At 43.2% G+C, this 144179-nt stretch overlaps 1 protein-coding gene across 1 annotated transcript; it reads right to left on the bottom strand.

Moving 5' to 3' along the window:
• Positions 1–72592: 72592 nt before the first annotated feature.
• SPTLC1 (serine palmitoyltransferase long chain base subunit 1) lies at positions 72593–133680 on the bottom strand. Its single transcript, XM_044287435.1, has 15 exons — positions 133464–133680; positions 124122–124229; positions 122194–122288; positions 118937–119030; positions 116949–117021; positions 110207–110339; positions 103954–104083; positions 98906–98995; positions 97314–97421; positions 89274–89369; positions 85500–85596; positions 82112–82166; positions 79848–79965; positions 77080–77153; positions 72593–72981 (listed from the first exon to the last, which is right to left on the bottom strand). The coding sequence occupies exons 1-15, from the start codon at positions 133515–133517 to the stop codon at positions 72888–72890; spliced, it is 1419 nt and encodes a 472-aa protein (XP_044143370.1). The 5' UTR covers positions 133518–133680; the 3' UTR covers positions 72593–72887.
• Between the last annotated feature and the right edge of the window lie 10499 nt (positions 133681–144179).

Genomic DNA, 144179 nt, shown 5'->3' with positions numbered 1-144179 from the left:
TTTTAGAACATATAACTGCACCGCTAAACGGCAAATAGGCCCTTATTTTTTTCCACTTATACACGACACAGAAGGTTTTAGAACATATACCTGCACCGCTGAATGGCAAATATATTTTTCTTTTTTCCACTTATACTCTCCACAAAAGGCTTTAGAACATATAACTGCACCGCTGAACAGCAAATATATTTTTCTTTTTTCCACTTATACACTCCACAAAAGGCTTTAGAACATATAACTGCACCACTGAACGGCAAATAGGCCCTTATTTTTTTCCACTTATACATGACACAAAAGGCTTTAGAACATATAAATGCACCGCTGAACAGCAATTATATATTTTTCTTTTTTCCTCTTCTACACTCCACAAAAGGCTTTAGAACAGGGCTCGACAAATCCCAGGTCACCATGGCGATCAGGAATTTTGTCCTGGCGCCTGGGTATTTGCCCTCACATGGCTGCCCCCCAGTAATCCGGGACGCTCCCGGCACTCCGCCGCCTCTACGTGGACTTCTCGGACAGTCTGTCAGGGAAGGAGTTACCCGGATCCGCCCCGCCCGCTTACATGGGAACAATGGGGAGGAGACATCAGCTTCTCTAGTGGGCATTCCTTCTCCCTGGGGTTAATTGCCTGAGGGGTTAATTGCCGCTGATCTGCTGCCAGTACCCGCCTCCTGTATTAAGGGTTAATTGTCATTGGTGGCAAAGTGCTCCCTCCCCCCACCCCATTAAAATCATTGGTGGCACAGTGCGCCCGCCCCTCTCAACCCCCCAGTATTAAAATCATTGGTGGCACAGTGCGCCCGCCCCTCTCAACCCCCCAGTATTAAAATCATTGGTGGCAGTGGCCACAGGGTCCCCTCCCCTTCTCATTGGTGGCAGTGGCCACAGGGTCCCCTCCGCTCCTCTTCATTGGTGGCAGCTTCTGATCGGAGCCCCAGCTATGTAATCCTGGGGCTCAGATCAGTTACCATGGCAGCCAGGACGCGACTAAAGTCCAAACTATAAAAATCAAAAAAAAATCTATGCGGTGAAGGCCGGAACAGAAAAAAAATAACAAAACTGCGTGATTCGCAATTTTTTTAAAATGCGGAATGCGCGTGGCTTTTTTATTTATTTTTTTGTGTGGTATCGAACGGTACTTTTTTATGGTATCGAAATCGAACATATATCTGCACCTCTGAACGGCAAATAGGCCCCTATTTTTTTCCACTTATACACGACACAAAAGGCTTTAGAACATATAACTGCACCGCGGAATGGCAAATATATTTTTCTTTTGCACTAATACACGACACAATAGGCTTTAGAACATATAACTGGTGCAAATATATTTTTCTTTTTTCCACTTATACACTCCACAAATGGCTTTAGAACATATAGCAGCACCACTGAACGGCAAATACGGCCTTATTTTTTTCCACCTATACACGACACAAAAGGCTTTAGAATATATAACTGCACTGAACAGCAAATTTATTTTTATTTTTGCCACTTATATGTTCTAAAGCCTTTTGTAGAGTATATAAGTGCACCGCTGAATGGCAAATATATTTTTCTTTTGCCACTAATACACAACAAAAAGGGCTTTAGAACATTTAACTGCACTGCTGTACAGCAAATATATTTTTCTTTTGCCACTAATACACGACAAAAAGGGCTGTAATTTTCACACTTCTCCACACAACGGCTAATAAGCCCTTTTTTTCCTACTAATACAAGCCCAAAAATGCTTTAGAACATATAATTGCACCGCACAAGGGCAAATAAGACGTAGAAATATTTTCTTGTAATAAACCCTGTTAATGGCTGTATCAAAGAACACTTGCACCCCAATAACAGGAACGGTTTGCTGGAATTACAGAGCTGTATAATAGCAATTTGTATCCCCAGTCAGTGCAGCAAGGTGTAAATAGGATTGTTCCTATTACCCAGGCTGTCACATCCCCTACTGAACACTGTTCTACATAAACGCTGTGGAATGATTCCTCCTTATCCTTTCCCTACACCTTGAATAATCTTGTAAATCGTTTTTTTAGCACAATGAAGTCTTTCCTAGCACTGTCTCTAGCGCCTGCTGACGTCCCTCCCTGCACTAAGTACACTGGAAAATGGCAGAATCCAAGATGGCTGTGGATATTTATAGGGCTGTGACATCACAAGGCTGGCTGGCTGCCGATTGGCTGCATGCATGGCATTATGGGTGATCACGCCTTCCCAGAGTTCCTTTATCCATGTCCTCGAAGCGAGAGGGAATTCGGATTCAGTAATTTTTCCTGAAATTCGGATCCAATTCCACTTCGTCAACTTCGATTTGCTCATCTCTACTTTTAACCATAGGTAGGTAATTTCATTCTTGTCTGATATGGAGATTGCTGTATTATACTGAAGTCAGATGATTGAGTCAGGGAAGGGTATTAAAGAGATTTTTTTGCTTTTAGACAGGAGATAGCGCTTTTTATGGTACTGAAGGATAAAGTTTTTTACTGCTCTGACCCAGCTTTTCTATTTCATTTAGCTTTTCTAACCGATGTCACAGAACACCTCTACTCACTCAACTTGAAACTCCAGGGCCCAAAGCAGGTGATTAAGATGATATATGACTGTGTTAATTCATTTAGATGTAAGCTGTCTTTGCAGCTGTAGTCTGGCAATTTGTCTCATTTCTCAGCTATGCAATCATTGGTACACATTGAGCCAGAACGCTTGAGATTTTAGTTATCATTTTTCAATTACTGGGAGACTTGGATCGATGTTTCCATGAATTCTAGACCCTTGATTCTCAACGTGCACTCTTTGCCATTGCGTTTGTGGTGGACATTGCTTGCATTTCAGAAGATTTGCAGATGGAGATTGTGGACTTGCACTGTGACACTGTACTTAAAGAGAAGTATATGGACATTGGTGTTCCGAATTTCTTCAAGTTTGTCTCATGAATAAGATTTTGAAACTTGTTAAAGCTGCTTCCAGAATCATGGCAAATCCATGTTTGGTAGTACATACGTATGTAAACAGTTCTTCTCTTCAATAAAGATTAACACATCAGCATTACATCAAGACTAATAGATGAACATTTCCATGCATGGGCGGACTGGGAACTTAAAGAGGACCTTTCACTCGTATACAAACTAAAAACTAACTCTATCTGTGGGCAGAGCGGCGCCCAGGGGTCCCCCTGCACTTACTAGTATGCCTGGGCGCCGCTCCGTTCGCCCGGTATAGGCTCCGGTGTCTCAGCTCCGTCTGTTGTATTGGACTGATTTTTTTGTAGGGGGCGTGTCCCTTGCTGCAGCACTGGCCAATCGCAGCGCACAGCTCATAGCCAGTCTATGAGCTGTGTGCTGCGATTGGCCAGCACTGCAGCAAGGGACACGCCTCCTACAAAAAATCAGTACAGTACAACAGACGGAGCTGAGACAACGGAGCCTATACCGGGCGAACGGAGCGGCGCCCAGGCATACTAGTAAGTGCAGGGGGGCCCCTGGGCGCCGCTCTGCCCACAGATAGAGTTAGTTTTTAGTTTGTATACGAGTGAAAGGTCCTCTTTAAAGTGGCCCTGGAAAAACCTAAAAGTGGCCTCATGTTGTAGGTAGGTTAAAATTGATAGAAGGCAGGGCAGTATGTAGGCTAGGGCAACAGAAGTAGGCAGGGTCAGCAATACCTTAGTGCAGCATAAACTGTAGCCCCAGCAGAACCAAATACCATAGTGCTTCACCATATACTGCCTCAGCAGAACCCAATACCGCACTGCAGCACAATATACTGCCATCCATGTTGCAGTATTAACTGTATCACTGTACTGAGGAAAGCAATATAGTTTAATTCAGGAGGGTGTCTATGGCCACTGGCCAAATGCCCAAGTACCTGATGCTTCTATCATGAATTAATGCTGAGAGGATCAGATAGTTATGTACCCGGCTGGTGGCCATGATGAGGGCTCTGGTCGGCCCCTTAGGCATTGGCCCATCGGGAAATTTCCCTGTTGGGTCTATGGCCTCTCTGCCCCTGTCTCCATGCAACATTGTGATTGGCTACGGTGCATGATATCAAACCCAGTTTTGACGTTCTTGTTGGCAACTGAGCAGCCGGACTGCATGTAGCGACATTTGAACTGGAAAACTGTATTGTTAAAATATGTTGGGTAAACTTGTAAAATTTCCGGTAAACCTAGAGGTATAATGGTAGTAACGTATTGTTGCAGTAGTTTAAATAAATAACTGATTAGCAATAATTTTGTACTGTATTGTATTTGAAATGTTTTCTATGTGCAGCCCATAGTTTGAGACCCCTGCCCAGGGGCGTAACTATAGGGGAAGCGGGGGAAGCAACTACTTTGGGGCCCTGACCCAGAAGGGGCCCATCCAGGAGGAGGAGGACTAAAAGAGTTTGTCAGGGCCCCCTAAACAGTATTACACAATTATTTTTTTTACAGTGGCAGTATAGACTATGTATAAAACGGATGGAACAGCTTCCGGGCCTGGTCTGAGAGAGCGATCTTTACTAGCCACAAGAATGGGGGCAGCATAAAAAGGAAGGGGTTGCGAAAAAATTACTGGGGATGGGGGACCCCATTCAAAAAATTTCTGTGGGGCCCAGTCATTTCTAGCTACGCCACTGCCCCTGCCCTACACACTGTAATACAGATGGAATACAGAACTATTACATTAGTATAGTGCAGCAATTATGAAGTCCCTTAACATGAATAAAAAAATGAAAAAATTGTTCCTAAAAGATCACATATGTAAAAAAGGATAAACATAATTAATATTGCCATATCCATAACAACCTAATTCCAATCTATAAAATTATCACATTATTTAACCCAAACTGTGAATGCCATAACAAAAAACAATGGCAGTTTGCCTGGGGGGGATGAATAAAAGAATTTACCAAAAAGTCACATGTATACAAAATTATATTAATAAAGGTTACAAATCATCAGTAAAAAAAAAAAGAAGAGCCCTCACACCTAGTGGTGGGGAGTAGATAAGTATGCTTCCCTCTATGGGTCTCGAGACTTGGGGAGGTCTGTTTGAAAGCCTGCCGAAGGTGGACAACCCCTTTAATCCAGCCTTATGGGATGCCTTAGCCTTATGGGATGTGGGCACTCTGTCATGAAGGCAGGTAGCTGATAATTATTTCATTATTATTTTATATTTAGTTTCCATGGTTGAACAACCCTACTTCTGAGATCAGTAACAGATGTAAGCAGATCATGTCCTTTACTTACTGCCAAAACAAATGAAAGCTAGAAAAAGTGACTTCATTGTGTTCTGGGGAGAATTTCCAATTTACTTCTATTGACTTTTTTGTTAAATGCTTTTTGTTTTCTTTTCCAAACCTCAAAAATAGCTTACATGTTACCTATGATTGTAAGGAAATTGTAATCATTTCAAACAGATAGTACTTTCTCCATCCAGATTGTCCAGATTGGTAAAAGAAAGGGCAGCAGGAGGCATTCTAGACTTCAGGCAATGTGCATATTTCTCTGTACTTTGGGGCTGGTTTGGGTGGCGATATTGTATTACCAAACAGATGGAAGGAACCTTTATACATATGGTGAGGTGCTATTTAAAATTGAATGTGAATTGTAAAACGAAAATGGATTGCAATGTATGAATAAAGGAGGTTGAGGAATGGATGCATAATATAGAATATCACCAAGGACTAAACCTGCTTTGTCAGTTCTAGAGGTAACAGATGGTGAAGTTGATAAGAACCTTACTAATCAGTAAAGCATAGTGAAGGACTTGGGAAGAAAAGTACAGCGTATACACTAGTTGCATGACATATAATACAGGTGCATCTCAATAAATTAGAATATCGAAAAGTGAATTTATTCAAAAAGTGAGCCTCATATATTATATAGATTCTTTACACACAGAGTGATGTATTTCAAGCATTTATTTGTTTTAATGTTGATGATTATGGCTTACAGCTAATGAAAACCCAAATGTCAGTATATCAGAAAATTACAATATTATAGAACACCAATTGACAATACAAAAATGTTGGCCTACTGAAAATTATGTACAGTATATGCACTTAATACTTGGTCGGGGCTCCTTTTGCATGAATTACTGCATCAATGTGGTGTGGCATGGAGGCGATCAGCCATGGCACTGCTGAGGTGTTATGGAAGCCCAGGATGCTTTCTGTTTGTCTGCATTGTTGGGTCTTGTGTCTCTCATCTTCCTATTTGATTCTCGAAGGTGTTTATGTCAGGCGAGTTTGCTTGCCAATAAAACACAATGGTAGCACTTAAACAAGGGATTGGTACTTTTGGCAGTGTGGGCAGGTGCCAAGTCCTGCTGGAAAATGAAATCAGCATCTCCATTAAAGGGGTTTTCTCACTTCAGTAAGTGGCATTTATCATGTAGAGGAAGAGTTAATACAAGGCACTTTCTAATGTATTGTTATTATCCATATTGCTTCCTTTGCTGGCTGGATTCATTAGCTGATGTGTGACACACCACTGAAATCAGCATTTCTGTCACTACTTTATACTACCCTCAGTATAGTCAGCATAGAGTTGACGACAGGTTCCCTTTAAACTTGTCAGCAGAGGGAAGAATGAAGTGCTACAAAATTTCCTAGTAGGAGGTTACGCTGACTTTGGACTTGATATAACACAGTGGCAGGGGCGTAACTACCATAGCGGCAGACGATGCGACTACTATGGGGCCCAGTCTTAGTTGGGATTATCTCCTCTTCTACTGGAGGTGAAAACTTGGTCAGGACTCTACCATCTAAAGGAACAACTTTTAGCAAATGAAGCAGTAGGAAAATGGCAGAAACCCTTCTGTACTGTGTTTGATCTTTGCTATGGGGCCCTTACTTCTCTATGTATGCCACTGCACAGTGGACCACCAGCAGATGGCATGGCTCCTGAACCATCACTGACTGTGGAAACTTCACACTGGACCTCATGCAACTCGGATTGTGTGCCTCTTCACTCTTCCTTCAGACTCTAGGACCTTGATTTCCAAATGATATGCAAAATTTACTTTTCTTTTTACTTCTGAAAACAGGACTTTGGACCACTGAGCAACAGTCCAGTCCTTTTTCTCCTTAGCCCAGGTAAGACGCTTCTGAAGTTGTCTCTGGGTCATGAGTGGCTTGACTAAAGGAATGTGACATTTTTAGCCCATGTTCTGGATACATCTTTGTGTGGTGGCTCCTGAAGCACTGACTCCAGCCGCAGTCCACTCCTTGTAAATCCCCTCCAAATTCTTGGGTGGTCTTTTCTTGACAATTCTTTCAAGGCTCCAGTTATCCCTGTTGCTTGTACACCTTTTTCTACTACACTTCTTCCTAACACTCAACTTTCTATTAATATGTTTGGATACAGCACTCTGTGAACAGCCAACTTCTTTAGCAGTGATGTTTTGTGGCTTACCGTCCATGTGGAGGGTGTCAGTGACTGCCTTCTGGACAACTATCAAGGCAGCAGTCTTCCCCATGATTATGTAGCCTACTGAACCAGACTGAGGCTTGGGGAAACCTTCTCAGGTGTTTTGTGTTTAGCTGATTAGAGTGTGACACCATGAACTGGATTTTGCGTATATATAGGAAATTATGTTTAACTGCCTGAATACACGCTTAAAAGAAATGTTATTAATGATATATAAAAAATCGTGGCGAATCTGCCACATAAAGAATTTGTCAGGCTAAGCCTGGATAGGTGGCTCACTCCACAATTGTATGGGTATAGCCACTCCAATCCACGCTAACAAAACGTGCAAGACTGGAATTATCAGTGTTGTACACTTATTGTAGTGCTCCTGATAAGTTCCCAGATGCACTTATAACTTCTCACTAAATGTGCTGGATCTGCTTATAAATTATCAAGGACACCAGCTATAGCATAAGCCGCAATAATGTATGACACGTAGTGAGTGTAGAATAGTAGTAGATGGGATAGATAGATTGCGGGTGAGAGCTTTATGTTCGAGCTCTACTTACAACCCTTTTAATCTTTATCTCTATTATCCCATCACTAGCAAGCAAAATGTTTGCTGCAAACATAGTGCCGGAGGCTGTATCTCCTTGAGCTGCACGCGCGCAAACAGAAGCGTGCAGCGTTCTCTCTTTCAGTGCGCACAATGCAAGTTGTCAGAGATTAAATATGCTGCATTGATGCCACCATTACTCTGCTCCTGAGGACATGTTACTAAATATACAGTGACATAGAAACGCGTTGAGCAGACGCATGAATAGGCAGAGACGGTCCTTTTGCTTGCTAGTGATGGGATAATAGAGATAAAGATTAAAAGGGTTGTAAAGTAGAGCTCGAACATAAAGCTCTCACCCGCAATCTATCTATCCCATCTACTACTATTCTACACTCACTACGTGTCATACATTGTTGCGGCTTATGGAGTAAGCTGCTACTAATGCTATAGCTGGTGTCCTTGATAATTTATAAGCAGATCCAGCACATTTAGTGAGAAGTTCTAAGTGCATCTGGGAACTTATCAGGAGCACTACAATAAGTGTACAACACTGATAATTCCAGTCTTGCACGTTTTGTTAGCGTGGATTGGAGTGGCTATACCCATACAATTGTGGAGTGAGCCACCTATCCAGGCTTAGCCTGACGAATTCTTTATGTGGCAGATTCGCCACGATTTTTAATATATCATTAATAAAATTTCTTTTAAGCGTGTATTCAGGCAGTTAAACATGTGACACCATGAGTCTACAATATTGAATCTATTCACAATATTCAAATTTTCTGAGATACTGACTTTTTTCATTAGCTGTACGCCATAATCAACATTAAAAGAAATACACGATAGATCACTCTCTGTGTAATGGATCTATATAATATGAGTTTCATTTTCTCAATTGAATTACTGAAATAAATACATTTTTCGATGATATTCTAATTTATTGAGATGCACCTGTATGTACACCATCACCATCAGCCAGGACATTAAAGGGGTTGTGCAGTGTCTGGATATTCATGACCTATCCTCAGGGTAGGGCATCAAAATTTAATTGGTGAGAGTCCGACACTCAAGAGGATGCAGCACTGGCATGAGAGCAAACTGATCGGCAGGGATTGTTGGGAGTCCCACGCATGTCAATCCAATATTGATGACCGATCCTGAAGATACGGCAAAGCCCCCATTGCTCCTACAGGCTCATTTGCATATACTAAAGTAGCATTTTTCTCAGCAATGCCGTTCGAAAATGAGACCAACACAGATGCCTTCAGCTGCCAAGTGCACATGCAACAGATCTTGAAACATCTTGATATGTTGCTCTGCTTATGACACCATCTCTTTCGTGGAATAGGATTTGGACAATTTTTATGACTTTTTTTTAAAAGTCGCAATGATGTAGTTAACTATACCCACATCCTATCCACTTTTTAAAACTGGCGAGTGTGGTGTAAAAATGCAAAACATCACATTTTTTGCTCAAATGAGCCCAGAAGTCGCAGAGCCTACTTTTATGACTTTTTGAACCCAGAATTCTTGAGTGCAGAGGGCATGGGCGTAGGGATCACCATAGCAGCCATAGCAATGGCTATGGGGCCCTACGCTACTGGGGGCCCAGGCTGCCTGCTGAGGATTATTATTATTTTTTAAATTCATGTGGTATAGCTACAGGGGTCGCAGGCCCCTCCAGGACAGACAGAGAAAGCGCTATCTGCAGGGCCTGTAGGGTGTGGGCAGTGCGATAGGGGGCGGCTGGAGGCAGAGAGGCGTACCTGCAGTGAGGAGAGGGAGTGGTCCTGCTCCTAGTCTGGGCGGCAGTCCTACTGGCTGAAAGTGGAAGAGGCGGAGCGTACAGCGAAGCTGCGTGCTGCTGGGCCTGGCAGTGCTGCTGGAGTGTGGGCGCGCAGACGTTCAAGTGGCTGTGAGGTGAGGGCTGGCTGACTCTGGGACTGGTAAAATTTACTCTGGAGTCCTGGACCATTATATCTAGGGAGGAGGGGGGAGCAGGACCCTGGAGGTCTGGACCAGTACATTTAAGGAGAAGGGGGGAGCAGGACCATGGAGGTCTGGACCAGTACATTTAAGGAGAAGGGGGGAGCAGGACCTGGAGGTATGGTCTGGACCATTATATAGGGGGGAACACGACACTGGATCATTATATCTGGGGAGGAGGGGGAGCAGGACCCTGGAGGTCTGGGCCATTATATTTAAGGGGGAGCAGGACGGGGGAGCAGGACCCTGGAGGTCTGGACCAATTTATTGAGGGGGGAGTTGCAGGATCTCCAAGGTCTAAACCATTAAATTGTGGGGGGAGCAGGACACTTGATGTCTGGACCATTATATCTGGGGACTGGCGGTGGGAGATTTAGGATGGGTGTGGGTGTGGGAGGTCTTGGAGGGGTGTGGGGATGTTGGGGTGGGAGGTACTGGAAGGGGTGGGAGGTCTGAGAGGTATGTGGGGGTGGGAGATCCGGGAGGGGGGCCCATAATTTTTTTTGCTATGGGGCCCAGTCATTTCTAGCTACGCCCCTGGCAGAGGATGACCAATTATCTTATAAAGCCACATATACTGTACAATTCTGGAAGCCCAACTCAAAATTCAGTGTTTGTTCAGTGGGTAATCAAAGCTTGCTATTAGTTGCATTCTAAGGGGATGTTTACACGATGGATTTTGAAAATCCCCGGGTTCTTTTTTCAGCACATTTTTTCGGGTGGTTTTTTTTCCGTGCAGTTTTTGATGCAGCTTTTTTTTTTTTTTAACCAATGGGTATTCACTTCAATACAAAGCTGCATTTTCAGCTCAAAGTCTTTGTTGAAGATCTGGGCAAGATAGGGCATACTGAATAGGAGGCGGTTTTGACATTTTTTCGGGGCTGATTTTGAGGCAGAAACATTCCAAAATCAGCGCCAGATATGAATTAGCCCGTTAAAGTGTAACATTTACACCTAGTACTGTATAATATCAAATTAACTCATGTAAAAGATCACTTTAAAGAGAAGAAAAGTAGTTACAAAATTACTCAACTCTTTATGTATACCTTTACATTAACTATAAAGTGATTTTAATGGGGATCTTAATTCTTTGTCAGTTAAAACTAGATCACATATCTTTTTTTTCTAATCTGTTTTTATTTTCTGATTGCAGATTTTTTATTTTATTTCCTGAACATGATTATGGAGACAGCCATCTTACCTGAACTGCTGTTAATAGTTAATAGAGATATGCTTTACAGCAGCCACATGGGCCATAGACACAATAGATTAGAGGGTACTTACTGCCTTTTATGGGAGAGTTTTCTAGGCATGCTCTACAGAGGTCATTTAGCAGGGATGGAGAGTAAATAAGCTGTGGTATCCTAGTAGTTTGATATTGTGACCGTCACATGCTGTGAATGGTGGATCCTGCATTATCTATAATATCTATTTCACTGTAATCCTGCCTCTGATGATAATGAGATGACTTCTGAAAAGTGATATCTACAGAAACAACGTCTCAACATATTATTAGGCTTAGTTATATTTGCTGGATTTATTGCTGGGGCTTCATGGCAGTCCTGGCTGTGACACCTGTCACACAACCAAAGATCATTGTGTAGCAGTTACTGATCTTGCAATCTGCCTCTGCTGAAACCCCAGAATCACAAAATTTCTGCAACTCTGGGTTCCCAGTCATAGCAATTTGTACGTTGCACTGTGACCATATTCAGTTTAATGGCTACACTGCTACACAACAATCTTTGGTCATTTGCACAGGTGTCACAGCCAAGATCACTGTGTAGCTCCAGCTGTAGGATTTTTTTTTAAATATAGTGACATGGAAAATAAGAAAAAAAATCAACAAAAATTCTAAAACATATATATTTGGTATCGTAATCTCCAGTACAGTGCCATGGAACTGTTGGGTCTAACTATACCAAAGACTGTCTTGATTGTGTGTGCTATGGTAGTTCTAATTCTGCGGAAAATGTAATGTAAAAAATAAAATAAAAAAAACGATAACCATAATGTTGTTCAAACATATTTTGTGACCTTGTGGAAAAATAATAAAAAGGGTTAAGGCACAAGCCACACTGGTAAAAAAAAAAAAAAAAGCAGAAAGAGAACATTAATATCCTGAAAATAAAAATGCTATGGCAATTGAAACCAGTATGTTCAGTAAAAGACTAAGTAGTGTCTGATCATTATTCATAGTTTATAAGATGCACTCAAAGTTGATGAGGTTGAAAAATAAAAAAAGACACCGGTCCTAAGTCCAACCTAGGATCCTACTCTGTTGATCCAGAAGAAGGCAAAACCCCCATGAGGCAGATGACAATTACCCAATCAGAGGGGTTGTTTCATAACATAGAGCAGCTTTCACTCTGGTGGACCTCTCCGGGATATCATACAACACAAAATAAGCTTAATATTAAGCACCGGTGAAGAGAATACCCAAACCACTGAGTTTTCATCTAAACTACAAATGATACAATTATTAAACAGATGAGAGGATAAAGGACAGATCTGCTGGAAACATCTTCTTCCAATTCATAATACCTCATAACCCATGTGCTAACTCCCCGGCCTTCATCATGTACTGCTCTGCAGATCTGGAGCCTTGTATGTTGCCAGGCCTCAGCAGAGTATTTCATGGTTTTGATAGTTATAGGGAATGCCTCTTCAGTAATTTAATGGTCCTCTAATAATTGCTATTTATAAATTTCCTTTTCCAATTCCTCAGAAAAACTCCCATTTCAAGTTAATATTCTGTATTCTTGTTTTCCTCTTTTTTTTTTTGCTGACAACTGTTTTCTATTTTCAATTTATTTTGTGCCGACTAAGAATGTAAATTGAACTTTAATGCTATTGTCCTTTGTTCTTTTGCTGTGGAAATATGTTCTGCATTAAAGAGAACATATAAAGCAAAACAGTCCTGCGTATCACCCTTCAGCTTCTTGTGTAGCAAAAGAGCCAAAGAAAGATAATGTACAGGGTTTTATGACCAACAGATGGTATAATTGGTATCATAGATGGGTTTTATGTAAAAAGGTCATGGGTTCAGTCTCCATCTGGAGGCCTCTTGGAATACACAGCATTGTCCTCTTCAGTACTGTAGTCTAACTGTAGTGTTAAATGTAATGATATTTTACTTATCTTTAGTCCCAGGATATCTTGGTCCCTCAGGGTAGTAAACTACCAAAGTGACAGCAACAAATCAGTACATAAAATGTTATATACAACAATTTATGTTTTAGGTGACATTTTTAGTAGCAAACCACTTTTAAAGAGAATATATCTGCTGGTTTGGGGCTACTAAACCACCAGAGTGCCATTACACATATGGAGTTCAGGGTCTCCAACCTGCTCTTAGTAAACCCATTCATTCTTGCAAAGGAAAGTAACTAAAATTCAATCGTACAGGGAGAAAAGTCTGGGATTTTTTTCAACAGCATCAGGCAAGTTCACATCGTGCCAATGACGCCCCGGATAATAGACATCTCTTCATGGCAGATATGTGCACATATGCAGTGAAGCAAGGTGTATCGTTCTTGGCCTCATTGGCACAGGGCGCATGTGCCCAATGCCACTGGAGAAGTCATTTAATTTACTATCCTTTGCAGAGATGGAGTTTGCTATAGGCAGGCTTGGGACCCTAAAAACCATGTGCATAGCAGGATCCTGGTGGTTTTAGTAGACCCAAACTAGGTCACAGGTTCTCTTTAAGTATGTAGTTCCATTTAGTAGCTTCCCATTCTTGCTTTCCCTATTCTGAGTGTCTTCAGTTATCCACCTAAGATAAGCAATAAATGCCATATTTCTTTTTGTTTGGGCCCAGTTTCCAAATGGACCATAGTGTTTGTAGAACATTTTAAAAATGCATGTAAAGTCTTACAACCATTTTAACATGTAACATGCAAAGCCCTGAACTCCACATGTAGTTTACCATAGTACCATATGGTGATCTTAATTCACTTCACTTGAACAACATTGTGCTGCAGCTGTAATATAGACCCTAAAATGCAGTGCGTTATGGTCATGTGAAATCGGCCTAGCACATGCTTCAAGCGTATCACATGCAGCAAAATGTCACAAAGATTTTGTGTGTGGATCTGACTTTTGAGTATTGATCATCTCTTTGAATGGTATTGATCATCTCTTTGAATACAAGTCGTGTCCCAAAGAGGCTGACACTAGGAATGAAAAAATGTTGGTGCTGCCTATGCAGGCCATACCCTACCGACAGACACTAGGCTAGTCAGTTTTAGCTTTGTGTTTGTAGATGGTAGACATGACATGTTTAGCAGGTCTGCTGCTTTTCTTTGTTTTATTTCTTTTATTTCATGACAGGTGGGAATTGAGGCTCCCGACTGATACCCAACATATTTTCTGAATAGTACCTGGATCTCTGTCGGACACCATTATAGTCAATGGGGGTCTGATGGGCAGTAGCCTTAGGTGAATTCTTGTTCCATTGCACTACAGAAATGTAATACAATAATTTTGTTCAGGGGAGGACTGGGAACTAAAAGTAGCCCCATGTTGTAGGTGGGTCCAAACTGACAGTAGATGGGACAACATAATTAGGCAGGGCCAACATATGTAGGCAGGGACAACAGAAGGAGGTAGTGCCATCAATACCATGTTGCAGAGCAATATACCACCCCAGGTGAACCAAATACCACAATGCAGCACAATATACTGCCATCTACTCCACAGTATTCAACTGTATCACTATCATGAGGACGTTGATACAGTTGAATTCAGACGGGCACCTGTGGCTGCTGGCCAGGTGCATAAGAGAGAATCAATTCATTATAGACCTGGCTTGGGTGGCCCTCCTAGGCATCGGCCCATTGGGAAATTTCCCTGTAGGTTCTATGGCCAATCCAATCTGATTTTATTGTTAACTTGATCCTTTATAAAGAATAATTTTTAATACAAACTTTTATTGACTGGTTACAGAAAAATGTATCCAGTGGTAAAATGAGTTTAAATCCATTTTCTGCCCTTGGCTGAGTCTTGGCCTTCAATAGCCTCAGCAGTATGGGATGATTGTTTGCAAGTGCCTCCATGTGACAGGTAATAGTAACCAATGTAAGCAGCTAACATCAAAAATCTCCAGAACCTTGGTTTTAACACACAATCTGTTTGTTATGTCAGAAGCATACCACAAAGAATAAGAATTCTGGAAAATATAATTTTATAAATTTCACCATTCCAATGCACCGTGTTTGTTAAAGTTAGCCAACAATGGCAATGCATTCCTCATAGCTCTCAGGCCTTATTCAGACTTGTGGGCACAAACATTCTTTTTTATTTCACCAATAGTGTCCTTGCTTTAAGCAGCATTTATAATACTTTTCTACAGATTTCTAAAGTTATGTTAGTAAATTAGGAGACTCGACACTTCATAGATCACTAGATGCCAATTCCTTGCGAGCAGAGTAATCATGTCCAGATGCAGTGACATAAGGAGAGACAATACACTCTTTTGTGATTGGACCAAGATCAGATTTCAAAAGTGTAAAATCAAAGCTCCAACAACTGTTCCTTTTTAATAAATACCTCATGTATTTGATACAAATAATGATGTCTCCCACTGAAAACTGCTTCAAACTACATGCAGAGACTTGGGGAAATGCATCATATTAACTGAACTGAAACAATTGATCATAATTTGGGGTCTTTAACGTCTTGTTATGCTGGGTTAGTGTTTCTGGTGATGAAGCAATACCTATAAGCCTAGGATGCTCAACCTGCGGCCCTACAGTTGTTGTAAGACTACAACTCCCACCATGCCCTGCTGCAGGCTGATAGCTGTAGGCTGTCCAGGCATGCTGGGAGTTGTAGTTTTGCAACAGCTGGAGGGCCGCAGGTTGGGTATTCCTGCTATAAGCCATCAAAGTTATTGACCACTTAAAGAGGTTTTCCGGGATTTTACTACTGATGACCTATCTTTAGGATAGGTACTCAGTGTCTCATACATGGGACCCCCCGCTTTCAGTCCCATTCAACTCAAAGGGGCTCAGCTGCGGTACCAAGCATGGCCACTATACAATGTACGGCGCTGTGCTTGGTGAGCACTAACACGAGCCTTCTCAAACATCGCCAAGAGTTCCGGGTGTCAGACCCCCACCGATCAGATACTGATTACCTGTCCTGGCGATAGCAATTAAAACACGGTCACGGCAGCATCTCCGGTTCCATCTATATTTCTTGTACTTAAAGAGGAATGTGTACACAACAGCAGCAACGTTTCGGCTACATGGTAGCCTTTGTCAAGCTTGAAAAAGGCTACCATGTAGCCAAAACGTTGCTGCTATTGTGTACACATTACTTTTTAAGTACAAGAAATAAAGATGGAACCGGAGATGCTGCCGTGACCGAGTTTTGATTTCTGATCTGTGGACCGCTGAGGATCTGCGGTCGTGATTGGACTGGTGCATTACGGTGTGGTCGGCGAGGTCCGTGGGTGCTGCTCTTCAACTTTTACCTTATACTGTCCTGACGATAGGTCATCAGTAGTACAATCCAGGAAAACCCCATTAACCACTTTTAGGGTTCATGCACACAAACTTATTTTTCTTCCGTTTCAGTTCCCTTTTTTTACAGGTACATATAAGGATCATTATTTTCAATAGGGCTTGAAACAAACCTGAAATGACTCTGTGTGCATTTCATTTCTGTATGTCCGCATGTCTGTTCTGCAAAAAAAATAGAAGATGTCCTATTCTTGTCCATTTTGCAGACAAGGACAGGCATTGCTACAATGGATCCGCAAAAAAACAGATGCAACACTTAAAGATATGGAAGAGCACTTTTTAATATTGCATTCCTAGAATGAGATTTTAAGGAGGTTTGAGCCACTAAAGGAGGGAAGTATAGACAAGGTAAAGTTAATCTCATATTCCAAGTGCCATAATTAGGTTTTATTAACAACTCTTACAGCTTAGAACTAGAGTTGAGCGGACACCTGGATGTTCGGGTTCGACGGGTTCGGTCGAACTTCACAAAAAAGTTTGAGTTCGGGACTCGAACTTGACTCGAACTTGACCCCGAACCCGAACTCTATTGAAGTCAATGGGGACCCAAACTTTTGAGCACTAAAATGGCTGTAAAAATGTAATGGAAAGGGCTAGAGGGCTGCAAATGCCAGCAAACTGTGGTTAAGTTTTGCTCTGCAAACAAAAGTGGATAGGGAAATGACTTTAAATAACATAAAATACGTTAAAAAAAATTAGGATCTTGATCTAGGAGGACAAGGTTTTTTAAATTAGGGTACACCCCAAAACATTGGGAAATATAACCTGTGATAACCCCCTCCAGTGGTGCTAAACATACGCTCAGACAATACACTGGCTGCAGGGCAGGCCAGCATCTCCAAGGCGTAAAGGGCAAGCTCAGGCCATGTGCCCAGTTTGGAGACCCAGAAGTTGAAGGGGGTAGACCCATCATTCAGTACGTGTAGACGTGTGCATACATACTGCTCCACCATGTCGCATGTCCCCATCATGTCCACGATCCAATTGGATATCTTCTCTATCAACTTTCGATGTTCTTTTATGCGCCTACCATGGTGATCATGGGTGGGGGGGATTCAGGGTTCCAGGCCGGAGAGGAAGCCTGAGAAATGAATACCACATCCAAGGGAGGTCAATGGATGAAATTAAATGTAATTGAGCGGAAATGTGGGACAAAGTATTGAAGCATAAGCTTCCAAGTTAAGGAGGTGGCGCGCGGCAATTACCCACTCCCAACTCGGGAAGGTAGTGACGATAAATAACAATACAGGACTCTTAAGATGCCCTGTTATTGGAATGATTAATAAAAAATTATAGGGAATGTCACTGTGGTATTTTAGATTTGGAAACGTTAGCCAGGAGAGGCCCTGCTGCCGCTTTGTTGACTCTAGATAACTTCTGCCTGATCGCACGTCCCTGTGACGTCCACCATCCATTTGGATATCTTCTCTATCAACTTTCGATGTTCTTTTCTGAGCCTACCATGTTGATCACGGTCATCGGCGAATTAGGGTTCCACAGCGGAGAGGGAGCGTGAGAAAGAGAGACCACATCCAAGGGAGTTTAATTGTTTCAAATTAAATATGATAGAGTGGAAATATGGGACAAAGTATTGAAGCACAAATGTGGGACAACTTTTAAAGAAGAATTTCTGAAATTTTATTCCCTGTCACCTATGCAGAGCAGGGGTTTCTATCCGGCAAAATTGGTAAACTGTCACCTGACAATGCAACAGATGATTTTTTGAAATTTATGTTCCTGTCACCTATGCAGAGGTGCCCCCGTGACGTCCACCATCCATTTGGATATCTTCTCTATCAACTTTCGATGTTCTTTTCTGAGCCTACCATGTTCATCACGGTTATCGGCGAATTAGGGTTCCACGCCGGAGAGGGAGCGTGAGAAAGAGAGACCACATCCAAGGGAGATAAATGGATGAAATTTTATTTTGACCAAGCGGAAATATGGGCAAAATTATTGAGGCGCAAATGTGGGACAAATTATTGAAGCGCAAATATGGGACAAATTATTGAAGCGCAAATATAGGACAAATTATTGAAGCGCAAATGTGGGACAACTTGTTAAAGTTTAAGCATTGAATGAAAGGAGGTGGCGCGCATCAAGTAAAGAAGAATTTCTGAAATTTTATTCCCTGTCACCTATGCAGAGCAGGGGTTTATTCACGTCCAAAATTGTAAAATGTTAACCGAAGAATGTAACAAAAAAATGTTTGACATTTATTAACCTGTCTACTTGGTAGAGCAGAGGTCTATGACAGAAAAAAATTGTTTAATGTCACCCGAAAATGTAAAAGAAAAATTTGTGAAATTTATTAAGCTGTCAACTAGGTAGAGGAGGGGTATATTACACCCAAAAATTGGTGACTTTCACCCGAAAATGTAACAGACAAATTTGTGAATTTCTTTTTAACCTGTCTACTAGGTATTGCAGTGGTATATCACACCCAAAAATGTGTGAATCTCACCCGAAAATGTAACAGAGAAAGTAGTGAAATTACATAAAATAAAATACGTACAAATAAAAAAAAAAAAATTATTTATGAGGTGGAGGTCCATATGGAGTAGGAGTTTGAGGAGGCGTGGACGTAGGTGGAAGCAGCGTTGGAGGAGGACGAGGTAGCCAACACTGGTTTTTGGTTTTAATATAATATATTTTTTTTAATAAGAGTACACTCAAAAAGAGTGTGAAATATCTAAAATACAAGAATGAGCAATTGCGCTGCAGTATAACAATGACTGGTTAAGGCCGGTATACATGTCTATTCTGCACAAGGTACAGACAAGTCCTGTGGGATCCATGCCTGGTTCATTTTAATGAACATGAGCTTGTCCACATTGGCTGTGGACAGGCGGCTGCGATTGTCTGTGATAACGCCCCCTGCCATGCTAAACACACGTTCAGATAATACACTGGCTGCAGGGCAGGCCAGCACTTCCAAGGCGTAAATGGCAAGTTCAGGCCATGTGCCCAATTTGGAGACCCAGAAGTTGAAGGGGGCAGACCCGTCATTCAGTACGTGTAGGCGTGTGCACACATACTGCTCCACCATGTTTGTGAAATGCTGCCTCCTGCTAAGACGTTCCATATCAGCTGGTTGTGCTGGTTGTTGTGGCGTGCTGACAAAGCTTTTCCACATTTCGGACATGCTAACCCTGCCTTCTGAGGTGCTGGCGGTGCCCCAGCTGCGTTGGCAACCTCTTCCTCCTCCTCTGCCTTCACCTTGTGCTTCCACTGTGCCCCCGCTGTCAGGTGGGAATGCCACCTTCTCGCGCATCTTACGATCACACTCCAGTGAGGATTAAGGACGGTATGTTGTCTTTGTAATGGGGATCCAGCAGCGTGGCCACCCAGTAATCAGCACAAGTTAGAATGTGGGCAACTCGGCAGTCCTGGCGGAGACACTGCAGCATGTAATCGCTCATGTGTGCCAGGCTGCCCAGAGGCAACGAAAAGCTGTCATCTGTAGGAGATGTATCGTCTGTGTCCTCTGTATCCCCCCAGCCACGCACCAGTGATGGCCATGAGCTGGTCTGGGTGCCACCCTGCTGTGAACATGGTTCCTCCTCCTCCATCTCCTTCTCCTCGTCCTCCACCTCGTCATCCTCCAGAACTGTGCCCTGGCTGTGCAATAGTGTACCTGGTGTTTGTGGGTGCAGAAACCCACCCTAGGAACCACTTTTGAATAACTGGCCGGAAACCCTACGAAATGATCCCTCTTCCTCCTTCTCCTCCTGTGCCACATCCTCTTTCATTATCGCCAGCAGCGTTTTTGGATGCCAATTGGTATATCGACCCCTGGATTCATTGTGTGGCTGCATTGAGAAGCTTGATAATCCGACACATCTCTGGCTGGACGGACTCCTGTGCATTGGGCAGCGCGACCACCATTACTTATTCGCTTGAACTTTATGTGAACTTGACACACGTCACGTTGTGGATTTACATGCCCGATAAGTACCCTATAACATATTAAGAGACTTTTTTCGATTTTAATTAAAGTTTTTTGCTCAAAATGGTTGTTATTCAAATAACTGAATAGAACCACAGTATCCAAAGTGTGTATCTCACATGTACTGATCCAGACTAGGCCGCAATTAAAGTTTTTTGCCCAAAATGGTTGTTTTTCGAATAACTGATTAGAACCACAGTATATAAAGTGTGTGCTGCATATGTCCTTGTGAGATACACACTTTATATACTGTGGCTATATTCTTCTATTAATAAAACACCTTTTTTGGCAAAATACACAATCTCCTTCCTGCTCATCTCCTTCCTGGCATGCGATACGCCCCCTCCCCGCCCCATGCATTAATTTTCTAGCCGCCCCTCCTGCCCCATTGTAGTCTGTACCCCCCGACCCCCCCCCCTTCCAGCGCTGCCCCCGATTCCCCATTCTGTGTGTGATGGCGGCGGCTCCATTTCTGAGCCGCCGCCATCAGCAGAGAGTGTCAGCTCTATGCTGACACCCTCCTGTAACCCCACAGATGCTGCGGTTGCGGCATCCATGGGGTTAACAGAGGGAGGGAGCTCCCTCTCTCCACCATCTGGGCTGCAGCGCTGTGATTGCAGCACCCGATGGTTGCCATGGCAAAGGCGTCCAGTGCTGCCACCTACAGGCAATCTAGAAGTATTATACTTTGCAATGCAAGAGCATTGCAAAGTATAGTACAACTATCAGCCCCACTGGATCTTCAAGATCCAAGAGGGAACTGATAAAAAAAAAAGTGAAAATAATAAAAGTAAAAATAAATCAATCAATAAAGAAAAATGTAAATAAAAAAAGACATTGCCTTTTCCTATAAAAAAAATTAAAAAATAAAATACACATATTAGGCGTCACCGCGTCCGTAACGACCATCTCTATAAATATATCATATGATGGACCCCGTCCGATAAACACCATAAAAATAAAATAAAAAAAACTGTGTCAAAAAAGCTATTTTTGTCACCTTACATCACAAAAAGTGCAACAGCAAGCGATCAAAAAGGCTTATGACCCCCAAAATAAGACCAATCAAACCGTCACCTCGCCCCGCAAAAAATGATACTCTATTTAAGACAATCGGCCAAAAAATAAAAAAGCTATGGCTCTCAGACTATAGAGACACTAAAACATCATTTTTTTGGTTTCAGAAATGCTATTATTATGTAAAACTTAAATAAATAAGAAAAAGTATACATATTAGGTATTGCCACGTCCGTAACGATCTTCTCTATAAAACTATCACATGATCTAACTCCTCAGATGAACGCTGTAAAAATAAATAAAAAAAATGTTCCAAAACAGCCAATTTTTGGGTCACCTTGCCCCATAAAGTGTAATAATGAATGATCAAAAAATCCTATATACCCAAAAATGGTACCAATAAAAACCTCAACACTTTCTACAAAAAACGAGCCCCTGCACAAGACGATCGGCAGAAAAATAAAAAACATATGGCGTTCAGAAAACCAATCCAGCACAATCTGCCTTCCAAAAACCGTATGGCATTCCTTTCCTTCTGCGCCCTGCCGTGTGCCCGTACAGCAGTTTACGACCACATGTGGGGTGTTTCTGTAAACCGCGGAATCAGGGTAATAAATATTGAGTTTTGTTTGGCTGTTAACCCTCAATGTGTTAAAGAAAAAAATATATATAAAATGGAAAATCTGCCAAAAAAGTGAAATTTTTAAATTTTCCTTTAATTCTTGTGGAACGCCTAAAGGGTTAACAAAGTTAGTAAAATCAGTTTTGAGTAACTTGAGGGTGTAGTTTCTATAATGGGGTCATTTATAGGGGTTTCCACTATGTAAGCCCCACAAAGGGACTTCAGACCTGAACTGGTCCTTAAAAAGTGGGTTTTGGAAATTTTCTTAAAAATTGTAAGAATTGCTTCTAAACTTCTAAGCCTTTTAACGTCCTAAAAAAATAAAATGACATTTCCAAAATGATGCCAACATAAAGTAGACATATGGGGAATGTTAAGTAATAAATATTTTATTAGGTATCACTTTCTGTTTTAGAAGCAGAGAAATAGAAATTTGGAAAATTGTGAATTTTTCAAAATTTTTGGTAAATTTGGGATTTTTTCATAAATAAAGGTGAAATATATTGACTCAAATATATGACTATCATGAATTACAATGTGTCACGAGAAAACAATCTCAGAATGGCGTGGATAAGTAAAAGTGTTCCAAAGCTATTACCACATAAAGTGACACATGTCAGATTTGTTAATTTTGACCTGGACACTGGGGCATCAATGACCCTTGGTCATGAAAGGGTTAATAACTGAATATGACAGTTGAATATGACAACTGAATAAGCAGTATATAACCCTTGAATTTCACACGTGCTGATGCAGCAAGGGCTGTAAAATTGTGTATTTTTCCCAAAAAGCGTGTTTTATTAAGAGAAGAATATAATCACAGTATCTAAAGTATGTATCTCACAAGGACTGATTCAGACTAGGCCGCAATTAAAGTTTTTTGCCCAAAATGTGTTTTTTTTTCAAATAACTGAATAGAACCACAGTATCTAAAGTGTGTATCTCACAATGACATACAGCACGGGCTGTAAAATTGTGTATTTTTCCCAAAAATTGTGTTTTATTAACCCCTTAGTGACCACCCATACGCCTTTTTACGGCGGTCACTAAGGGGCCTTAGGCTGGGCCGCCGTTTTTATGGCGGCCCAGTCTAAGTGCTGCACGGCTAACCCTTTACATGCCGGGCACAATGGTACCCGCTGCATGTAAAGTGGTGACAGAGGGAGCAGACTCCCTCTGTCTCCCATCAGCACCCCGAAAATGCGATCGCGGGGTGCTGATGTGTTGGGAAGCTTACCTTGCTTCTAATCAGGGCCCGAGCCTGTCTTCAGTTATCTCCAGTAGGCTGTGTCTCTCTGGCGCAGCATGCTGGTCAATGTTTGAATAGCATTGCTATTAAAATGTAATGCATTATAGGGATAATGCATTACATTTTAAAAGCAATCAAAATACTGTATATTATAGTCCCCTTGTGGGACTATTAAGTAGTAAAAAAAATAGAAAAAAAATACACATTTATTAAATTAAAAAATTCCATAAAATAAAAAAATATGCTTTTTTTCCATTGAAAATACGCTTTTCAATGAAAAAAAATTGCAAAAAGAAAATATCCCCCATATGTTTGGTATTGGCGCGTCCGTAACGACTGTAACGGACTACATAAATATTACATAAATTATCCCCTATGGTGAAAGCCATAAAAATAAAAAAAAGACAGAATTTCTAATTTATTCTTAGCTCCCATCGAAAAAAACTTAATAACAAGCGATCAAAAAGCAGCATTTACTCCAAAATGATACCAATGAAAAATACAAGTCGTCCCTCAAAAATCAAGCCCTCACACAACTTCATATAAAAAAAAAAGTTATGGGTCTTGTGAAATGGCAATGCAAAATCATTTTTTGGGTTAATAAAAGGGGTTTTATTGCAAAAAAAAGTAGTAAAACGTAAAAAAAATGTATAAGTATTTAGTATGACTGTAATCGTACTGACCCAGAAAATAAAGATATTATGCTATTTGTACCGAAAAATGAACGCCGTAAAATTTATAATGTAAAAACGCATTGGCAGTATTGCTATTTTTCCCCATCTCCCTCACAGAAAGAGTTAATAAAAGTTAATCAGAAAGTACCCCAAAATGGCGCCATTAAAAACTACAACTTGTCCCGTAAAAAACAAGCCCTCATAAAGCTATATAGACAAAAAAATAAAAAAGTTATAGCTCTTGGGACAAGACCATGAAAAAAGGAAGAAAAACGCTTGGTCATAAAGGCCCAAACAGGCTTGGTCACCAAGGGGTTAACAGAAGAATATAACCACAGTATCTAAAGTGTGTATCTCACACGGACTGATCCAGACTAGGCCGCAATCAAAGTTTTTTGCCCAAAATGGTTGTTTTTCAAATAACTGAATAGAACCACAGTATCTAAAGTGTGTATCTCACAATCACATATGCAGCAAAGGCTGCAAAATTCAGTGTTTTTTTGCACAAAATGGGTGTTTGTTTAATAACTGAATATGACAGCAGTATATAACCCTTGAATTTCCCATGTACTGATGCAGCAAAGGCTGTAAAATTTTGTATTTTGCCCAAAAAGGGTGTTTTATTAATAGAAGAATATAACCACAGTATCTAAAGTGTGTATCTGACATGTACTGATCCAGACTAGGCTGCAATTAAAGTTTTTTGCCCAGAATGGTTGTTTTTAAAATAACTGAATAGAACCACAGTATCTAAAGTGTGTATCTCACACTTTAGATATGTGCAGCAAAGGCTGCCAATAAACCTTGAATTTGACACGTACTGATGCAGCAAGGGCGGTAAAATTGTGTATTTTTCCCAAAAAAGGGTGTTTTTAAAAACCCAGAAAATGATGGCTGTATTTCTAGCTTGAATTGCACACTGACTAACCCTGCAAAGGCACCAGATGTTGGATATTGCCAAAAATGTGTGTTTTTTCAAAGCCAGAAAATTATTTAATTTTTTAAAACATGTTTTTAACAATCACAGATGCAGCAAGGGCTGCAATATTAAGTAGAAAATATGGCAGCATTTCTAGCTTAAATTGCACACTGACTAATCCTGCAAAGGCACCAGATGTTGTATGGTGCCAGATGTTGCCAAAAAAAGTGTGTTTTTTGACTAACATAATATGAAAGCTGTATATAAAGTTTGGATTTCACATGTGCTCATGCAGCAAGGGCTGTAAAATTGTATATTTTGCCAAAAACTGTGTTTTTAAAAACCCAGAATATTAAGGCTGTATTTCTAGCTTAAATTGCACAGTGACTAATCCTGCAAAAGCACCAGATGTTGGATATTGCCAAAAATTGGTGTTTTTTCAAAGCCAGAAAATTATTTAATTTTTTAAAACTTGTTTTTAACAATCACAGATGCAGCAAGGGCTGTAATATTAAAGGGAACCTGTCACTGGGATTTTGTGTATAGAGCTGAGGACATGGGTTGCTAGATGGCCACTAGCACATCCGCAATACCCAGTCCCCATAGCTCTCTGTGCTTTTATTGTGGAAAAAAAAACGATTTGATGCATATGCAAATTATCCTGAGATGAGTCCTGTCCCTGACTCATCTCATGTACAGGACTCATCTCAGGTTACATTTGCATATGTATCAAATAGTTTTTTTCCCCACAATAAAAGCACACAGAGCTATGGGGACTGGGTACTGCAGATGTGCTAGCGGCCATCTAGCAACCCATGTCCTCAGCTCTATACCCAAAATCCTGGTGACAGGTTCCCTTTATGTATTTAGCAAAAAAGGGTGTTTTTGTACTAACAGAATATGAAAGCTGTATATAACGATTGAATTTCACACGTGCAGATGCAGCAAGGGCTGTAAAATTGTGTATTTTACCAAAAAAGGGTATTTGTAAAAACCCAGAAAATTATGGCTGTATTTCTTGCTTAAATTGCACACTGACTAATCCTGCAAAGGCACCAGATGTTGTATATTGCCAAAAAAGGGTGTTTTTTTAAAACCAGATTATTAGTGCAGTATTTCAAGCTTGGATTTGAATGCACTGAGCTTGCATAAAATGGCCGCTGCCGCCCACCTAACTAACAGAAGGATAAAAGTTATTTTTTTCTTTCACTGGGCTCAGGGCAGGATAAAAAGATTGTGCACTGCACCCACACAAATAAATCTATGTAGATCACTGAGTTCAATTGGAGTATTGATCACAGATTCTGTCCTATTCTCTCCCTCACAGCAGCATCCTCTCCCTACACTAGTAACAGCAGAGTGATGTGCAGCGCTACGTGACTCCAGCTTATATAGAGGCTGGGTCACATGCTGCACTGGCCAATCACAGCCATGCCATTAGTAGGAATGGCTGTGATGGCTTCTAAGGTCACACAGTTAAACGCTTGTTGATTGGCTGCTCTGCAGCCTTTCAAAAAGCGCCAAGAAATCGCCAAACAACGAACCCAAACTTTTACTGAAATGTTCGGGTCCGGGGTCCAAAAATCCTAAAGTTTGGTACGAACTTGAACTTTAGGCCCCTTTCACACGGGCGAGTATTTCGTGCGGATGCGATGCGTGAGTTGAAGGCATTGCACCCGCACTGAATCCGGACCCATTCATTTCTATGGGGCTGTGCAAATGAGCGGTGATTTTCACGCATCACTTGTGCGTTGAGTGAAAATCGCAGCATGCTCTATATTGTCTGATTTTCACGCGACGCAGGCCCCTATAGAAGTGAATGGGAAGCGTGAAAATCGCATAGCATCCACAAGCAAGTGCGGATGCGGTGCGATTTTCACGCACGGTTGCTAGGAGACGATCGGGATGGAGACCCGATCATTATTATTTTCCCTTATAACATGGTTATAAGGGAAAATAATACAATCCACAGAACACCGATCCCAAGCCCGAACTTCTGTGAAGAAGTTCGGGTACCAAACATGCGCGATTTTTCTCACGCGAGTGCAAAACGCATGACAATGTTTTGCACTCGCGCTGAAAAATTGCGCATTTTCCTGTAACGCACCCGCCTCTTATCCGGGCCAAAAATAAGACGCCCGTGTGAAAGAGGCCTTACAGTTCGGGTTCGCTTAACCCTACTTAGAACATTTCACTATGCATTACTTTGTTCTAAAAGGTCATTTATAACAAAGACACCCAGTTCCATCTATGCCTTCCTCTTCACACGTCCTTTGCGGATCCACAAAACACGGACACCGGCAACGTGCATTCTGCATTTTGCGGACCGCACATTGCCGGTACTCTCATAGAAAATGCCTTTTGTTGTTCGCAATTGCAGACAAGAATAGGACATGTTCTATTTTTTTTGCGGAACGGGAGTGCGGATCTGGAAGTGCGGATGCGGACAGCACATTCTGGCCCCATTGAAAATGAATGGGTCCGGACCTGTTCCGCAAAATTGCGGAACGGATGCAGACTCATTTTGCGGACGTGTGAATGGACCCTAAGACATACATTTAATTAATAAAAAAAATGATACAACCAATCCTTGCATTACATTAGGGGCATGTATAGCCAATCAATGGGTACTGTACCTAAGCATTTCTAAGCGTACCGTAAAAATTACTTTTTAAAATAAGCTGTCATGTGTATATATGACTTCTGTCTTTGGCATTTTAGCAGTTTCCTCCTCTGCTTGCTATACCTCTTATTCTCATTGGTGGGTGTGTAGCAGTGGCGTCGCCAGGGGGGGGGGGGCCAGAGGGGGCCACGGCCCCCCCTACATCATGCTGTGCCCCCCCATCTAAAATGCGCCCCCCCCCCCCCAAAGTGAGCCGCCGGGCACAGGGAGATGAGCGCTTCCATTGCGCTCATCTCCTTAGTAATCTGCCTGTGCCAGCGGCGGTGGTGCAGGGGAGGGAGAGGCGTGTCCCTTCCCCTTCCTCTGATAGGCTGCCGGCCTAGTGCCATCAGAAGCTGGCGCGATGACGTCATCGCGCTGCCTGAGCCATACAGCGTGGGACACAGGCCAGAAGAGGCCTGCATCGCATCGCTGACATGGAGGTAAGTATAAGTGTTTTTTTTTTGTTTTTTACAATAGTGATACTGGCACATTGGGGGGGACTTAATACTGGGCTGGCACATGATGGGTAGGGGGGGACTTAATACTGGGCTGGTACATGATGGGTGGGGGGACTTAATACTGGGCTGGCACATGATGGGGGGAATGACTTAATACTGGGCTGGCACATGATGGGGGGGACTTAATACTGGGCTGGCACATGATGGGGGGGACTTAATACTGGGCTGGCACATGATGGGGGGGACTTAATACTGGGCTGGCACATGATGGGGGGCTAATACTGGCACATGATGGGAGGACCTAATACTGGCACATGATGGGGGGGACCTAATACTGGCACGTAATGGGGGGGGGGCTTATTACTGGCACGTAATGGGGGGGCTTATTACTGGCTCGTAATGGGGGGCTTATTACTGGTACGTAATGGGGGGCTTATTACTGGCACGTAATGGGGGGCTTATTACTGGCACGTAATGGGGGGCTTATTACTGGCACGTAATGGGGGGCTTATTACTGGCACGTAATGGGGGGCTTATTACTGGCACGCAATGGGGGGGCTTATTACTGGCACGTAATGAGGGGGCTTATTACTGGCACGTAATGGGGGGCTTATTACTGGCACGTAATGGGGGGGCTTATTACTGGCACGTAATGGGGGGGCTTATTACTGGCACATAATGGGGGGGCTTATTACTGGCACATTATTGGTGGGCACTATAGGGGCATCTACTGAGGCCACAAAGAAGGGGTGTTTTATATGGGGGCTCTGTACAGTAGCATTTTATACTGGGACACATTATGGTGGGTACTATGGGGAAGGGGGGAGAGGAGTACTATGGAGTCATCTACGGGGGCACTAAGAAGGGGTAATTTATACTTGCAAATTATGGGGGACACTGAGGGCATCTACTGGGGCATTTTATACTGGTACATTATGGGGGGCACTTGGAGGAAGGGGGAGAGGAACACTATGGGGGCATTTACTGGGGGCACTATATAGGGGTATTTTATACTGGCACATTATGGGGGACATTAGCTCAACTGGGGGGCATAAGGGGGTATTTTTTGCATTGTCACATTATAAGGAGAATTATTTCTACTGGGGGGCATTATGGTGGGCTTTATTACTCCCCCATGGTATGACCCCCTAGTAGCAGCACCAGCCTCTCCCTGCTCTGCTATCCCTCTGCCCCTTCTCCAAATCCTTATTATGAAATCTTTCTCATTAGGATAAAGCACAACATCAGCTCCGCCGAGCCCCTGGCCAAAGTGTTGAAGTGGCGTCCGAGATCCCCAAGGGCCAAGCCAAGTAACTGTAAGTTTTCATGTGAAATATGTTTGTTATACACATATACCTCTACACTGTGCCCCACAATATACAGTATACCGCTACACTGTGCCACACAATATACAGTATACCGCTACACTGTGCCCCACAATATACAGTATACCTCTACACTGTGCCCCACAATATACAGTATACCGCTACACTGTGCCCCACAATATACAGTATACAGCTACACTGTGCCCCACAATATACAGTATACAGCTACACTGTGCCCCACAATATACAGTATACAGCTACACTGTGCCCCACAATATACAGTACACCGCTACACTGTGCCCCACAATATACAGTATACCTCTACACTGTGCCCCACAATATACAGTATACCTCTACACTGTGCCACACAGTATACCTCTACACTGTGCCACACAGTATACCTCTACACTGTGCCACACAGTATACCTCTACACTGTGCCACACAGTATACCTCTACACTGTGCCACACAGTATACCTCTACACTGTGCCACACAGTATACCTCTACACTGTGCCACACAGTATACCTCTACACTGTGCCACACAGTATACCGTATACATCTACACTGTGTAGTCTGTTCTATAAGCACCCTTGTTCTGTGGCGGCGGACAGAAAATAATCTGGAGGTGCCCCTCCCGAGACCAGGCTCTGGATCCGCCACTGGTCTGGACCGCTCTCAGGAGTGTACATTTCTTCTAAACTGTAATCCGTATGCTCTGACCTGCAGAAATCAGCACTCGCTCGGTAACAACTAACAGGCAGTGCCTGTAGGCTGTAGCCTGGCCCTGTTACCGAAGCTAGCCGAGTGGTGTAAGGTTAAGGCACTAGTAGAGATGAGCGGCCGCTTAATCCTGATTTAAAGTTAAAGTTACTGCAGGATATGGATTACAGTTTAGAAATTTTAAATGTACACTCCTGTGAGAGGCGGGGAGGGGGATCTGTGGATGACACTGTTATGGAGGGGGAAATGGGGATGACACATATAGCATAAGATGCTATATACGGTATGTGGCATCCACAGATCCCTCCCATAGCAGTGTCATCCACAGATCCCCCTCCCTATAAAAGTGTCATCCACAGGCAGCTGGACTTTTGCGGTTTTAGGTATTGGGTAAAGTATCGCTACTTGTGTAAATGTATCGTTGTTATAGCTGCACCCCTACTTTTGTCCTGGCCCCCAGTGTGCCCCCCCAAAATTTGAAAGCTAGAGACGCCACTGGTGGGTAGAGACAATCTCTAATAATGTCTGCCCATAGAGTACACATGAAGACAATAGATTCTGTTTCCTCACTCAGAAGCAGCATGTAGGACATTGCAGAGACGCACTAAACAGCACAGATGTGAATAAAGAACTTGGGGTGAGATATAACACTTACTATTGGCTGCTGTGTCATGCCTGCTTATCTCATTCTGCTGCTGACTGCTCCTCTCCATAGAGTTCCATGGGATAATGTAATCTAATCCTTCAGTGAGCTGGCAGACCATCACAAATTTAGGCAAGAAAGTTAGTTTGGGGAATTAACAACTCGCAACTAGAAAAACACATTTTAACAATACAAAAGTTTCTTTATCCAGTGGACCCCCTGATTGACAAGCTTCCCTGTATGACTGTGCAAACAGAGATAGCTGCTAATCACTAGACTATCCACTGGACTTCCAAGCCCAGAACGAGCAGAGATTTTTATGAACAAAATACAAGTTATACTAAAACGTTACATACAAAACTATAGATCAAACTGCTCAGCTCATAGACATTTATGAGCTGTAGCGGTAACTTAATCTCTCAGCTAACTGCTAACTCATTTTCACTCACAAAAGATTTTAACAATGAAATGAGAGTGAGTAACCAGTGCAGGAGGCAGCAGGGGCAGGAAGCAGGAGAGGATTTTGATAAGTGGAGAAAGTGGCTACTGTGATAAAAATAAAAACTTTTTTGCTTGTACTATCGATTTATAAAAAATATTGAAACAGTTCTTTGAGTGCAGATGTTGAATGTCTGTCTAATATTGCCTCACCACAGCACAGTGCCATATGTTCTAAACTGCTTTCTACTATTGCAAAAATGAGCCGCTCCTTTGGACACCTTCTGTACACTGTACTGTGTAGGACCCTTAAATGGGTTTACTGGGATTTTAATAATGATGGCCTATCCTCAGGACAGGCCATCGATATCTGAATGGCAGGGGTCAGACACTGTTCTGCCAATCAGTTTTTTTGCAGTAGCAATGGCACCCGAAGCTACATAGCTCTGTCTGTTGTGTAGTGGACAGAGCTGGTTACTGCTTAATTTTGTGAATTCATTTGCATATGAGGTCAACTGAATAAAATGCAGATATATAAAAATGATACCCAAAATCATAGATATTGGTGCAGACGACAGCAACATTTATATGGTTACACATTAGTGCCCCTACAACAATACTGTAGTATGCCAATGGCTTGTTATAACAGCCAGTAGACGCCCAAGGTGCCAGTCATGTTCATGAGCATACTACCCTAAAGGATTGTCAGAAGCATTGCAGTATATTATGTAACAGACCAAATGATTGGATTTCCAAGTACTATAGTGCTAAGAAACCAAAAATGTAAAATTGTGCTTTCACACATGCCTTTTTGATGTAGTTTCAAAGCAAGGAGTAGCACTTGTAAAAGCACAAAAAAGTCTAAAATTAAAAACGAGGAGGAAAAATAAATTTTCCTTAATAAAATATTTTATTACAGAACAACATAAGTATCAGAGTAGTACAAAATAAACATGTTATTTATCCCACATTGAACACTGGCAACAATGCTGGGTTTTGCTCATCCCAACTCCAAAGAAAAAGAATAAAATTTTATAAATAAACCCTATATACCCTAAAATGGTACTAATGGATGCCATGGTCAAAGCTGACCACGGCATGCACAGGGTTTGGGGAGGGTACGGAAAACCCTCTCCCACCCCAGCGGGTCCCCAAAGTGCCATAACGGGGATCCAATAACTGGAACGGTAGCCCGATGCCTACACAGGCACCTGGACTTGCCTCCTACGGAAGCCTATGAGACCCAGCCCGAGTCTCAAAGGCACTTTGTCAGGGTAATACTGACAGTCAATGCATTACAATACAATGCAAATTACGAAATGGGGGTTAATCAGCACATCTTAGTGCGCAGGTGCGCGTCACTATGGCTGAATGCACAAAAGCAAAAAACAATCAACGCAACAGCAATCTGCAAACACAAATGATAAATGAAATACAATAGAGCTGTCACGAGGGTGTCAAGAGCCACGTCTGACTCTGTTATACCAGGGGTCAGGCAGTCGTGGCGGGTGGCTGCGCGCTCTATGTTTAAAGATCGCGCTATTTTTTTATGGTAGCTTTCTGTGTTTGCCTTGCAATCCTTTTTGCTTCACTCAGGGATCCGTAGCTTCTTCTCCTCAGCTGTTTCTTGTCCGTCACTCCCAACCTCCTTATATTCTCCCTCCCACTTCTCTGGTTGCCAGATATAGAGCTTCCTTCCTGGACTTCTTTACTGACCCACTGGAGCTGTGTAGATGTAATTCCTGGTTGTCGTTCCAGAGCGTTACCCTCCAGATCCCTGTTGGGCTTTTGTTGTCCTCTGTTGTCGCCCACCTGGGATTATATGTTTTGTCTGTATTGTCTGTCCTCCCCTTGGTGTTTTCCTTTAGTGTTAGTGGTGAGGACTAGTGTCGACTTAGGGCTCTTTTTTTTTAATTTTTTTTATTCTGTTTATTTGAAAGCAGATTCACAAAAAATATAAAACAAAAGTCATATACCCAGACATCATACATTTTACATACTTTCCCCCCCGTGACCTTCAGGGAAAGCCAGGGGAGCCAAATACAGTACCACAGGGAACATGAGTGCAGTACTTACAAATCTGACTGCAATTTTTATTCTAACTAAAAGTAGGTGAAAACAAAAGTAATAGAGAAAAGAAGAAAAAGGGAAAGAAGAGGGGGGGGGGGGAGAGGCAGAACTATACTGCCAGGGGTCCCAAGGTATTACCCAGAGATGCTTTAAGATACCACGAGGTATACTGAAATGGTTTGACCAATTCCCCAATCTCTGTCGGGCTAAGGTGCGCCGCAATAAAAGCACGCCATTTATTGAAGAATTTGGAAGCCGAACCTTCCTTGTGTCTAGATGCTGCAATCCTCTCAAATCCCAGTAGAACCTTCAGTTCAGAAACCACCGCTGGAATGTCTGGCATGGCATCTGTGAGCCATCTTTGGAGCAGTACTCTTTTAGCTACCAATAAAACAGAGTGCAATATGATAGGTATCTTAGTCGGGTTTTCCGGGCGTATATAATGGAAAATCAGGGTCTGGGTCTGGGATTCCGCAGGTAATTCCACCGACCAGGTAGTCTTGACATACGCAATCACTGCAACCCAAAATTTTACAACCTCAGGACAGGTCCATATGCCATGCCAGAAATCCGTGGCTGCCAATTTGCAATTTGGACAATGCGTGATGCGGTCCGGAAACTGAGGCGAGACTGGGAAGTTAAAACCATAGATCGCTCGATGCATCATTCTAAAAAAAGTTTCACGCCAAGTCTCACCTATTACGCACTGGCGTACCTTACTCCAACCTTCCAGGATTTTCACCCCAATCTCATCATCCAAGGTGACATGCTCCCACTTCCTAAAAAGTGTAGACACTTTGGCTTTCGTGAAATTGCCTGAAAGGGCACTATACAACCTAGAAAGAGAAACTGTTTGGGGGGAGAAACTAAGAATCTCGTCAAAGGAATTTGAGGTCGCCTCCCTTGACAGATCACGCAGTCTACATGAGCAGAAACCCAAAATCTGCATAATTTGCAGGAAATGGGAATCCGGTAGGGTGAATCTCTCCTTCAATTCTTTTGGAGTCAGCCAGCGTTTTTCCCCCGGGTGCATCAGATGTTCCGCCCTGGTCAAGCCTCTAGATACCCACAGCTCCGGGGGTCTCAAACTAGTACCTGACGGAGATTCTGGATGGCCCCATAGCGGCAACCATTTTGAGATCGCATGAGGCAAACCCATTGCCTTCCTAATCGCCTTCCAGGCTGCCATCGTATCTCTCAATAAAAGCGAGGATTTAATATCCCCAGGCAACGCGGCCGGGTTAGAGTGAAGACACGAAACCAAGTTCCAAGGAGCTACCAGGTTTTGTTCTAATTCCCTATTAGAGAAAAGATCGGTATCGTGTACCCAGTCAGATATGTGGCGCATAAGACATGCCAAATTGTAACCCCGCACATTTGGGAATTTCACCCCTCCTTCTGGTTTCCACAACATAAGCTTCGATAGAGAGATACGAGGGCGCCTGCCCAACCACAGAAACGTGGTAAACGCTTTGTTTAGAGCAGTGACGTCAGAATGTTTCAGTAGGATCGGAAGCGTTTGGAGGGGGTAGAGCAACTTGGAGAAACTCATAATTTTAATAAGCTGACACCTTCCTAGCAGAGATAAGGGAAGGGAATGCCACTTCTGTAGTTCGGATATTATTTTTGCAATGGGGGGGGGGGGGTAATTTAGCGAGTACAGTGACCCTGGGAGCTTCCCTATTTTGATCCCTAAGTAAGTGACATACTTCTTAACCACAGACAGAGAGAAACCCACGTCAGGCCAAACCTGCGGTGGGTTAGTGGCATGTAACTCCAGAATCTCGCTTTTGGACGAGTTTATTTTATAACCCGAGAGAGACCCCAAAAAACTCAGGAACTCCATTAAGGGGCCTAGGTGTCGCTGAGGGGCATCCATGAAAATCAGAAGATCATCAGCATACAGGGCTAATTTGACCTCTTTCTTACCAATAGTGATACCCGAATATAAGTCAGAGTCCTCTAAAAATCTAGCCAGTGGCTCGATAGCTAGGTCAAAGAGGAGGGGGGAAAGCGGACAACCCTGTCTAGTCCCTCTCTGAAGAGGAAAGACCTGAGACAGGAAACCACCCGTATGGATGCGCGCCGCTGGGCTGGAATATACACCCTTCAGAAAAGTGCAAATATCTCCAAAAATCCTGAATTTATCGAGCACCACCCCCAGCCAGTCCCACCGCAATGAATCAAAGGCTTTTTCCGCATCCAAAGCCAGCAAAATAGGGGCCGAGGCAGGCTGAGGGCGGCGCCGCACCCAATCCAAAGTCGCCAATACCTTCCTGATATTGGCCACCCCCGACCTCCCTTTAATGAAACCGACCTGGGAGGGACCTACCAGGGCAGGCATTAGTAAGCTCAGTCTGTCGGCCAAAATTTTAGTCAAGATCTTTAGATCCTGGTTAATAAGTGAGATCGGGCGGTACGAGCCTGGATCTAGTGGGTCCTTATTAGGTTTAAGTATCAATTTGATGTGGGCAACTTTTACATGGGCAGGAAAGCTACCTGTGTGTAGTAGGTGATTGAAATATTCCGTTAATGTGGGGGCAAGATTGTCTTGTAGCACTTTATAGAATTCCCCTGAGAACCCATCAGGGCCCGGTGCCTTTCCATTATGCAAGGAACGTATTATATGGAGTACTTCCTCATCAGTTATTTCCGCATTTAGAGATCCCAGTTGTTCCTCAGTCAGGGACGGCAGTTTGACACCAGATAAAAAACGCACACCCTTCTCCGGGTCCTCTGGAGTGTCCCTGTAGAGACTCTCATAGTATGTCCCCAGCAAATCATTTATCAACTTAGGATTAGTTTGGACCACTCCCCCCTCCCCTTTCAGAGCTGTTATGACTGTAGGAGCTCTCCTACCCCGAGCTAGGTTAGCCAGCATTTTGCCTGACTTATTGCCAAATCTGAACAGATCCGTCTGGAATTCCGACCTATACATCTCCTCCCTTTTGTCCACCCATACCTCAAAGGTGTTCCTAGCTGCAATCCAAGCCTCCTTGTGCTGAGCGGTAGCCACCCTGAGGAATTGAGTATATGCCTGCCTGAGGGCCGAGCTGGCCTCTTGATATTGTTTTGCCACCACCTTGCGCAAATTACTGACATAACTGAGAATTCGACCCCTCAGGACCGCTTTAGCAGTCTCCCAATGGTTCGAAACATCCGATGCACCCCGGGGATTATCACCCTGAAACTCCCACCACCAACCTTGTAGCGTATCCTTAAAGTTGTCATCTTTGGCCAGAAAAGAAGGAAAGCGCCACAGAAAATCAGTTCCTCTAGGGTAAGTGTCCTGCATGGAAATGGAGATAGGTGAGTGATCAGAAATAAGCAGGTCATGAATTTCAGCGGAGACCACCCTAGATGACATATGCAAGGGAAGGAAAAGGTAATCAATACGAGACCATGCATTGTGTGCATGCGAAAAATGTGTGTATTCCCTGTCATCAGGATGCAGAGAGCGCCAGGTATCATATAATCCTGTAGAGGTTAGAAGGGGAGGTATAACCTTGTCAGAGAGCCTTTGCGCTCCACCCGTCCTCCCATCCCTTTTCCGGTCTTCCAAAACAGATGCGACTGAATTAAAATCACCACCCACAATTTTATTGTGAGTTCCATCTACAAGCAGTCTGTTTTCCAGAAGAGCGTAAAAGGGGGCGTTATTGTCATTTGGGGCATACACATTATGAATGCTATAAGATATCCCTCCAATCTCAACTAAAAGCCTATGCCACCTGCCCTTACTGTCATTGGATTCTGAAAGCATTTTTCCTGAGAAATTTCTATGTAGTAATGTGAGTACTCCAGCTTTGCGTTCTCTGGCCGAGGATCCGTATACAGAACCTACCCAGAATTTTTTCATACAAAAGAAATCCTTATCCTCCAGGTGCGTCTCTTGCAGGAGGACCACGTCAGGCTGAAGACGCTTCAGGTGGCGCAAAATTTTGGACCGCTTCTGTGGGGAGCGTAAACCCTTGACATTCCAGGAGATGATTTTCATTTCAGCTCTGGTGTGCCCGGATCCCCGGACAGAGAAAACCGAGGGAGAAGGAAAGAGGGAAGGAAAGAGGAGGGAGGGAGAGAGGAAAAGCAAAAGATAAAACCAATATAAATACAACCAAATAACACTGCCTAGGTGTGTGGCAGCAAATGATAACCTGCTAAGCAGGATACGACTAGATGGTATCAGTCGTCACTTAATCTAGTTATGGACTTTCCTTTTTTCCACCATGGCAGAGCCCCTGCATACCTAGCCTAAACAATGGCAAACTGTACGACTGACCAATAGAAGGCCCTAACATGACGCATTGAGCAGAAAACACATATCCATGAGCTGGGAAGAATGAGCAGCACTAACAGGTACCACCCCTCAGGAATAAGTCCCGAACAAAAATGCAACTTGAGGAGTATCAGCGCCCCCTTCTGGAGGGCCTATCCAGGCCAGTTAGCGAGCGGTCATTCCCTCGGCGAACAGCTGGTTCCAATGAGTCCTTCAGATTGGGCCGCTGAGGGGATAAGGGGACATCTCGCGGCTCGGAATCCACAATTTCATCCAAGGCCTCCTCTGCCTCAGAAGGGGATCTAAAGGTAATAGTTCCGCCGCGCGCTCTGTGGATCTTTAGAAACGCTGGGAAAAGAAGTTGAAACCTGATGTCCCTTTGGTAAAGTGCAGTGCAGACTGGGCTGAAGGCCTTGCGCTTCTTTGCCACCTCAGCCGAAAAGTCCTCAAACAATAAGATTTTGTGACCTCTGATGGTTATCTGGTGCCTTCTCCTGCGAAAACTGCGAAGTAGGGCCACCTTATCATTGAAGTCCAGCAATTTAAAAATTACTTGGCGAGGCCGTCCATCCCCACCTCGGGGAGATTCCATATCAGAAAGCTTAGTAGCGCCCCTATCCGGGCCAATCCTGTGGGCCCGCTCCACCCAACAGAAAAACTTTAAGCCCAGGGCCTCCGGCAAGTCCTTTTCACATATATCCAAAAGGTCTGGTTGTGTTACGGACTCAGGCAGCCCCACCAACCTCAGATTGTTGCGGCGGGACCTGTTTTCCAGGTCATCCACTTTAAATCTCAAATAATCCAGGGACTGCTGTTGGGATTTTAACACAGAGTCAGTGTCCCCTGCTTGCTGCTGCAAAGAACGCAGCTCTTTCTCCAGGGCCCCCACTTGCATGCTGGTCTGATTGACCTCCTCCCTTAAGGAGTTAAAAGAGGCAAGTATTGTCGTTTCCAGCGTTTTCTGGATATCCGGCATTATCCACATTGCCACTTCAATGGCTAACTGCTTATAGTCCAAAGGGACCAAGCCACCCAGGGGGGACCCCCTCACCCTGAGAACTCTGGGAGCCCTCCTCCCGAAATATCAGTGGCTGAGAGTCCGCCATTTTTGCCGCGCTCTGTGAGGCTGCCATCTGCGCACCTGTAACCTTCTGCCCGCTCCGGAGGAGATATCTGTCCATCAGTTCCTCGATCCAGGAAAGCGGTGCCAGTCGGACGTCTCCTAGGGCTGAAGATCAGTTCCCTGCGCTGCAAAATGAAAGCGGTGGAAGAGATTACATAGTGGTTGGCTTATACATTTCCCCCCCCCCTTCAGAGAAGGGTACTAGATGACATTATGGGGAAGGTATTGACTTTGCCGACTGACCCTCTAATCATGATGGGTGACTATAATGCGGTTTTGGATTCAATTGCAGATAGACTCGCATAATAGATCACTTGTGAATTGGGCTGAAGCGCATGCTCTGACTGAAGGATGGAGATTTCTCCACCCAAGTGACCACCAATATTCCTGTCACTCGGCATCTTTTGATACTTTATCCCGTATAGATTTGGTGTTTGTTAACAGGAAGTTATTGCCGTGGCTGTCTAAGGTGGAATACCTCCCGCGACCACACCCCGTTGCTTGTGATCTTGGCTATGCCGCTGGTACCCCCAGATAGGCAGTGCCGTCTTAATGCTAGATGGCTGGAGGTTTTGCCAGTGGCCTATGCAGGTCTAGAGGGTACAGCGGATTATTGGGCGTCTAATCCTACCGTTGAATGGGGGGCCTTCAAGGCGGTGTTGCGTGGCACATTTATACACGCCATTGCCTCACATAGGAAAGAATTAGTAAGTACTAGGACCAAACTGGAAGAAGAGGTAGCTAACAAAGAATATGAATATACTCAAAAACCCAGTGCAGAGACCCCAGAGGTGTGGGCGGAAGCCCAGCGGAGATTTCATCTTCATTTGGTAGAGTATACTCAGAAGAAGCTATTGTATCAGAAACAAGTGGTGTTTTCGGAGGGAAACAAAAACGGGAGGGCTTTGGCTTAATTTGCGAAAGTGGAAAACCCTCAGACAGTGGTCTCCCACATTACTAATGTGGAGGGTGTTCAGTTCTCTCAACCAGGAGACATATGTGCTCAATTTGCCCGCTATTATTCTGACCTCTATGCCTCTAAAACGGCCTATGCAGCCGGAGATATGCAGTTTTTTTTAAGAACATCCCGCTTAAGCCACTTTCTTGGTCAGATAGATCTTTTCTGGACTCTCCCATTGAGGTGGGGGAAGTCTGGGCAGCGATAGAAAGCATGATGGTGGGGAAGTCTCCTGGTCCGGATGGTTTCCCGTTAGAATGGTACAAGGAGGATGTGGACAAAGTGCGCAGTTGTTGAAACTCTTTAACTATGCCTTTGAGTGCAACAGATTGCCCCCGTCATTTATGGAGGCGACTATTGTGGTAATCCATAAACCTGAGAAACCTCCGGACCAGTGCAGCTCCTATTGACCGATCTCCCTTTTGAATGTTGATGCAAAAATTTTAGCTATACTTCTGGCTAGGAGTCTTAGGGAAGTGATATTATCAGTGATTGATCCTGCAAGTTGATATCTCCTCCGACCAATGGTCCAAACAGTTTCAATTGGCTCATAAATCCTCCATTGCCAGTAAGTACCAAGAAGCCAGCTATAAAATACTATCAAGATGGTACTATGTTCCGACCCGTCTCCAGAAAATGTTTCTGACATTGATCCCACTATGCTGGCGTTGCCAAACATCTCAAAGCTCGTTGCTTCATATTTTCTGGCAATGTGACAAAATCAACCATTTCTGGGAATCAATCCATTAGCCATTGGCAACTATTTTTTATTTTTCCGTACCAAACACCCCAGGTTTTTTCTTATTATTTCTTTTACACATACCCCTGAGATTACTCCGTCGGTCCCGCTTGCGCCATTTGGTCATTGCAGCTAGGTCCTGCATCCCAGCAAAGTGAAAATCTCCTGTTCCACCATCCATTGAGCTTTGGGTACAGAAAGTGGAAGAGATCCGGAGAATGGAGGAACTAATGGCGTTCTTGAAGAATAATCATAAAGCTTTTGTTAATACTTGGACCCCTTGGTTTGTCCTTACTGGCTTGAAGAGGTTATTTTTACCACTGTTACCTGCTTCGTCCTATTATTGTTCTCTTTTACCTTATGTGACCTACCTTTCCTCATGTGTTAGTCTTGTTATCCCCTTGATCTGTTCAGTCATTATTATGATTCCCTCCCTTTTTTTTTTTTTTTCTTCAGTTGGATTATATCTAATGTTTTGTACCGCTCATAGAGTGGTTGTATTTCTTTCTCATGCTAGTCCTTTAATATGACGGCTGTCATACCTTGCAAACATTTAGACCTTGATGACAGGATGTAAATGTGTTATGATTTGTTGTAGGCCAGCTAGTTAATTGCACTTAAAATACAATGAAACACAATGGTTAAAACACTAAATAAAAAGAAATATAATAAAACTGTAATAAGGTCGACCTTAATATAACACTGATATTCACATTTGTTGTATGGGACCTTAGTTGAGCATATAAAACTTGCTTAATGCATACACATCTTCCAATGGTGTCCAAATAAATAGTGAAATGAAGATAAAGTGATAAATTGTTAAAGTGGTGAGTTTTAAATAGAGTCCGTAATAATAAATGGTGATAATAGGTGCGTGAGTGAAGAGGGCACCTGTTGGAGTTGTGTGTCAATGCACGCTTTATGTTGCTTCCTGTAGCAACCAAAAAATGTCCCGATCACTCAATATAATGGACCGCAACAGGCAGTATAATCCGTTGGAAATGTTCAACTGTTCCAAGATAGTCTGATTAGACTCATCGACTGGAGTCTTACCTCTGTCTCGAGGGTATGAACAATCTTACCTCCGTATAAAGAGGTTGCTGGTTTCGAATGCTGGAAAGGACCGCTAGGCTCACCGCTGCGTCTTCACGGCTTTGCAGGAGCTGACAGTCCAACCCGGTATCGCGATAGTACGAGTGAGACTTGCGTCCGGTCTCAGTACTTACTCAGATGATTAGAGCTGTTTCGCTGATTGTCCGGTGTCAGGTTCTTAAATAAATCTTTCCCTTTGTTGCATGGCCATGCAAAGTCCTTTGCAAGGAGGTGTGAACGGAGTGTCTGATAGCCCTGACGCGTTTCGGGATATTACTAATCCCTTCCTCAGTGGTATATCTTGTACTCCTTACCTCCTCCTTTTTTATACGTTCCTAGGGTCCTCCGTGAGACCCGGTTTCCATATTCCAGGATTGGAGTCATTTTGACTATTTCTGCCATGTTGCGGTTCTGGTGCGTTTTTGTTGCGTTTTTTCTCTTATAGGTGCGTTTTCATTTGTTTAATCTTCTTATGATCATAATCAGTTAATAAACCTCAATAACAAATGTGTATCTATAACTCATGTATTTAAACCATGATATAGCATAAAAAAAATAATTCCATAGCATTAAAATTAATAATAATAAGATTATAAAAATAGCAATAATAAAATTGATCTGATAAAAGCAGCATTATTCATACAAATATAAAAATGACAATAATATGAGGATTCAGATGAATGTTGGCAGTTCTATTTTCTTGGCATGGAGATGGTCGGTTGTGGTCAGGGTCCCAAACCAGAGGGGGGGTTCCAGCACCGGTAAACGGCCAAGCTTGGGACCCCCCATCGGGGATGGGGCCCCAACCCTTAGAGGAAACCAAACAGCTCCATGTCAGAATTCAGTCCTGACGGTAACAGGGAACCGAACTCGTAAATCTGCCTTGATTCTGCCCTGGACATTTTCTGGATAAAATCCCCTCCTCTCCAATGATGTTCAATCTTCTCTAGTCCAACAAACTTTAGGTTGCCTGGGTTACTGTTATGTGTGTCTTTATAATGCTTCGACAATGAATGCTTCTCGTACCCTTTCTTAATGTTCGAGATGTGTTCCCTGATCCTTGTTTTTAGAGGGCGTTTAGTCCGTCCTATATATTGTCGATTACAGGGGCATTGTATTAAATAAATGACCCCTGATGTATTACAAGAGATACAGTCTTCTATTTTCCATTTGTATTTGTTTTGTGTTGAACTTATCTCTAGGGTTTTTCGTGGTAAATCGTTAGATTTACATCCTATGCACCTGCCGCATTTATAAAAACCCTTCATTTTCATAAAGGAACCTAAAGTGTTGCCTTTCTGAATTTTATTCGGGACTGATGGAGCTACTTTTAATCCCAAGTTGGGGGCTTTGGTAAAAGTAATTTTGGGTATATGTGGTAGGAGGTGGCCTATGGTTTTATCATTCAATAAATATGGCCAATGGGACCTGATCGTTTTTTGAATCCTTCTGTAATTGTCATTAAAGGGGAGCACCAATCTGATATCCAAGAAAGAGGAGGAATCGCTTATCTGCAATAGTTTTTTCTCCATAAAAAATTCCTGTCTGTCTAGTTGTCTAACAGTGGTCAGGGCTTCATTGATTAATCCTTTGGGATATTGTTTTTCTTCAAAATATGATTGCATTTTTATTGCCTCTTCTTCAAATTTTGTATCTTCCGTACAATTGCGTCTAATGCGTCTAAACTGTCCGGTGGGAACATTGATCAACCACCTTGGGAGGTGACAGCTAGAGAAGGGAATAAAATTATTAGTCGCTGTGGGTTTTTGGAAGGTGCTGCATTTATATCTCCCCTCTGAGACTTCAATCAATAAATCCAGATATTCTGTCTTACTTTTAATGCTTGAGGTGAAAATCAAGCCCTTATTATTTGTATTCAAGTTTTTTAGAAAGACTTCCAATGTAGTCAAATCCTCTTTCCAAATGAATATCACATCATCGATGTAGCGCCGCCATAGGACCAGGTCCCCCCCCAGTATGGGGTCTATGGTGGTCATCTCCCAATCTGCCAAAAACAAATTGGCATAGCTGGGGGCGAACCTGGTCCCCATGGCGGTGCCACGACGCTGCAGATAGTAATCACCCTCAAAATAAAAATAATTATGCTGTAAAATATATTTTATTGCTTTTAAAATAAAATCAATCTGAGTTGGTTGTAGAGCAGCATCTGTAGTCAATTGTCTTTGTATAGCATCTAATCCTTGTTGGTGATCAATCACCGTATATAATGACTGTATGTCTAATGTACCCATTATCCAGTTAGGCTCCACCCTCAATTGTTCCAAAATCTCTATAATGTGAGTGGTGTCCTTCACATAAGATAGAGATTTTTTCACCAATGGTTGAAGATGAGTGTCAATGTATTTGGACAAATTAGAGGTAATGGAGCCTATACCGGATACTATAGGGCGTCCGGGGGGGTTTTCTAGGGTTTTGTGGATTTTGGGCAGACAGTAAAAGGCCGGTAGCCTATCCTGCGTGCCCAATATAAAATCCAATTCTCGTTGGAGAAGAACCTGTTCTTGTAGTCCTCTTTTACACATTTCTCCTAATTCCTGTTTGAATTCTTTTAATGGGTCTTTTGACAACTTCAGGTAGGTATTCGCATCCATCAGTTGTCTCAAGCACTCATTATTATATTTCTCAGTGTCTAATAACACTGTAGCTCCCCCTTTGTCTGCTGGACGTATTGTAATAGCTTTATTTTTTTGTAATTCTCTAATCGCAGAAATCTCCCTTGTTGTCAAATTATTTTTACTGGCCATATCTTTCATTTTTCTCAAATCCCCCTCCACACATTTTTGGAAGGTTGCCATTTCTTTACTGATTTCGTTACGTGGGTACATTTTTGACTTGTTCTTCAAAGTAGTATATTGAAACAGATTAGTCGGCTGACTCATAGCTGTTTCTAATGGATTTTTGATAAAATATTTCTTCAGGCAGATATTCCTGATGAATTTCTGTATTCCTATGTATGTGGAAAATTTATCTATTTTTACAGTAGGAGCATATTTTAAACCTTTACTTAATAATGAAATTTGTGATTCTGTAAGAATGGTTGAACTAAGATTTACAATAACGTTTTTACCCGATGTTAATGATGTTTCCTGTGTCTCGTTTCTCTTTCTTTTGCTCCTCCTGGTTTTCCCTCTTCTGACGTTTTGTGGTATTTGGATCTTTTGTTGTCCATTTGTTCCCCCTCTTGTCTCCCATAATATTTCCGAGGGGGGGGGGGTGTGTGATAAAAATTCTCCTCCCTCGGTATTTGATGTGGGGGATTTTTGTTTCTTAGGTTGTAGTGGTGAGTGGGTGATTGTCGACGGTAATATTCCGGTGATCCCTCTCTTTGTCTCATCCGGATCTTGTGGTGTGCAGGAGTATGGTCTAAAAAATGATGGTGTTCTGATAATAGGTCATATCTATTATTAGTTGGTATTGTATGATGAATTTCCCTATTATCCTCCTGCCTATTACTCGTTCTATCTTCATTTTCATATGTTTGTATTTTTGGTATATCAGGTTTATGCCCACTCCCTCTATGTTTGACTCCCTGAATCTCTGTATGTTTCTTAGTTTTTTTTATTTATTATATCTGCTTCTGTTTTGTCTAACCCTTTACAGATCCTCTCCTGCCACATCGTATATTCATCGTTTTTGGGAATTTTTTCTAGTTGTTCTTTAAGTTTATCTATTTTCTTATTTAAATCTTCCAATACTTCTATTCTTCTTTTAACAATTAAGTTCATAAGGGCAATAGACTGGGAAAACAGAAGGTTATTCCATTCACTTTCAAAAGCATCATTGATGAGATCTTGTGCTGGAATTTTAATGATCTGCAGTCCTTTGGGTATTATTCCCTGTTCTATGTAATGCTGTAGCGATCTGATTTCCCAGCATTGCCTCAGCTGTTTCTGAAGCAGACCTTCTAATTCCCTGAAACTTGTGGTTACAGATCTATCACCTTCCATAGATATTTGTTCATCAGATATAAATCTATAGGATTCTGCCTTCAGTCTTTTACTCTGAATATGATGCCATAGGTCCATCCTACAAGCAAAAGGAGCTCACACCAAATAGGCGTTTGAAAATGAGATTGGTTTAGCTGAATGGAGTGGCTCACTTATTGCTGGTGGGTGGCACGGTGCTTCAAACTGAGAATTAAGGACGCCCTACCTTAATGTAATAAGAATTGTATAAAAAGTGAAGCGAGCACTCGCTCTATGGCAATACTCAGATTTATTGGTATAAAATGCTAGTTAATTGCACTTAAAATACAATGAAACACAATGGTTAAAACACTAAATAAAAAGAAATATAATAAAACTGTAATAAGGTCGACCTTAATATAACACTGATATTCACATTTGTTGTATGGGACCTTAGTTGAGCATATAAAACTTGCTTAATACATACACATCTTCCAATGGTGTCCAAATAAATAGTGAAATGAAGATAAAGTGATAAATTGTTAAAGTGGTGAGTTTTAAATAGAGTCCGTAATAATAAATGGTGATAATAGGTGCGTGAGTGAAGAGGGCACCTGTTGGAGTTGTGTGTCAATGCACGCTTTATGTTGCTTCCTGTAGCAACCAAAAAATGTCCCGATCACTCAATATAATGGACCGCAACAGGCAGTATAATCCGTTGGAAATGTTCAACTGTTCCAAGATAGTCTGATTAGACTCATCGACTGGAGTCTTACCTCTGTCTCGAGGGTATGAACAATCTTACCTCCGTATAAAGAGGTTGCTGGTTTCGAACGCTGGAAAGGACCGCTAGGCTCACCGCTGCGTCTTCACGGCTTTGCCATCTCCATGCCAAGAATATAGAACTGCCAACATTCATCTGAATCCTCATATTATTGTCATTTTTATATTTGTATGAATAATGCTGCTTTTATCAGATCAATTTTATTATTGCTATTTTTATAATCTTATTATTATTAATTTTAATGCTATGGAAAAAAAAAATTATGCTATATCATGGTTCAAATACATGAGTTATAGATACACATTTGTTATTGGGGTTTATTAACTGATTATGATCATAAGAAGATTAAACAAATGAAAACGCACCTATAAGAGAAAAAACGCAACAAAAACGCACCAGAACCGCAACATGGCAGAAATAGTCAAAATGACTCCAATCCTGGAATATGGAAACCGGGTCTCACGGAGGACCCTAGGAACGTATAAAAAAGGAGGAGGTAAGGAGTACAAGATATACCACTGAGGAAGGGATTAGTAATATCCCGAAACGCGTCAGGGCTATCAGACACTCCGTTCACACCTCCTTGCAAAGGACTTTGCATGGCCATGCAACAAAGGGAAAGATTTATTTAAGAACCTGACACCGGACAATCAGCGAAACAGCTCTAATCATCTGAGTAAGTACTGAGACCGGACGCAAGTCTCACTCGTACTATCGCGATACCGGTTTGGACTGTCAGCTCCTGCAAAGCCGTGAAGACGCAGCGGTGAGCCTAGCAGTCCTTTCCAGCGTTCGAAACCAGCAACCTCTTTATACGGAGGTAAGATTGTTCATACCCTCGAGACAGAGGTAAGACTCCAGTCGATGAGTCTAATCAGACTATCTTGGAACAGTTGAACATTTCCAACGGATTAAACTGCCTGTTGCGGTCCATTATATTGAGTGATCGGGACATTTTTTGGTTGCTACAGGAAGCAACATAAAGCGTGCATTGACACACAACTCCAACAGGTGCCCTCTTCACTCACGCACCTATTATCACCATTTATTATTACGGACTCTATTTAAAACTCACCACTTTAACAATTTATCACTTTATCTTCATTTCACTATTTATTTGGACACCATTGGAAGATGTGTATGTATTAAGCAAGTTTTATATGCTCAACTAAGGTCCCATACAACAAATGTGAATATCAGTGTTATATTAAGGTCGACCTTATTACAGTTTTATTATATTTCTTTTTATTTAGTGTTTTAACCATTGTGTTTCATTGTATTTTAAGTGCAATTAACTAGCATTTTATACCAATAAATCTGAGTATTGCCATAGAGCGAGTGCTCGCTTCACTTTTTATACAATCTTAGAAGACTGTTTACCAACCTACAGGTCTCACATGATAATGCAGGATCCCGAGCGATTGCATCTCTCGACAACGAGAAAGCTTTTGATTCTGTTGAATTGTAGATAAGACAGCACTATTCACTGTATTATTCCAGTTCTTCAGTTTCGTGGCGGAGCTCGCAGCGTTGAATTCTGGCCTCCCGAACTCCTTAATAACTTGTAATATAATGGAAAACTGCGGCACTCCGATATCTTAGAAATGTTCTCCTTTATTTCACCGAGACAGTGAAGTTTCGACCTGTTAGGTCTTTATCAAGCTGAAACATACACAACACTTGTGAACATATATAGTCTCCAAATTCCAACAATTGGTCAATCTTAACTCCACCTATATTAAATAATACCGCCCCCTTCATGTTAAAAAAACTTATCTTTTGTTATCCACATCACTTAGATATTTCCTGTATCCAAACATAATGTCTCATTCTATTTCTTACCACTTATCTCAGGCTGTGGGATCCATCCATAAAGGATATAATGCGCATTTTGCCCCTACACCTCGCTTGGTATGTCTGGTGTCTTCTTCTTCCAACTGCGCATGCGCCGCTACGTCATCATTGACGTCTGCCTTCTCACGTCATCCTACACGATCGTCCTCAAGTTCCGCCCACTCCGGTCATGTGAATCACATGACTTGATCACATGACCGGAGGAAACGTCACTGCGAAGCGACTCCTTAGTTACTATACTTTATATCTCGGCAACCGACACTCTTTAATCTTATTTTCACATATCTTAATCACATAGTTGGAAGAACCTTCTCTGTACAGCGACTCCTTAAATTCCAAACATCCTATCCTGACATTGGACATTCTTCAATAAAATTTTTGCATTATTGATATCCTCCTTAAGGGGTATATCTATGCAAATATTTTCTTTTACTAATTGCAGAATTTTTTGTGCTGATGCTGTATATTCCCCTCGGTAGGCTGTCGGTTTGCAGATCACATACCTCCCAGCAGGGCTGAGACACTAGCATCTTTCTCACTCAAAGACCGTATCCTTATTTATTATTGCATCCTATGCACAAGTGCATAAACCCTGGGCCATAGATGGTTTGGGGAAATACTCAGGCCTAGGGTTAATTGGAGCAAATCCAGTCTCTGCTTAGTAGATGAGATGGCTTCCACAGATATAACGCCCCTGTCCCGTTTGAAGGTAGTTGACCATTTTGTCTATTTGGGGATTAAGGTACACAGAGATCCCAGGCACTTTTATCGGCTCAATGTAGTCCCCACTATGGAATATATTACCTGTAAACTGGAAGCCTGGGAAAATTTGCCACTGACTTTAATAGGTAGAACAAATATGATAAAAATGTTGTTACTGAAGCTTCTAAATCTTTACAGAGCAGCTCCTACAAAGATCACCCAACTCCACTTCGACTCCTTGGATAGGATTTTTTTCCCCATTTCTGTGAAAACACCAGCCCCTTCGCATTGCTAGGAAATCTTTGAAAGCCTTATATAATCAAGGGGGGCTGAGATTACCAGATATGTATTTGTACTATATCGCTGCCCAATTAGTGTATGCCTCTTGGTGTAATAGAGCAGACGCTAATAATCCTGCAGTGGTATTAGAGGCGGCTTTAGTTGGCTCCTATGAGGCATTGGCTAACTTGGTGTATCGGGGAGGGGTGACCTCAGTGTTGCATTATACTGAAGCGATGGCTATAGTGGTGATGGCCTGGATGAAGTTTGTGGAGACACACACTGAGGGTTGGGGGGGGGGGGGTTCATACTTGGTCCCCGTACATATCCCTGTGGCGCAACAAGCAGTTGCAAGAACTGTTTCATTTACCCGATTATTCATTCTGGCCTCAAAGGGGTGTGAAGTACCTCACCCAGCTGTATGTGGATGGCGTCTTCTGTTCATTTGAGAGCCTTCGAAGAGAGTACAAATTGCCTCAAACATGTTTCTATCGGTACCTCCAGCTGAGACACGCCTGTAAGACAGAAAAATATATCTCAGACAGACAATTGGCTGGGCTTTGGAGAATCTCAGTCTTTCATCCAAAATTGGAGGGCCTGACAGAGGGGGGTTTACAATACCATAAATGGTTTGCACACCAGCAGAACTCTCTTCTCTGGCTTCCCAAGGCAACTACCCTCATGTTTGACCCCTTTCCTACTTTATCCCAACATCGCTAACCATCCTTGTTACTGGCGCCTTTTCAAAGATATGACTATTTCTGAATTAGTAGAGCGTACAAAAACATTGCAGGATACAGACAGTCTGAGCGACCAATATATAAAAGAGAACAATTTCATTAATCAGTCAGATTTCAAAAGATCCTTTTGCGCTCTACGTTCTAGATTTGCAGCGGAGTCAGAAGTGACCTGGTTTGAGAAACGAATATGCACCACTAAAATACCTGGGCATGCCATCTTCCTCTTTTATAAGACTTTAATATCTGAGAGCGATGGGGGTCACTCCTGCCTATATTAAACACTGGGGAAAAAACTTGGGGAAATCCTTTATTATAGCAGAAATTGACCAGATACATCGGAGGTCCCATGGCTTTTCAAGGTGCATTAAAGTACAAGACCATGACCAGATGGTATAATGACCCCAGTAAGCTTTTTAACATCGGACTTAGGGAGACAACTACATGTTGGAGATGCCTAGACGAGGAGGATTTATTGTATGATATATTTTGGTCCTGCCCTCTGATTAAGGGCTTTTGGGAACAGATAGAGTGTGCAATAAATACTATATGCCACGCCTATATCCATCTGTCTCCTTCTTCAGTACTGTTATGCCTTCTTTCAGAGAGCTGGACCCCAAGGGCTAATGACCTCCCAACGTGGTTGGTTCAGACAGCTGGACTGCTTATACCTTTCCACTGACTCAGTACTGTACCTCCTTCTCTTAACCCATGGCAGGAGAAGGTAGATCAGATTTGCCTCATGGAGGAACTAGCTAGTTGGGCAAACAGATCTCATTCCAAATTCCAGCGTGTTTGGTCTCCTCGGAAGACTTTTAGATACACTGTTCTGAACACATGAGAGTGGTTGTCTGCATTGCTATCCTTACAGATCATGACCATCTGTTTGTTGTAGTCCTCTGTCAATCGCTCCCACTTAAGAAGATTAACAAAATAACACTCAACAATACTTCTTGCTTTAGAAAGATCCCAGGACAGACCTACCGACTCTAAAGAAGTCAAATAATTGTACTATAAATATACATAGGCATATGAGACATATAAGTGGTCGATTCTGGTTGTTCAACAGGGTATTTTCGTACTTTTATTGAAGAAATGTTAAATAATGAACATCTGCATATGCTTATTTGTTCTTCGTTTCTCCTTTTTATATGATTTTAAATTGCATATAAGTAACTCAATAAAAATAAATTTGTTAAAAAAGACTACTTTTAACACTATATATATATATATATATATATTTTTTTTTTTATTATTATTATATATACCGTATTTTTCGCCCCCCCCAAAAGTGGTGCTGCAATTTACAATGATACACCCGCTGACCGTGGCGGCCGTGTATCAACTAAGAGGGAGGAGGGGCTGGATTAGGAATGACAGCGGGGACCAGTGCAGTCCCTGTATGCTAATGCACCGGCCCCGCTCACTGTAGTATAATCTTATCTAACCTGCATTGTTAAGATATAATAATCATGTGTAATCTATCTCTATTACTTACAACATTAAGTTCCGTAACAGAGAGGAGGGAGGAGGCAGGCCGGGAGGGCGGCGCATCACTCACTACGTCATGCGCCTGCGCCGCCCACTTTATGAATGAAGTAGGCGGCATGGGCGCGTGACGTAGTGAGTGACGCGCTGCCCGCCTGCCCTCACGGCCTGCCTCCTCCCTTCTCTCTGCTACGGAACTTAATGTAAGTAATACAGATGGATTACACATGATTATTATATCTTAACAATGCAGGTTAAATAAGATTATACTTCAGTGAGCGGGGCCGATGCATTAGAATACAGGGACTGCACTGGTCCCCGCTACATTCCTAATCCAGATGCCGGCCCCCAACTCCTGTATTGGGGGTCATTCACACTGCAGGGACACTGTTATGGGGGATCTGTGGATGGCACATAGCATAAGATGCTATATATGTGTCATCCACAGATCCCCCCATAGCAGTGTCATCTACAGATCCCCAAAAACACAGAAATATAGTGGCAAATCTGGGGGAGCTGCTCAACCCCTAACACTGTAGCGTGTTTTTCATTGGGGGAGCAGCCCCACCGCATGTGGACCGCAGCAAACGACTATCCCCAGCAAAAAATATTTTGCATACGGTGGAGGATGTCGGCGCGGTCCACATGCACCACAAAGGCATCCTACACAAAACGGAGCATTGTGCGGATGAAAATATAATCATAAATCACAGAAAAAATGCACACGGATATGCCACTGACTATACTGGCTAGTCATAAATGCAGATATTAAAAGCTGAGACTTTTGCCAATATATTCCTGTCAGGAAGATATCGGAGCCCCAAGCACCACGTCACGGTTCTCAGCATGGCAAGGGGTCCTACCACTACGCTACCTATGGTGTGAACAAGGTCTGAGGGTGATGTAATCCAGCTCACAGCCAGGCTTCCACACAACCGCCTAGCAGGACAACTAGTGCAATGTGAACAAAGCCAGACTGTAAGCCACACCCATATCAGACTATGTAATGGAGGCTACCAGGTGCAAAGAGTGTTTGAATGCCAGGTGAAGGCACATACACTACATATAAAACAAGACAAAAACACAGAAATATAGTGGCAAATCTGGGGGAGCTGCTCAACCCCTAACACTGTAGCGTGTTTTTCATTGGGGGAGCAGCCCCACCGCATGTGGACCGCAGCAAACGACTATCCCCAGCAAAAAATATTTTGCATACGGTGGAGGATGTCGGCGCGGTCCACATGCACCACAAAGGCATCCTACACAAAACAGATCCCCCCCATCACAGTGCCATCCAGAGATTCCCCATAACAGTGCCATCCACAGATCCCCTCCATAACAGTGTCATCCACAGATCCCCTCCATAACAGTGTCATCCACAGATCCCCCAAAATAGTGTCATCCACAGACCACCATTAGTCCAAAACCCACCAAAAAGCACACCTTTTGGTTCAATTTTTTTTTTCTTATTTTCCTCCTCAAAAACCTAGGTGCGTCTTATGGGCAGGTGCGTGTTATAGGGCGAAAAATACGGTATATATCTATATATGCAGGGTGGGAATAAAGTAGTTGATGTCATGGGCTCATGGAAAACAGATTACCGGTAAGAGTAATAAATGTTCCATTATGCCCCATGACAGCACCTGTGAGAGAATAGACTAGATAACTTTAGAGTGGGATTGCTGCCTGCAAGACTTTTCTCCCAAAGGCCAAGTCCTGAGCAGAAGATAGATCTAATCTATAATGTCTATAAAATGTGCTTGCAGAGCTCCACGTAGCTGCTCTTCAAATTTGGTCAATTGCGACACAGCCTTTTTCTGCCCAGGAAGCCGCTATAGCCCTTGTAGAAGGGGCCGAGAATCCTGAAGTTACCTGAAGATCTGCAGAAGAGTAGGCTAGACCAGTGTTTCCCAACCAGTGTGCCTCCAGCTGTTGCAAAACTACAACTCCCAGCATGCTCGGACAGCATTTGGCTGTGTGGGCATGCTGGGAGTTGTAGTTTTGTAACAGCTGGAGGCACACTGGTTGGGAAACACTGGGCTAGACTTATAGTTCTCATTATCCATCTGGAAATCGTATGGCTAGTAACTTTTAGACCTTTGTTTGGGCCCTGGAATTGAACAAATAATTGAGGGGCTTTTCTCCACCCTTTTGTTGCGTCTAAGTATTTACACACGCATCTCCTTACATCTAGCGCATGGAATTTTTCCTCCCCTTCATTTTTGGGATTCTGGCAGAAGGAGGACAAATTGATTTCTTGGGACCTGTGGAAATCGGAAAACAACTTTAGGGAGTGTTGTGCATTTTCATACGTATACAATATTATCTAATGACATTATAATCAAAATGTATGCTCATCTCATTGCCTTTAAGAATAAAATCAGCCTGAACCAAAAGTTCTATTATGTGGCTGAGGAAGCCAAGATGAGTTCATGGCAAGTTCAGTTTATATAAAAATAATTGTGGACTTCCGGTTCCGGCGCTGAGATGGAGGACGTGGAGTAAGTGAGCTCCGTCCATCCCTCGCCTATATAGTGCTCCGGACGCGACATATCAGCAGAACGAAGATCGAGGCAGGGATCCTGACCGCCCCAGAACACCCTGACAGGGGGCTCATGGATAGATACCTGCTCCGGAGCGGCAGAAAAGAAGTACGGAGCGGCGCTGCACTCTCTAATTCCGGCGTGCCAGACAAGATGGAGGACCCAGAGCCGGCGTCCCCATCGAGCGCAGTAGAGAGCGTCATAGATGCCCTGTCTAACTCGCAGCCAGATGAGTTATCGGACGTGTCCAAAATTAATTATAAGGCACTGGCCATAGAAGTTGCCAGACATCTGGCTCCCGATATAAAGGAGACACTCTCCAAAACGCTGGCCTTGTCCCTGCAGCAGCTACATGAAACAGTGGCGCAACATGACACGTGCTTAGTGGACCTGGAGCATCGTTGCACATCTATAGAGGAAGAGTCATCCAAATCTAGTGTTGCCATTCAAGAATTACAGAAACACAACATCATCCTGAGGGATCGCCTCGAAGATTTAGAAAACCGTTCCAGACGGAACAATTTGAGGCTTCTCGGCCTACCGGAAGGGGTTAAAGTACAAGCCTTGAAGGAGCTATGTGAAATTGACCTCCCGAGGGCTTTGGGGCTGGATGGAAAGCATAAAGTGGAGCGGGCACACAGGGTTGGTCCACCCCCAGATCCGCGCAGTTCCCCTAACCGGGACAGTAATAGCCTCTCACAGAGACCCCGTCCAGTCATCATGAAGTTTTTGGACTATTGCGACAAGGAGGCGATTCTCAAGGCCTATAGAGCCAGGAGGGGCCCATTGAAGATTAGAGGACAGACCATATTATTATTCGCGGATTACTCGGCACAAGTTGCTAAACAAAGGAGGGAGTTCAGTAGTCTATGCTCGGCCTTGTTCCGCCGACAAGTTAAATTTCAGCTGCTGTATCCAGCCACTCTGAGAGTGGCCATGTTAGATGGTTCTACAGCTACTTTCAACGACCCCTCTGCTGCGACAGAATCGCTTCAGGACTTACTGACTGCCGAGGAAGTGAGGGATTTAGCGGGCCGAGATGACTTTAATTCCCAGGGGAGGGAGAGCACAAATGGCCTGGATGGGAAACACCTCCCTCAAAGAGACCGTGACCGCAGAAGCAGAGAGCAGCCCCCGGGAAGAGGTCGGATGCCCCGTGTCAGTTAAGGACTAACCAGCACTGGTTATGGTGGAATACAGTAAACTGCTCTCCCAGAGACATGGGTAGATATGGGCATAGTCTTTATTCTGGGCGATAACATGGGCGCTAACATGTTTTAATATGTTTCAGTTATTTAGCTTTTTTTTTTTGATAACGTGCAGGCCGCCAGTTTCACTGTATAAGTGACGTACTATGACGTAATAGTATGGCTGGGTAAATTAGGTGAGGGATTGGGAGTTTCTTGCAGCTCAGAAAAAAGGAAGTCCTAATAACAGAAATAACAAGGTTGAGGAGTAGGGATTACTTGATAGTTGCCGTTGACGCTTATCGTCCTAAAAATAAAGGAGAGGAGGGAATTCCCTAGAGTTGCTAGGGATTTGTGGATCGATATTCCAGGGAGACATAGTTTCATAATAGTAGGGCAGGGACTCAAAGCTTTTGGGTATTGTATTACGCATCACCTAAGGTAACAGGAGCATGAAAGTCATTTCTTGGAATGTGAGAGGCCTAAGATCACCCCAAAAGAGGTGGATGATATTGCGTCACTTGAAGAGGGCCAAACCAGATGTGGCGCTACTTCAAGAGACACACCTATCAATGGGTGATTTCACAAGAATGAATAAATTGTGGGTAGGCAAAGTGTATGGGTCAGCCTCAGTAGCCAAAAAGGCCGGGGTGATGATCCTTATAAATAAAGATCTGAACTGTCAGGTTCAGGAAACATCATCTGATGAAGGGGGTCGTTTGAGCCATATCCATATTGTAGTCCAAGATGTTCATTATAGTATTTACAATGTTTATGGCCCCAACAAAAATAATGAGAGTTTTTTTAAAGATCTAGAATCCAGACTGCTATCTGACACGTGTGAGAACAAAATCGTAGGGGGGAGACTTCAATACTGTGATGAAAAGGGAAGAAGATAGGCAGCGTAATATCTCTTTACCGGTGAGGACCAACAAGCATGACAAAGCATTAGGGAGGTTGATGGAGGGAGTGTCTTTGGTGGATCCATGGCGCCAGTTGCATCCTGATGATAGTTCCTATTCCTTCTATTCTCACCCACAGGACTCCTGGTCCCGTATTGACTATATACTGACCAGTTCTAACCTGATGAGGAGGGTGGAATTGGCTGAAATTGGTGACTTGGTGATATCAGACCACTCCCCAATCTGGATTCAGTTTAGGGACACATATCCTAAGGGCCAGGACTATTTATGGAAATTTCCCTCGCATTTAATAAAAAATAAGGACTTTGTTAACAAATTGATTGCCTGGTGGGAAGAATATATGGGAGATAACCAGGAACACGTTGACTCACCAGATCTGCTATGGAACGCTTCTAAAGTGGTCATTCGGGGTAGGATCATGAGTTATGTTTTCGGTAAGCGCAAACAAGCTCAAGCGCGTTTCGAGCAAACTAGTAGGCTAGTGCGGATTGCATGCCAGGAGTATAGGAGGATTCCTACCGCAGCGAATAGGCAGAAATGGATAGATGCTAGGAGCGCTTTTGAGGCCAATGAGAAGGATAGGGAGCTGCTAAATAACGCAAATCTTTCAGCAACGCTACACAAATACGGAAATAAGTCAGGACGCCTGCTTGCAAACCTTGCAAAAGGCAGACGAGCCCCTCAGTTCATAGCCGGGCTTAAGGAAGGAAAAGGACGGGTCATTACTGACCCGTGCCAAATTAACTCAACGCTAGGAGATTATTATGAGGCATTGTATCAGGACGACACTAAGCCCGACCTTACCGACTCTTTACTGGATAAGGTCAAATTACCGTGCCTAACTACGGAACAATTACATTATCTTAATGGGGAGGTCAGTTTGGAAGAACTACAGTCTGTTGTCAAAAAGCTAGGGAATGCCCAGACGGATATACAGGGGAGTATTACAAGACATTGTTAAACCAGGTGTCCCCGGTCCTAGTGAAATGGTATAATGAAGTATTAAATGGCACAGCGTCCCCAGACAAGGAAAATGTCTCTTATATTAAACTACTTCCCAAACCCGGTAAGGACCCCTTATTACCAGGGTCTTACAGACCAATCTCACTTATCAATGTTGATACTAAAATACTTTCAAAGATCATTGCAGATCGTTTGGCCACCATTTTACCATCAATCATCGGCAAAGAGCAGGTGGGATTTGTGCAAGGCCGGTCAGCGGTTACCAATATACGCACGGTGTTAACGGTGTTAGATAGAGTCTGTCACCAGCCAAGGCCAGGCGAGGCTCCAGCCATGCTCACCTTGGATGCGGAGAAAGCATTTGATAATGTAAGGTGGGCATGGCTGGAGGCAGTTTTAGATAAGATAGGTATTACTGGGACTTTTAGGGTTTTCCTCTCAAAATTATACAGACTCCCCAGAGCTCGGATATATACCCCAGGTTTCCTATCCAAGCCATTTTACCTCCAAAAGGGGACTCGCCAGGGTTGCCCTTTATCACCCCTCTTGTTTAACTTGTCAATAGAGCCGTTGGCCAGGTTCTTATGTCACTCAGATCTATATGAGGGGATAGGGATAGGCACTAGGCAAATAAAAGCTGCGTTGTTCGCAGACGATATAATATTATTTTTAGCCAATCCAAAAATGCACGCGGAACGGATTTTCCTGGCACTTAATCACTTCGGGTCTTATTCAGGGTATAGATTAAATGCCTCAAAATGTGAATTGCTAGCTTTGTCCCAGAGAGATTTGGGAGGCTGTCTGATACCTAAGCACTTAAAGGTAACAAAAGCGAAAGGGAGTGTCAATTATTTGGGCATAAAAATAGGCAGGGACCCGCACTCATTATAGTCACTAAATTACCCTCCTCTCATTGCCAAGATCGTGCAAGAACTAGATAGATGGCAAGGATTGCCTCTGAATCTGGTAGGAAGGTGCCATCTCATCAAAATGATGAGTATGTCCAAGCTCCTTTATCCACTCCAGACCATTCCACTGTTACTGCGACATGCGGATATTCAGTTACTGGAAAGTAGGTTTATTCGCTTTATATGGCAGGGTAAAAGGCCCAGAATATCGCTGGATAAACTAAAACTTAGGAAGGAGGCCTAAACTTCCCAGATCTTAGGGGTTACAATCTAACGTGCATAAGCAGGCACATTTTAGATTGGGTTAATGGGACGACTCACTACTCGAACCTGGCTCTGGAAAGAGAATTGGTACTACCTTGGGATATGGTGGCCCTGCTACATGCCAAACGACCCACTTTGCCGGTACACATCAAGTCCTCCCTGGTAGTTAGAGACACGACAGTTGTATGGAAAAAACTTAGAACCCATTTCCACCTTCCATACCAGATTTCCAAGCACCAAGGAAACCCTACCTTTAAATCAGGCATGGATAGTGTGTTCTTCAAGGACTGGGCCCTTAAGGGGGTAAGCAAGATAGGAGACCTATTCCACGAATCTGAAGGGAGGTGGGTGACTTTGAGCGAACTGGAGGGCAAGTTTTCACTAGGAAGATCAGCATTTTTGCAGTACTCTCAAATAAGAAATTATTGTAGGAACCTATCTAGTGATATATCAAAGGAATGGAAACAGAATGACTTTGACTCATTCCTTAAGACCCCGATGAAGAGATCACTTTCAATGTTACACCAGGTATTGAGAGACAGGTGGAGAGCTTTAGATCATAAGGGAATATTCAAGAAATGGGCCCGGGAATTAGGGGCGGCAGAGATTTATGAGACAGTGTGGTCAGGTATCGCAGCACTGCGTAAGGCCATAATTAATGAAACCTGGAGGGAAACGCATATAAAAATCTTGCATCATGCTGTATACGGATTTAACATACCCAATTCTCCAAATTATCCAGAGAGAATAACAGCGTGCCCCAAATGTGACATTCCCAGAACGGATTTATATCATGGCTTATGGACTTGTCTTAAACTGAAGGTGTATTGGGATGAGATCAGCCAGATGCTTAACAAGATTAGCAAGGTGCGGGCCGCAATAACACCATCGCTGGCAATACTGCACTGTGATGCGACAAACCAAACGGCTAAGCAAGGTTCAGGAGAAAAGGGAGAGGATTTATCTAATGTGCCATTGATAGGTCACAAATTGATCATGGTCGCCAAAAGATGCATTCTTAAGATGTGGTTATCAACCGAGACCCCTACTAGAGATATGGTAGTAGCACAAATGCGTAATCTATTTCATCTAGAATGGCTAGAAGCGTTAAACTGCAAGGAAGTGCTAGGACAACGTTTCTTTCAAACTTGGAAAATGTTTGCATTGTCGTATGTCCCATGTCCAGAATATGTAAAAATTATGAACCCATTCAAGTTGACAACTTGGTACCTAAAAGAAGACCTGAAGGGTGATTTAGGGCCTTTCAAAATATCCGGGTGATGCCTAGCAGAAGTCCTTAAGTTGTGGAACTATGATCCTCTGGAAATTTTGTTTGTTTGATAGCTAATAGCATCAGCTGGGGATGGGGGGAGGGGGGAGATATACCAGTTTATGGGTAAAGGGGGGGCGAAAAATGAAAATTGAGATTCCAATTGTTATATGTGGTATGCTTTCTTTGCTTTATCTGATTTAATGCAATGCTGAATGGAAGAAAATGTAACACTTCCTAATTGCTTTATGACATGCTATTACTTTGACATTGTATGAGTCTCATGAAACTTAATAAAAATATATTACAAAAAAAAATAAAAAATTGTGAACATAAACGGACAATGTATTTAAAAGTTTTTACTAAAGATATGGGACTATCTAGAGGAGTGAACCAACTTCCTAAGACACATCTGTCTGGAGGGAAGAAGGTTATTTCATATATAGGCAATGACTTGATAAGGATTCATATCCTTGAGGCACACCTGCTGTATGAGGTTCAATTTATATATTCATAATTATATAATATATATCTCTGCATGGTATATTTAGTTTACAACATATGTTAATCAATAATTCATATGTGTTATCTATGTGTAACAATGTATCGGTTTATATATATGTTATACCATGTATTTATCATTTAGAAGGTATTGCAGAAGGTACAGAAACATTGAAGTAAGTTTATGTTAATTGGTTTTATGAGAAGAGTAAATGTTATTTCAAAACAATAGTTATTCATGGATGTAGATAAGTGAAATGCACAAGTTCCGATGCCAAGCATCAAAGATATAAAATTTTCATCATGTCAACCTATATTTCAAAAAGATAGGAGAAGACAGCCAACTCCAACAAGTCCAGGATATAGGTAATTAAAAGTGTCAGGAAAAGACCTTCCTCAATTATGTATGTTAAAAGGTCAAGGAGGTCATGTTGAACGTATTATTAGATATTTAATTTTAATGCTTAAAAGTTGTGATGTTCATCTGCAATACCGCAGTGCCATCTGGAGGCAGATGGACAATATTATATTATTTCATTATTTGTTCTATACCATATTAGGAGTTGATATGACATCATGGTGTTATTAGCATGCGAATACACCCACCTTACCTGATTGGGAATCCCTAATCTAAAGGCGATGATTCTTAGATAACCATAGATCCATCCATCCATTCATTCAAACAAAAAGAAAAACTTTACCAGAAGAAACTTGGATTTTTTTTTTGATTACTAGGAAAGTTCTTCAGAACTGGTCCAATCTGAACTCTGTCTACCTTTGACCAGGTAACGTATATTTACTACTCGGGATATTAATAAGATATTAATCTCGGCATATAGCCAAGAGTTTCCATACTGTGGGAATATATAGTGTTAGGCGCCTCCATAATGCTGATTATTCTCTTAGCAAAGATGCATATTGTTAATGGAAGATCTGACATTATGTGAAAAGAGGACTAAACCCTTGGAAAGTTATTTTCCTTAGTCTGATTGGCGAGCTGAATATTTTATCATATTAATATCATATTTTTGATTGGTCATAGGAAAACAGAGTCAAGGGATAACAGTTATTTTCCTGTATATCCGTGTTTTATTGTTATAGCCTGTTTGATAAACAGAAGATCCTAAATTTCTCTTGGTATATGAGTCTGTTTGTTAAAAGTATGACACTGGTTGTCATAAATCACCAAATCATACTGTGCTGATCAGAAAGGGGTGTCTTAGCACCACCGTGTGGTACATTTTGGGTGTTATTTTGAAACTTCATAATTTGTTTTGCAATTGTATTGTTTTATATTCTTTGTTTTTATAATAAACAATTTTATATTCTTGCATATACAAAGGTCCCTTTTTTTGACTGCTTGCACAAATCAAATTAAGATACTTGATAAAAAAAGAACTTAGAGGCATGTTTATGTCTGCCTGAAGGATAATATAATTTTATTTTATTTTTTTATCCTCTCTTTTATATGAAAATTCTTTTTATATAGAAGATATATGACAGGAGAAAGGCCGGGTCCGTTCTCAACACAATTCTATCCTCCAAAATCAAGGTATAAGGAGGGGAGGCAGATAAGGCCGAAATCTCCCCTACTCGCCTGGCTGATGTAATAGCTACAAGAAAGGCCGTCTTGTAAGATAGCATCTTCAGGGAGATTGAGTCCAATGGTTCAAAAGGACTTTGTGTGACCATGGAAAGGACAATATTTAAATCCTAGGGAGATGATCCGGGTTTAGGGAATAGATTTAATCTAATTGACGCCTTTATGAATCTTTTGATTCAAGGATGAGTCGCCAAAGTATAGTCGAACAAATAAGGGCAGAGACCTGAACTTTAAGTGTACTAGACCTTAATTTCTTATTTAGACCTTCCTGCAAGAAATTTAAAATCAGAGGGATCTCTGGTGGGGCTGACAGATCTAAACCCTTGCCCATAAACCTAATAAAGGTTTTCCAAATTCTAAAATAAATGTCAGTGGTAACTTTTTTCCTACTGGCTAGTAGTGTCTCTACTACCTGATCTGATAATTATCTGGCTCTAAGGAATTTCCTTTCAATATCCATGCTAAGTGCAGATTACCAATCTCGGGATGATGGATAACCAAGTAAACCATACTCTCTTCGCCAATAGGGGGCTGTAACGGATCTCCTGGCACCCTGACTGGGTACCTCCGTCCATAGATGCTCCTAGCGCTTCCCGAGGACTCCAAGCACTCCACTTGACACCGTACGCACTGCAGACCCCACGAACCACCGAAGCTTGGTTGAGGTCTCACCGTCTCCTACCCACCCTGGACCTACGACAAGGCTCCAGGCTCCAGTGGGTGAACCTCTCATAAAACCAGAGAGCAGGAACAGCTCTTACAAGAGCTAGTAGCTAGTAGTTATGCCAAGGGAGTATAGCAAATCTTCAGCGTATAGCAATCCCCCAGTGTCGATCAGTTTCCCAAACACCAGCCTCAACTTGGTAAAGGGTAAAACAAGAACTCTTTATTCGAACACACAAGCATTGATTTATACACATCTTCCAACAAGGTTACCACCCACAGGGTTTTATAAAAACGGCCAATAACCACGTACAGTACAGACCAAAGTTTGGACTTACCCTCTCATTCAAAGAGTTTTCTTTATTTTCATGACTATGAAAATTGTAGATTCACACTGAAGGCATCAAAACTATGAATTAACACATGTGGAATTATATACATAACAAAAAAGTGTGAAACAACTGAAAATATCTCATATTCTAGGTTCTTCAAAGTAGCCACCTTTTGCTTTGATTACTGCTTTGCACACTCTTGGCATTCTCTTGATGAGCTTCAAGAGGTAGTCACCTGAAATGGTCTTCCAACAGTCTTGACAGAGTTCCCAGAGGTGCTTAGCACTTGTTGGCCCTTTTGCCTTCACTCTGCGGTCCAGCTCACCCCAAACCATCTTGATTGGGTTCAGGTCCGGTGACTGTGGAGGCCAGGTCATCTTGCGCAGCACCCCATCACTCTCCTTCATGGTCAAATAGCCCTTACACAGCCTGGAGGTGTGTTTGGGGTCATTGTCCTGTTGAAAAATAAATTATGGTCCAACTAAACGCAAACCGGATGGAATAGCATGCCGCTGCAAAATGCTGTGGTAGCCATGCTGGTTCAGTATGCCTTCAATTTTTAATAAATCCCCAACATTGTCACCAGCAAAGCACCCCCACACCATCACACCACCTCCTCCTCCATGCTTCACGGTGGGAACCAGGCATGTAGAGTCCATCCGTTCACCTTTTCTGCGTCATACAAAGACACAGTGGTTGGAACCAAAGATCTCAAATTTGGACTCATCAGACCAAAGCACAGATCTCCACTGGTCTAATGTCCATTCCTTGTGTTCTTTAGCCCAAACAAGTCTCTTCTGCTTGTTGCCTGTCCTTAGCACTGGTTTCCTAGCAGATATTCTACCATGAAGGCCTGATTCACACAGTCTCCTCTTAACAGTTGTTCTAGAGATGTGTCTGTTGCTAGAACTGTGTGGCATTGACCTGGTCTCTAATCTGAGCCGCTGTTAACCTGCGATTTCTGAGGCTGGTGACTCGGATGAACTTATCCTCCGCAGCAGAGGTGACTCTTGGTCTTCCTTTCCTGGGGCGGTCCGCATTTGAGCCAGTTTCTTTGTAGCGCTTGATGGTTTTTGTGACTGCACTTGGGGACACTTTCAAAGTTTTCCCAATTTTTCGGACTGACTGACCTTCATTTCTTAAAGTAATGATGGCCACTTGTTTTTTCTTTACTTAGCTGCTTTTTTCTTTCCATATTACAAATTCTAACAGTCTATTCAGTAGGACTTTCAGCTGTGTATCCACCTGACCTCTCCACAATGCAACTGATGGTCTCAACCCCATTTATAAAGGCAAGAAATCCCACTTATTAAACCTGACAGGGCACACCTGTGAAGTGAAAACCATTTCAGGTGACTACCTCTTGAAGCTCAACAAGAGAATGCCAAGAGTGTGCAAAGCAGTAATCAAAGCAAAAGGTGTCTACTTTGAAGAACCTAGAATATGACATATTTTCAGTTGTTTCACACTTTGTTATGTATATAATTCCACATGTGTTAATTCATAGTTTTGATGCCTTCAGTGTGAATCTACAATTTTCATAGTCATGAAAATAAAGAAAACTCTTTGAATGAGAAGGTGTGTCTAAACTTTTGGTCTGTACTGTACAATACTCTCAGACACTCCCACACAAAATCCTCCCCTCTGCCCGTGAAACAATTACCTCACACTGGGTTGATCTAATCATCACAGGCAGGCGAATACACAATATCCTCTGTCTTGGAGACAACCGAGAAGTAATTCAATTATCTCTCAGGACAAAGGACATCGCCAATACACACAGAGACAATGAAACAGACCTCACTACTCAACGTATACAATGTCCCACCCTTTTCAATACACATAGACATTTAACATCCAAAATGGCACGAATTAGACCAGGGGTTCAAGTTAGTCTAAGTCCTTTGTGAACAAAGGAGGCCTGGCTGATGAGAGGGCCCATAATCCTGGGGCAAGAGGATGGTAGCCAGGCCCCTCCAAAACCCAGTGGCGAGGTTGGTTTCGCCACAGGGGCTATTAAGATTACAGTTGCCTCCTCCCTCCCTATTTTCTGGATCACTCTGGGTAAAAGTGGGAGAGGTGGGAATGCGTACACTAGATCCTTGCCCCAAGGTTGTGACATCGCATCCATCCCTTGGGCCTGATCCCTTGGGTTGAGGGGAAAAAAAACCTTTTTGCATTTCTTGTTTGTCTGGGAAACAAATAGGTCTATTGATGGGGACCCCCAGATTGAACACCTCCTGGCACAGGCACCACTCACCCTGACTGACCTTGTGCCTGCTCAGGAAGTCTGCCTGGGAGTTTTCTGACCCTTTTAGATGAACTGCTAAAAAGAGACTTCCCCTTCTAGCAACTGGAAGATCTTGGATGACAATTTTAGAAGTTGAGGAGATCTCGTCCCCCCCGCCCCCGCCTGTTGATGTAAGCTACCGCTGTCGCAGACATGTCTGTTTTTTAGGGAGGGCAACTATTCCATCAGGGCACAGTATATCGCCCTTAGCTCTCTGTAGTTTTGGATTGTTGGATTTGGAACACTGACCACTGCCCCTGGGAAAACCCCCAAACTGTGTGAGCCCCCACCCTTGGGGGCTGGCGTCAGTTGTGATGATAAGAGGATTGTCCATTATCCATTCCACCTCTTGGCTTAGGTTCTCTGAGGAAAAAGAGAAAGAATCCGGCACTGTAGATGCTTTGCAGTAGAAATCTTCCATTTATTGAAGCAACATAAATCCACATACAGACCATGCAGACACAAGCGGTATTTCGTTGACGTGATTCGGACAAAGTCCTTAGTCGTAACACAGGTTGATGCTAAAGTGAGACAATAAATACCTCCCTTAAAAAATACCACTCCCCACTCACTGACCTTGTCCATCATATCAGGGAGTCTCTTACAGACAAGCGTAGCGGAACTTCTGGATCTGAACTGTGCCCATTTTACCGCCGGTATACAGGATGTCATTGATCCTAGGATTGACATGGCCTCCCTTAGAGTGGTCATTCTGGACCTGCTGAATTCCTCTATCCTTTGTTGAATTGACAGAAGCTTCTCCCTCGGGAGGTATTACTTTTGGGATAAGGAATCTTGTTGAATTCCCAGGAAGGTACATTGGAAACTCTGCGTCAGACAAGATTTTTCCCAATTTATAATCCAGCCCAAGTTCATTAAATGTCTTCAATACTTCCTGAACTTGAGCTGAAAGGGATTCTGGAGATTGCCCCACAACAAGCAGGTCATCTAGATAAGGAATAATTATAAATGTCCAACCTCCTTATTTGTGCCATCACTTCCCCCATCAATTTTGAAAAAATTCTGGGTGCCTGCGGTATTCCAAAGGGGAGGGCACTGAATTGAAGGTGGACAACTGATTTTTTCACCTGTAATGCCACCCTGAGATATTTCTGAGACGAGGGGTCAATGGATACATGGTAATAGGCGTCCTTGATATCTATTGACGCCATGATACAGTTGGGAAACAAATGTAGAATTGTTGAGGATACTGATGCCATGCAAAATTTTTGGTATGCCAGATATAACTTCAGTTCCTTTAGGTTTATTATAGTCCGATAGGGCCCATTCTGTTTCGGGACTAAAAAGAGCGTTGAATTAAACCCTTCTCCTATTTCTTCTGTTGGAACTGGGACTAGAACAGATTTGTCCATGAGGATTCTTATTTCGCCTAATAATGCCGTTTGTTTTGGAGAGTGCTGATTTAAGGCGGTCATTTTTAACCTTTTGGTTGGGAGTCTTTTGAATTCCAGACGGTAGTCTTCTTTTATAATATCCCTTACCAATGTACTTGATGTTATACTTTACTAGGCTTGAATATAAGAAGACAGACGACCCCCCCACCTGAGCCCTGGCGTCATTGTTGAGGAACATTGGAGGACTGGGGCTTGGACTTAAATTATAGGCCTTTTGATTTGTCCCTCCTCCAATCATTGCCTTTCTTTTGAAGCCTAATCTTCCTTCTTTTGGTCTCTGAAACAAAATGGTCTTCTCTGTTTCGGAAGACTAGCTACCGGTAATACCTTTTTCCCATCAGATGCTTTGTCTAATATTTCGTCCAGTACTTGGCCAAATAAAAAATTTCCCTGGCAAGGAATGGCACATAATTTTGACTTGGAAGCAACATCTCCTTTCCAACCCTTGAGCCAAAGAGATCTTCTGGCAGAGTTTGACAATGCGGCTGCTTTGGCAGATAACCTTAGAACATCTGCCAATGCATTCGAAATAAAATCTACTGCTTTTATCATTGTCGGAATTGCTTCTAGTAGTTGCTCCCTCTGGGTTCTGTTAGCAATGTGTGACTAACTCCTCTAAGTGACCTAGCGACTGAAGTTGTAGCAATATTTGGCTTAAAGGAAGATGTAGATGCTTCACAATTCTTTTTTTAAGATAAGTGTCCACCCTTTTAGCCATTGAAACCTTAAGGGAGCCCAGATCTTCAAATGGGAGTGCTGATTTCTTATTAACTTTTGCCATCGGAGCATCTACTCTTGGAACCTCCTGCTAGTCTGCGACATCCTCATCATTAAAGGGGTACTACCTTTTAACTGATCTGGGAACAAAAAAAACTTTTTTCAGGCTTGTTCCTTTCCCTCTTTATCAACTCTTTAATACAATCTTCGACAAGGAATACTCTGACCATTCTTGGCTTGAGACTGTCAAGCATTAACTCCTGTCTGGATTTTGACTCGTTTTCATCCTCTCTCTCCATGGTGGCCCTTACTGCTTTTAAAAGAAGGTCCGTGTCTTCCACTTCAAACAGGGGCCTTTCTGTAAGGTTCTCAGAAGAGGAATCTGAGCTTTCTACCACTCCCTCTTCCTCTGAGTCTGACTCTGAGAAGTCTAATTCAATTTCTTGAGCCTTCCTCTGCCTAGAAGAACCAGGAAGCAATTTTTAAATTGTTCCACAGAGGAACGGACTTCCATCCTGACAAGATTCTGTATATTCTGGAACAAAGATGGGGATTCTTCCGCTACCTATTTGTCCAGGCAGGGTTGACAACAGGCTTTTGGATAAGACAGGCTCAACTTCTTTTTACATATCTCACATTATCTCCCTTTTGACTTGTGGGTAGCCTTCCTGGGGGCCTCTTTAACCTGTATCAACACATAGCCCATACAAGTTACTGGAGAATATTATAAAGAAATAAGACTCCCCAACCCCTCCCAGGAGTACCATGCCGGTTTCTGTGTGCTGCTCCTGTTTTCTCCATGTGCTGCTGAGCTTCCCCTTCCTCCTGCATGTTGCTGATACACTGGAGGGGAACTGGAAGGAAAGTCTGGCTGTCCGCTGAACTCCCCCAGGCTGTATCCACCTTGCCTTCCAACTTGGCTAGCCGGCTTCCTTTTTTATGTGCCGTGCACCGCCTGCCATGTTTTCAGCCCCTCCCCTTCCCGTGTGGAACGCACACGTCACTTCCGATGCGCCTGTGCATGTGCGCCGGGAACAGGACATGTGGGAGAATGCCGTACTGGCGAGGCAGGGAGAGGACTCCTTCCTCCTTCCTCCTCCCTCCGGAACTTCGCCCGGCCGCAGGCATGACGGTAACGAGGTGGCCGCCAGGCATCCCCCCATGGCAACAAAAATAGAACCACGATATACCGGACTTTAACAGCGGCTCCTAGTGGAGACTTACAGCGCCAGAGACCTCTAATAGGATGTAAACCCTAGAAGCCCTGCAACCCCCTGAACAATGTGGGAAAGATCCATCCCCCTGTCCTAAGGACAGGAAACAGGAAGAAACTGAGGATGGACTGTGGAGAACCCCATTTAAAAGATCTGTGAAGTTCCTTTTTCCTGTCCGGAAGGTGGAGGATCTCTCACAGGTGCTGTCATGGGGCGTAACGAAAAAAAGCTGTTTATCACATGTGGGATGTTGCTATCTTCAGGAGAAAATGGGTAACAAAATGTGGGGTTGCTTATTCTCCTGTGACCCCTTGTGAAAATGAAAGAAATTGGACCTAAAGCAACATTTTCTTGTAAAATATGTAAAAAAAAATATATATTTTTATGGCCAAGTGCTGCTAAATTTGATGAAACACCTGTGGGGCCACATCCCATAAAAAATTCCATAGAGGATGTAGTTTCCAAAATGGGGTAACTTTTTTTTTTGGGGTGGGCGAGAGGGAGTAAAAGGGAGCAGCCGAAGGAGACTTGCACCGAGATGACCATCATGGGGGGGGGAATGGGTGATATCGTTTGGATAGACTGTGGGGGACCTGAGTTCATCGCAATGTGAGACAGAATAGAAAGTTTGGCAGTTTCTTTATAGATGGATTATGTATAGTATTTGTATTCTATTTTTCATTTAATGTGATATACAATGCATTATACTCTGTATGTTGGCAGAACTTGCTTTGATGTACTCAGACCCGGCATTGTCAAAATTTCCGGTTGTTTCTAACTGTGTTGTAAAGGAAAAAAATAATTTTGTACTTCGATTGATAGGGCTAGTGCATGCACACTGCAGGAAAGAGGTTCGTAGTACAGAACTGCCAGCTAGCCGCTTTCCTGTACTGTGCTTGCACCAGATACTGAAGAACAGACTTTAGAAGGTTAGTGCCAGGCGGGATCACATTTACAATGCCTGGCCCTGTCAAAGTGCAGAGGGAGCGGGCGTTTCAGAGAAAGCTGAGCCTTTAGGTGTAACAGCAATACCCTCATTGCAAATAGAGGCTCATTTGCATATATTAAAACATTTTTCTCAGCCACATGGCATCAACACAGATGTCTTCATCTGCCAAGCACACATGCAATAGGTCAGCCACTTTCATAAGTACAAATTTCCCTTTTATGCCTATGGATTTAGAATAGGATGTCATAAAAGCTCCTATAGGAGTCCTAATACTTTTATCTATATAGTGTATTTACCACAGAGAACATTGTAAACAAAACCTCTAAAAATGCTGAACTTGCATTTTTTTCCCACCCAAAAAAATAAAAAAAATTAAATATATTATATGAACCCAAATGGTGCCAATCAAAATCTGCCACACATGTATGGTGGATGTGCGCAGGGAAAATACGCTGCAGGTTCAGAAGCTGTGCCTGCCTCATATGCAGCAGATGCCAACTGAGACACTACTGCGGTAGCCAGAGATAAAAATAAAAAATAAAAAGATAACTGCATCAGCCATTTAACTGCTCAGGTACTGCAGTTATTAATAACAGCAGCATCTGAGCAGTTAGAGAGAAAAGGTTGTCATGACATGATGGCCAGGGCCTACACATGTATGGTGAATGGTTTAAAAGAAAAGTCACCTCACCTCAACTGCCAAAAATATGTAATAAAAAGTGTTAAAAATAAATAAATAAAAAACTCTGGAAAAAAATTCTCACAGCTGTCAACAGAATAAAAAAATATATTTTTTACAATACTGTATAAAAAAAATTAAAAAAAAAATTGCAGCTGCAAATAAAAGACAGACAAAACATTTTTGTATTGTTTTATTTAAACAAAATTCTATCCCAACTCTAGCAGTTCATTTTTATTCTTAGCAGCAAAGGCACATTTAAAAAGAAAATTTAGTACAAAATATCAGTAATTACATGATTGTTTAAAAGCTTATTTGCCATAGATTTAGGATGGTACCAAAATACTCATTATTGTCAGTTACTATAGCTACCAAATAAATGTCCATTTTAACATTCTGATTATGAGACTTTTGGACAGACCACTGCACCTGTGAAAACCATGTGGAAAATACTTTCCTACATCTTTAAAGTGCAAAGAAACAGAACAAAACGTTTAAAAAGGGGAATCCGTTAATCACCTATCCTCTAGATAGGTCATCAATATCAGATCGGTGGGGGTCCAACATCCCTGCCGATTAGCTGTTAAGAGGCCAGCACTCTTCCTAGGCCCATCATACATCGGTCACATGGCCTAGTTGCAGCTCAGCCCCATTGAAGTGAATTGGTACAGTGTAGAATGCTGTGCTCAGAGCATCGGTGAGCGCTGTGGCACCGGGACTCAATCCTCCACTGATGCAATAATAATGACCTATCCTGAGGATAGGTCATCATTATATTTAAACAGGATAACACCCTGTAAACCTAAATACAAAAGTTGAACAACTTTGCCGTTACCTGCCCACACAAAAGCTGGCTTAATTTGTGCCAACAGTTGGAGCATTTTATACATTTATGAATTCAAAAATCTAAGTTTCCACTCCCTATCAGACACATACCCACTGAGGCCACTGGCTGGCTGTAGTGGTTACGTGAATGATGAATGGCACCGGATGGGTCCAGAGCAGTAGTGCTGGAACAGTGGAACATTTGAAAGGTAAGGTTTTTTGCTCATTTTATACAGCCCCCTGCTCCGTGCTTTATTCCTTAATCTTGGAAACTTCTTTAAAAGGTCACTATCATTTTATCTGCCCTGTTCTCATACCCCAAGTGACAGTGGGAGATGGTGGTCATTATGTTGGATGGTACAGCTGCCAATTTTAACGGTCATCTCCGCTTCCTTTGTGCACTGCTTTCTGTTAAACGGAATACTGCAAAATGTTTGAATTTAGCTTTCCAAAGCATAAAAAAGCATAAGTAACACCCAAAAAATAAAATAAAAAATTACTCAAATTTAAAAAGTCCACTTCTGAACGACAATTTATTTTACAACAGGGCTTGATAATAAAAATATATCACTGTATTAATGACAAATACAGGCAGCACTTTTTTTAATTACATAACAAGAAAGAACTAAAAATGACAAGGCAGGTTTAAGTAGCAAATATAAAGCTCTGGTTACACAAGTCATCGTGTATGAATGTGTTTAATATAAAAATAGACATTGCAGGTAGACAACAGCTTATATGGAACATGATGGCATGAAGCAACCATGCAAATAGTAATGTGCAGCTTGCCATTATAATATTTAACTGGGTAGAGATCAGACCATTGTCAAATGGTTAATTTATGGCAAAGGCAGTCATTTGATGGCAAGATGTCCACATGGCACTTCTGCAGGCGATAGGGTTTTCACCATACCTTTGTGAATGCCTGTCAGACAGAAATGTGGCTGCTACTTCCATCATGCACTTTCAAGTCATTAAGTAACTTAAAGGGGTTATCTCATTACTAATGAAAATCAGACATAAAAAACATGACAACCTCTTTCTAACAAAGCTAGAACCAGCCCTGTACCTCACATGGATCCAGAGATATCCACAGTCATTGCTCTGCTAGATTCATATCAAGCTGTCAGCTCAAGGGGAGTTTCTGTTCTGCTACAGCTCAGGGGGCGTGTCTCAGCTCTTCCTATCACAGCTCAGGAGGCAGATGAAGGATGAAAATGAGCATGTGCGGCCATCTCAGTGAACAGGTCAAAGAAATAAGAAAACAAAACAAAAAACAAGCAGGTGGAGCTGTACAGAAACATTTGACTGAGTAACTCAGTGGCTATGCTAAATTTGTAATTACATGCATATACAAAAGTATTCAGATCCAGGTGCTTGTTTGAAAACTGTAGAATATTTTTTGTGGGACAACCCCTTTAAAAATGGTCAGAAAGTAGCAAAACTTGATTTCTTGCCATTAAGGTAACATGTTTCAATAATATTTGTAAAACGGATAGATGCCTTTAGGTAGCTAATGTGATTGCAGGAATCATGAGAAATACAGCCCTCGCTTATGGCACTGCCAAGTTCTACGATGGCAAACTTGCATCCATTCACATCTCGCATATACAAAGAGCATAGTACTTCTATGTTTCATGTAGGGAAAACAAATACCTCGGATAGAAGCATATATGTTACAGATACGCACATCCCCATCACAACAGTAAAACAAGATCTTATGGCTCTATGTACATGAATGCTGAAAATTAAGTGTTTGGTTAAATTCATATACAGGAGTGTCATCAGTGTAGCCTTAGAGGTATGAATGTTACAAAAAAAATGAAATGACGCCATTATGACAGGTCAGAGTTGTAAGAAATAGGCATTTTAGTCTATAAAAAATTCAGTTTTTCTATATACTTTTATCCAGTTAGGAATATAAAATAGTGACAGTCACGTCTCTTAAAAAAAACAGGTACTCATGTACTCCTCTGCCTATAAGTGTACATTTATATAGATGCATGCACCCATCAAAATAATAAGCACATGAGCTGTAACTAGAAATATACAGGTCTTCTAGAAAGCTGCAGGAGGCTTCTTTAATGCAATAAATATGATGGAAGATGTAATGCTTTTGTTCCCGCTTAGCATAAAAAAAAGACTAATAAAATGGGTTTCCATTCACTTCTTTGTAGGGAATAACTTCTTTGCATTTATTTGCAAGTAAACAGAATTCTTTTTAAAAAAATCACAGCGAAACAGTACAAAAAAAGGTCCATGGCATAATCTGCGCATAAACGTTATTTGGTTTTCTGCTAGTTCCTACCCCCTCACCAGTTCATTTTCACTCTCTCAGACCCGGTATGTACGCTGCTATAAAGCTACATGTAGTATCTTCTCTCTGCATTCCTCACATTAAACAAGAGCTTCCCAGCACGATCATGTCCGTAATTTATCACAAGTGCATCAACTCAAAAACATTAATGGAGTATGAAAGAGGCTGCTTGCTTGATCACTGAGGCAGCCATGTCTAGTTCTTCATCTGTTTGCTCGACAGTCACTATCACTCTTATGCTGTAAAATACAGGACAGACAGCAGGTTAGTAACAGCAACTGCATTTCTTATGTCCCCTTTTAGTGGTCCTTACTTCATCAAATGCCAATGGTAACCATGCGTGAAGAGAAAATGAAGATGTCAAAGAGAAGGAGGGATTTCACAGATCAGCAAAAACTTTTGTGATCTGAACAGTGGTGTACATGGAGTCTAAGACCAGTGTCAGAGACATCAGCTTATAGATAACCTTAAAGGGGTTATCCAAACTCTGTAATGCTCCCCAAAATGCCTAGGCACCGCATTAGGGTGTTTCATTTTTCCAAAGATGTGATTTTTATATGACTTTGCGTACGCCCCAAGTCTCAGTCATGTAAAAGATATATATGCCAAATTTCAAGAAGATTGGATAATATTTTAGGGGTTGCACACATTGATCACTTTGATCACTACTTTAAGTTTCAGGATCCCAGGTGCTCTGCATCAAGCAAGGTGGATGGGCAAAGGCAATAGATGCACTTAAAATTGTCCTCTTCACTAAACAGTTCAACATTCCTCAATGAGAATTGAAAGGAATGAAACGGGTTGCACATTTTGTCAGCCTCATATGTTCTCTTTTTACAAGAGGCAATTGTAAGTCGATGGGCTCCAAAGAATGACTTGGATATGCTACAGCTTCTGAGCACTTACCCAGATACAGACGTAAAAAAAAAAAGTGCTCTCACAGTTGCTAAGACACCTTTGGTATCTGTCAGAAACAAACGTAGGATTGGTTTTTGGACGAACGTATTACTCAGGCTATTAAGGAAAATATGACTAAAGATTAAGAAACCAAACCTGCAGAGAAAAAGGAAAAGTTTTTGAAGGAAAAGACCTGAGCCATTTAGTTACTAATAAAATAAAGACGTTCTTTGAATTGTTTGGGATCCACGACGTGACAGAATACTGCAGTGATTCTCTAAGAGGCCATGTGAACGCTCTTAAGGTGGTCAATGATACAGCAGAAAGAGCAATTGCTCTGATAAAAAAAGTTTAAAGGATCGGTCATGGGCGAACAACAAAAACAATTCTTGTTGAGGGTAGTCGAGCATCACAGAAAAGGTGTCACCAAGCTAACAAAAGAAGGGATTGCATTGTTCAAAGTTGATTAATATAACATGTTTTGCCTATAATACTACCTATTAATCTTAGTGTTTAGTTTTAATATTATTTTAAGTTATTGATTTCTAGTTTTCCCAATAAAATTAATTAACATTGAAAAAATCTTATTTTTTGCCTACTTTTACAAAACTGATCAAAGTGTGCAACCTCTAAATATTATCCAATCTTCTTTGGCTTGAAAATTGAAATTTGGCATATACAGTCATGTGAAAAAATTAGGACACCCTTTGAAAGCATGTGGTTTTTTGTAACATTTTTAATAAAGGTTATTTCATCTCCGTTTCAACAATACAGAGAGATTAAAGTAATCCAACTAAACAAAGAAAACTGAAGAAAAGTCTTTTCAAGATCTTCTGTAAATGTCATTCTACAAAAATGCCTATTCTAACTGAGGAAAAAGATAGGACACCCTTGCCCCTAATAGCGAGTGTTACCTCCTTTGGCTGAAATAACTGCAGTGAGACGGTTCTTGTAGCCATCTACCAGTCTTCGACATCGGTCTGAGGAAATTTTACCCCACTCCTCAATGCAGAACTTTCAGCTGTGAGATGTTTGAGGGGTTTCTTGCACGTACAGCCCTTTTCAAGTCACCCCACAGCATCTCAATGGGATTCAAATCTGGACTTTGACTTGGCCATTCCAGGACTCTCCATTTCTTCTTTTTCAGCCAATCTTTGGTTGATTTACTAGTATGTTTTGGGTCATTGTCATGTTGCATGGTCCAGTTCCGCTTCAGCTTTAATTTTCTAACTGATGGTCTCACATGTTCTTCATGCACCTTCTGATACACAGTAGAATTCATCGTGGATTCTATGATGGTGAGCTGACCAGGTCCTGCTGCAGCAAAGCAGCCCCAAACCATGACACTTCCACCTCCATGCTTCACAGTTGGTATGAGGTTCTTTTCTTGGAATGCTGTGTTTGGTTTACGCCAAACATGTCCTCTGCTGTTGTGTCCAAATAATTCAATTTTGGACTCATCTGTCCAAAGAACATTATTCCAGAAGTCCTGGTCTTTGTCAACTTTATCTCTGGCAAATGTCAGTCTGGCCTCGATGTTTCTCTTGGAAAGCAAAGGTTTCCTCCTTGCACACCTCCCATGCAAGTTAAACTTGTACAGTCTCTTTCTGATTGTAGAGGCATGTACTTCTACATCAACAGTAGCCAGAGCCTGCTGTAGTTCTCGAGATGACACTTTAGGGTTTTTGGAGACCTCTTTTAGCATCTTGCGGTCTGCTCTTGGGGTGAACTTGCTGGGGCGACCAGTCCTGGGCATGTTGGCAGTTGTTTTGAAAGCCCTCCACTTGTAGACTATCTTCCGGACAGTAGAATGGCTGATTTCAAAATCTTTTGAGATCTTTTTAAATCCCTTCCCAGACTCATAGGCTGCTACAATCTTTTTTCTGAAGTCCTCTGACAGCTCTTTTGCTCTCACCATGGTGCTCACTCTCACTTCAACAGTCAGGAGCACACCAAACTAAATGTCTGAGGTTTAAATAGGGCAAGCCTCATTCAACATGCAGAGTAACGATCTACTAATTATGTGCACCTGGTGTGATATACCTGTGTGAGATCTGAGCCAATTTAAGAGGGAATACATGTGAGGGTGTCCTATCTTTTTCCTCAGTTAGAATAGGCATTTTTGTAGAATGACATTTACAGAAGATCTTGAAAAGACTTTTCTTCAGTTTTCTTTGTTTAGTTGGATTACTTTAATCTCTCTGTATTGTTGAAACGGAGATGAAATAACCTTTTATTAAAAATGTTACAAAAAAACACATGCTTTCAAAGGGTGTCCTAATTTTTTCACATGACTGTATATCTTTTACATCACTTAAACTCGGGGCGAAAGCAAAGTCTGCACAAATGTAACATTTTTTTCTATTACAAAATGAAACACCCTACAAGCCTACGCCGCATACAGGTTATACTTCCAATAGGGAGTTACGTTCCTGACACGGCCTGCTGTTGGCTGAACCCCTCTCGCCGGATGTTTTGACCTGTGCGACGGAGAGATGCAGCGGCGGCCCTGCAGGCATCAGAAACTACGCGGGTGCTGGGGAGCGGGTAAGTATAACCTGTATATGGTGCCTGGGCATTTTGGGGGGCATTATTTGGGGTTTTATAACCCCTTTAAATGGAATCAGTCACCAGTTTTATGCTGCCAGGTTCTAACAGCTCCAGTGCATGCAAATGAGTCCTGATATTCACCCTTCTGCCACTGACTGACAGTTTTCGTTTTTTCCAACTTAATTAGCAGCAAGGGGGCAGAGAAAATCAGGAGCTCATGTATATTTAGGACTCATCGGCATGTGCTGGAGCAGTTCAATACAAGATTTTAGCAAAAAGTGTCAGTCAATTATAGAAAGTGACCCAGCAATTTGCTAAGGGGATCTGTCACTAGTTTATGTTGCCCATAAAACTGGAGACAAATTCCCTTTATCCTTATCCCCTTATCCTATGAAGGATAGTATTGAGCATGTGCGTCCGCCTCAGTGACATGGACAGAGAAATACAAATATATTTTATTGCATAACTCAGTGGCTATAGTACATTTTTAATTACACACAAGTACAAAGGTGTTCAGATCCAGGTGCTGCTTGGAAAAATGTTGAATATTTTTGAGGGACAACCCCATTAATAAAATATATTACAAAGTTCACTAGTATCACTTATACTATTTAATTATACAAAATAAAATAAGCAGTTTTGAGACTTGTCTTGCATCATGTGGCGCCAATTCTTTTTACCATACCAAATGTTCATCAAGAATCTTGTGAAAACATCAGATAAAATGACAACCCTGCAACACCATTATGGACTACTATAAAGTGCATTTTGTGAACTGGACCATGAATATATGAAGCGGGTAATAAAATCAGTACTAAGAAAAGCTAATATACAGTAAAACAAGATACTCCTATTACACATTTCCAAAAGAAAAATACTGGGTTACTGACCTTGGTGGTGGGAGATTTTTCTCCTCTTTCTCCAAATAACGAGCTTGAGTTAATGCAATTTTCCTATTCATGCACTGAAACATGAATAAATTGGGTTTAATATAAGCCCCAGATGTTCTGCGTTTAAACAGTCAAGTCAAAGCTAGAATTGATGTTATGGAATGCTCTGCTGTACTATCAAAAACTGAACTACATAAAACCAATACTTAGGTGCTATTACCTGGGCGCTTTTGAGATTTTCTAATGGTTTAGGGCCAACTGGAGGTGATTTGGACTCTAGATGGGAGTCACAATATCCAGAACCTAAAACCTGGAAGTATTTCTGGATCAGTCTGGAAGTATGAAGTTTAGCTTTTCATTTATTGGAATCTTTGTGATACTGCACTGCTCTTTAGCTATTCTTAAGAGGATTACAATGAAAAGATTTGTTTTCCTCTGCACATAGGGAACTGCAGTCCACCAAGGTGGTCTTTAATCCTGGGCCCAGAAAATTCAGAAAAGAACACAGATGAACAAGGATATCATCAAGCCCAGAAAGGGGTCCTCATAGAGAATATAACAGTCAGGATTTTGGTCTTGGATCCTGATCACAAATCTAAATCCAATAGCTACGTGGGCAACGTTTGAGACACAGGCACTTTGCCTGCTCATGCATCTGAAATAAAGTCATTTTCCTGAGAACTGTCAAATGTCCTTTTGATCACAATCATCCAGTTTATCTGGCTGAATATTTAGAAAAATCTGGACAAGTGGCAGTGGAGCTACATTTAAATAAGGCCTACTGTATGCTGGGTGTTAGGGCTTGCTTGCCTTATGCCACTTTCACATGGGCAAGAATTCCATGCGGGTGCAATGCGCGAGGTGAGCGCATTGCACCCGCACTGAATCCGGACCCATTCACTTCAATGGGGCTGTGCAGATAAGCTGTGATTTTCACTCACTTGTGCGTCGTGAAAATCGCAGCATGTTCTATATTCAGCGTTTTCATGCAATGCAGGCCCCATAGAAATAAATGGGTCTGCGTGAAAACCGCATGCATCCGCAAGCAAGTGCAGATGCGGTGTGATTTTCACGCATGGTTGCTAGGAGATGATAGGGATGAAAGCAACCCTGGAACCCTTTAAATTGTATTAATTTTATTAATTTTCCCTTATAACATGGTTATAAAGGAAAATAATAGCATTCTTAATACAGAATGCTTAGTAAAATGTGGTTTGAGGGGTTAAACAAATAAAAAAAATTAACTCACCTCATCCAATTGATCACGCAGCTGGCATCGTCTTCTTGCTTCTTCTTTCAGGACTTGCAAAATTACCTTTGATGACGTAATCGCGCTCACCACATACGTCAGCGCAGGTCCCGCTGAATGAAGATAGAAGATTTCTATCTTCATTCAGCAGGACCTGTGCTGATGTCACCGCTCTCACCACGTGGTGAGCGCAATTACGTAATCAAAGGTCTTTTTGCAGGTCCTCAAAAGAAGAAGAGAGAGGACTATGCCGACTGCGCGATCAAGTGGATGAGGCGAGTTAATTTTATTAATTTTTTTAACCCCTCAAACCACATTTTAGTAAGCATTCTGTATTAAGAATGATATTATTTTCCCTTATAACCATGTTATAAGGGAAAATAATAAAATAAATAGAACACCGAACCCAAACCCGAACTTCAGTGAAAAAGTCTGGATTCGGGTCTGGGTACCACATTCAGTTTTTTTCTCAAGTGCATGCAAAATGCATTGCACTTGCGCGGAAAAAACTGACTGCAATTGCATGCCTACTCGCACGGTTTTCCCGCAATGCACACGCGACGCATCCAGGGCAAATCCAGAACGCCCGATTCAGGCCTGAACACTGACGATTCACTCCAACTGTAGAAGCTTACCGAGATACAAAAAGGGAATCCTCTAGTGGCCAAATGTCCAGAGATCTCCTGTCTAGCATGTTCCATGAGGGAGTGAAGAATTGAAAAAGGTGAGTAGGAGAAGAAGAATTTAAAGTTCTCCTTGGCTTTCCTTTGCCTGAAAAGGAAAGGAAGCCCGCTGGTGGAGCTGTAAAGGAGGTGCGGGGAAAAGGAAAGTTTTACTTTAAAGGGGTTGTCTCATCACAGACAATGGGGGCATATCGCTAGGATATGCCCCCATTGTCTTATAGGTGCGGGTCCCACCGAAGGGACCCACACCTATATCGAGAACGGAGCCCTGCATATGAAGGAGGGCGCACTGTGCATGCGCAGCAGCCCTCCATTCATTTTTTATGGGGCTAGCGAAAATAGCCGAACACTGGCTCGGCTATTTCCATCGGCCCCATAGAAATTAATGGGAGCAGGAGCCACGCATGCGTGGTACACTCCCATTGACTTCTATGGGGAGCCGGCTTGGTGGTGGCCGGACCGGAGTCCTCCAGCCACCACCTTGCGAGGCTCTTTTCTGTGGGACCCGCACCTATAAGACAATGGGGGCATATTCTAGCGATAACCCCTTTAAGTCCTTGTTGTTATAATTTGAGGATTTAACCAAAACCACACCATGACTTAAAAATGAGGTCTTGTGTCATGAGAAACGGTTCATATTTCACCAATGTATGCAGTGCCTATTTATGTGTAAAATCATAACTTTAGTCTCCAAGGAAATGGTTGAAAGGGTCAATGAGAACACTGCTGAATCTGGCAATGATTATTGTCATTTATTTTAATACTCTAGGTTTTCAGGTATGCAGGAGTTTAAAAGTCAGTCCAAGAATAAATCAGTGGTCATTTGCAGCACTTACAAAATCTACGATATCTTGTAGCAGTTTTGTGTCTTTTTCTCGGCATCCGATGCTTTTTTCTAACTGCAGATGAAAGGCAGGGGAGAAGTTCTCACCAACAACCTTTAAACCTTCAACACTACATAAAACAAATACATGATGAGTAGGAGTAAAACATTTCAGACAACCCTAAAGTTAGGACGAGAAAAAGAAGAAAAAGTAATCCCCCTTTTTAAATGCAACATACTCACTGGCTAAGGATTTCTTACTAAGAAAATGATGACTGATGTTTACCAGTATATATAACCTAAGGCACATGTGGCATAAACTTCTACTAAATGGGAACAATGCATCATTGCTACATAAATAGTAATATACTGAGTGACATATTTCCTGATGAGAACCTGTTGCATTGAAGTAATCACCCAATGTGTACTTCCATGACTTTGGAGTAACTGACAACATAGGAAAGTTTCACACATGCGTTTTTGACTGTGATCTATACCCACTTCACAATTGGGAACCACTGCGACAATCTTGTCATACGTATTGGGACTCTTTTATATTTTCAAGTTTCACACATGGCACAGCAGTATGGCAAGCATTTCGCTGCATGCAACTTTTTTTTGTCTGGCCGAATACTGGCATTTATGATGGGAAGTGCCCAGATCCGGGCTGATTCCCTAGTCAATGGGGTCCGGCAGGCACAAGGCACTATCAGGCTATGCCAGATCCAGAGAAATCAGGCAGGCTCTGCCATAACAGCCAGACAGATTGCTGTGCTGCATACGTGGAAAGCTGTACAGAGATTGTGTCCCTGTCTCCACCGAGGCTCACAATTTAAATTCTTAATGTATCTATGTTTTTGCAGTGTTGGAGGGGACTGGAGTACCTGGAGGAAACCCATGCAAACACAGGAAAAGCATATAAACTCCATACAGATGTTCCCTTTGGTTAGATTTGAGCCCAGGACCCCAGTGATACAAATGCTAACCACTGGGTCACTGTGCTGCCAGTTAATGATGGCAGCTTTGGAACAATAGTCCTAGATTATAGATCATTAGTGCATAAGCATTACGTTAATTTCATATTTAATTGAGTTTTGTGTGCTATAGACACAGTCAAACAATAGATTCTTCAAAAAGGATTTTCATTAAATGGATAAAAAAATAAATCTAAAAGAATTTGTACAGACCGCACAAAAACACTGCTGTGCGTCTCTGGTGCTGTAGAAAGGGATTGAAGACATCTGCCACATTTCTTGTGAAGTTTAGGATTGCCCAAGGGCTTGACACAGAATACAAAAACCACCACTTGTACAGTTGATCTTCTCAAAGGCATATGTGACCTTCATGTGTGTGTAGTGTTTCATGCAGTGGTCTGTTTCTGCATGTGACATTTTCACGCTATCATTTCTTATGAGCTGTGTGACCTGGCTCAGTAGAAAGAGGCCATCTTACTAGCATCTATGAAAGCGTAACGGTCCTTTCAGTTTAGAGTCTATCAAGGCTGTACCTGAGCGTTACTAAGGAGGGTCTGTCTTCAGTCCTAAGCATTTTACTGAGCACTGACGAGGTCTGTATGTAACAAGTCAGATAGGCAGGGTGATGGGCAGTGATAGTTAGGCCACATGTCCATATTCAGGGACTGAGGTAACAAGATGCCTTGAAGCCTCCATGTCACACACAGACATCTGCAGACAGATTATCCTTAGAAGACTCTTTACACCCCATTTTCTACTACAAAGAAACATCTTTCCCTAATAAAGTACATTACAAATATGTTTAAAATCCCTGTCCCTACATAATATATCAAATAAACTGAAACGAGTTACAATTTAAAGGGGTTTTTCACCCCTAGGGACCTTTTTTGCAGACCCTCCCAGTGTGGCTGGACTGGCGGTGGGAATCATACTTGGCTGATCCTGGCCCCAGCTCCACCGCTCTCCCTTGGGCATACAGGTCTCAGTATTCCCAGCATCAACATCTGAATTCACACGGGTAATGTGGCCACTGGGGCTAGTCATTAGTGGGGATCATGCTGGTGGGGTCTGCAGATAAGGTCCCCAGGGGTGAACAACCCTTTCAAGTGAGGAATACCAGTAAATCATCACAGAAACATTCTTCAGACTACTGGACAACCTCTGATGTACCTCAATCTTTTTTGCTCAGAAAAATTTGAAGTTCTTGAATCATGGTCCTAGAGGTATTTAGAGAGAACTTTCACATGAAGCTCATCCGTATTATGGGAGAGGAAGGGGTAAAGACAAAAAGGAATATACATACCCTTGCAAACCTTTATGGATTCTTTGGCACTTTTCTTTTAAGGTGTAGAATATTTCTATTAAGAAATTAATACAAAATGTTAGTCTCCAAAAAAGCAAGCGAGGGCTGCAGCAGCAGCAGTAGATGTAAGAAATCATATATTATAGCACTTAGGGGTACGCGATGTATGAGAATAGATTTCTTTTTCTATGGATTTTAATAAATAATCATTCTAAACCATGTGAAATCAAGTAGTAAGTACAGAGCCTTAAACAAAAGCAAGCATGTGGGGCTTTGAAAATGTATTTGATCCTTACCCGATTACTTCTATTTTGGGCATTTTGTCACTTTTAAAAGTTTTTTTAGATGGCTCAACTAATTTTAATATAACATAAAAATAGCAGAGTAAACATATAATGAACTGATCATTCCATTTATTGAGATAAAAGATTTACTCAATATGTATCTCCCATGTGAAAAAGTAATTGCCCCTCTCTAAACCTAATACTTGGTTGTCTCACCCTTGAAGGTCTGTTTTAATTCACCTACTTTGGTGGGTTTTCGGGTATGAACAGGTTGGATAAGGTCTTGGCACAGTATCTCAATAGGAATCAAGCCAGGACTTTGATTCTGTCATTCCAAAATTGTATTTCTTTTGAGCTAATCAGAGGTTTGCACACAAACTGACGGGTGCACATTGCAAATTTAGGATTTTCGGACAGGGAGCAGAATTCGCGGTTCTATCAACTATGACAAGTCATTCAGGTATTGGAGAAGTAAAGCAGCACCAGACTATCGCACTACCGCCACCATGTTTAACTGTTCTTAAGATGTCCTTATGATGAAATTCAGTGTTCGTTTGATAACAGATTTAACAGGAGCCACATCTTCCAAAATGCTGATTCATCAGTCTACAGAGTTCTTTCTGAAAGGTCTTTTGGGGTCATCTAAATGTTTTCAGACAAATACAAGGCAAGACTTTCAGTACTTTTTGGTCAGCAGTTGTTTGTACCTTGCATCTCTCCCATGGATGACATTTTTTGTACAGTATTTTTCCTATTGTGAAATCAGGTACACTGACCTTAACGGAGGCCTGCAGTTCTTTAGATGTTCATTTGAGTTCTTTTATGACCTCCTGGATGAGTCGTGCTCTTGGAGAAATTTTGATAAGCCTGACACTTCTGGGAAGGTTCACCACTGTTCCAAGTTTGCTTCATTTGTGAATAATGACTCACTGTATTTTGTTGAAGTCCCAGAGACTTAGCAATGGCTTTGTAACCCTTTACAGACTGGCAGATTTCAATGACTTAGTTTCACAACTGTATTTGAATCTCTTCAGAATATGGCACCATGTTCTGCTTCCTGAGACCTTGTGATGTTTAGATTCAACGGGTATGCCTGTAAACATGCCTGTTGGCCAGTGAAACTGAACCAACTGAATTTCATTGACTGGTTTACTTAGTAGCTAAGGGGGACATTTTTCACACAGGACCAGGTAGGCCGGAACAGCATTTCCTTCACCAAATTAAAACATCATTTAAAAACAACATCCTTCTAGGGAGGAGGTAATTGTCCAACTCAAAAAGGTCCTAACTTTGGATCAGCTAGATCAGGCATCCTCAAACTGCGGCCCTCCAGCTGTTGTAAAACTACAACTCCCACAATGCCCTGCTGTAGGCTGATACCTGTAGGCTGTTTGGGCATGCTGGGAGTTGTAGTTTTGCAACAGCTAGAGGGGCGCAGGTTGAGCATGCCTGATTTAGATGCTCTCCAGCACAAAAACTCCAGAACGGCTTTGAAAGTTCATTTTGGTGTCATACTAGATTAAAATTTGGTGTCTCCATTCAGATATACCACTTAGTATCTGTCAGCGGCTCTAAATGGCACCGCTGGGAACTTTGCACATACCATAAGACGATTTATTTATTTTTTTCTCCTTCCCCAAGTGTATCTCAGCAGAATGGGGGGTACATATTGTATTGCATTTGACATGGGTTGTTCTCTTATGAAGATCAGCTGGACTAATGCTCTGGGAGTTGTGGTAAGGGATGGGTTGGTTTTTATGTCACTTTCACAGAAAATTGTGATAACTTATGTCATCTTTGTATAGCTTTCAATTTGTTTAAATGGAAAAATGCTAGCCCCCCTTGTTTATTTGAAAAATTCAATAAAAAAATGCAATAAATGTTTTTGTTTACTTAGATTATCTCTGTTTGATTTTAAAAGTAGTTTGATGAAACATTTAAGTGTGACAAATATGTGAAGAAATATGGAAGAAATTAGGACTGAACAATGGCTTTTCCACAACACTGTACATTGTTGATTGAACAGAAATTATAGTAAAGCAATAAACTAAACAAAAGGACAACAGAAAATACAGCAAGCCCTAAGAATTGTGCAGTTATAATTGGGGCGCTAAGAATTGTGCAGTTATAATTGGGAGCTAATAGATTCCTTGCTAAATCCCTAATTGACTGCTATAGGAAATCCATGGCAGCAGCAAAAACAGTCCTGAATACAAAATCTTAATATGGTCTTTGTCAGTCTGCACATCTAGACTTCATGTCAGTAAAAGGTGCCTATATACACTGGCTAGGCTGGCAGACCATCTTACGCGCATAGGATGTCCTGACTCAAGGGGAAGAAGGGTCAGGCATGCTGGATTTCAACATGCCAGATTTTTTATTCTCACAGGGAATAGAGAGGTGTCTGTCCGCAACTTATTCCCCATTAAAGGGTTTGGCCACATTATTTTTTTTTTTTTTGGGCAAACACCCCTCCTGTCAAGACCTACAAAATAGAAGCATACATACCAGCTTCCTGCCGCTAAGTCCCAGCTCCTTCGCTCTCTGTCCTCAGCTGCCAACATCAGCTTTGCTTCACGTGACCAACTGACCTGACACAAAGGGAGCAGGCCACCGATGTGGCGAGAGATTGGCTGCTGATAGTGAGGGACCCTAGCAAGGCAGCCGAGGATGGGGAGCAAAGGATCTGGGACAGAGGGAGGGGGCAGGTAAGTATCCTTCCATTTTGCAGGTCTGGCCAGGAGGAGAGCTTTGCTAACCCCCCCCCAAATAAAAAAAAAAAAAGATTGCCTAACCCCTTTAAGAACACATGCACATCATATGTACACAGGAGGTAGTGAGGCATAGTGTTCAGACGACAGCTAAGTATATGGCCGCCTCTACGCCCTTGAATAACCCCAGATCTACAAAGACCAGATCTAACACTGCAAATTAGTTTAGGAGACAGCCATGCTCTTCAGTACACTACTAACAGCTTACAGTGGTTTGTGTAGATTTTTTTACATGTAAATTGGCAGTCAAAAGTTTAACACTTTAAGGGAACAAATATCCTTTTTATGAGCCACAAACAATGCCAAAATCAAGCCTTTAAAATAAAGCAATACCTGAGGAATCCTCCATAATGTTAAGACCTTCAATAGCTGCAGAAGCCAGTAAAGGGGGAAGAGATGCTGAAAAACAGTAACCTTGACCGGATAGTCTCTATAAGAAATATAGAACACGTTACTATAAAATAAAGAAACTTTTTTTTTTAAAGTCACATACATTTGACTGCTGGCAAGCTTAAAGGGATTCTGTCACCTCCCCTAAGCCAAAAAACGATTTTAAAGCAGCCATGAAGCACAGCTTACCTGGATTAGGCTGTGCTCTTTGATCTTGAAATCCGTCCAGCAGTTACTGCAAAAAACGACTTTGATATGTAAATGTGTCCTGAAGGTGCCCAGAGGGGCGTTTTGTTCCTCTTAGAGAGCCCAGTACCGCCCCTCTTACAGTGCCCAGCCCGCCTTCCTTGTACTGTCTAACCGCCCCCAGCCTGCCACAGCCTCTCCTCCCTCTCGCCGAACGAAGTCTCGCACAGGCGCAGTACCCACTGAGGGCTGCGCCTGTGCGATCAGCAGGAGACTGAGGGCAGCAGCTTCATCTTCGTCACTGGGCATGCGCCGAGCCCAGTGACGTCCGATGCTCGCTCTTCCCTGCTGACTGAGGGAAGAGCGAGCATCGGACGTCACTGGGCTCGGCGCATGCCCAGTGACGAAGATGAAGCTGCTGCCCTCAGTCTCCTGCTGATCGCACAGGCGCAGCCCTCAGTGGGTACTGCGCCTGTGCGAGAGTTCGTTCGGCGTGAGGGAGGGGGAGGAGAGGCTGTGGCAGGCTGGGGGCGGTTAGACAGTACAAGGAAGGCGGGCTGGGCACTGAAAGATGGGCGGTACTGGGCTCTCTAAGAAGAAAAAAACGCCCCTCTGGGCACATTCAGGACACATTTACATATCAATCAAAGTTGTTTTTTGCAGTAACTGCTGGACGGATTTCAAGATCAAAGCGCACAGCCTAATCCAGGTAAGCTGTGCTTCATGGCTGCTTTAAAATCGTTTTTTGGCTTAGGGGAGGTGACAGAATCCCTTTAAGGTGCCAGTACACTTTTTAATGGGTTGTCAGGTGCCCAAAATTTTTTTAGTTATGGCCCTGAAAGTGTGAAAGAAATAAAAAAAAAAAAAAAAAGCCATTAACCTATTTACCGCCACTCTGTTTCTGCACAAAGCCTCCCAACCCTGCTCTTACTGGTCCCTGGCTGACCAGAAGTGTGATGCCCATTCCACGGTCATGTGCACTGCTGCAGCCATTCACAGACGTAAAGGGGTATTCCCAGATGAGAGAATGGGGGCATACTGCTAGGATATGCCCCCATTGTCTGATAGCGGGCACGTGACCACAGACACAAGTGACTTGGGAGCACATCACTGCTCAGGCCAATGAATAGCTGCAAATGTGCATGCGGACAGGAAACCACATTTTTGGTCCACTAGAGACTCCAAATGAGCAGAGACAGGAGCCTCGGTGCTGAACGGGAGCAGTGAACAGGAGAGTGGCTTTTTTTCCTTTAATTTATGCACTTTAAAGGGACATAAATACTGGTTTTGGGGCCAGACAACTCCATTAACCCGAATTAAGCCAAGCGTGCGTGTGCACGGAGAGTGGTGGAAAAAAGCAGCTGCATGCACCACTTCCCATCGCATCAGCTTATTTCCCATCGAAACACAGCATCAGTAGGTTCGGCAAACTTCCGTCCAATGTGTACGGGCATCTTTAGGCCAGAACCCCACAGACTATGAACTGTCTGTTCTGCCTTTACACCAGAAAGGCCTGTGGTGCATACACCAGACATATTCGTAGGCCACACTGCCCTGAGGAGCACCAAAGTGTCCTTTTGGCAATTATGAGACCAGTATGTCTTGCCAGACCATTTTACTTGTACAAACTGGATTCCCAAAAAGTTGGGACACTAAACAAATTGTGAATAAAAACTGAATGCAATGATGTGGAGATGGCAAATGTCAATATTTTATTTGCAATAGAACGTAGATGACAGATCAAACGTTTAATCCGAGTAAATGTATCATTTTAAAGGAAAAATATGTTGATTCAAATTTTCACGGTGTCAACAAATCCCAAAAAAGTTGCGACAAGTAGCAATAAGAGGCTGGAAAAAGTAAATTTGAGCATAACGAAGAGCTGGAAGACCAATTAACACTAATTAGGTCAATTGGCAACATGATTGGGTATAAAAAGAGCTTCTCAGAGTGGCAGTGTCTCTCAGAAGCCAAGATGGGTAGAGGATCACCAATTCCCACAATGTTGCGCAGAAAGATAGTGGAGCAATATCAGAAAGGTGTTACCCAGCGAAAAATTGCAAAGACTTTGCATCTATCATCATCAACTGTGCATAACATCATTCGAAGATTCAGAGAATCTGGAACAATCTCTGTGCGTAAGGGTCAAGACCGTAAAACCATACTGGATGCCCGTGATCTCCGGGCCCTTAAACGACACTGTACCACAAACAGGAATGCTACTGTGAAGGAAATCACAGAATGGGCTCAGGAATACTTCCAGAAACCATTGTCAGTGAACACAATCCACCGTGCCATCCGCCGTTGCCAGCTGAAACTCTACAGTGCAAAGAAGAAGCCATTTCTAAGCAAGATCCACAAGCTCAGGCGTTTTCACTGGGCCAGGGATCATTTAAAATGGAGTGTGGCAAAATGGAAGACTGTTCTGTGGTCAGACGAGTCAGGATTCGAAGTTCTTTTTGGAAATCTGGGACGCCATGTCATCCGGACCAAAGAGGACAAGGACAACCCAAGTTGTTATCAACGCTCAGTTCAGAAGCCTGCTTCTCTGATGGTATGGGGTTGCATGAGTGCGTGTGGCATGGGCAGCTTGCATGTCTGGAAAGACGCCATCAATGCAGAAAAATATATTCAGGTTCTAGAACAACATATGCTCCCATCCAGACGTCATCTCTTTCAGGGAAGACCCTGCATTTTTCAACAAGATAAGGCCAGACCACATTCTGCATCAATCACAACATCATGGCTGCGCAGGAGAAGGATCCGGGTACTGAAATGGCCAGTCTGCAGTCCAGATCTTTCACCTATAGAGAACATTTGGCGCATCATAAAGAGGAAGGTGCAACAAAGAAGGCCCAAGACGATTGAACAGTTAGAGGCCTGTATTAGACAAGAATGGGAGAGCATTCCTATTTCTAAACTTGAGAAACTGGTCTCCTCGGTCCCCAGACGTCTGTTGAGTGTTGTAAGAAGAAGGGGAGATGCCACACAGTAGTGAAAATGGCCTTGTCCCAACTTTTTGGGGATTTGTTGACACGATGAAATTCTGATTCAACATATTTTTCCCTTAAAATGGTACATTTTCTCAGTTTAAACTTTTGTTCCGTGATTTATGTTCTATTCTGAATAAAATATTAGAAGTTGGCACCTCCACATCATTGCATTCAGTATTTATTCACAATTTGTATAGTGTCCCAACTTTTTGGGAATCCGGTTTGTATGAAATTGTGTAGCCAACTGCATTATTTCATACAGTAGTATCCAGTAATAAAAATGTATAATGTCCTGTAGGTGTGCTTTTTTTCTAGTCTTACACACTGCGCACCCTGTCCTTACCAATGGAAGGCTGAAACACAATGTGAACAATGCCTTAAATACCCCCACTTAGCTAGGTGCAGCCAATAACCTCACTGCAGACCACACGGCTTATTACATGATTTCTGGATCTCTAACAATAAGTAAAGCTAAAAAGGTGAAGTACAAAAAATAGTTTAAATAACTTTCTAAATTAGAAACAAAAGAAGTACATACTTGATGATCAATGACAAATGATCGGCCACAGCAAAAACCTCCGATGGAAGCCAGAGCGTTCTCCATATTTGCACTTATCAAGTCAATGTCATCAATCTAAAGAAAAAGATGAGAAAAACATTACGTAACCATTTAGTTCATGGTTTTAGAACAGGTATGATATAGTTACATGTGGTAGACTGAAAATGAGCCCCACTATTCAATTATACGAGTTAAAACTCCACTTACATGCAAAGCATTCTCCGCTGTGCTTTTGAGCTTATGCCTTTTAGGCTACATTCACACAACCGTATGTATTTTGCTGTCCGCAAAAAATACAGATGACATCCGTGTTTCCTCAGTTTTTTTTTTTGCGGATCTATTGTAACAATACCTACCCTTGTCTGCAAAACGAACAATAGGACATGCTCTATATTTTTTGCGGGGCTACGCAACGGACATATGGATGCGGACAGCACATGGTTTTGTGGAACCACTGAAATGAATGGGAACGCATTCAATCCGCAAAAAAATAAAATAAATTATATATATATATATATATATATATATATATATATATATATATATATATATATATATATATATATATGGAACGGACAAGGAAACAAAGTATGTTCGTGTGAATGTAGCCTTATGCTGAGAATTTACTGTGTGCTTTTTCAGCACACATTTCACCCCATGATTTGAAAATGAAAAAATCTTCAGCAAAATCCGCTATGGGAACAATCCAGAACTCCCCCTTAAAGAGGACCTTTCACCTGGAAAAACATTGTGAACTAAGTATCCTGACATATACAGCGGCGCCCAGGGATCTCACTGCACTTACTATTATCCCTGGGCGCCGCTCCCTTCTCCCGTTATGTCCTCTGGTATCTTCGCTCAGTAGGTTATAGTAGGCGGAGACTTGGGACTCTTGGTTATAGTAGGCAGAGTCTGCCCTTGTTCTGCTGGGCGTCTCCTTCTCCCAGGCTGTAGCACTGGCCAATCGCAGCGCAGAGCTCACAGCCTGGGAGAAAAAAACCTCCCAGGCTGTGAGCTCTGCGCTGCGATTGGCCAGCACTACAGCCTAGGAGGAGGAGACGCCCAGCAGAACAAGGGCAGTCTCCTCCTACTATAACCAAGTCCCCAAACATACCGGAGGACATAACGGGAGAAGGGAGCGGCGCCCAGGGATAATAGTAAGTGCAGTGAGATCTCTGGGCGCAGCTGTATATGTCAGGATACTTAGTTCACAATGTTTTTCCAGGTGAAAGGTCCTCTTTAAAGCTGAGGCTGGGCTTTCCCATTACATAGTTCCTGCAAAAAGTAATTTCATACTTCAAAACAGTAACAAAAGTTTTGCAGCCGATTATAGGTAAGCTTACGCAAATCTGTAGCATGCCCTACTACATCATGTCATGTCAGCATGATTTTGTTGACCATTTAAAGTCAGATTCTGCTTACATGAGTATTGTAGCTCTGCTTTATAACATAAGCCACAAAATATTACCTTATCGGACACATGATAGACACTAGCACGGCCCTCTGGACCCCACCAACTTATAATGGGATCTCGCACTGTATGTGGAACCAAATGATTAGTATCAGGAGCTTCAGTTAATAAGTTTATTAACATAACCATACAATAACATATATAGGAATATAATGCCCCCACAATTAATATAATAAGAACAACCTAAAAACTAAAAACTAAAATTGAGATATAAAAAATGAATAATTGATAATATGGTGGATTATTTGAGCCTTAATAGAACAACGGTACTTAATCTTGATGATTGATCTTATAATAAAAAGAACGATACCCACATACTAATAATTGTCCATCAGTGTGACCACATTAGTTGCCTTACGGCTGATGACCTTGATCACTCGATATATAGGGGCAAAAAGTCATTCAATTACTGCCAATATTGTCTAACCAAACGCGTTTCGGGGCTTAGCGTTGCCCCTTCCTCAGTGGTCACCACTGAGGAAGGGGCAACGCTAAGCCCCGAAACGCGTTTGGTTCAAGACCCCCAGTCCACTCATCTAAACCTGTGTTAGATAAGTATCCTGCAAGCAAAGAGATCCTGGCGAACTGACTGACTACAAACAGTGATCATTCAAGATCGCAGCACGAGATTATCCAACATCGTGTCTGTAAAGTCAACGCAGCGTGGAAGCAGGGTAACTATAGGCTTGGAGGACACCGGCTCTTCATTTTAACGGAGCGGTGCCCAGAGCCATAAAAGACCAGCAGCAGATGAACCTGGCAGCTAGGTATTGACGACACAGTGAACCGGAACTTCAGCAGTGGAATACTGCAAGAGGAATCACAGAACAGTGAGTAAGAGCGGGACGCCGCTTTAAACACTCCCTGTAAAGTGGACCTTAGGAACGTAGAGACTTTGTCCCAACCAGCGGACCCTTATCCTCCAGTTAGACAATATTGGCAGTAATTGAATGACTTTTTGCCCCTATATATCGTCGCAAGTGATCAAGGTCATCAGCCGTAAGGCAACTAATGTGGTCACACTGATGGACAATTATTAGTATGTGGGTATCGTTCTTTTTATTATAAGATCAATCATCAAGATTAAGTACCGTTGTTCTATTAAGGCTCAAATAATCCACCATATTATCAATTATTCATTTTTTATATCTCAATTTTAGTTTTTAGGTTGTTCTTATTATATTAATTGTGGGGGCATTATATTCCTATATATGTTATTGTATGGTTATGTTAATAAACTTATTAACTGAAGCTCCTGATACTAATCATTTGGTTCCACATACAGTGTGAGTGCCCAGTATACTCCATATAATTTTATTTTTCCTTAAAGGAGGGGCGATTCCTTTTTACTGTGAGCACCTCCTTCTGTGGGGTCATCCACTCCTGTGCGTCTCATCACTACAAATTATAATGGGATCCATTAGGTTCCACCATTATGTAAAAAACAGTAATCATCCTAAGGATTCTCATTTTTTTTAGTACAGTTTATAAAAATGATGGGCTTCCAGAATCCATTGTGCTTCCTCCCGAGTGTTGTCCTATGTTCTTGTTGTGACATTGATTTTATTTTCTTTCCTGGATTTGCGCTCAGCATCAAGCAGTGTGGGGAAGCAAACTGCCTGCCAGAGACTCTTGGGCCCTGCAGCTATTAGAAGGCATCATAAGGAGAGAAGCTGTCACTCATGTGGCATAAATCAAACAGTCATGAATCTTTGTGTGAAGGGTCTCATTTCATTAGAGCTCATGCACACATGCATACTTTTCTTCAATGCGTTATTCATCTGAACCATTAATTTCCATAGGGCCTTGCGGATCAGTGAGCTTGATTTGCTAATCTCAGTCCAGGTCCTACTCTTGTCAGATTCTGTGGATGCAAATAGCCCTTTCTACTGATGGAAGTGTTCGGAATGTAAATGGAAGCGATTTGGAGAATGCAAAAAAAAAAAAAAAACAGACTGAAGTACAGATACGGCCATTTGTATGAGGCCTAGAGGGAAGGTAGAATGCCTTGTAGGGCCAGCTCAGCTGAATGTAATGATCTCTTTCACATAGCGTTCCGTTGCGTCATTCTGAAGAAAAACTATTAAAGCCTCATGCAGACGTCCGAAAAACACGGTCCGTGAGATACCGAAATGAAATTGCAGGAGCGCACGGTGTAATAGCAACCAATGACGCCGTGCTCTCCTGCTGCATGTCTGCATGAGGCTTAAGACTTAATCCATATGCAAATGAGCAGTCACGGGTGGGCCCAAGCCACTCTGTGCACCCTTACTCCACCTGCATCCTCTGCTAGCCTCCCCATCACCTTATTGAATGGCAGGGCCATGTTCCTGCATAGTCATTATCTGTCAATCACTAGTGATCAGTGGGGGTCGCAGAGGTAGGGCTCCCACCGATCTAATAGTTATCCCCTAACTGGTGGATAGAGGATGACTTGATACAACAGAAATAGCTCTTTAACATTGCTCTTAGTGAAAGAACAGAAAAAGGCATCATGCGTCCGTTTTTTTGGTCTGCAAAGCATGAATAAGCAAAATAGGGATACCTTCCATGTGCATTCTGCATTTTTCTTACTCCTATCAATAGAAATGACATGCAGATGTGTGCATGGCACCATAGAAATGAACGGGCCAGTGTGCTAACCACAAAAAATGCAGCTAGCACAATGATGAAACATATGGTCGTGTGCATGAAGCCTAAGTGGAAGTATACATACCTAAAGACTGCCACCACCTGCTCATTCACTCTTATTTCTGCATGGTACACCTGAGACATAGCACAACTCACCCCAGGGTCAGACATCTGATGTGTTGTTGTCAGCAATGACAAAAATGTAGTGTGACCACGTACAAAAAAAACGTAGTAGTTTAATGAATAAAGGGGTCTTCCCCACTGGATAAGTGATAAATTGCTGGGTCCACCACTGACAGAGTTTAAAAGAGTTGTCTCATCTGTACAGTTGGTGTATTGATAGTATGTCTTAAATATCCGATAGATGCAGTGTCCCACCTATGGGACCAGCTCCAACCTGAAGAAAGGAGACCTGCAGTAAATGGATGGGACACTACACACACCTGCTGGCTTAGCCATTTTCAAAAGTCCTGAAAGTACTGAATGGCAAACGGCAAGTATGTGCAATGTCCTCTCCATTCACAGTGGGGGCCTATTCTACAGATAGGAGCAGGTTACAAACGCCTTAAATGGAGAGGCAGTCAAGCATGCGTCCTGCCACTGCATTCAATGTCTACGAGGATGATGGAAACAGCAGATCTTTGTACTAAACTGTCTAAGGGTACATTCACTTCAGAATTTGAAATCCAGCCGGCCATTCCGGCAAAGGAACAGCACAGCTGGATAACGCCGGGAAACCCCATTTCCTATTGACTATAATGGGACCCGGCCGCTTTCCAGCATGAATGCCAGGTTTCGGCCAGACAAATACCACTGCATGCAGCTATTTTTGTCTGGCCAACAGCTGGCATTTATGCTAGAACAGGCTACCAAAACAGGCTGCCAGATCTCCTAATGCTAAAGTCCCACTGACTTTAAAATGGAGTGGCACCATGCGTGGCAGATAAACTTCTCTTCACTGCATCCTCCTCCAGCAAAGGAGCCTCCAACAATCAGACGTTTTATCATCCATCCTGTCCATTGTGGGAAAACCCCGAAAGAGAGTGGATTCTAAAACTATGGAGTGTGAAATTAATACTTAGCATCACATCCAGATGACAAATCAAGTGGGCAATCGGAATTCTGGACTCAAGCGCAATGGTTCAAAAGCAGCTCTTTCAGCACTTCTTAATTTGTGCCAATTGCCCTGGACCGGAAGTTTGGTATTACATAGAGTAACTCTATAAATCAGTTTTAATTGGCTGGGGATGAATGCAGACAGCCTTGCACTACAGATTTATAGAACGCTTTTCTGAGACATCATTACTTAACCACACATATCAAGGATTTATAACCGGGGTTCACGTGTTAAAGAATGACATTTTTGTGCAGAGGTTCTAAATAGCCAAAAAACGCTCAACACCAGCCTCCATGAGGCTCTTCTGCAGGCAGTTTTTATATGATAAGGTATATGGACTGAAAAGTAATTTACTAGCTATAAAATTAACTTCAATTTCCTCTGCTGAAAGCAGAATGAAGGCCCACTGTGTATTGTCAAATACTTTTATACTACTCATGGTAATCCCACATCATTACAAGAGAGCAATACAAAAGTATAAAAAAAAAAAAAAAATGTTTTATGCAAACTATACCCAACAGCCCAGTTCATATGGCATAGGCCGCATGCACCCGACCGTGGTGTGTTTTGCGGTCCGCAAATCTCGCATCCTCAAAACACGGATGGTGTCCGTGCGCGTTCCGCAATTTGCAGAACGACACGGACAGCCTTTACATATAACTGCCTATTCTTGTCCGCAAAGCGCGGACAAGAATAGGACTGGTTATATTTTTTTTGTGGGTCTTCGGAACGGACTCCGCGTGCTGTCCGCATCCGAGGCGCCAAAACAACGGCCGTGTGCATGAGGCCATAGGCTGAGACTATGGTTTAGGTAATACGTCAGCAGAGTTTCATTGCTCTAAATTCTTAAAATGTGCGGAGCCTCAAAAAGGGACTAAAATAGAGTTAGGCCGTGTCTACAAATGGCACAACAAAAACTGCATCGGAAAAACTGACAGCGATTGTCAGGGTCTGTGATGCAGTAATTGCCCACGTGGTTTTACAGGTGAAACATGTTACACTGTGTATCGCCCATAAAAACCATGTAGGCAATCACTGCACTGCAAAAATGCAGCAATCGCCGCAAACACGGGCAGGATTTTCACAATTCTTCACAAGGTGTACTCATACGTTGAAAAACTAATATTACAAGGCAGCCCACAGTGTACACCTGCTGAGAGAGAGTCTTACCAACTCCAAACTCTTGACAATTTGGTAACTGTCCATAAACTCACGGACAATCCGTAAAAATAAACTTCTGACCAGTGTCCGTAATATGAAAAAAAGTGTCCATTTTGTGGCATGTGCAAGTTATAGTAATTTAGCAAAAAAATATAATAGCAATTTTATTAGCAGATGAGGTATAGTATAAAAAATAAAAAATAAAAAAATATATAAAAAAAAGTGGGCTTAGCTCTAGGGGAAATATACATACTTTGAGTATCGTACCATGTTATTTGCGTAGCACACAGTTTTAAAGTGGATTCAAATGTTACCGTATGGAAATAAAATACCCTGGTACCTGCTACAACTGTATGTATACATATACATATATATTTATACACACACACACACATACAGTGGCCCAACAAGTTACATTAATTGGTTCTGGGACAAGCACTGTAATCCATTGTAAATTAAGACCAAAATGATGGAAAACTCGTAATTCGTCCCCAAAATGACTAATCAAAATGAGAAACTATGGATTTTAAAAGGACAAAGAAGCACAAAATCAATACCAGTAAATCACTACATATGGTGAAGACAGAAACTGCTTCAGTGTCCAGAAAATGTAGTACCACCTTGTACTGTAGGGAGGCGCTACTACACAGCAAATCAGTGCATGCACTTCTGTAACGGCATTTTACCAGTGAAATGCCTATGCTAATCACACCTGCTGCAGACCAGTTGTGTCTTTGGCATTGCATGGAAAAACATTGTGAACTAAGTATCCTGACATATACAGCGGCGCCCAGGGATCTCACTGCACTTACTATTATCCCTGGGTGCCGCTCCGTTCTCCCATTATGTCCTCCGGTATGTTCGCGGACTTGGTTATAGTAGGCGGAGTATGCCCTTGTTCTGCTGGGAGTCTCCTCCTTCCTAGGCTGTAGCGCTGGCCAAATCGCAGCGCAGAGCTCACAGCCTGAGAGAAAAAAACCTCCCAGGCTGTGAGCTCTGCGCTGTGATTGGCCAGCGCTACAGCCTAGGAGGAGGAGACGCCCAGCAGAACAAGGGCAGACTCCGCCTACTATAACCAAGAGTCCCAAGTCTCCGCCTACTATAGCCTACTGAGCGAAGATACTGGAGGACATAACAGGAGAACGGAGCGGCGCCCAGGGATAATAGTAAGTGCAGTGAGATCCCTGAGCGCCGCTGTATATGTCAGGATACTTCGTTCACAATGTTTTTCCAGGTGAAAGGTCCTCTTTAAGTGTGGTTTCAAGTTGCAACAGTCGAGGAGGAAAAAAATAAATAAAAAAAAAACACTTTATGGTGAAAATATTGTAAGCCGAAGCAATACATTTTTCTAAACAGGACGCCCTAAACATTTCTACAAGGAACTGTACATCTGCTCTAGCATAGAAATTTACTTCAATTGTTCTAGGATATAAGAACCAGCCAATGGGACCCCTGAAGTGAGCTGAGAGCGGCCTTGAATGGATATCCAAGATGAAACAACCCCTTTAAGAATCTATGCAGGTAACATTCATACTGCATTATTTGAAAGCATATCCAAGCTGATTGCCAGAAAACAAAAAACTTTAAATTCACTTTTTCTATTCTATGATACGATACTACATAAAATACATAAACTTACATTTATTCCAAAGTGTTCGGTAACTCCTCGGCCATGTTCCCCTAAAACGCCAAATGAGAGGCTTTCCTCCAGGAATATTCTTACTTTGTATTTGTATTTTAACTCAACCTGCAATTTCCAAAGACATCAAAAGCTAAAGTTTCTACAGAAATGAAATGCATAAAAAAAAGAAAACTGATTAAAGAAAATGTGCCTGAATTGCAGGACGCAGCAAAGTTTTTCTAATAAACTCTTGCCGCTGGATTATACTAAGGCAGGGATAGTCAACCTGCAGCTCTCCAGCTGTTGTAAAACTATAACTCCCATCAAGCCCTGATGTAGGCCGTCTTGGCATTCTGGGAGTTGTAGTTTTGCAACAGCTGGAGAGCTGCAGGTTTGGCATCCCTGCACTAAAGCCTCTTTCACACGAGCATGACAGCATGCGTTTTTCACTGAAGCCCCATTCACTTCTATGGGGCCAGGACTGTGTGAAAAAACACAGAATATAGAACATGCTGCATTTTTCACGCAACACAGAACTGATGCGTGAACTTTCGTGTGAAAGGGGCCCAAGGCTTCTTAGCACACGAAGGTTCCCCCCCCCCCCTGTTTACAGAACTATTCATTTCAATGGATCCGCAAAAAAACCGGAAGGTACTCCGTATGCTTTCTGTTTCTGTATTTCAGTTCAGAGATAGAACATGTCCTATTATTGTCCGCATAACAAACAAGGGTAGTATCAGGGGCCAGCTGTTTCGTTCCGCAAAAAATGGAAGGCACACGGACGTCATCCGTATTTTTTGCGGATCCGGTTTTTGCGGACCGCAAAATACTGGAAAAGCCATACGGTCGTTTTCGGGCAGCAGCTGTGCCGGAAACTATATAGTGGATGGAACCGGACACAAGGTTGTATTCACTGTGTAGGGGCTGGAGACATCCAAACTCCAGACATGCAATGAGGTTTATGGCCACCACTGACATTTGCTTTGGGGTAAACAAGAATAACTAAATTGTACATTTTAACGCTAGGTGCGCTAGGAACTTACAGGCCCTGGAAAAAAAAAAAAAAAAAAAGTGGCCACATCGTAAGCTGATCCAGATTGACAGAAGGCAGGACAACACAAGTAGGAAGGGCCAACAGAAGAAGGTGGGGGCAAGCAGTACCAGCACAAAATACTGTCCCAACAGAGCCAAACACCACAGTACAGCATAACATATTGCCGCCAGGGTTGCAGTATTGAACTGCATCACTATCCTGAGGACGGTGATCCAGTTGAATTCAGGAGTGCACCTGTGGATGCCGGCCAGTGACATAAGTACCTGATGCTCCTAGCATTAATACTGAGAGCATCAGATCGTTATATACCCAACCAGCGGTTGTCAGGAGGGCTCGGCCAGTCTCACCCTGCTTGGCTTATATAGTTTCGCCCAAGATAAAAGGCAGCAGAGTGGCTGCTAATCCTGCTCTAGCCATAAAAATACCACGCCATGTGGGTGACACAAAAGGGTATCCTTATATTTTGGAGTCAAGAGAGACAGTTGTTTGTCGAACAGTCTCCAGTCTTTGGCCACATTCAGATATGAAACAAATTACTGCTGAAAAGCTCAAGTACCAATTGAGGAAGAGGACAGATGTCTCCAGTGTTCATATACAGTCCTTCTGCAACGATAAACCTTCTGGTCACTCTGGCTTTACGTGGAATCTATCGGAACAAAAAAATAAATAAAAAATATTTATGCACATGATATATAACGAAAATCACAAATTTAAACGCGTGTGCGTATAGTGCGGCTCTCCAACAGGTTTGCTTTCTAGCCTGTTGACTAATTTTCCTTTCAAGGATTACTATTCCCATGCTGCGTTTTCTTCCTGGCCACAATGTGACGTTTGCCTAATGTTATACATCACTGTTCAGTTCTTGGCAGAAGGCTGCAAAGGCGAAGAAAACGGAGTGCAAAAATAGTCATAAATCAAGGTTTGTTACTTTTTTTTTTTATATATACATATTGACCCCCTGGGCACAGGCCTGTACATAGGAATTCCTCAAATTATACAAGCATATTATCCATAAAATTTACAAGACCACGTGTGTGATCCCTTTCAGTGTGGGCGATGTTATCATCACTTTGGTTTTTTCTGCTCCTATTTCTGCACAGGAAAAAAAAAAGAAACAAGTAAAAATGACCCTGTTTTATCTATTATATCTATCAATCTACTTGGTGCATGAGCGATATGCCTAGTGGGATAATTTACTTCTTTACTGGAGCGGTGTACATTAAATCCTCATGTTACATTTGTATGCAATTTGTTACACCACATTAAAAGAGACTGACCCGGAATCCCAAGAAGTTATTATTACTTCTACTTTTATTGGCCAGTTGAGGTTACCGGGCCTCATTTTTCTCCTGTTGTAAAGTAGTCAAATAATTATCATATATTGCCACAAGTGAGATTTACATGGATACACGATTTAGGTGAAAGATTTGCCATAAACGGACATCAGTAAAAGTGTGTTTAATATAGAGGTTTCCATAAAAGAGAATTTTCCCCGGTGGAACAACTCTGTAGCATTCTAGATTGTTTCGGAAAGATTTCTTTCATTAATATCTTGCCGATACAAAGTCTATTGCATTTATAAAGGCGGACTGTGAACTCGGGCTTTCAGTGCATGAGGCAATAGAGAAGAAAGCTTTATTATGGGATTTCATGAATGACTATATACTAGTTAGGAAGGCTTTTATCAGCCATCAATCACATGTCTATACAGCCAGCCAGACTGTCCCACAATCTTCAGGAATGGTTTCCTAGGATAAGCACCCCTGGAGGTCTACGACTGTCCCTACTCTTCCAATAATACAACAATCTAAACTCTAGCCCTTATATTCTAGTTACGGAAAGCCTTTGAAGTCCTGGGAGAAATATATTAAAGGAAAATATATTCTGCAGTTTTCAAACCAGCACCTGCATCTGAATACTTTTATAATTTCATGTAATTAAAAATTTTGCATAGCCACCGAGTTATTCAATAAAACGTATCTGTACAGCACCACGCCACGATTTTCTTTTTTTATATTAGTCATGGGATAACCCCTTTAAAGGACAACTGTCACATTTGGACCCTAATTTCAATTTTCATATATGTAGTTACTAATAACATGATATTCCAGAATCAGTTACTATTAGACTGACTTACCCCATATTTAATAAGATTCAGCCCTTAGCAACCAGTCTGCATAAAACTGCAATTTCTACTATTCATAGAATGTGTCGGCAGATGAGAACCATTTGGCCCATCTAGTCTGCCCAATATACTAAGTACTATGGATAGCCCCTGGCCCTATCTTATATGAAGGATGGCCTTATGCCTATCCCATGCATGCTTAAACTCCTCCACTGTATTTGCAGCAACCACTTCTGCAGGAAGACTATTCCATCCACTACTCTCTCAGTAAAGTAATACTTCCTGATATTACTTTTAAACCTTTGCCCCTCTAATTTAAAACTGTGTCCTCTTGTAGCAGTTTTTCTTCTTTTAAATATTCTCTCCTCTTTTACCTTGTTGATTCCCTTTATGTATTTAAAAGTTTCTATCATATCCCCTCTGTCTCGTCTTTCTTCCAAGCTATACATGTTAAGGTCCTTTAATCTTTCCTGGTAAGTTTTATCCTGCAATCCATGTGCCAGTTTAGTAGCTCTTCTCTGAACTCTCTCCAAAGTATTAATATCCTTCTGGAGATATGGTCTCCAGTACTGAGCACAATACTCCAAATGAGGTCTCACTAGTGCTCTGTAGAGCGGCATGAGCACCTCCCTCTTTCTACTGGTAATGCCTCTCCCTATACACCCAAGCATTCTGCTAGCATTTCCTGCTGCTCTATGACATTGTCTGTCTACCTTTAAGTCTTCCGAAATAATGACCCCCAAACCCTCTCCTCAGATACTGAGGTTAGGACTGTATCACTGATTTTATATTCTGCTCTTGGGTTTTTACGTCCCAGGTGCATTATCTTGCACTTATCAACATTACATTTTAGTTGCCAGATTTTTGACCATTCCTCTAGTTTTCCTAAGTCCTTTTCCATTTGGTGTATCCCTCCAGGAACATCAACCCTGGGAATAGACCATTACCGGGTGTCTGCTGTTTAACCCCTTAAGGACTCGGCCCTATTTCACCTTAAGGACTTGGCCATTTTTTGCAAATCTGACCAGTGTCACTTTAAGTGCTGATAACTTTAAGGCCCCTTTCACACGGGCGAGTATTCCGCGCGGGTGCAATGCGTGAGTTGAACGCATTGCACCCGCACTGAATCCGGACCCATTCATTTCTATGGGCTGTTCACATGAGCGTGATTTTCACGCATCACTTATGCGTTGCGTGAAAATCGCAAGCATCTGCAAGCAAGTGCGGATGCGGTGCGATTTTTCACGCATGGTTTCTAGGTGACAGTCTATTCACTGTATTATGGTTATAAGGGAAAATAATAGCATTCTGAATACAGAATGCATAGTATAATAGCGCTGGAGGGATTAATAAAAAATAAAAAAATTAACTCACCTTCTCCTCTTGATTGCGTAGTTCCCGGTCGGTCTCTTCTTTAGCTGTGGGCTAAAGGACCTGTGGTGACGTCAGATCACATGCTCCCTCACCATGGTGATGGACCATGTGATTGGGACGTCACCACAGGTCATTTAGCCAACAGCTCATCATTAAAGGGAACCTGTCACCGGGATTTTGTGTATAGAGCTGAGGACATGGGTTCCTAGATGGCCGCTAGCACATCCGCGATACCCAGTCCCCATAGCTCTGTGTGCTTTTATTGTGTAAACAAACCGATTTGATACATATGCTAATTAACCTGAGATGAGTCGTGTACATGAGATGAGTCAGGGACAGGACTCATCTCAGGTTAATTTACATATGTATTAAATCGTTTTTTTTTACACAATAAAAGCACACAGAGCTATGAGGACTGGGTATTGCAGATGTGCTAGGGGCGATCTAGCAGCCCATGTCCTCAGCTCTATACCCCAAATCCAGGTGACAGGTTCCCTTTAAGTAAAGAAGAGACCGGGAACTACGCGATCAAGAGGAGAAGGGGAGTTAATTTTTATTTTATTTTTTTAACCCCTCCAGCACTATTATACTATGCATTCTGTATTCAGAATGCTATTATTTTCTATAACCATATTATAAGGGAAAATACTACAATCTTCAGAACATCAATCTTCTGTGAAGAAGTTCGGGTTTGGGTACCAAACATGCGCGATTTTTCTCACGCGAGTGCAAAACGCATTACAATGTTTTGCACTCGCGCAGAAAATCGCGTATGTTCCCGCAACGCACCCGCCTCTTATCCGGGCCAAAAATGACGCCCGTGTGAAAGAGGCCTAAAACTCTGACTTATCCAGGCCATTCTTAGATAGTTTTTTCATCACATATTGTACTTCATGACACTGGTAAAATGAAGTTAAAAAAAATATTTATTTATAAAAAAAAAATAATAATAATAAAATTACCAAAAAATAGCAAATTTCCACATTTCAATTTCTCTACTTCTATAATACATAGTAATACCTCCAAAAATTGTTATTACTTTACATTCCCCATATGTCTACTTCATGTTTGGATCATTTTGGGAATAATATTTTATTTTTGGGGGATGTTACAAGGCTTAAAGGTTTAGAAGCAAATCTTGAAATTTTTCAGAAATTTTCAAAAACCCAATTTTTAGAGACCAGTTCAGGTATGAAGTCACTTTGCGAGGCTTACATAATAGAAACCACCCAAAAATGACCCCAGTCTATAAACTACACCCCTCAAGGTATTTAAAACTGATTTCACAAACGTCGTTAACCCTTTAGGTGTATATTATCATTATAGGTCATGGATTTCAGACAAACATAGTATTTTTGCTGTCAATACCTATGCTAATAAGCGCTAAACATATCTAGACACATAGGGTGCGCTGTAAGGTATAATTAGTAAGGTCCCTTATATTCTGGATTTATTTAACCTTTGGAAGTAACTTTTGGCAGCAAAATCTGTCGTTAGGCTGCTTTTACACATAGGTTTCTGGTACTGATTTTCTGCGCCACTGCGTTTTTGTTGCGATATTTGCGGTAAAAAGCACTAGTTCCAGAAGGTCTATGGGAAATCCGAAATGCAGGCCACACAAATTTTTTTTGCTACTGGCATTTTACTAAATTAGGTTGCAATCTTTTTTTAGCACGTGGATGACATTTCTTAAAATTTTATCCACTCTGCTGGTACTGTAAATTTGCCACATGCTAATCCGTTGGGTCAAATAAACAGCATTTCACCCATTAATACGGTGTCATTTCTATGGGACTGCCAGAAACAGCCGAGTACAGCACTCAGCTACCTCTGGCAATCCCACTGAGCATAAATGGAGCAGCAGGGCGCATGCGCGAGCTACCACTCAATCAGGACGGGGGACAGGATCCCTGTTCTTGCATCTGTCAGGGTCTCATTGGTGGGACCTCGACCAATAAGTTAGCCCTTATCCATCGGGAAATACTTACTGGAATACCTCAGGCAGAAACCCCTTTAATAGGTTTTTTCATTCATTTGGATGATTACACAAACATTGCAGCACAAGCAGATCTACTTATCGTTGCTCATTTCAATGAATTATTCACCTTTTGATCTTCTACTTCCTGTTCCTTTAACAATCGCTCCAAGTCACACATATCATTATGTCTGAAGTACTTGATGTTGCTTCTTGATGCTTGTAGCCCCTTCTGAATGGCGAAACATGCAGCTTCATCCCTGGGAACACAAAGCAGAACGCTGTTAACGATTAGGCCGTACCACAGTTTCCCAATCCTAACGTAGTACTGCCCCTGTGTAACTTCCATCAGGTCACTCATTAATCAAGCCTCGTATAACCTACAATAAACAATGCTAATGGTGATGTCAGACACAAAAGTGCAAAGTGATCTGAAAACACAGAGATCCAAACTTACACCTGGAACTGGCGCTTCTTCTATTCCAATAAACCTCTATATTAAAGCTTTAGAATATAAAGTTCTTTGGCAGCTCACGGCTCCCCCTGATTCACTTCTCTCCCTGCACTGGATAAGTATCAGTCTAAATTAAAATATATTTGGGGGTTTAGGCTGAACGGATCTGCACACATGGTTTTAGTCATGTATAAATAAAATAATAACTTTGCCCCAGAGCGACACAGCTGCACACGAGTTCTAAAGGGGTAGAGTGGGAGAAGGGAGCGTGAGGAAGAGGAGGCAGCCTCTGAGCAGTGACCTCAAGTACAGGCTGACAGACAGCCAGCCGTCTGTCCAACATGAAATACCAAAGGGAAAAGTCATCACTTCTACTCTAGCAATTACAACCCTGACTCCAGAGAAAAGGAACTTGTAGAATCGACTTCAAAAACGCAACGACACCCTTCAGCCTTGTCCATCACAGCAACACTTTAGTACTGGAGAAACGTACTTGATGTTCAAGCAAATTATCTTGACCCCCCCAAGTTCTTGTGAAAGTCTTAGGATTTTTTTTTTTTCCTTTTGCATTTATTCTATGAACATCACAGCATCTGTATTTAAATGGATATAGTGTCCAAAAACCAACAACGAAGAAATCAATATATACAAACTATGGGGCCCTGATGCGAAATCTGTAAAAGGCCCTTTAACGGGTCATGAATGAATGACTAGACGTTAGCAATAAAAGGTTCAGCTGGGTGTGACCCTGGGAGCAATGACTGGATAGTTTCAGACTGTGCAGGGACACCTCCCCCAAATGGTAACACCCATCTGGACCTTCATTGCAAACCTCTCGTAATTCATTCATAACTCCTAGCAGAAATAATAAAGGAACGGCACACCATAGAGCCATAAAAATAGATGCTTCAGAACGGTTATTACATGGGGAATGCAAGTAGTTACTAAAACTGACGTGCAGGGGCGTCGCTAGGTTAAAACATTCGGGGCCTGGGCCCCGGATGTTTTGTCCCATGCCCCGAATGTCCTGCCTGCCTGCTAGATACAACTGTATTGCCGTACACAGAACGGCAATACAATTGAATCTTACACTGGGAAGAGGCGAAGGACCTGTGGTGACATCACAGGTCATGTGATCAGCAAAACAGGCTGTGATAGGATGACCTGGATGATGTCACCATCATGTGACTAGTGCAGGATTGGATCGGAATGAAGAGGAGAAGGAGCCTAATGGTGATATCTGTACATGAGGAGGTAAGTTAAGGGAGAGGCAGATGCTGGGAGTTGTAGTTATTTAACTGGGATGTATGTTAGGGCTGAAGGGAGGGATTTTATTGACATGGAACTGTGTGCTTGAGGTGGCTGGGGGAGGGAGTGATGTTATTTACATGGGACTGTATGTTGAAAGTGGATGGTGGGGGAGAATGATGTTTATGTACATGGGAATTATTGTTTAGGCTACGTTCACACTTGCGTTTGGGGATCCGCTTGTGAGATCCGTTTCAAGGCTCTCACAAGCAGCCTCAAATGCATCAGTTTAACCCCAATGCATTCTGAATGGATGCGGATCCATTCAGAATGCATCCGTTCAGGACCGATTCGTTTGTATTAGATTAGAATTTCTAAGTCTCAATACGGATCCGTCCTGACTTACATTGAAAGTCAATGGGGGATGGAACGGTTTACAATTGCACCATTTTTTGTCAATGCAAAGGGATCCGTCCCCATTGACTTACATTGTAAGTCAGGACGGATACGTTTGGCCCTGCAAGGCCATGCGGACACAAAAACGCTGCGTGCAGCATTTTGGGATCCACCTCCAAAACGGCTGCACGCAGCGTTTTTGTGTCCGCATGGCCTTGCAGGGCCAAACGTATCCGTCCTGACTTACAATGTAAGTCAGTGGGGACGGATCCCTTTGCATTGACACAAAATGGTGCAAAATTAGAGGGGCAAAGGTTTAAAAGTAATATCAGGAAGTATTACTTTACTGAGAGAGTAGTGGATGCATGGAATAGCCTTCCTGCAGAAGTGGTAGCTGCAAATACAGTGAAGGAGTTTAAGCATGCATGGGATAGGCATAAGGCCATCCTTCATATAAGATAGGGCCAGGGACTATTCATAGGATTCAGATATATTGGGCAGACTAGATGGGCCAAATGGTTCTTATCTGCCGACACATTCTATGTTTCTATGTTCTATGTTTCTATGTTTCGTCCCCCATTGACTTTCAATGTAAGTCAGGACGGATCCGTATTGAGACTTAGAAATTCAAATCTAATACAAACGAATCGGTCCTGAACGGATGCATTTGTTTGTATTATATCGGTGCGGATCCGTCCTGTACAAGTACAGGACAGATCTGCACAAACGCAAGTGTGAAAGTAGCCTTAGGGGGAGATGTTAACATTGGATTGTGCGTTGGAGGCGGCTGGGGAGGAGGTGATGTTATTTACATGGGACTGTATGGTGGAGGGAGGATTATAACTGCAGGGGGCACTGCAGATCCAGGGGACGTTATAGGCGGTCTTATTACTACTGGGGGCTCTATAGGAGGGTCTTATAGATCCGCCTTATTTCTACTAAGCGCACTATGGGGGCCTTATTACTATTGAGGGGTCTGTAGGGAGCTTTATTACCACTGGGGGAACAATAGGGGGCCTTATTTCTACTGGGGGCTCTGTGAGGGTATTATTAATATGGGAGGACTCTTCTAATAATGGGGGCATTGTTGAGGAGCATTATCACGATTGGGGCAGTGTTACTAATGAAGGCATTCTAGAAGGGAATTACTATTGGTGGGACTATGAGGAGCACTATTACTATGGGGGGCAGTAATGTTTCTTCAGGATAGTATTTGGGGGTATTGGGGGGGGGGGGGGCAGGGGCCAACTAAAGGCTCATGGGCCCCGGTGCAAGAGTTCAGCTTGGGCCCCCCTTCCCTCAGTGCGTTGTGTCTTCTTATGCAGCACAAGTCTTTGGGCCCCTTCAGGCTCCTGGGCCCGGTAGCGACTGCTAGCTCTGCACCCCCTATAGCTACACCCCTGGGGGGGGGGGGGGGCACAGCAAGCAGCAGGATAAGACTGTGGGGACTCCAGTTGGGGGATAATGGTAGAATGTGAGGAAGCTAAGATGTCTGTGTGTCAAACTCTGCAGAGACGAGGCGGCTGCTGACGTGTCAGGAGAAGTGACGGGTTCTCTTAGTATTGGTGTAATCTTATGTGGAAGAGGGGTCCTCTATGCCCGGGTGCATCAGACATCTGCACACCCTACAAGTGTGTGCATGTATTATCTAATATAAATATGCCTTAGGCTACTTTCACACTTGCACTTGATCGGATCCGTTCTGAACGGATCCGATCATATTAATGCAGACGGAGGCTCCGTTCAGTACGGATCAGTCTGCATTAATAACTTAGAAAAAATTCTAAGTGTGAAAGCAGCCTGAGCTTTCAATGTAAAGTCAATGGGGGACGGATCCGCTTGAAGATTGAGCCATAGGGTGACATCTTCAAGCGGATCCGTTCCCATTGACTTACATTGTAAGTCTGAACGGATCCGCTCGCCTCCACACGGCCAGGCGGACAGCTGAACGCTGCAAGCAGCGTTCAGCTGTCCGCCTGGCCGTGCGGAGGTGAGCGGAGCGGAGGCTGAACGCCGCCAGACTGATGCAGTCTGAGCGGATCCGCTCCATTCAGACTGCATCAGGGCTGGACGGAGGCGTTCTGGTCCGCTCGTGAGCTCCTTCAAACGGAGCTCACGAACGGACCCATGAACGCTAGTGTGAAAGTAGCCTTAGCATGTCCTGTGTCAGTTTGTAACCGAGGCATTTATGTGGGCAAATAGAGGGCAACTTGATACCAAGTCCCAGACTGCTTTGAGGGTAGAGATTGACAGACAATGATGCAGAGCCCCTCCTGCACTCACATCTAAGAGCTGTACAGGAATATACAGACTAAGCGGGGGATGGGGGAAGCTCTCTCATCCAAACTCACTCCACTGTGCCCTGGACTCAGCAGTGTAGCGGAGAGCGGCTCCCGCTACACTACACTGCATATTTGGCTCAACTACTCCTGCTTCCCCAACCTGTGGCCACCTGCTTCTGAAGCATTCAGCGCCCACAAGAGCTGTACAGGGATGTCCAGTGGAATGTGGTGGCACCAAGACAGGGGGCAGGTGTTGCTTACCAGCTTCTGCAAACAGCGTTCACATTGAAGCGCTATATAGGAATCAGCAGCATGAGGTGGGCACTAGCAAGCACAAGGGGTCCCATGCTTAGTAGTTCCTGTTGCAAGCAGTTCCTGCTGCCCAAGCCTATTAGATATGGGTTCCACCATTTGGGCAACACGCAAAGGACCATGACTTTGGTTTTGTCTGGGTATGTTGTGCATTTGAAATAGCTGATGCCTTTGCATTACAACCATGACTCCCAAGTACTTTTTGTGGGCATGGACATTTCTATCTATAGATTACACTCACCGTCCTGGAACAAGAACTGTGCCCTTAAGTGGATCCATTTTCTATACAGTCATCGTCCCGAGTCCGAATATATCTGGTCATTTACCGTACTTGATGTATTTCCCATTGAACTCTGCTCTTGTACAACACAACTATACAGCTATGTGGACTGCAATGATTTGACTGTGTGCCATGTGATAATGAGGTATGGATGGAAAATCAATGGGGCTTTGGGTGTATTATATATTTATAGCTATACCTGAGCATATATAAATATGCACATACAATACAGAACTACTGAATATTATACAAAGTACGCATATTACTGTACATATTCTAATAGCAGTGAATTAAGGAATGAAAGGCACTATTCCGAGAATTTTATTACCAACTGTATTTAAAAAAAGTAGTATGACTTCACTTGGATTGTCTGGAAGTATACTGATGAGGAACACAGAAGCCTTCGAATGATCCTTTAAGATGCATTAAATGTCGTAAGAGCAATCGTGATCTCTCCAAATGATTTAGCAAAGAGGAGAAAGTGTATTGAGTTACAAAGTGAAAATGCAGATTAGCACCATCAGTCAGGTCACCCAGTGATACCATCCTTCCGGGAACAGTAAATGAAGCACTAAACATAATACTAACAGGAACAAGTCAGACAGTAAAAAGAAAACCAGGGTGTCCACCAGCTTTTACCATTCTGACCTGGGCACCTGACTGATTTCTGTCACTATGTCCACTCTTGAAGATATTGAAGTCAGACAGTAGATTACTCTTGTGGCTTGTAGACCTCCAGTGTTACACAGAATGAGTCCCCATTCTCATCCACAAATTTGACCACAGCTAAGCAACCACTACTCACAGAAACTAAAGAGAACCTGTCACCAAGTTTTACTCCTACAGACCATTGATACCAAGTTATGTAAAGTGCTGCATAGGCCTCAAGCGTCCACACGTCTGTGAAGGTATGCATGGTGGGAGTAGTTTATAAGGGTAAAACCAAGTGACAGATTCCCTTTGATGGAACTATTAAGTGGCTTGATGATCCCAGCGATCCGCCACCAATGTCTATCATGAGACAACCCCCTTTTAAGGGTCTGATAGCTGTAAGACAACGCTAATGTTAGATGCTTTATTCAGCCATGGATAAAAAGGGGGACCCTGCTAGCTACAGGATTACTCGTTATAAGAAAAGCATAACAAGAACACTCGTTAATTTTAATGGGTAATCTGAAGATTGAAGGGACTTTTAGCAGTGGGTATCTAAAAACCTGCTTCCATGACTAAGGCCCAGAACATCGAAGTGGTTGCCCAAAGCCATTTCAGTCTTTATATACAGCACAGGAAATATTCCAGAGCTAAAATAAGCTATAAACAATACTTTTTTTTTTTTACGTATAAAGTACTATTAGCAAATTATTGTAAAACGTAGAACAGCTATAAAAGACCACAAAGACACTCTACTTACACAAATACTATGTCTCCACGTTTTGAGTAAGCTGGAATAGCACTTGCAATGGTGGCAAATCCGTAAGAATAGATGATTGCTTCTTCTGTCCTCATAAACTTAGCAAGTCTTTCTTCTAGCTCCAAATGTACATCTGCAAGAAAGGTTGTGAAGGAGTTAAGCACTGCGGTCAGCCGCTTCTTCAACAGAAAAATGTGGCAAACATCTGTTGGTCTTCTATAAAGCTACCTGGACTAAACAAGTCTGATGAAGAAGCTTTGAAATGGGTGTATACAGAATCTTCTCTTTGATTGAGAGCACACATTTGGAAGCCAATCTCACAAAACACTGCACGTAAGAGATTTGAGGTCTTCCTAGCCACTACCATGTCTACATGGGCAGGATCATTTACAGTTTTATACAAGAGCAACCAAACCAAAAAGCAGAAAAGTTCCAGTGCATGACCAAAACCAACCATCATTAACCAAAGCGCAAGTCTTCTAGCTTACCAGGGTTCATGAATACACAAACTGTTGGGGCTTATTCCTTAAAGGGGTTATGCCATGATTGATCAGACATCATATAGTACATGACCAGGGCCGGCATCAGCACCTGGCACACCGAGACAAGTGCCAGGGCCCCCTGCGCCCGCTCATTCCTGCAAATGTGTCCTGGTCTTCATTAAACTGCCTGTTCTGAATTCAAGGGCAGCTTACCCCAGCAATGCAGACAATTTTTCGCCATGTGCACTGCTGGGGTGGGCGGCCCCAGGACTCAGAACAGGGTAGGTGGAGTTTCCTACCGGGCTAAAGGACCTTCCTGATGTCATCTGCCCATGTGCCCAGTGGGGAAGGAGCCAAAAGCTGTGTTCCTGTACGGACAGGAGCCTGGCTGGAATGTGGTAAGGCCTAGCTGTCTGTCCGTGTGTGTGTGTGTGTGTGTGTGTCTAAAGTATTGCTTAGACTCTATACCACAGTGTAGCCAGTGCCTAATGGGTTACAGTTTAGACCACCTTCTGGTACATGTTGATAATTCCTTATTAAACCCCAGTCCATGTCCCCTCAGTACTGGGAATCAGTGGGAGTCATATTATAAGGTAACAAAAGGTTAGAGCATAGCTAAAGGTGGCCATACACATTAGATAGAAGTTGGTTGACAATCTCACCATCGCACAGGTGTCTGTCCATATGTATAGGTTTGTCCCTGTGTGTGTGTCCGCCCCTGTTTGTATTTGACCGTCCCAGTGTGCGTCCTTGTGTGTCCGTCCCTGTGTGTGTGTGTGTCTCCCTCCCTGTGTGTCACCATCACCATGCCCACAGTGTTCCTATGCCTCAGGACGTTCTGTGAGGGGCAAGAAGAAGGAAGAGGAGGCAGCGCCACCAGCATGGAGTCCGTGGGAGAGACACAGGGAGGCACACTAAGGACGTAGGTAACACTACCACATGATCTAAACTAGTGTCATCTGTGGTTTTACATAGGACTGCAGGTAACACCACTACATTTTCTGTACTCAGACAGCCATGACTGTTATCTGCGCTGTTACATAGGACTGCAGGTGATATCTACTATATTATCTGTATTCAGAGAGTTATCACTTTTTCATGTGAGGTACAGGGCTGGTTCTAGCTTTAGTAAGGTATTGTCATGTACAGGGCCAGCTCCAGGCTCATGTGGGCCCTTGGGCGATAAAGTCTCAGTGGGCCCCCTTACAGAGTGATAACTCTCTGAATACAGATAACATAGTGAGGGGACATGATTCCCAATACTGAGGGGACATGGACTGGGGTTTAATAAGGCATTATCAACATGTACCAGAAGGTGGTCTAAACTGTAACCTTACTAAAGCTAGAACCAGCCCTGTATCTCACATGAAACCAGAGCTCTAGCCATGCACTTCTCCAACCTCTGCTAGATTTATTTCAAGCTTGGAGCTCAGAGTGTGTCCTTTCTGTAACTGTCACAGCTTCTAACAGTAGATACAGCTCGTAGCTGTTGAAGAATGAAAAAGCATTTCAGCAATGTTAATGAGGACAGAAAAAAAAAAAGGACAGAAAAAAGCAGGTGGCGCTATATAGATAAAAAAAATTAATTAAATACATTCACAAAAGTATTCAGATACAGGCTGCAGTTTGAAAAATGTAGAATATTATTTTGTGGGCTAACCCCTTTAAACACAAGTTAGCAGAGGAAGAAGTATTAACCCCTTCCAGACACACACTGTACATGTGGCAGATGTTGGGTCTTTAAAGATTACTACAAGAAAATTTAGACTAGCACATTTAGAATCGCAGATACATATCCATATAAAACTAACATGCAGGAAGCAAACAAAAAAAAAAAAAAAAGTATGGCAGCACAATATTTCACATACAAACAATAAAACTGAGAAACAAGGATCATTCTAACTTAAAGGGGTATTTTACTTACTATAAATGAAAAAAATAGAAGCTCTTTGTCGAGCCCATCTACTGGTGTCAAGGTGGCTTCTGCAGATGGGTCCCTAACACTAACAGAACTGCCTCTCCTGGGCTTGAGTATATACTCTGCTTCTGAGCAGAGTATATACGTAGCTGGTTCCTACACTGCCCTGATTATTGTAGGCGTAGTCAAGCCCAGGAGAGGCAGTTCTGTTAGTGTTAGGGACCCATCTGCAGAAGCCACCTTGACGCCTGGTAGATGGGCCCGACACACGTTTGATCAAAAATGTGCGCAAAAAGCTTCTATTTTTTCATTTATAGTAGGTATAATACCCCTTTAAGTTAGAATGATCCTTCTTTTTCATATGTGAAATACGGGTGTTTAAAGATGGCACCTGGTCCACTGTGAGCGCCATAGCTAGCAGGTGCGTCCAGTTTCATACAGAAGACACCTGCTGCTAAGGTCGACCATGGACATTTAACCCCTCAGATACCATGGTCAAACGTGACCATGGCATCCGAGGGAATACTTCCCCCGGCAGAGATCAGGGAAAGCGTTCTATGCACGTAATGAGCCTGTACTAGGTTTCCAGGCTCCATTACTTGTATATTAAAATTCAGGCCAGCAGGTGGCAGCACTGTAATATAGCAATTTCTGTAGAGGACTGTGACTCTAACCTCCGACACTCCAGCTGTGGTAAAACTACGACTCCCAAGATGTACACTTGTTTGGCTGTTCTCAGAACTCCATAGTAGAGATAAGTGAATTTCATGTTATGAAATTCGTTCACGATTCATGGTAAAAGCAGAATTGCGTTATGGATTCAGTTACCACGGACCATAACGCAATTCTATGATGGAATGCATAACGGAATGCCTTTAGAGGCATTCTGTTATTTATTCTGTGATACTGTGATAATAGAAGTCTATAGACTGCATAACGGATCCGTTCCATTTCAAGTTATCACATTTTACCCCTCAGATGCCACGATCAACAGTGATTGCCACATCTGTGAGGTAGGCAGAGGGATGCAGCTCGCTTCTGATCAGAGTCCCTGCATTCTGATCAGAGTCCGATTGGTTACTATCGCTGCTAATGCTTCCCAGGCCTGCCATGGTAGGCTCCCTGTGTAGAAATCCTATTCACTGTAACAAATGGGATAAGGGATCAAAAGACCCCAGGTTCTAATCCCTTAGGGTCCATTTACACGTCTGTATGTGTTTAGCAAAGCCGCAAAACACAGACACCGGCAATGTGAGTTCCACATTTTGCGGACCGCACATCGCCGGCACTCTCATAGAAAATGCCTTTTCCTGTCCGCAATTGCAGACCAGAATAGGACGTTCTATTTTTTTGCGTATCCGGAAGTGCGGATGCGGACAGCACATTCCAGTCCAATTGAAAATGAATGGGTCCGCACCTGTTCCACAAAATTGCGGAACGGATGCGGATCCATTTTGCGGACGTGTGAATGGACCCTTAAAGGGAACCTGTCACCAGTTTTATGGTGTCCTCACTAAGGGCAACATAAATAAGTGACCGATTCTCTTAGCAAAATGCTGGGTCACTTTCTTTAATTGACCTAGTCAATCTGCCGACATCTTGTATTGAAAAGCTCCAGCTGATAATGATGAGTCCTGAATATTCATGAGCTCCTGGCTCTCCCCGCCCACCTGCTGCTGATTGACAGTAATTTTCCATAGGAATCAGCAGCAGGTGGGCAGGGGAGTGGCTATAGCTCTGAATTAAATATACGCTGGACTCACCGACATCACGCTGGACTCAAATCAGTTCATTAGCATACGGCATCTGGCATTTTTGTGTGTATATTATGAGATAACTATCTGTCACACCAGTAAGTGAATACATCTAAGGTACTTTTTAGTAGTTAATGATTGTATATAATTAGTTAGAATATAATCAAATATCCACATGACAGGTTCCCTTTAAGGGGGCTAAAAGTTGCAGTTAAAGTAAAAAAAATAAAAAAAACACTCATATTTGAAGTTTAAATCACCCCTGCATGCACTACTCCCCCATCTCAAAAAAACGGATCTTAGACTGAAATGGCTCGATCGACGAATGCCAAATGTGCATAATCTTGATTTTCTTTCCTGTTTCACGGATCAGAAGAACAAAAAATGAAACAGTGATGTGACCCCCCCCTTATAGATTCATCCTCCCCTAGAAGCAGAGCTTCTATGGAGGGACAGCTCTATAATAGTGTCCAACGGATCACTAATACTGTTCAACCAATATACCATTGCACAATGTGAGTAATACGCTCTCACATTACTCTCTGCACTATGAAATGCTAAATATGTAACATTGCAGTGTATTTAAGTCACATTATTTAGTGAAATTATAGCTGATCGGTTAACTTTGTGAGGATTTGTAAACTATTTAAAATTAGGTTGTTCCCACAGAAAAATGGGTGAAGACTGCCCTCTAACTGGAAAGTGAGGTATCACAGACCAGAAAAATAGAAACTTAGAAGCAAGATGGACACTAGTATAAATTAATATTCAATGATACATATGTATGAGGTAAGAGAAGCGTGGCCAGCTTAATTGCAAGAAGAGGCTGTAAACTCCTTTAACCCCTAGTGACCACCCATACATGTTTTTATGGCGTTCACTAAGGGGCCTTAAGCTGGGCCGCTGTAAAAAAAAAAAAAAAAAAAATGCTCAGTCTAAGCGCTCCACGGGTCCCCCCATGACATAAGACATAAAATAAAAATAAAAAAGGCTTTTTATCCATTGAAAATATGCTTTTCAATGAAAAATAATAATAAGCTCCCCCATATGTTTGGTATTGCTGCGCCTGACCCAGACTACATAAATATCACATAAATTATCCCCTACAGAAAAAAATATATAAAAAATACAGAATTGCTAATTTATTCTTAGTTGCCTCTTAGTTGCTCAAAAAAAAAAATAAAAAAAAATTAACAAGCGATCAAAAAGCGTCATTTACTCCAAAATGATACCAATGAAAAATACAAGTTGTCCTGCAAAAATCAAGCCCTCCCACAACTCCATAGAAAGAAATATAAAAAAAAGTTATGGGTCTTGGGTTGCTGCGATGCAAAAACCTTTTTTTCCCCCCCTTTTAAAAAAAAAAAAAAAAAAAAAAAAGGGGTTTCATTGCAAAAAAAGTTGTAAAAACGTAAAAAATAAATATATGCATTTGGTATCACTGTTATTGTACTGACCCAGAGAATAAAGATATTATGTTATTTATACCGAAAAATGAACGTCGCTAAAATTTAAAACGTAAAGACACAGTGGCAGAATTGCCATTTTTCCCATCTCCGTCCCAGAAAGAGTTAATAAAAGTTAATCACAAAGTTATGTGTACCCCAAAATGGCTATATAGACGGAAAAATAAAAAGATTATAGCTCTTGGAAGAAAAAATGCTTGGTCAGTAAGGACAAAAACAGGCTGGTCACTAAGGGGTTAAAGGCTAACTTTTGCCATATGACACATTTTAGACTAAATGCATACATGCAGAGGCAGATTGGCAATTTAAGGTGGCCCCGGAAAAATAAGAATAAAAGTGGCCCCGGAAAAATAAGAATAAAAGTGGCCCCAATGTTATAGGGGGATCCAAACTGAGGGAAGCTGGGGGCAACACAAGTAGATGGGGCCAATACAAGTTGGCAGGGTCAGTAACACCATATTGCAGCACAGAATACCATCCCTCAGAACCAAATACCACAATAAAGCACAGAATATCTCCCCAGAAGCTGTCCCGCTGTGGGTCATCAACAGCTGCCATGTTCTGTCCCCCCTCCAGTTTTCTAATATGGATATGGGCTTAGGCAGTGAGATGTAAGCCATAACACCAGGCCAGCTCTACCTTTAGAATACTGCCTGGACTTCCTCTAATCGTATAGTTCCTCTAGTAGTACGTGCCTGGCCAGCAACAGTGAGAAGGGCTCAGGTGGCCCTATGGACATCAGCCCACCAGGGAAATTTCCCGTAGGGTCTATGGCCAGTCTGCATACATGTATGCTTGATTACCATGGAAGCTACGATCATCACCGCAACTGACAGCAGAAATGTTATTTAAATTGATGTCTTTATCAATGCTGCAACCCTAATTCACTTCCATACCTATTGCAGAAGCTGCCAGGGTACTTCAGGGTGCATGTAAGGTCCCTCAGCCATGTACAGAAGTAATATGTGCTACCATGTCATGATATTCAGCTGCACAGATTTTGCCTTGTGGTCCATAGGCTTCAAGTACACTCACTGCTCACACAGACCATATACATTTGCTATGGACAATTAGAGTTTATTAATCATTTTTATTTTTTCACAAGTTTTCCTTTATACTTACCAAATGTACCATAGAAACCTCTTGGGCCACATGTTCCAACACCATACTTTTTAAGCGATGCCAATGCAGCACTCTGCAAGATACAGGGAGAAAAAGATACGTTCACAATTAGAGATTAGCAAATTTCATATTTTGAAATTCGTTCACGCTTCATTTACTGGTATAAGCTGAATTGCATTATGGATTCCGTTATCACGGACCATAACGCAATTCTATGACGGAATGCATACTGGAATGCCTTTAGAGGCATTCCGTTATTCATTCGTCATAATAGAAGTCTATGGCCTGTATAACGGATCCGTCTCCATCCGTCCAATATTGTTATATTTCAATATATTTGGCCTATTTGGATGTGGTGAGACTAATTAGGTTTAGGAGAAGTGAAGCTGGAGGTGTCTGAAATACCCAATAGGAAAGCTCCGTACAGTGAGGAGTTTTGTTATTGGTCGGTTTGGGAGGGGTGCTGGATATGGAGCGAAATTATGCCCTGCAGAAGGGAGCAGCTGGTGGGATAAATAGCTGTACTTCACAAGGAAGGAGGGGCTAGCTCCCAGGCTAACAAACAGGAGAGTAGGAGGGAGCAGTGATCTGTGCCCGGGGGACACTGGTTAACATGTCGGCAGTGGTGCTAAAGTGGATTCTGGATGGAGAAGTGGATAACTGCCTGCGGTGCATTCACTCCAGACCCCTAACAAGGGGCTTATTAACCCTATGCTGGAGGGCAGGGAGAAATGTTATTTACATGGGACTGCATGTTGGAGAAGCTGACAGGTGGAGACAGGTGTTATTTACTTGGGACTGTATGTTGGAGTGTATGGAGCATAAATACCAAACTCTTGGGGTGCGTTCACACCATCACTATTTATTTATGTTCTTCTGCGCGGTTAAAATCAGAACAACGAAAATAATGGAGGTGCTGGATCGGGCACATAACTGACCCAAACAGAATTGAACAGACTCCATTGACTATGATGGAGTCCGTTTAGTTTCCGTTTGGGATCCTGTCTTTTTACCAGACAAAAAAGTCCTGCATGCAAGGCTTTTTGTCCAATCTGCAACAGAAGCCCCAAACGGAGCCTCCAAAGCAGATGTGAACAAGCCATTAACATTATGTAGGCCTACGTACTGTATTATGTATTTGAATTACTGCAATTTTAATTTTTTTCCTCAGCTAAAAATACTCCTCAAAGATGGTAAGAGAAGTATTTTGAATCTTCTGGAAAAAATGTAGTGCAAAAATGTCTAATATTCAGAATTAGTAAAGGGGGGAAAAAAAACGGTTTCAAACTTTGCATAATAAGAACTATAGCTTTACTGATGTGACTTCAAATAACACGGGTACAACAATAATGTTAAAGGGAGTGTGTCACCTCCATATGGCCATATACAGCGCTTACATGGCTCTGTAGCACACCTATACAGGATTGTAATGGTACCTTTGTTCTTTTCTTTAGACTTGCACAAGCAGGAAAAACTAAGTTTAATTCATATGCAAATGAGCTCTCGCAAGTGCCCAGGGGAGGAGTTCAGTGTGTAGGTGCACAGGCTGCCCTGCCTTCTTTTCACTTTACTCCTTTGCCCGCCCTACAAGTCTCTTGCCTCATCGATAGGTCCAGCCGAGGGCATGCACACTAGGTAAAGCGATGCAGTGCCCACAATGGGCATCACCGTGCGCATGCCCCAGCCCGGCGAAGCAGTGCACAGGTGTGGGATCTTGGCCAGACCTAGCGATGAAAAGAAGGCAGAGCAGCCTGGGCACCTACACACTGAACGCCGCCCCTAGACTCTTGCGAGTGCTCATTTGCATATGAATTAAACTTAGTCTTTCCTGCTTGTGCAAGTCTAAAGAAAAGAACAAAGGTACCGTTACAATCCTGTGTAGGTGTGCTACAGAGCCATGTAAGCGCTGTATATAGCCATATGGAGGTGACAGACTCCCTTTAAAGCTATCTTACACACTGCAGAAGCATAACATGGATTTTACCAACCTTAACCCTATCATTATCAAGAAGGCCAAGGAAATTGAAGGATGAAAAATTGATGCATTCTTTTCCATTGACAACAATCTTGTGGCTTGGTGGGCTGTAAGAAAAAAAATACAGATATGAGCATTACACTCACTGGTAATCCAGTTTCCTGGAAGTCTCCATTACAGCACACACTGAGATTGACTTCCTCCGATAGGACAGGAAAAAGCACAAAGAAGTTTAAAAACCCCACCCCTTCCCCTCATCACCATTGTATTTTAACGGAACTAGGAAAAAGGGGTAGAACATAAATTAAAGTAAAATTATCAACAAAAGGGTGGGAATATATGTGCTGTCATGGAGACTGCCAGGAAACCGGATTACCGGCGAGTGTAATACTCATTTCCCCAGTCGTCTCCATGACAGCACACACTGAGAACTACCAAAGTCAACTTTAGGGTGGGGGGGCGGGAGGGACAGCACCTAGGAACTTGCGTCCAAAAGGCCATGTCCTCATTGGCAAATACATCAATCTTATAATGCTTGGTGAAGATGTAAGCCTTCTTCCAAGTGGTTGCTCTGCAAATTTGTTCTAAAGACGCAGAGGCTCTCTCGGCCCAGGAAGCAGACACGGATCTTACTGAATGGGCTCTGAGGGATGGAGGAGCTGCCTTAGCGGAGGCTCTATAGGCCTCAGAAATGGCACACCTAATCCAGCGGGATATAGAGCTTTTTGCTGCTTTTTTACACTTATTTGGGCCGGAAAACTGAATAAATACGTTTTTATCTATCCTCCCATCTCTAGTGACAATTAGATAAATAAGTACACTTCTTATAACATCAAAATGATGAAATCTTGTCTCCTGCTCGTTTTTGGGGTTGGCACAAAACAAGGGAATAACAATGCCTTGTGACCTGTGGAAAGTAGAAACCACCTTAGGGAGAAAATTGGGATCCAATTTGAATATGAGCTTGTCTTCAAACACTCTAAGGCTCCATTTACACGTCAGTGTGTGTTTTGCGGATCCACGGATCCGCAAAAGACGGACATCCGAGATGTGCGTTCCGCATTTTGCGGACCGCACATCGCCGGCACTTAATAGAAAATGTTTATTCTGGTCTGCATTGCAACAATACCATAGAGATGTATTTTTTGCCACAACGCTTTTATGAGAAAATATTGCTTTTCGGAAAATAGTTATTTATTTATTTTTTAATAGGGAACTTCACAAATCTTAGATTACGTCAATACACATTGAGTGTCAGAGAAACCTATGATTCCATAAAGCGAACCCGTCACCACCAAAAACCATCCTAAACGCAAGCAGTACCTTAAAGTAGCCAGCTGTGTGTTTCTAATGATCCCCTGCACGCACTATTTTCCAGTTGAGCTTCAAGTCAAGGTAACAACGCCCCCTTCCCTGCCCCTTATAGCCGTAGCCATACATTTCCATTCAAATCGCTACATAAGAGATTGTTTTTGCTGAGAAGTTCTATTTTCCAATGGCACAACTTACTATTCCATATGATGTAGTCGAAAGCTGGAATTTTTTTTTCTTAAATGGGGAGGGATTTGGGGGAGGGGGAATAAATAAATTCCGCCATAGTATTATGGATTCAATTTTTTATGGCGTTCCCCATTTGCTAAAATTGACCGGTTAGCTTCAGAACATCAAATTTATATTGTTTTTTTGGGAGTTTTAATGCTTAAAATTTTGCTATAACATTTTTTTATACTTGTGTCTACAGGGCTAATTTTTGCGGGGCGATCTGTAGCTTTCAGTGACACCATTTTGAATTGTTTATGACCCTCTGATGACTTTTTATTAATTTTTTAGGGAGAGGCGAACAGAAGAAAAAACTGCTAATAAGCCATTTGTTTTTTTTCTGTTGCAGCATTCACAGTACAGGATAAATATCCTTAGATTAGGTAGTTTAGGCATTTTTTTTATTGTTTATTTTTAATATGGGGGAAAGGGGGTGATTTTTATTTTAGAAATGTTTATTTATTTTTTAAGTCATCTTAATTTAACACTGCATAAAGACTGCAATGACTTAACACTGCAACCTGTGGGAGATTCCTATGGAGCTTTGCAGCTATGACAAGTCTCAAAGACTCCAGGCCTGAGGCTGCCATAGCAACTTAATGGCTCTCTTGTCCTTGGCACGGGGGAGCCATTCAGGCTTCGGGAGTGCAGCGCATCTGGAGTTTCACCGCTCAGGTGCCATAGTCAAAAATTGACCACATCATCTGAGGGGTTAAATGTGTGTGATCGACATCATCGCCGATCATGAACATTGTCTACGAGTGTCTGCTGTGTAAAACAGCAGGCACCAGACTGCTATGGTGCCCACTCATAAGCAGAGTTTAAACCTGCACTGTAAATCCACACAAACAATTTTGCAATTAGCAAAATTTACATGGCAGGTCAATTTTCACGCACAAAATTTCCGCACCATGTAAATGTTATTTTGAAAATCTTAAATACTCAGCTGGTATTGAATTGTTCGAAGTCTGGTTTACAGTCACTAAGGTTGAGTTGTCCTCTCTCTACCTCTTGACTTCAAGTTTAAAACTTGGTAAAATGTCAAGGGGCTCAGCTCTACGCACTCTTCTGACAAACAGCTAAAGATTATTAGATGGCCACAAGTCAGTAGCTATCACTTTCCTATGGTTACTTCGATATTATAGTGGTCTCAGGCTTGGTCACTGCCAATACTGACCAAGCCTGGACCATGCATGGTCAGCTTCTTCGGTGTTGTTTCATTGAGTTTGTATGTTCTCCCCGTGTTTGCGTGGGCTTCCTCCGGGTTCTCCGGTTTCCTCCCACAATCCAGAGACATACTTATAGGGACCTTAGATTGTCCTCATTGGGGACAGTTGGATGCTAAGGTCTGTAGAGCGCTGCAGAATATAGTAGCACTATATAAGTGCATAAAATAAATACAAATAAATACATTGAGGACACCTTATAGATGCCCTAGGTTAACAAGGCCTGATTGTCTGAGGACGGTATGATGTTTGTAAGACAGTAGGGTGTTTGTAGTTCTCTCCAGAATTCCTCAGTGGGAGAGATCTATCCAAACTGTTGAAAGGGAAAAGTGGGGCAGCCGCTCTGGCAACCAATTAGAATGCAGCTTTCATTTTAAATAGAGCCTCTAAAAAGTAAAAGGTGAAAACTGATTGATTCCAATAAACAACTACTCCACTTTATTTTGCACCAGTTTTGATAAATCTCCCCCACTGTGATCAAAATACAGACTAAGGAGCCACTTACCCTGAAACAATGTTATAATTGAGAGCTGGGTGATCTTTAGAGACAGGAGGGACAAGAGGTTCAGGATGCCAATCGTCAATTAACTCTTCCTTCTCCTGCAAAACCAATAACAAAATGAGGTCTATAAAATCTCATTCTATTTTTTGCACAAAATGCTTTAATTGTCCTATTCATCTGCAGGACATTTGCAGAAATCCATGCAGGTGCTGTAGAAACAACCCCATTCAGATGAGTGGAACGTATTTTCAGTAGCAACATTTTCTTCAACAAATCTGCTGTGTGTGAATATGCACTTATTCCAGGGTTGAACAAATCTCAATGGTCAGGTGACCAATGGCAGAATTGATATGTATGGGAATTTTCGTTGTGACCTGAATACTAATAAAATAAAATAAAAAAATAAATAAAAAAAATAGCTCTTGGGAGTGGTCGTCTACCATAGCCGACAGATACTCAGGTGAACCCCTGGTAAAGCTGAAGCCACTGCTCTGAATAGTTTTGAGCAAAATCCAGGTGAACGAAGTGGACTTCGATACGAATTTCAGGAAAAATTTGATTTGCCACGAAGTTGAATTTCCTCGTGCGTCATGGTAACTAATAAATTTTTACCTGAAATAGAGGTTTAAAAAAAAGCTAATAAAACATACTCACCTCATCCATTTGATCACAGAGAGGCAGCGCACGGCCATCTCGATTGAAGGAAGCGTGCCAAATCTCGTGCGATTATGTGGCGACGTCATCATGTCAGCGCACGAGATTTGGAGCATTTTCTTCAATCAAGACGGCCGCAACGGCCTCTCCACGATCAAATGGATGAGGTGAGTATGTATTAAAAAATAAATTTTAAACCCCGATTAACCCTTGAAAGGCCTCAATGTGACTCTCAGAGGCCACGATCGGCATTGAACTGAGGGGTTCACTAACCAGGGGTGGCGCGTTCGCTGTCCCCATCATATCGCCCGTTACATACAATGGAATGCAATTCCTGCCGAAGTACTTCGTAACAAGTTGACAAAGTCAAAGTTTGGCGAAGCAGCCAAATCAAATTTTTTAGAACTTCGCTCATCACTCTAATGTATCTCTTCATAGCTTCTGCAGCCAACAAAAAAGATTAGAAACATTTTGAGGAATTTTCCTGGTCCTTCACTCCAATGAGTACGGGTGATAGGTGAGCTCCGAGGCAGGCACGGATGACAGCTGTGATCTGTAGAGGATAAAGGAGCTTCCATACAGAAACTGCTCTCTGCTCTGCATTCTAACTCAGGCATCCTGCTGTCATTAGGACGAATTCCATGTGAAGGAATCCGACACCGTTCATTTTAATTTCTCTACTGATCGCCCCCCAAATAAAAAAATAAATTTTTTATTAGAAAGCATTTAGGAATTTATTCATAGTGACACATTTTCTCAATATTTTCATTTTTTTTATTTTTTTTGTTTCCTGGAGAACCCCCTTAAGGACAGCCTACATTTTTATTTTACACATCAACTATTAATGCAACGATCTACACATTAAAGGGGTTATCCGATTTCAGAAACAACCCCCCCCCATGTGCCGAGCCCCTCACCGGTAATATACTTACCCCACTCCCCGTGCCACTCCTGGTCCCCGCACCGCCGCTGCTCCCTGCACACTGATGAAAACATCAGGTGTCGCGGGAGCAGCCAATGGCAGGCAGGGATGAGCCTCCCTAACATCATCCGCGATGCTAGGAAGACTCTTCCCAATTCCTGCCTGCCATTGGATGCTCCCTCCCGACACTGGATGTTTTCATAGGTGTGCAGGGAGAAGCAGCAGTGGCAGTGTGGAGACCAGGAGAGGCGCGGGGAGTGGTGCAAGTATATTACTGGGGAGGGGCCCAGCACATGGGGGGTTATTTCTGAAATCGGAAAACCCCTTTAACAAGCCTTGATCTTTTTTTCATTACCTTTTCTGTAAGGTCCGATCGTTGCTGGAGTTTATAAGTCTTGGAAAATATGAGACGAATAATCCACAAGATAAGAAACCCTTCAAGTATTAGGTGATATGCAGGTGCCTGAAAGAATCCAAAATGCAAAAGCAGTGTTAATAGCACATCTCAGGAACCAGTACTGCCATATCTGTACATGTCACCCCTACGATGGTGCCCTTGCTGAGGGCATCGTATAGTGACAGATTCACCAATTTGTGGGCTACAATTCAGTACTTTTACAGTACTGACAGGACGAACCTCGGAGTGCGCACTGATGAGACTCATGGCTCTGCCGTCCCCCTGACTGGCAGGTTTCTTTCACGTTAGGCCAGTCTCAGATTATCGAGTTCACACAGTGAATTCTGCTTTTGACCGGACGCCATTATAATGATTTATATTGCTGTGTGTCTCAGCCGGAGCCTCAGCTGTAATAATCTGTACTGACAGCATTGTGCAATTACAAATCATTACAGTGATGTTCGGGCAGAGACACACAGCATTATAAATCATTATAATGGCATCCAGTCAAGGAGCAGCGTTCACTACCCCTGGGTTCAGACCTGAGCGTTCTGAAACGAGCGCTCTGTATGCGCGATTGTACGGGCGTTTACAATCGCGCATACAGAGACATGCGTACACACATTGTCGCGCGTTCCCGAATATCTATGTACGGGAACGCGCGACAAACGCCCAAAAAGAAGCACAAGAACTTGTTTGAGCGTCGGGCGTTTTACAGCGCGATCGTACGCGCTGTAAAACGCCCAGGTGAGAACCATTCCCATAGGGAAGCATTGGTTTCTCCTTGTTGAGCGTTTTACAGCGCGTAGGAACGCGCTGTAAAACGCTCAGGTGACCGTGTGAACTTAGGGTTCAGGAATTCATGCTCTGCGCGCAGTGAACACACTCATCTGAACTTGGCCTCACAATCAGGAGCGGGCCATCCGCACCAGACTCTTCTCCCTCGCAGTGCTGGAGGGTGCTGCGAGGCTCGCCCTGTCGGTACTTTACAGGACTGCTGAAATCAGACGGTCTGTCACTATACTGTGTTGTCCTCAGCGAGAGCAGAAGACCGGTTCCCTTTTAAAATAAAGGAGCTTATGTCCTATCGAACAATTATTCTCAAACACCGGGCCCAAAGATAGCAAATCTCTCCAGCAATAAAGCAATTCACTGTAATCGAGAGCAAAGGGCAGTGAACTGCCATAATGAGCACGCTACAGAGGAGCTCAGCAGATTGAGCTTTTTATGGGAAAAGATTCAGTATAAATTATTTGGATGAAAATGTATTGACGTAAATCCCTGCTTACTGACCGAGACTGAACGGACCGTCTTACTATGTGACCTGACAGTTGGGTAGTGAGACCACTAGTCTACAGATAGGATACGGACACAGGTACACAGCGACGGCAGTGTGGAGGAACATTGAGCCAGCGTGCGGTTTTAGCTTCAGGTGACTGTTTAACCTGCAAACAGTATGCGGACAATAATAATCAATGAAAACCGACCTGACTGAAAATAAAACTGCACATTGGCTTGATGCTCATCTGCACTGCAGCCACACCTTGGCCCTACATGTGCCCGTACCCATGGGGGCATGTACACTGACTGTCTTTGACTTGTAGACATTCGTGTATGTACTGGTACACTACAAAATACTGCACTGGATCTCCAGTTCCAACTACTAAGACCCCCACCTAGAATTAAATCTGTAAGGCTAAAATGTCCTAAATGTTGCCCCCCCCTTTGGCTGCGACTGTTTCTGCTCTGCTGCTCCTCGAAGAAGCAGAGCTAGTGGTGCATGGGCTCCTAGAAAGTATATGACACTGTACACCGAGTCCAGCGTTTAGCCGAGTCTTAGGCCTCTTTCACAAGAGCGTGATGGATTAGATCCGAATGCGTTCAGTGAAACTCACACCATTTTGCAAGCAAGTTCAGTCAGTTTTGTCTGCGATTGCGTTCAGTTTTTTCCGCGTGGGTGCAATGTGTTTTGATGCGTTTTTTCACGCCCGTGATAAAAAAAACTGAAGGTTTACAAACAACATCTCTTAGCAACCATCAGTGAAAAACGCACTTGCTTGCGGATGCTTGCGTTTTTTCACGCAGCCCCATTCACTTCTATGGGGCCGGGGCTGCGTGAAAAATGCAGAATATAGAACATGCAGCGATTTTCACGCAATGCAGAACTGAGGTGTGAAAAACAGCGCTCATGTACACAGACCCATCGAAATGAATGGGTCAGGATTCAGCAGGGAAAACTTGCTCGTCTGAAAGAGCCCTTAGGCTACTTTCATATTAGGGCTCTTTCAGACAAGCGAGTTTTCCACGCGGGTGCAATGCGTGACGTGAAGGCATAGCACCCGCACTGAATCCTGACCTATTTATTTCAATGGGGATGTGTACATGAGTGCTGTTTTTCACGCATCAGTTCTACGTTGCGTGAAAATCGCTGCATGTTCTATATTCTGTGTTTTACACGCAGTCCTGGCCCCATAGAAGTGAATGGGGCTGCGTGAAAAATGCATTGCATCCGCAAGCAAGTGCGGGCGCGATGCGTTTTTCACTGATGGTTGCTAAGAGATGTTGTTTGTAAACCTTCAGTTTTTTATCACGCGTGTAAAAAAACTGAACAACTGAAAGCAATTGCAGACAAAACTGAATGAACTTGTTTGCAAAATGGTGCGAGATTCACTGAACGCACCCTAAACGCATCCGGACCTAATCCGTCACGCTCGTGTGAAAGAGGCCTTATTGACTCTTCATTTTAGGCCTCAGCACACGGCCATTGCTGTTTTGCGGTCCACAAACCACAGATCTGCAAAATATGGATACCGGTCATGTGCATCACGCATTTTTCTTGGTCCAGATTATAGAAATGCCTATTCTTGTTTGGAGAGACTGACCATGCCCTTTCCCCACCCTTGCCACACCCCATTTCAAGAAAAGTAGTGAGGTGGCGCAAAATACGAGACGCTATATTTTATTTAAAAGTTGCAAACACATGGGGCCAGATTTATCATGACTCTGACAGCTCACTCCACTTTAACATATGGCTAAAGTCAGTTTTAGCCAAGTCAGATTTATGATCGGCCCTTTAAGACTGTAATAAATGTGGTTTGACGGTAGCAGTTTATCCGTCAGTAAGCAGCTTTACGAAAAAGTCGCATGTTCTATTAAAAAAGTCTCATAAGATAAGCATGGTCCTCACTGGAGCGAAATTGCAACTTTTTTGCGACTTTTTAAATAGTCCCAATAGTAAATCTGTCTAGAGATTAATTTACATACGAAAACACGCCCACTTTCAGAAAACTGGCGAGCATAGTGCAGAGCAGAAAAAAGTCGCAAATTTGTGCGCAGTTTTAGCGTTTGGGACTTTTTTACTCCATTATTCTGACCTGAGCTAATGATAGATCTGGCCCATAGTTTGCAACTTTTTAACACCACTTTTTAGGCGCAAGGGAGATAATTAATCTAACCCTTAGGCCTCTTTCACACGGGCGTCATATTTTTGGCCCAGATTAGGCGGGTGCGTTGCGGGAAAATGCACGATTTTTCCGCGCGAGTGCAAAACATTGTAATGCGTTTTGCACTCGCGAGAGAAAAATCGCGCATGTTTGGTACCCGAACTTCTTCACAGAAGTTCGGGCTTGGGATTGATGTTCTGAAGATTGTATTATTTTCCCTTATAACATGGTTATAAGGGCAAATAATAGCATTCTGAATACAGAATGCATAGTATAATAGTGCTGGAAGGGTTAAAAAAATAAAATAAATTAACTCACCTTCTCCTCTTGATCGCGTAGTTCCCGGTCTCTTCTTTACTTAATGATGAGCTGTGGGCTAAAGGACCTGTGGTGACGTCAGATCACATGCTCCAATCACATGGTCCATCACCGTGGTGATGGAGCATGTGATCTGACGTCACCACAGGTCCTTTAGCCCACAGCTCATTATTAAAGAAGTAAAGAAGAGACCGGGAACTACGCGAAAAAATTTTAACCCCTCCAGCACTATTTTACTATGCATGATGTATTCAGAATGCTATTATTTTCCCTTATAACCATGTTATAAGAAAAATAATACAGTGAATAGACTGTCACCTAGAAACCATGCGTGAAAATCGCACCGCACTTGCTTGCACAAAATTTTCACGCAACCCCATTCATTTCTATGGGGCCTGCGTTACGTGAAAAACACAGAATATAGAACATGCTGCGATTTTCACGCAACGCATAAGTGATGCGTGAAAATCACCGCTCATGTGAACAGCCCCATAGAAATGAATGGGTCCGGATTCAGTGCGGGTGCAATTAGTTCAACTCACGCATCGCACCCGCGCGGAATACTCGCCCGTGTGAAAGCCTTAGTCTCTCCACTCCTTTTCCACATGGAAAGTACAGTAAAATGTTAGTGAATTTGGTTCTACAGGCCCCATTCACTCACAGGGTAAAAAAATCTACTGCAGATTCAAGGCATGCCGCGGACAGGGGCGGACTTGCCATAGACCCTACAGCATGGATGTCAAACTCATGGCCCTCCAGATGTTGCAAAACTACAACTCCCATTATTCCCTGATAGCTGTAGTATGCCCAGGCATGATGGGAGTTGTAGTTTTGCAACAGCTGGAGGGCCACGAGTTTGACATCCCTGCCCTACAGGGAGGTTTCTCAGTTGGCCAATGCCCAGGGGGCCACTCAAGGCCTCATCATGGCCGCCAGTCTGGTACATAACAATCTGATGCTCTCAGCAGTAAGAATAAGTTATTTTGGAGCAACAAGTACTTATTTACCTGTAAAGTGGGAGGAGGTGCCCTCCTGAACTCTACTGCATTGCAGTCTTCAGTTTCATACTGTGGCGTGGGCAGCTGTACATTGTGCTGCACTCTGGTATCTGTTTCTGCTGGGGCAGTATTTTGTGTTGTAAAAACTGTGGTATCTGTTTCTGCTGGGGCAGTATTTTGTGTTGTAAAAACTGTGGTATCTGTTTCTGCTGGGGCAGTATTTTGTGTTGTAAAAACTGTGGTATCTGTTTCTGCTGGGGCAGTATTTTGTGTTGTAAAAACTGTGGTATCTGTTTCTGCTGGGGCAGTATTTTGTGTTGTAAAAACTGTGGTATCTGTTTCTGCTGGGGCAGTATTTTGTGTTGTAAAAACTGTGGTATCTGTTTCTGCTGGGGCAGTATTTTGTGTTGTAAAAACTGTGGTATCTGGTTCTGCTGGGGCAGTATTTTGTGTTGTAAAAACTGTGGTATCTGGTTCTGCTGGGGCAGTATTTTGTGTTGTAAAAACTGTGGTATCTGGTTCTGCTGGGGCAGTATTTTGTGCTGCACTGTGGTATCTGGTTCTGCTGGGGCAGTATTTTGTGCTGCACTGTGGTATCTGGTTCTGCTGGGGTAGTATTTTGTGCTGCACTGTGGTATCTGGTTCTGCTGGGGTAGTATTTTGTGCTGCACTGTGGTATCTGGTTCTGCTGGGGTAGTATTTTTTGCTGAACTGTGGTATCTGGTTCTGCTGGGGTAGTATTTTGTGCTGCACTGTGGTATCTGGTTCTGCTGGGGTAGTATTTTGTGCTGCACTGTGGTATCTGGTTCTGCTGGGGTAGTATTTTTTGCTGCACTGTGGTATCTGGTTCTGCTGGGGTAGTATATTGTGCTGCACTGTGGTATCTGGTTCTGCTGGGGTAGTATTTTGTGCTGCACTGTGGTATCTGGTTCTGCTGGGGTAGTATTTTTTGCTGCACTGTGGTATCTGGTTCTGCTGGGGTAGTATTTTGTGCTGCACTGTGGTATCTGGTTCTGCTGGGGTAGTATTTTGTGCTGCACTGTGGTATCTGGTTCTGCTGGGGTAGTATTTTGTGCTGCACTGTGGTATCTGGTTCTGCTGGGGTAGTATTTTGTGCTGCACTGTGGTATCTGGTTCTGCTGGGGTAGTATTTTGTGCTGCACTGTGGTATCTGGTTCTGCTGGGGTAGTATTTTTTGCTGCACTGTGGTATCTGGTTCTGCTGGGGTAGTAGTATACACTGTAGTATTTGGTTCTGCTGAGGTGGCATTTTGTGCTGCCCTGTGATATTTGGTTCTGTTGGGGCAGCATTTTGTTCTGCCCTATGGTATTGTTGGCCCTGTCTACTTCTGTTGCCCCACGTTCTGTCACTTTGGACCCACCTACAACAACATGGCGCCACTTTTCTTTTTTTCCAGGGTCACTTTAAGTTCCCAGTCTGCCCCTGGCGGCAGATCTGGTTGGAGGCGGGGGGATTTCTTGCAGCGAATAGCAGGCCGCAACGAGGATGAGCCTACCTAGCGGCGGCCATGCAGGTATCCGGAGCAACGCGGGTGCTGGGGAGCAGGTAAGTATAAAGAACACGAGGGGCCTGGGCACTGAGGGGGGATATTTTAGACTTTGGATAACCCCTTTAAGATGTATTACACAGCCCGATGTGGCAGATGATTGTCCGGAGGGAAGCGTTCTGTCCCGGCAATCGCCTGCTCTCTAGTGGAGGAGACCGATGCTAATACATGGAGCGATCTTTTAACATGTCAAAAGATTTGGATTGCCTGATGATCGGGCAATTGGCGGCAGTACTACACTAACGAGCATTCATGCGAGCACTCATTAGCGATTATCTGCAGAAACATCGGGCAGTGTAATACGGGCTTTATTCCTGGGACCAAACTGACAGGACTTTTACTTTTCTGGGGAGACTCAGTCCTAGGTATAAGGCCTCATGCACACACCTGTATGCATTCTGTGGTCCAGCAAAATGATCGGACACGGACCCATTCATTTATACGGGGCTGCAAAAAAGAAAACAGACAGCACATGGATGGCGTCCGTGTGCTGTCCACATCATATAACTGTTCTGCACTCTATTGCTCATGTCCTATTCTTGTCCGCTTTGGTGACAAGAATGGACATTTCGGCTTATGAGGCCTAGTTCACACGTCAGCGTTTGATCAGCGATTTCCATCAGCGATTGTGAGCCAAAACCAGGAGCAGATCTTTCCCTTATACCTTCTCTCTTTAGGTTCCAATCCTGGTTTTGGCTCCCAACCACTGATGGAAGTAACTGACGTGTGAACTCGCCCTGACAGGGAGAAAACTGCGGATCGCACACTGAAGGTGTCGTAAGCATGTGGGCGACTTATCAAAAGTGGTCTAAAGGAGAACTGGTGCCGTTTCCCATAGCAACCAATCAGAACCCACCTTTCATTTTGCAAAGGAGCTCCAGAAAACGGAAGGTGGAATCTGATTGGCTGCTATGGGCAGCTGAGCCCATTTTCCTTTACAACACTTAATAAATCGCGCCCTTTAGGAAGCTGAAATGTAGACGTCCTGTCACTGGGGAAGAAAGGTTTACACGGCTCCTCGGATCAATCATCACATCATACCATAACTGGAAGAAGAGCTGATCCTCCTGAAGACTAATCAATAGGACAACCTTCCTTCATACTGAGCCATTAGGACTACGACTCCAGCTAGAAGCAGTACTGCGCCGTATGCAGACCAAAGTACACGTCAACGGGAAGATTCACTGCAGGAGTGGCTGCAGATCCCCGAGGGGACGGAGCCACGTGGTCACAGTTCCCAGAAAGGGACATCTGTGATGAGACAACCCCTTTAAGGCCGCCTGCACACGGGTGCGGGTGAATGCTCATATGATCCACACAAATTTCCGTGCGGATTTATTTGCGTTTCTGCAGCACATCAGTACCTAAATCCGCAATGTCATACAGCGGTTTCTGGGGCGGATTTGAAGCGATTTAGCCGCAGATCTCACCCTTCCATTGAAGAGGGTAAAATCCGCGGCTAAAACCGGATGCATAACTCACATGCTATTTAATGTGAAAAATGCAATGCAGGTCAATTTCCACACTGAAAAAATCCGCAAAGTGTACATGAGATTAGTGTAAACTCATACACTTCGCTGGTACTGTAATACCCTGCGGTTTGTCCACACGGGAATCCACGCAGAAAAAGGTGCGCAGGTGGCCTAAGGGGCTTGACCGATCAGAGACACTCGAATTTTCCCGATGTGTCCTACATGGGCCACACAGACAACACAGGGGGAGCTGCTGCATAGAGCGCCATCTGCTCTGGTGGACCGCACTAAGGGTACTTTCACACTAGCGTTAGAAGAATCCGGAACTGCCAGCCGGATCCGGAAATCCATAGACAAACGGATATCTTTTTTTTCCGGATCTGTTAAACTTATTCATTGAAATACCGGATCCGTTTTTCCGGTATTAACTGAAATAATGGATCTGGTATTTAATTTTTTCAAAGCTAGAAAGAACTGCAAATGCGCAGACCGGAAAACTGGATCCGGCAATTTCCGGAACACTTGGTACCGGATGTGGCATTAATACATTTCAATGGAAATAAATGCAAGTGCGGTAGTGTTCCAGGATTTGGGCCTGAAAAAAAATACCGTACTAGGGACGGAACAGAAGACATCCTGATGCACCCTGAACGGATTGCTCTCCATTCAGAACGCATTGGGACAAAACTGATACGTTTCCGGTACTGAGACCCTTTACCGGATTTCAATACCGGAAAAGAATAACGCTAGTGTAAAAGTACCCGCAAATTGCGGATCCGCAAAACACAGGACACCGGCAATGTGCGTTCCGCATTTTGCTGACCGCACTTTGCCGGTACTCTCATAGAAAACGCCTTTCTAAGGTCTATTTTTTTTGCGAAACAGAAGTGCGGATCCGGATGTGGACAGCACATTCCAGCCCCACTGAAAATGAATGGGTCCGCACCTGTTCAGCAAAATTGCGGAAGGGATGAGGACCCATTGTGCGGACGTGAGAATGGACCCTAACTCACTTAAATAAATTCCATGTAATTCTGTTTAAACCCCCCCCCCCCCCCCCCAGTCATGTGACTGCCCAGATTTGGGGGGGGGGGTTGTCATTTAAAGGGTTACTCAGGTATATAAAAGTTAGGACAGGGGATAGCTATTAGATGGCAGGGCTCCTGAATGCTGCCCTCAGCTAGTTCCGGCAGGTCCCATACAGGTGAATGCTCTACCTACCACTGCCCCAGCATTAGGACAGGGGGTGACTTGACATTACTGGAATACCCCCTAAAGAGTAACTGAGTGAAACCCTATGGAGGTAGCTGGTCCCGCCTGTGGACGTGGCCCCCCGCATGCTGCCTCAGGGTGGTACTGCGCGGCACATGCAGGGGGAACGTCACCCTGCTCACCTGACACGGAAGTCACTGCAGTATCACCAGCGCCCTGACCGAGGAGGAGAGCAGGGCACGCCGACCCTCAGAAGTAGTGGCCTCCCCTCCTCAGCTGGAGCCACTCACCTCATAGAACGCCTGCACCATCTCCACCAACACCCACTGCTGACTCGCCGCCATGATTCCGGAGAGGCCGAGGCCGTAGCGTAGCTACGAGAAGCCGGACGCTTCCTGGACTGCAAGTGACAGAGGTCGGTGGGCGGGGCTCTGGGAGAAGCTTCGTGGACATTGGCGGTTACTAAGTGACGTCATCACACGGAAGAAACTAGGCAACAATCCCAGTATCCTAAGGAAATAGGGCGGGGCCTCTGCTGCTGCTGGCTGTGAGGAGAGGCCGGAAGTGGAAGACGTTAGAGTGGGGTGTGTTGTTGCTGTGGTAACGGAAAGCAGCGGAAATAGGCGCTGATTGGAGGACGTATTCAGGCGGTTAAATAGAAAATGTTGCTACAGGCAGGAGCTAGGCCTCTTCACAAGTCGCTGATGACGTCTGTGAAGGGTCTCTGTGTGCTGCCCTTATGCCACAGGAATTTCTAAGATGGAGGCCCTCAGTATTCTGTCAGTGGTTTTCACATACCCATAGACTTCAGTGAGCGTTTGATCCACAAGTTATATGTTCATGTCTCCGTTGTTCTACCTCTGGTCATTAGAAAAACAAGGGAGTGTGAATAAACACATTGAAATCAATGGAAATGTGCGCTGACCGTGGAGAACATGTCCGCGGTGTACTGATGTGTGAACAAGGCCTTGCATGAGGAACTTCTACATAAAGCTTCTTTGGGGTACACACTGCAATTGTAGAGATGACAGGGCAAGGAGATTAACCCCTTGGTGCTGTAGCTTGCTTTGGGGGGAGTGGGGTTGTTGTTTTTTCTTCCCTGAGTTACAAGGGCCATAATGTTTTTATTTTTCTGTCGATACAGCTATACGAGGGCTCATTTTTTACAGGCAGAATTTAGTTGTCATGGCACCATTTAATGTCCTAGCTAACGGATTTAGAAACATTTAAAACATTTTTGTTTGGTAGAAAGGAAAACCTTGGGCGGAATTTATCATTTCCCCACTCCAGTTTTCAGTGTTTGCAACTTTTCTCCTGCCCTTGTGCCAAAATATTGGGGTAAGTGGCGTTTCCCCGCTGCCCTCCCGATTTTCTCAAAAAGTTGGGAGCTGGCCCAGCACCTTTATCTTCTTTTACACCAGTAAAGAAGACTGGAATGTACGCCAGCATGGATATCAGTTTAGGCACACAGACTGCCGGAGATGCACATAATTTATATCAGTTACCTCAGAGTTATATATCCCATTTGTTCACACTATTAGATTAAAAACATGAATTTAAATTTTTCTCTTTAAACAAACTTAGTCCAAAAAATATAGAAGACCTTCCCCAGAGGAACAAAAGATGGTGTGCAGTAGTATTAGTAGTATCCATTGTACATTTGCTTTAGAACGTGCACACAACCAATGCCGTTGCTGCCATTTTCTTTTTCACTTCAATAGTACAGTCCTATTCTTGTCAACAAAATGGACAAGAATAGGACATGTTCTGTCTTTGTGGCGGGGCCGCGGAACGGACGTGCGGACAGTACACGTACAGTACAGTCCAACAACTGCGCACGCCTCACTCCATACAGCTGATAGGCGGGGGTGCCGGGTGATAGGTCATCAATATTAAAATCCCGGTGATAGAGATGTAGATATCATTCTTGATCAAATAAGATGGCCCCTATATCCTCCAGCTACGCCTTATTCACTCAAGTTGGGACTAAAAGCACAATAGCCTTCACCTTATCCAAGAGGACCCTCCTCCCTGATGTGTCTATGACGTATGCTGTACTGATGTTAATGTGAAGCCATTGCAATATGGCGCTTGCACTTAGATGTTTACATAGTTTGCATACCAAAGTTAGTAAAATAATGGAGATGCCAAGTGTTATCTCTTTTCTTATTTTTGTATTCTAGCCAATGGAACAATCCCACAAGCCTCAGGGAGGATGCCCCCTCTGATCATGGGCGTAGGAAGCGGGGGGGACGGATCCCCCCCAGGAAATAATGCGGGGGGGGACAGGTATGGTCAAATTCCCCCCAGCAGCAGCGGGGCAATGTGTGCGGCGGGGCAGGCACTGAGATGAAGCGCTTGCATTGTGGAAGCGAAGTGCTCATCTCCATAGTGATCTGTTTGTATTGCCGTCCTCAGGACAGCGATATAAACAGAAGGCTGTGGAGGAGCAGGGCAGGGAGGTGTGTCCCTTTCCTGTTCCTCTGATAGGCTGACGGCACTACTAGGCCAGCAGCCTATCAGAGGCCGGCGTAGGCGGCACGATGACGTCATCGCGCCGCCTGAGCCGTACAGCGCTGGAGTCGGGACACAGGCCGGAAGAGGCCTGCATCGCATCGCTCCAAAGAGGTAAGTATAAGTGTTAATTTTTTTTTAAATATATACAATACTTCGTTTTACTGGCACATAATGGGTGGGCCCTGTTATTACTGGCACATAATGGGGGGGCGGGAGGCCCTGTTATTACTGGCACGTGATTGGGGGGGGCCCTGTTATTACTGGCACATAATGGGGGGGCGGGGGGCCCTGTTATTACTGGCACATGATTGGGGGGGCCCTGTTATTACTGGCACATGATTGGGGGGGCCCTGTTATTACTGGCACATGATTTGGGGGGGTCTGTTATTACTGGCACATGATTGGGGGGGGCTGTTATTACTGGCACATGATTGGGGGGGCCCTGTTATTACTGGCACATGATTGGGGGGGCTGTTATTACTGGCACGTGATTGGGGGAGGCTGTTATTACTGGCACATGATTGGGGGGGGCTGTTATTACTGGCACATGATTGGGGGGCTGTTATTATTGGAACATGATTGGGGGGGGGCTTTTATTACTGGCACATGATTGGGGGGGCTGTTATTACTGGCACATGATTGGGGGGGCTGTTATTACTGGCACGTGATTGGGGGAGGCTGTTATTACTGGCACGTGATTGGGGGGGCTGTTATTACTGGCACATGATTGGGGGGCTGTTATTATTGGAACATGATTGGGGGGCTTTTATTACTGGCACATGATTGGGGGGGCTGTTATTACTGGCTGATGAGAGGCACTGGGGGGGGCTGATGAGAGGCACTGGGGGCTGCTATGAGGCATGGGGCTCTTATATAAGGTCTAATTGGGGGTCATTCATATTGGGGTCTGAGCTGAGGTCTTATTAACATTGGGGATCTTATTGGGGCTGTTAGCAGAGGTCTGATTAACATTGGGGGTCTGATTGGTGGTCTGACCTGAGGTGTAATGAAAAATATATATTTTTCTTATTGTGCCACTTCCAGCCCGGAGCCCAGCTGCCCAGAGCACTGATCCGGAGCAGCTTGGAGAAAAAGGCCTCACAGTGCCCACACTCCTTCTGCCCGGCCAAGCCAGCAAGCACCCCTGAGTCTTCAGAACTGTAAGTAAATTATATATAAGGGGAGATTATTGTTTCGGGGGGGGGGGGGGGGTTCCCGAGTAAGTACCCGGAATAACTGAAATATATGCCAAACGTTTGGTTCATTTCTGTGACCTGATAAACAAAGAAATGTTCATTTTGCATATTTTTGTTGTTGTGAGATTTTTCACACACACACACACACTTAAAATTTAACGATATAAACAACTCGCAGTTTACTGAATAAGAATATACCCAGCGAGCAAAAATGCTGCCCCCCCCTAGATTTTTGAGGGTCCCTACACCCATGACTCTGATGTACTTATATACTGCTAAACTTCCTGTAATAAAGGAGAAATGCTTTGACCCTTGCCTGGTGTCAGTGTTATTTCTTCCATGCATGTAAAATCCTAGGAGCAAACGTAATTAGCTCTGATTAAGGGCTTTAACAACAGAGAACCCCTTTAAAGGGAACCTGTCACCCAAAAATCGCCTATTAAGCTGTTTACAGTACCTTATAGTGCTGTATACTCGTTTCTTGATGCACTTTTTGTTCGTTTTCCCGCATGTCTGCTCATTCAGAAATCGATGTTATATTCAGCTGCTGCCCCGTGCTTCAAGTCAGGCTTGAAGTCACGGGGGCAGCGGCCTCGGCGTCTTACATGGCCCTCTCCCCGCCCCCTGCCTCTGTTACTGACAGCCGAACTCCGAATCCGGGACCGCGCTCAACGGCCGCATGCGCAGTAAAGGGCGGCAGGAGCGCGGTCCCGGCTGCCGCGCGTACTACGCGCCGTCTTACTTTCGCCGCACTGCGCATGCGCCCGACATCCTGTATCAAACGCGCCCGCGTCCAGATGCCGGGCGCGGGCGCGTTTGATACAGGATGTCGGGCGCATGCGCAGTGCGGCGAAAGTAAGACGGCGCGTAGTACGCGCGGCAGCCGGGACCGCGCTCCTGCCGCCCTTTACTGCGCATGCGGCCGTTGAGCGCGGTCCCGGATTCGGAGTTCGGCTGTCAGTAACAGAGGCAGGGGGCGGGGAGAGGGCCATGTAAGACGCCGAGGCCGCTGCCCCCGTGACTTCAAGCCTGACTTGAAGCACGGGGCAGCAGCTGAATATAACATCGATTTCTGAATGAGCAGACATGCGGGAAAACGAACAAAAAGTGCATCAAGAAACGAGTATACAGCACTATAAGGTACTGTAAACAGCTTAATAGGCGATTTTTGGGTGACAGGTTCCCTTTAATACATTTAAAAAATATATATTTATGTAGCTCATCGCAGAGGTGAATGCTGCAGGCGGCCGTAACTCACTGAGGTCACGTGCCTGCTCCGTCTACTTTATGAATGAAGCAGGCGGAGCAGGCACGTGACCTCAGTGAGTTATGGCCGCCTGCAGCCCGGCCTGCCTGCTAGCGCTTACTACAGGAGACGGAGTGTGACATGTACCGGTAAGTACAGTGCACATGGGGGGCGCAGTTTAGATATTATGATTTACACTAGGTATAATACAGTACATACTGAGCGGCGGGCCAGAGTACAGTGCCTGCACTGCCCGCCGCTCTCCCCGCCTACTACAGCCCCTCCTTAGGGATCTATGGATGGGATAGTGATGGGGGGTCTGGTGGATGGAATTATTATGGTGGGGGGGATCTGTGGATGGCATTATGATGGGGGGGGTCTGTGGATGGCATTATGATGGGGGGGATCTGTGGATGACACATATAGCAGTGTCATCCACAGATCCACTACCCATAACAGTGCCATCCACAGATCCCCCCCCCACCATCATAATGCCACCCACAGATCCCCCCACCATCATAATGCCATCCACAGATCCCCCCCACCATCATAATGCCATCCACAGATCCCCCCCCACCATCATAATGCCATCCACAGACCCCCCCATCATAATGCCATCCACAGCTCCCCCACATAACAGTGCCATCCACAAATCCCCCACCCCATAACAGTGCATCATCCACAGATCCCCCATAATAGTGTCACGCACAGACCGCCATTAGTTCAAACCCACCAAAAGCACACCTTTTGGTTAAAAAATGTTTTTCTTCTTATTTTCCTCCTCAAAAACCTAGGTGCGTCTTATAGGGCGAAAAATACGGTAGTCCAAACAATTAAAATATATCAATATTTATCCAGCCGTAAAAATAAAAATGCAAGAATTGCCAATTCTGCTCTCACACAGCCGGACAGCACAAAGCAGCTTTTTTTTTTAAACAGTTTTGTAGTTTTTAAAAGTAGTAAAACGCAATAAAAACTATAGATATTTGGCAACATTGCACCGACCCACAGATGAAGGGTAATGTGCCGTCTATACCCTCTGAGCAGCGGCCGGTCATTGTGGTTTATTCTCTGATCAAGCATGTTCCCATTCACTGACATCAAGCAGAGATATTGACATCTGTGATACATGGCCGCATCTGTCCTTCGTCCGCGGCGGACGTTTACATGCAGGACTGGAGCACTGCAAAGAGGGGGGTGGACCAAAGGAGCCGAGCAGTGGGGAGCAGGTAAGTGCACTTCTCTCCACAGGTCCAGAGGGAAGGGGATTGAAAAACTAAAATTTATTATAAAAGGCTGGAGCCACCCTGTTCTGCACGCAATGCTGGGAGTTGTAGTTCATTGACAGATAAACAGTAAAAAAAAAAAAACTGACTGGGACTGGAACAGCAGACACGAACATATGCCGCAGTTCAGACTCCTGCTCTCTCCATGCATTTCTTACCGGCCTCATGCCCAGGTGGTAGGTGTTTCCTAGGCAGATCTCGCAGCGCAGGTCCCACAGCTGATCCGCAGTCACCCCCTTCATTGAGTTCCCACCCGCATAAACACCGGAGTCTTCACTGGCCTGTGGGTAATAGCCATTTGCAAGCGCGATCCCTCACAGGAGCCGGCCGGCAGCCAGATCACGTGTTTGGCCCTGACGTTTAGTGTACAGAGTCGGGCCACTCCCTCAGGCAGGGATAAAGACTGTACACGAAACATCACCACAGGGACCCGCATCAGCGCCGCAGAAACAAGATAATATAGATAAAAGAACTACATTAGAAAGGTACTGTTTAATAGGTTTAAAGGCATATGGGAGTATATTTATATAACTCAGACAACCCCTTTAAGAAGTGGTGCTGTAGTGAGTGTTTGACTGAGTAGCCCAAGTGAACAATTGGAATAGTATTGCTAATATTATTCTCCAAGAAAGTGTCTAGAGAGTGGAAAAATGAGTACTTCCCACAGTATTGTGATATACAAGGATGGTGCTGTAGTGATTGTATTGTGATAAAAAATAATAACAGTATTGCTTCACTGGGATATTCTAATTATTCCTTGATGGTAATGTAGTATTCCTGCATCCCACTTATGCAGGTGCAGTGTTCTATCATACTTTCAGTATTGCAAAAAAAAAGGGGGGAAAGTTATCACATCCCAATGCGCAGGTGCACACTGCCATGGCTAGAAACACAAGACAATGCAACAGCACTCTGCAAACCAGATAAAGTACAATAATGCCATAATTATAGAAAACATTCTGGTGCTAATGCTACACTTATTTAGCACATTTGAGATTCTTAGCAATTCTGTCTGCCAAACGTCAAGGCGGTCTCTATAAGACGGGAACCTAACACTAAATACTACCTGTTATGTGCCATAATGGCCACCATAAAATTCAGGGAGTGCAGGTTCCACATGCATGCTGGGTCCACTCTGCTTTTTACCATTTTTGATGCCATAATGGCCTCCATTAAATCTAGGGCTGCAGGTACCAACATGCATGCTGAGCCCACTCTATACTTCTCCTAGTGCCAAATGGCTTCCAATAAATACAATAAGAGCAGGCTATAGCTGTACATATTTCACATTCTTGAAATATGGTAGTGATCCTAATTGACATAAGAGAAGGAATGTGTACTAGGATTAATTATTAGGAACTGTGAATAACTTGGATTTCAAAGGGATTCTGCAGATAGATTGTAGTGTCCCACTAGGTAGGGGTGGGCATTACACAAGGGTCAATTGGTGTGCGCGTTACTCAGGGCCGGTGTCAGAACCCGGCATACCCGGGCAAGTGCCGGGGCCCACTGTAAGTTAGGGGGCCCACTCGTTTCCGCGGCGCGGCGGCGGCCCCTTTAAAATTTTTACATACAAGTTCATTCATGCTGCGCAGCGCCCGCCGCCCGGCCCCTCTCTCACATGATCTTCTGACTTGTCTCCAGGCAGAGCGTCTGTGTGCCGTGCGGCGCGAGTACTGGTTTCCACAGCAGCGCACGCCGCACAGGCACAGTTCTGAGTCTGACTGTAAGCCCGCCCTCGGCCAGCAGCAGGACTCGTCTCGGCGCAGCTGCAGAAGATTCAGAAGACAGGACGCATAGCCGAGCCCAGAGGAAACCTGGCGCCCAGCCCAGAGGAAACCTGGAGCTGAATGCTGCTGCTGGACTCGTTTTAAATTTAGAATTAAGGTGAACTAGTAACAGTCACATACCAAGACCAGTTCATGAATTTTTGCCAATAAACTGTATAATTGATTTTATGCGTTCTGGTATTTTCTTATAGGAGTTTATATTGTGTTTTAGGCCGAATGCACACGGCCGTGTTCCGCGGCTGTGAGCGGTCCGTGGTATCCCGGCCTGGCATCCTGCTGAGAGCAGGAGCGCACGGCGTCATTGGTTTCTGCTATGACGCCGTGCGCTTCATGCCGCCGCTGCACTACAGTAATACACTCGTATGATCTATACGAGTGTATTACTGTAGTGCAGCGGCGGCATGAAGCGCACGGCGTCATAGCAGAAACCAATGACGCCGTGCGCTCCTGCTCTCAGCAGGATGCCAGGCCGGGATACCACGGACCGCTCACAGCCGCGGAACACGGCCGTGTGCATTCGGCCTAAAACACAATATAAACCCCTATAAGAAAATACCAGAACACATGAAATCAATTATACAGTTTATTGGCAAAAATTCATAAGAGGAAATTTTCCTCTTATGAATTTTTTACAATAAAGTGTATTATTGATTATCATTTTCTTATAGGAGTTTGTTTTAAGCCTCATGCACACGGCCGTTGTGTGCCCATGGCTGTATTGCGGCCCGCATACGGCAGGTCCGCAACGCAATACACGGGCACCGGCCCATGTGCACTCCGCATCACAGATGCGGACCCATTCACTTGAATGGGTCCGCAATCACAGAGATACAGAACGAACGCATGGATCGGAACCCCATGGAAGCACTATGGAGTGCTTCCGTGGTATTTCTGGCCGTGCCTCCGCACCCCAATAAAATAGAACTTATTCAATTTTTTTGCGGGGGGCGGACGGTTAACGGACCAATTCAAGTTGAATGGGTCCGGATTCGTCCCGGCCACTGCATGGACGTTGCCCGTGCATTGGGGACCGCAACGGATGCACAACGGCCGTGTGCATGAGGCCTAAGGGCTCTTTCATACGAGCGGATGCAGTGCGGGTAATCCGCTGTGTGAAAGACAGCCAAGCCTCGCTCCGGACAGCAGAGACACAGAGCATTAACATGATTGATAATGCTCTTTGCCTCTCTCTGACATTTTTACTACAAAATCACAGTGAGATACAGTTGTCACAGTGATTTTGTAGTAAAATGATCACAGAGAGGCAAAGAGCATTATCAATCATGTTAATGCTCCGTGTCTCTGCTGTCCTGGACGGGGCTTGGCACTCTTTCGCGCAGCGGATTACCCGCACGGCATCCGCTCGTATGAAAGAGCCTTTATGCCCCTTGCAGACTAGCGTTCCTCCCGCAGCAAGTCCACATCGCAGCACCCGGCCTGACCTCCCAGCACTGCTGGAGGTCACATAGCATTATATTGATTGATCTAACCCTTAAAGTTCTGGAATGTATTGGATAACACTGGCATAATGCTGTTAGTGTCATCTAATACATTCCAGGACTGTAAGGGTTACATAGCATCATAAATCAATATAATGCTATGTGAATCCCATCAGTGCTGGGAGGTCAGGCCAGGTGCTGCGATGTGGACTCGCTGCGGGAGGAACGCTTGTCTGCAAGGGGCCTTAGCACAGGGGGGCCCACTGAGGCTTTATCGCCCAAGGGCCCACATGAACCTGGAGCCGGCCCTGGCGTTACTCCTACTCACAAGGGACAGAAATGTTATATTTAATTGTGCATTTAATGTATTTTCTAATGTGTTCTCATATGCAATGTTCCCCTGTATGATGCAATAGCAGGCCTAGTTGGGTGTAGTTAGACATCCCAGACACTAGAGGGAGATAGGGAGCCCCTAGTATAAATGTCCAGGCCCAGACAGGGAGAGTTAGTGCAGAGTCAGGAGTCTGAGAAGACAGAAGTTAGAAGGCACCAGCCAGAGATATGCTGAGGGCCTCCTCCTGACATGCAGCTTGATAGCCCTGGCTGCTAGCTATGACCAGGAGGCTAGTGAGAAGACCTAGTCTGTCTGAAGCCAAGAGAGCCTTAGTTAGCTCTGAAGTCACCCCAGTAGCAGGACAGAACCTCTTGGGAGAAACCCACAGTCCTTCACCAGACAAGTAAGGATATCACAGGCAAAGATAAGTAACCCTGATGGGCAGATGCATTAGAAAGGAAAGCAAGGATTTAATACAAGAGGAAGATATATTTACCAAGGATTTAAGCCACCATTTAGGCATCCGGGCCTTGGGATAGAAAGCCAGACAGGAGTTCTAGAAAGAACAGTGTACGCTATTTCTGAGGAAAGGTACAACCTGATTCTGAGTGCATTGTGGATTTACCCTCTGAGTATCTTGCATAATCAATACCTGCCATCTTGTGGAATAAGCCTGCTTGTAAAGTTGTGATCTAAAAGACTGTGTTACCATCTGCATGTACAAAGTTGGACTGTTAAGTAAAGCAACGTTTGGTTCACTATACCACCTGTGTACCTCACTTATTCCAACTCTAAATCGGTGTGCCACCGTTACAGGCACTGGCGTCACGAATCCAAAAGGGACCTTGCCCCAGGCACTCAAAAGACCCGTAACATCCAGGGCACCTCATCCAGCATCAGACCTGGTCCCTACATACAGAGTGTGCCCCAGAGGAACCGTGTCTACCTCTCCTTCACTGCCACATGCCTGCCCAGGGTTCTCCAATACAGTGAGCAACCCTCGATTGCCCATAACCGTGACCTCACTTCGCTATACCCTGCAGGTCTGGCGTGTTGCAAGATCATCAGCATCTGATTGGCGGGGGTCCGACACCCGGGACCCCTGCCGATCAGCTGTTGGAGAAGGCAGCAGGTCTGGCAGTAATGCAGCGGCTGTCTCCCTGTTTACCGCAGGCCCAGTGACGTTATGACTAGTATC

The sequence above is a fragment of the Bufo gargarizans genome, chromosome 1, assembly GCF_014858855.1.
Source record: "Bufo gargarizans isolate SCDJY-AF-19 chromosome 1, ASM1485885v1, whole genome shotgun sequence".
Taxonomy (NCBI): domain Eukaryota; kingdom Metazoa; phylum Chordata; class Amphibia; order Anura; family Bufonidae; genus Bufo; species Bufo gargarizans.
The sequence above is the reverse complement of the archived record's forward strand: the minus strand, read 5'-3'. Positions and strand labels throughout refer to the sequence as shown.

Coding starts and splice junctions, on each gene's coding strand:
- SPTLC1 (XM_044287435.1), bottom strand. CDS start 133,517: ATGGCGGCGAGTCAGCAGTGGGTGTTGGTGGAGATGGTGCAGGCGTTC. Junction 98,996..103,953: donor AGGAAGTAGAAGATCAAAAG/GTGAATAATTCA, acceptor TTGTTCCGATAG/ATTCCACGTAAAGCCAGAGT. Junction 89,370..97,313: donor CCGAACACTTTGGAATAAAT/GTAAGTTTATGT, acceptor CTTTTTCTTTAG/ATTGATGACATTGACTTGAT.